We start from the raw sequence: 144179 nt of genomic DNA on the forward strand, positions 1-144179 counted from the left end.
ATTTGTTTGTGTAAAAGCTTGAAACAACCAAATTTACAACGACGCTTAAACGTGTGTCGCCTGGTCTATTGAAACGAAAATGTAGGTAATCTTTTTATCTAGATTTCATTAAATAGACTGACCAACTCATATATGCAGCGTTTTAAAATTTGTTAAAAACGATAAATAAAAACAATATTTATTGCTTACTAATTCACTTAAGGTTAATATGAAGTAAATTTGTCCATCTAAACGATATTTCTCTTTTGGTCTGTTGGCAATGTTATTCCTATATCACTTGGTCTGTAAGCAACGTCATGATCATTCCTTTTGGTCTGTAGGAGTGACCGGACCAACGCATATGTGCGTCGCTCGGTAGCGAACGTGTTAAACATTAATTATTTGTTATTTCCCAATTTGCAAAAATGCAAGCTCTAGCCTAATTAAGACATTTCCAAACAACATGTTTCGAGATGTATCCAAATACATTTTAAGTAGGGCCTAGTTTTAAATTTTTATAAAAATACCCCCGCCGCAGCAAACCTGCCGACTAAGCGAATTTCCATTTGTCTGAATTGATTTTCAGTTAAATATAATATTTTAATAACATTAGGTTTAACGAGTACCTAGGTTTGCTGCTACAAGGAAACTAATAAAGTGTGTTTTTAAGTAAAATATTGATAGCTTAGTACAAAATAAATAAATTTGCCAAGTTTGATCAAAATATATTACATAAACAAGCAAACTACAACAATTGACAATATTCTCCATAAGAATAACATGGGAATTTTAAATTTACAATTTTTTTAATTTTCTCCGTTACTAATAACCGAACAAAAATACTTTTATATACTAAATTATTTGTTTTTTTAAGCTCTTTAAAAAGGTCTAAAGAGAAATCGGGAAATTTTGTGTTTTCAGGGTCCAAAGTGAGAAAAACCAATTTTTACCCCATAAAACCCCCCGTAAAGCCCCGTTCCCATGGTCCGATCGTGCTGGTTCGCGAACTCATTCAAGTTTATCCCGCTTTACACCTTTAAACCAAATTTCATCAAAATCAGACAAAAATTACTCAAGTTATCGCGTTCACGGACGTATATATATATATATATATATATATATGTCTATATATATATACATATATAAAAATTTGAACGAATGGTGTTTTTGGCCTCTGGGGACATCAAAATGAAAAAGTAAATCGGTCCCGGGTCTAGGTCTTACCGTGCCACCTACGGTAATAGCTACTTCCCTATAGGGAAATTCGCTAAAACTATAAATTTGCATAAAGATTATAATTAATTATCCTTATGTTCCAATAAAACTATTAATAATAGTTAGTTTTGTGTAGGTAACTACTACTACCTACCTACTAGGTAACTAGTGGGCGAAGTGGCACTTTGCTACACATAAGAGAAATGTTTACGCACGAGCCGTAGGCGAGTGTGGAAAGTTTCTCGAGTGCAGCAAAGGCCGTTTGCACTTTCACAAAGGGGAAAGAATGTTGACTCACCTCACTTAAGTTATGGTTAGACCAAGTAACATTATCATGGCAGTATGGTAATTGCCTCCAGGGTCCACAACTCTGGTCTCTCTTTCTCTCTCATCTGCAGTGATGTCAATGGCAATGTCGTCCAGAAAGGTTAGTCCTCTTAACTTATTGGTTCAAGACAATATTTAAAATAGAGACCAATTTGGGTTCAGGTCAAATTACAGCCTTTGCTCCAGGATCATCTATAAAATTAACAATTAACATTGATGTCATGAGCAATGAATTACATAATCCAAGTCTAGTCTTACACCAAATACAAACAGCTCTAGAATATTTGACAGCACATAATTTTACGTCCTACACTCATTCCAATGAATACATTTCTTTAATACTTTCTTTCTTATTACTTGGCGACCATACAAAGTAGGTACCGTATTTTAAGCCAAGTATGAATGGAAATGAGTGTAGGATGAGTGGCGCGATCTTGTATAGTCTTGTTAGTGACTAAGGCCAACATTCCTTAAACACAGCTGTTAAATAATAGCCCATACAGCTAATGGCAACTAAGGGACCTACGGTTTATAGTGGAATCCAAACCACATTATTGCCTTGGTATATACGAATTGGTCTAATTATCAGGATAGTACTGCGGATAGTCTTAGTACTCACTAGTGCGGACGTTAATCCACACCAGGGAGTATCGCATCCACAGTGCATGCCTATAAATATCCACAATTCGTGACCTCCTAGTAGCTGGATTACAGGACGACCCCACCCGTCCCAGTCATATTGATTATTTCATTCAATAAACTTAGGCCTAGATCAATTTTGGGTAATGTTAGGGTAAAACCTAACCTAACGGAATGAAATATTCAAAATATTAAATAGCCTATGTATTAATATCTTTCATTTGAATGAATGTAGGACATAAACTAAAGTGCAGCCAAATATTTTTACAAATTCTTAAAGTTGACACTGGGTCAGTGGGAAAAAGAGACAATCCTAATAGCCTAGGGATAATGCCTATTCAAACATTTGCTACAATATTGCTTGATGATCCAGAATTAGCCTACGAATAAGCTGTAACTTAAGGTATCTTAGGTTCTTGTTGGTGACTTACCTAAGTTAGTGTCTGCCTGGTAGGACTACTTAATGTTAATAAGTTATCATGTTGATTAAGTTTTCTATCCTATAAAAATTAACTTATTTCACATTATTCCAAACTATTGTTTGTAACACTCGAGTCATCTATTTTCTTGTAAACAAGGAAAGAAATAAAAAAGATAAATAACTTATTTACAATATAAAAGTTTTTAGTCAATAAATGGCCAGCTTGAAGATGTCCGTCGGAATTCGGATTTCGGAATCAACAAATATTACGATACGACTCATGAGTTGAGGAACTGAACGATGAATTAGAACAACTCCTTTTCAAGAGTAGCTCCGAAGAACGGGTGCTTGTCGATATACTGGGACTATTTCAGTGTCGACATAGTGAAACTATTTCATTGTCGACAATATGGGATGTCGACAATTTGTGGTGTCGATCGTTTGCGACGTCGGTTATTTGGGATGTCGGTTAAGTGGGAATATTCCAGTGTCGACAAACTGGGAATAATTCAGTTTCGATCAATTTCTACGGTTGTCGATATTATGGAACCCACCCGACTAAAACACCGAAGTGGTGGTTTGACGTGGTGGCGCCTTGACAGCGACCCGTGTTTGTTAGTATATGATTGAATCAGCCAGCTGAGATTGAGTTGTCGGCGTTGACGGTTCCGGTTGTCGTCGCATGTCGCTGCGCTGTTGTTAGTGTTGTGTTGTTGGAGTGAGTTGAGTTGGAGTTGGGGTTGGGCAAGGCAAGGCCACACCAAAAAAACGTGGCCTTGGGTTGTGGCTGGGGGTAGTTGGGGAACGGCTGAATGGTGTGGTCGTGCGTGGTGGTGAGTGGTGACTGGTGAGTGGTGTGGTGTGGTATGGAAGGTGTGGTGTGGTGAGTCGGTGAGTCTGCTGAATGCTGTGCTGCTGACTGCTGCTGTGCTGAGTACGAGACCTTGCCGTCAGACTGTCACCGCCCTTTTTTTCGTCTGTCTAGAAACGGGACAGCGGAATTTGAAATCGGAACAACGCTTCCCCCACTACTGCGCTGTGCCGAACGCTTCCGAATCTTACCGAGCAGTGCCGAACTTAAACGTCAAATTCAATGCTGTCTGTCGCGTGGTGTACTTAATCGTTTTGGCTTGTCTTGTCAACAATGCATGTATGCCAGTGCTCAGTTTTGTGATAAGAGTTTTGTTAATCGGTGGGTTTTGTCTCGACACCTTCGTGAAATACACGAATTCATTGAGGGGGAAAAGTATAAGTATAAGTAAAAAATAAAGTACTCATACTGTGAGTACTTATTTAGGCTACCTACGATACAAAACCAATGATAGATTTTAAGGTACAATAAAAGAACGTGTTAAATGGTTTGCACTGTAAACAAAAAAACTATCACAACAGTTACAAACCGAAAAATAGAAACAAATAGGAAAATTGAAATAAATATGAAGAATATGGTAATTTTTTTAACATATTTTATCGAAATTATAATCAGGTAAATGGAAATTCACTAAGTCTATAAATTTGCTGCGGAAGGGGGATTATATTGCTGTTTACACAAAAATAAAAATAAACCTCATAAAACTCAGGATAATGGCTTGGCAATGATTATAGAATCTTAATTATTTCCTATATCCATGAATGATTTCTTTTACAACGAATTATTGCCTGTAAAATATTATTACAGCATATATTAGAACAGACTCAGTATAATAGATCATAAACATAAACAAATGGTGTAACTGATGAAATTATATTAACATATTGTTTGACAGCTCCATTTAAGTAATGTTAAATAATGTTTACATTCGGGCTAGTGACATCATTATTTTAAATTTATAATCCTTACCCTCTCTGTTTTAATATTCGTGCAGTATTTAATATGTTTGAACCAGCTGTGTGGAGTGGAATTGTGAAATCAAAACTCATTTGACCTCGACAGACGGCTTACATGGCATTCACACATTTGGAACAAACGACTTCATTTAAATTTAAAAACAAACAAACTAAATTGGCTCATTGGTCGAAATTCAAAATTATCTGTTGAAAATAAATTACTTTTATACAAAATTATATTGAAACCTATTTGGACCTACGGTATCCAACTCTGGGGAACCACTTCCAACTCAAACATAGAAATAGTTCAAAGGTTTCAATCGAAAACACTGAGAAAAATTTTACAAGCACCTTGGTTTGTCACAAATAAAGTAATTCATCAAGATACAAAATTACCCTATGTTAAAGAAGAAATAAAGAAACGAAGTGAAGATACCAAAGAAAATTAGAAACCCATCCAAATTTCCTGGCAGTTAACCTCCTCGACAGCTGTGAACATTTTAAAACTAGTAACATACCTCGTGTTAAAATTCCTGGTCTTCAAAATAAATTTTTCTTAAAATGTAACAATTTAACACATATATTGATACACACACAAATAATATTTACATTTATTTACAACATATTTTCTTCATCTTGGAAACTGTAACAACAAAATGAACACAAAAATTTGGCTATTTTAAATGAGAAATATCTTATTGTGAATTTTCTATAGGCCTACTTGTTTATTTTGTTTGTTTGTCAGTGTCACAAGTTACTCAGCATGGGTCTACGTTTATGTTTGTAGGTACCAGTATCTCTGTGAAAATATCTGGTATGTCAGTGTGTGTGTTCAAGTTCAAAAACTTTTATTTCAGTAAAGGATTTCACTAGCATACCACTGGGCCGAGTGAATACAAGTACAGCAAGTATTTACTTGTGAGTAAATACTTGCGAGTATTCGTCGTTCAAGTAATCTCTTGTGAATAAAAGCGACTCTTTACTTGCAAGTAAATACTTCCTAAATGAGATGGTATACTCACTGATCTATCGGAGATGAGGGTATACTTGCAAGTATGTACTCCATTTTGAAGTAAACATTATACAGTACAAGTATATATATATATATATTAAATAAATAAATATAGATAAATAAATATATATTGTTGAAGGTCTAAGGCCTTCATTTAAACATGTAAAATGTGAAGGTTTTGCATTATTGAGACTTGTGGATGGATTTTCATTAACAAAATAGCTTGAACATAACGAAGGAATACCACAAAGGTTCCATCTTCAATTACCCAAGCATTATTTTGCGGAAATTACTAGAGTCACACATAATTTAAATAAGTGTATTACACTATACTGAATGTGTTACATGCATTTATCAACAAGTAAATTTAAACAAGCATGGGTTATTGATAACTAGTTGAAAAACAAGTATTTAATCTTTAGGCAAGTATTTGCTGGTGGTTATTCACAACAAATTTATAGGTTTATGAGGGTATATACTTCCTTGGAAAGGCTTTTTTAGAAGTAAAAGTAAATACTCATGCTTATTCACTTCTGTTCAAGTAAATACTCAAATTATGAAAATTCAAGGCAAGTAAAAAAATGTGAAGAACAAGAACTTTAACTAAGAAAATAAGAATGTGTCAGCTGTTACAATTTCATTTAATTTATAATTGATGGTTGATTATTACCTAATGATTACAAATTATTAAATATATTTTTTTTGCAATTTACAATCTGTTTTAAATTAAACGATAAGTAAATATGATGACATTTATATAAATTAAATTAAAATTGGGGGAAAAATTATTAAAATGTATTATCTATCTCTTCTAATATATATAATTCTCGTGTCACAGTGTTTGTCTGCAAACTCCTCCGGAACGACTTCACCGATCGTTATGAAATTTGGTGTGTAAATTCTGTAGGTATGCGAATCGGACGTTAACTATTTCCCGTTTCAAAATTCTTAAAAGGGCTCCGCCCCAGTGGCTCTGGAGTTTCCCATGTTAACCTTATGAGAAATGGAATTAATGAATCTTAACAGCTGTTTCAATTAAACAAGTTGGTTCTGTTCTATGATGTTCAATAGCATTAAAGTTACAAGGATTACCAACAGGGTGCAGCACTATCATTTCTTTTACATTTATGACAACAGCTAATTTGCAACCAAAAGGTGAGTGAGCGTAGCGAACGAACTTCAACCTGGAGGCGAGTTAGCGTAGCGAACGAGCTAACCTGAAGGCAAGTGAGCGCAGCGAACGAGCTCCAACCTAAAGGTGAGTGAGCGTAGCGAACGAGCTCCAACCCAAAGGTGAGTGAGCGTAGCGAACGAACTTCAACCAGGACGTGATTGAGCGATGCGAACGAGATCATCTTGAAAATTAAACGTAACGGTACTTTCTTTCCATCGGTCTGTCTTAGGGGAAACCTATAACTTAGGCGATACGACTCAGCTAGTACTAATATATAAAAATGAGATGGTGTGTGTTTGTGTGTCTGTCTACTACTCAATAACGCAAAAACTACTGAACCGACTGGGCTCAAATTGCACACACATGAAGCTACAGTTCCGAGGATACATATAGAACTATTCCCGCTTCGATATTGTCCTAGGGCTCTGCCCAGTGGGCTTTCAAAAATTTGAGGTGAGAGATTTAAAAGTAAATATTGATTGATGGTATATCCATGGTAACAAAGAACAAACCTAGAAAGTTTAAAAATATAAACAAGCAGAACTAACTGTCAAATGAGTTTTGATTTCACAATTCCACTCCACACAGCTGGTTCAAACATATTAAATACTGCACGAATATTAAAACAGAGAGGGTAAGGATTATAAATTTAAAATAATGATGTCACTAGCCCGAATGTAAACATTATTTAACATTACTCAAATGGAGCTGTCAAACAATATGTTAATATAATTTCATCAGTTACACCATTGGTTTATGTTTATGATCTATTATACTGAGTCTGTCCATGTCGTTCTAAATTATAGCTAACAGGTAGGCCTATTCTCAGCTGTGAACATTTTAAAACTAGTAACATACCTCGTGTTAAAATTCCTGGTCTTCAAAATAAATTTTTCTTAAAATGTAACAATTTAACACATATATTGATACACACACAAATAATATTTACATTTATTTACAACATATTTTCTTCATCTTGGAAACTGTAACAACAAAATGAACACAAAAATTTGGCTATTTTAAATGAGAAATATCTTATTGTGAATTTTCTATAGGCCTACTTGTTTATTTTGTTTGTTTGTCAGTGTCACAAGTTACTCAGCATGGGTCTACGTTTATGTTTGTAGGTACCAGTATCTCTGTGAAAATATCTGGTATGTCAGTGTGTGTGTTCAAGTTCAAAAACTTTTATTTCAGTAAAGGATTTCACTAGCATACCACTGGGCCGAGTGAATACAAGTACAGCAAGTATTTACTTGTGAGTAAATACTTGCGAGTATTCGTCGTTCAAGTAATCTCTTGTGAATAAAAGCGACTCTTTACTTGCAAGTAAATACTTCCTAAATGAGATGGTATACTCACTGATCTATCGGAGATGAGGGTATACTTGCAAGTATGTACTCCATTTTAAAGTAAACATTATACAGTACAAGTATATATATATATATATTAAATAAATAAATATAGATAAATAAATATATATTGTTGAAGGTCTAAGGCCTTCATTTAAACATGTAAAATGTGAAGGTTTTGCATTATTGAGACTTGTGGATGGATTTTCATTAACAAAATAGCTTGAACATAACGAAGGAATACCACAAAGGTTCCATCTTCAATTACCCAAGCATTATTTTGCGGAAATTACTAGAGTCACACATAATTTAAATAAGTGTATTACACTATACTGAATGTGTTACATGCATTTATCAACAAGTAAATTTAAACAAGCATGGGTTATTGATAACTAGTTGAAAAACAAGTATTTAATCTTTAGGCAAGTATTTGCTGGTGGTTATTCACAACAAATTTATAGGTTTATGAGGGTATATACTTCCTTGGAAAGGCTTTTTTAGAAGTAAAAGTAAATACTCATGCTTATTCACTTCTGTTCAAGTAAATACTCAAATTATGAAAATTCAAGGCAAGTAAAAAAATGTGAAGAACAAGAACTTTAACTAAGAAAATAAGAATGTGTCAGCTGTTACAATTTCATTTAATTTATAATTGATGGTTGATTATTACCTAATGATTACAAATTATTAAATATATTTTTTTTGCAATTTACAATCTGTTTTAAATTAAACGATAAGTAAATATGATGACATTTATATAAATTAAATTAAAATTGGGGGAAAAATTATTAAAATGTATTATCTATCTCTTCTAATATATATAATTCTCGTGTCACAGTGTTTGTCTGCAAACTCCTCCGGAACGACTTCACCGATCGTTATGAAATTTGGTGTGTAAATTCTGTAGGTATGCGAATCGGACGTAAACTATTTCCCGTTTCAAAATTCTTAAAAGGGCTCCGCCCCAGTGGCTCTGGAGTTTCCCATGTTAACCTTATGAGAAATGGAATTAATGAATCTTAACAGCTGTTTCAATTAAACAAGTTGGTTCTGTTCTATGATGTTCAATAGCATTAAAGTTACAAGGATTACCAACAGGGTGCAGCACTATCATTTCTTTTACATTTATGACAACAGCTAATTTGCAACCAAAAGGTGAGTGAGCGTAGCGAACGAACTTCAACCTGGAGGCGAGTTAGCGTAGCGAACGAGCTAACCTGAAGGCAAGTGAGCGCAGCGAACGAGCTCCAACCTAAAGGTGAGTGAGCGTAGCGAACGAGCTCCAACCCAAAGGTGAGTGAGCGTAGCGAACGAACTTCAACCAGGACGTGATTGAGCGATGCGAACGAGATCATCTTGAAAATTAAACGTAACGGTACTTTCTTTCCATCGGTCTGTCTTAGGGGAAACCTATAACTTAGGCGATACGACTCAGCTAGTACTAATATATAAAAATGAGATGGTGTGTGTTTGTGTGTCTGTCTACTACTCAATAACGCAAAAACTACTGAACCGACTGGGCTCAAATTGCACACACATGAAGCTACAGTTCCGAGGATACATATAGAACTATTCCCGCTTCGATATTGTCCTAGGGCTCTGCCCAGTGGGCTTTCAAAAATTTGAGGTGAGAGATTTAAAAGTAAATATTGATTGATGGTATATCCATGGTAACAAAGAACAAACCTAGAAAGTTTAAAAATATAAACAAGCAGAACTAACTGTCAAATGAGTTTTGATTTCACAATTCCACTCCACACAGCTGGTTCAAACATATTAAATACTGCACGAATATTAAAACAGAGAGGGTAAGGATTATAAATTTAAAATAATGATGTCACTAGCCCGAATGTAAACATTATTTAACATTACTCAAATGGAGCTGTCAAACAATATGTTAATATAATTTCATCAGTTACACCATTGGTTTATGTTTATGATCTATTATACTGAGTCTGTCCATGTCGTTCTAAATTATAGCTAACAGGTAGGCCTATTCTCAGCTGTGAACATTTTAAAACTAGTAACATACCTCGTGTTAAAATTCCTGGTCTTCAAAATAAATTTTTCTTAAAATGTAACAATTTAACACATATATTGATACACACACAAATAATATTTACATTTATTTACAACATATTTTCTTCATCTTGGAAACTGTAACAACAAAATGAACACAAAAATTTGGCTATTTTAAATGAGAAATATCTTATTGTGAATTTTCTATAGGCCTACTTGTTTATTTTGTTTGTTTGTCAGTGTCACAAGTTACTCAGCATGGGTCTACGTTTATGTTTGTAGGTACCAGTATCTCTGTGAAAATATCTGGTATGTCAGTGTGTGTGTTCAAGTTCAAAAACTTTTATTTCAGTAAAGGATTTCACTAGCATACCACTGGGCCGAGTGAATACAAGTACAGCAAGTATTTACTTGTGAGTAAATACTTGCGAGTATTCGTCGTTCAAGTAATCTCTTGTGAATAAAAGCGACTCTTTACTTGCAAGTAAATACTTCCTAAATGAGATGGTATACTCACTGATCTATCGGAGATGAGGGTATACTTGCAAGTATGTACTCCATTTTAAAGTAAACATTATACAGTACAAGTATATATATATATATATTAAATAAATAAATATAGATAAATAAATATATATTGTTGAAGGTCTAAGGCCTTCATTTAAACATGTAAAATGTGAAGGTTTTGCATTATTGAGACTTGTGGATGGATTTTCATTAACAAAATAGCTTGAACATAACGAAGGAATACCACAAAGGTTCCATCTTCAATTACCCAAGCATTATTTTGCGGAAATTACTAGAGTCACACATAATTTAAATAAGTGTATTACACTATACTGAATGTGTTACATGCATTTATCAACAAGTAAATTTAAACAAGCATGGGTTATTGATAACTAGTTGAAAAACAAGTATTTAATCTTTAGGCAAGTATTTGCTGGTGGTTATTCACAACAAATTTATAGGTTTATGAGGGTATATACTTCCTTGGAAAGGCTTTTTTAGAAGTAAAAGTAAATACTCATGCTTATTCACTTCTGTTCAAGTAAATACTCAAATTATGAAAATTCAAGGCAAGTAAAAAAATGTGAAGAACAAGAACTTTAACTTAGAAAATAAGAATGTGTCAGCTGTTACAATTTCATTTAATTTATAATTGATGGTTGATTATTACCTAATGATTACAAATTATTAAATATATTTTTTTTGCAATTTACAATCTGTTTTAAATTAAACGATAAGTAAATATGATGACATTTATATAAATTAAATTAAAATTGGGGGAAAAATTATTAAAATGTATTATCTATCTCTTCTAATATATATAATTCTCGTGTCACAGTGTTTGTCTGCAAACTCCTCCGGAACGACTTCACCGATCGTTATGAAATTTGGTGTGTAAATTCTGTAGGTATGCGAATCGGACGTAAACTATTTCCCGTTTCAAAATTCTTAAAAGGGCTCCGCCCCAGTGGCTCTGGAGTTTCCCATGTTAACCTTATGAGAAATGGAATTAATGAATCTTAACAGCTGTTTCAATTAAACAAGTTGGTTCTGTTCTATGATGTTCAATAGCATTAAGTTACAAGGATTACCAACAGGGTGCAGCACTATCATTTCTTTTACATTTATGACAACAGCTAATTTGCAACCAAAAGGTGAGTGAGCGTAGCGAACGAACTTCAACCTGGAGGCGAGTTAGCGTAGCGAACGAGCTAACCTGAAGGCAAGTGAGCGCAGCGAACGAGCTCCAACCTAAAGGTGAGTGAGCGTAGCGAACGAGCTCCAACCCAAAGGTGAGTGAGCGTAGCGAACGAACTTCAACCAGGACGTGATTGAGCGATGCGAACGAGATCATCTTGAAAATTAAACGTAACGGTACTTTCTTTCCATCGGTCTGTCTTAGGGGAAACCTATAACTTAGGCGATACGACTCAGCTAGTACTAATATATAAAAATGAGATGGTGTGTGTTTGTGTGTCTGTCTACTACTCAATAACGCAAAAACTACTGAACCGACTGGGCTCAAATTGCACACACATGAAGCTACAGTTCCGAGGATACATATAGAACTATTCCCGCTTCGATATTGTCCTAGGGCTCTGCCCAGTGGGCTTTCAAAAATTTGAGGTGAGAGATTTAAAAGTAAATATTGATTGATGGTATATCCATGGTAACAAAGAACAAACCTAGAAAGTTTAAAAAATATAAACAAGCAGAACTAACTGTCAAATGAGTTTTGATTTCACAATTCCACTCCACACAGCTGGTTCAAACATATTAAATACTGCACGAATATTAAAACAGAGAGGGGTAAGGATTATAAATTTAAAATAATGATGTCACTAGCCCGAATGTAAACATTATTTAACATTACTCAAATGGAGCTGTCAAACAATATGTTAATATAATTTCATCAGTTACACCATTGGTTTATGTTTATGATCTATTATACTGAGTCTGTTCTAATATTTGTGAAATGCTGTAATAATATTTTACAGGCAATGAATTCGTTGTAAAAGAAATCATTCATGGATATAGGAAATAATTAAGATTCTATAATCATTGCCAAGCCATTATCCTGAGTTTTATGAGGTTTATTTTTATTTTTGTGTAAACAGCAATATAATCCCCCTTCCGCAGCAAATTTATAGACTTAGTGAATTACCATTTACCTGATTATAATTTCGATAAAATATGTTAAAAAAATTACCCTATTCTTCATATTTATTTCAATTTTCCTATTTGTTTCTATTTTTTGGTTTGTAACTGTTGTGATAGTTTTTTTGTTTACAGTGCAAACGTTACAGTGCAAACCATTTAACACGTTCTTTTATTGTACCTTAAAATCTATCATTGGTTTTTGTATCGTAGGTAGCCTAAATAAGTACTCACAGTATGAGTACTTATTTTTTACTTATACTTATACTTTTCCCCCTCAATGAATTCGTGTATTTCACGAAGGTGTCGAGACAAAACCCACCGATTAACAAAACTCTTATCACAAAACTGAGCACTGGCATACATGCATTGTTGACAAGACAAGCCAAAACGATTGAGTACACCACGCGACCACGCGACAGACAGCATTGAATTTGACGTTTAAGTTCGGCACTGCTCGGTAAGATTCGGAAGCGTTCGGCACAGCGCAGTAGTGGGGGAAGCGTTGTTCCGATTTCAAATTCCGCTGTCCCGTTTCTAGACAGACGAAAAAAAGGGCGGTGACGGTCTGCTGACGGCAAGGTCTCCTCTCCTGTGCTGAGTCGGTGCGGTGACGGTCATTGATAAACAAATGTAAACAACCTAAAATCGAACCATCATTATTTTAAAGAATAATAATCAATGGAAAATATCTCAGGGTGTGTTTTAGTTTGTACTTTGATTGTATATTTACCCATTTTTATTTACGGAATTTAGGTTATTTTAAGTCCAATGTAGCCTAGCTCGAAAAAGCATAAGTTACATTTGATACAACAGTAAGTTCATAACCTAACTTTGACTTGCAGCTCCCGGTACAGTAGTAATGCCTTGTAAACCTAACCTAAAACCTTGGGTAAACCTACCTAGCTTTTACGTAGGTCCTCTTCATAGTCGTTGAGACCAGGGAATTAGTGATGCGCGATTGTGAGATGTTTGAACGATCAAAATGTTCCTTCTCGAGATGTTCTGCTTATCGATTGTTTCGATTGCTTAGCGAGAGGTTTGCATTTGTTAAGCCTAAATGTCTGTTCACCGCATCACTGTCTACATTTCATGAGAGTTGTGACAAGGATGTTTGTTCTTTTTCTAGATTCCTATAGAATCGTAGACTATTATGCAAAACATATAATTGCTGATAAGTTATATAACACGATTTTGTTTGTAAAATATATCGTCTTGTCAATAGTTTTATTGAGTGGTATTAAGTCACTATTCCGTAGATAAAGTAAGTAGGCTAATATATCCATGAACCTTCCTTGGTTTTGAAGTAAGATATACCTCCTATTGGGGGTCATTCCCCGGCAGATACAATGGAAATAAGATTAAATTAATTGATGATGCCGTACTAAAATGAAACAATCGTCACGAACATCTCGTTAAAACCTCTCGCCTCTCGGTTCTCTAGAAGAATGCGGAGCAGACGGAATGCAAGATACGAGAGAAGAGAAGCCGTGCTGAAACGAAACAATCGTCACAAACATCTCGATAAAACCTCTAGGTAAGAACCTCTCGCTAAGCAAAAATACAATCAAAACGTTTTGATTGTAACATCTCGCAATCGTGCATCACTACAGGGAATCGTCAAAATTTTTCTTTCTTCTTTGGGTTCATTCCGATAAACCGACACACAGGAATAACTTATTCATGATAGATCGTTATCATAAAGAAATGGCCCTTAAAACAACCCTTGGACTTTTGCTTGACCAGTGTTTTTAATCCAGGAGGCGGATAAGTTTTAGGCCCTAGGTCTCACCAATAGCTGAGCTTTAAGATTATGGCATTGGGAAACAGCTCTATGTATTAAGTTCCATGATCTTGATCAGGGCTAGGCTAGTTAACTTAGTATCTGATTAAAAGTGTGGGAGTGGCCCACTTACTTAGGCAGACGTCTCAGACATGTTAAGCAGTGGAGGTGAAGACACAATTACAAAACCGTCTACATGGAATCACTATGCAGTGCTTTGTTCGAAACTTATGAAACGGCTGTCTACTATAGTACGGTATTATAAAGCAAAGCGTGTGTCAATTGATTTTTTATCTTATCTTATCTAACAGGGGTGTGCCAGTCGCTGGTCTAAGTGGTTTGGTGAGCAGATACAGAGACAGCTGGGTTAATTTTGCCAACAGCCTTAAGCTTTAAACACAAAATTTGATCCCAAAAGGAAACAAAACTTTTAATTACTAGGTACAATGACACAATATTTGAATTTAAGTTAATTTCCAATTTCATTCTCATCCCGGGCGATTGATGATTAGAGCAATTACTAATACTAGGCCTACTATTTGGCCAGGAATAATTTTATTTATTTATTTTTTCAGTCTAAATCCCGGACATTTTTAGGTTTTCCAAAAATCCCCCGGACGTTTTTTATGTTGGTACCCAAAAAGAGGACGTGTCCGGGGAAATGAGGACGTCTGGGATCCCTACCAATGACTGACAAGCGAGGCATGTTCAGTGAACTAACTTAATCAACGCTGAAGTAGGTAGCTAAGCTATAAAATTAATCTCTGACAACGACTGTAGGAATGAAGCCAGGTTATGTTTATCACGTAAATTAAGATTAAAGTACAAACAAAGCCCTAATTCTGATAATCTAACGAGGTCGCATAAGCAAGAAAAAAATAATCTCAAAAATATCAAAAACAAATTGTCTTGGAACATGATGCTATGCTTTGCAAAGCCGATAAAGGAATTACCATGGTTACAATGTACAAATACCCACCCCGAAGCAAACCTGCAGACTTAGCAAATGTCCATTTGCCTGATTGGATTTACACTAAAAAATGTCTCCTTAAAAATATCACATTTATTACCTATAGAAATAGTTTAACGAGTACTTAGGTTTGCTGCCACAGGGAGGGTAAACAAGTATTTTTTGTTATAAAATGTTAATAGTTTAGTAAGAAATGAATGTATTTTCCAAATTTGATCAAAATATCTCTATATATTTAATACACAGTTGTAACACTGTTTTCTCAGTAATTACTGGACCGATCTACAAGATTTATGTCTCAAATTAAAGGGGATAGTGTGTAGATTTGCCGAACTTCGTTAGAATTCACGTTTTAAGGGCTACGACCTACAGCCTTTTAAAGGTCGAGTCAATACAATTCTTATTGAAGAATATAATACGCAGTTTATAAATTATTCATCAGCTGTTTAATGATTGTCAGACATTTGTTATTATTTTTATAACCTCACTTTAAGTATGCAATTATTAAACTGGAGTTTCTGTTTATAAACACACGATTTTGATCAAGGAAAGTGTATTTGTTAACTTATTTATGAAATGTTTTAGTTTTCCTGCAAAGTGATCTGAAGGAAAGTAGTAATTGAGTTTAAGTTTGAGTATGGAGTGTGAAATAATACCCATAGTAGGGAACGGAAACTTATTGTTTTGATCAATATAATTTATTCTCTACGGCCACCAGAATAATCATGGGGAAATCCGCTTGCAAGTTGTACATATAATTGCTAATGAGTGGGAAACATACAAACATTTTGTAGTAGGTGACGAATCTTACTCAAGATCAGTGTTAGATGTTCAGTGGTACCAAACTTTACCTTCTCAAGATGGCGAGTACGCTGGGATACGTGGAACTAAATATGTTCATAAACAAGCAAACTACAACTGTTGACTTATTCTCCATAGGAATAACATAAGAATTTTAGATTTAAATTTTTTTTGGATTTTCGCTGTAACCATTAGGCGCATAAGAACGCTTCAATATATACTAAATTATTTGTTTTTTTAAGCTCTACAAAATGGTTTGGAAAGCAATGGGATAAACCTATTTTTATCCCATAAAACCCCCCATAAACCCCCGTTCCCATAGTCCGATCATGCTGGTTCGCAAACTCGTTCAAATAAATCTAGGTGTACACTTTTATACCAAATTTCATCAAAATCAGATCATTTTTGCTCTAGTTATCGTGCTAACGGACACATATTATATAGCCTAGCCTTTATATATGAATTTGAATGGATGGTGTTTTTGGCCTCTAGGGACCTCAAAACGAAAAAGTAAATCGGTCCTGGGTCCAGGTCTTACCATGAGTACTACGGTAATAGCTTATTCCCTATATGGGAAATTCGGAAATAGGATTATATCGCTAAAGTTGATGAGTTTATTACTGCCAATGAAGTTTACAAACAGTTACAAAAAAAAAAATCAATACTTTAATCAATTCCAGCAAGGTATTATTCACTGAAAATGACATCCGCCATTTAGGCTACCTATTATGAACCCATCAGCACCAAAACTACGCGGCCTTCCTAAAGTACTCAAAACAGGTGTTCCCATCAGGCCACAGGCCGATTACACAAACACGCACTCCAAAAATACAAAAATATCACATTTTTGTAAAAAAACATGTTTTTGCCAGATTTTCACATTTTATTATTGAAAGTACGCGTTTATTGAAGGTAGACTATATAAGTAAATTAAGTTTAAATACTTTACATGTAAGCCCAATTAGTGTACAATAAAAAAATATCGACATTTATTTCAGAACAAATAGGAGCAAGGACAATATTTTATCGGTGACTTTTTCCACTGCAGTGGAAGGCCCCTGCTTGGAGTCCTCCAAACGCGGTTGGTTTTCTTCCTTGTACGATACTGTTATCTTGTTATCTACAGGGATATCTTGCTTTTCCTTGTGGTTGGTGCGCTGATAGCTGGGTAGTTATTAAAGTTATCGGTGGACAAATTAAAGACACCGATTTAGTTGTTCACTGGTTATGCTGAATTTAATATTTAAAACAACCTAGTACAAAGACAGAAACGATGTTACCAGTTTGGAATTAAAAATATATTTAATTGAATCGAGAAAAAAAATTACAAATAAGAAAATAGCGGACTGTATAAATGAACAAATTCAATTGAAAAAAACGGTCGGAGGACGCTTTACGCGTCCCTGTCGCATGAGTTTTGTAAAAACACTGATTGTTACACTTTAAGCATCCCCAAGCCCTGACGGGCCAAGGGAAGGGATTTTTAGAAGGTTACTTTAACAATATGGTGGAAGCTCAAACACCTTGTCTTCGTTCCCTAAATTGAAGATATGCATTTTAAATAGAAGTGAAAAAATCCATATATAAATCCCAAATAACATGAACTTTTGAAAAAAACTGAAAGTCACACCTCCCATAAACCATATACTTAAAACGTTCGTCATGAAGAGAAATCTTGTGCAAAACTATCCATTTTTTTCATAAACTGCCCTTTAAGGTCGTTTCCTTTCTAAAGGGGACTTTCCATATACTTATGTTAAAAATACCTAAGCTGTAGTACTATTTGTTTGTTATTCTTTCAATTGTTTACCTTATTAAAATTAGGTGTGATTATTTGTTTGTATTACTGTATTCTGTTTTGTTTATTCCAGCTTAACGTAATCAATCAATAGTTTTATTAATCATACTTATGAAGTAAAACGGGGTGAAGCCAATGGGTAACAGCTAGTATAAATGGTATACATTTTGGGATAATTGTTTCATAATGTAAAAGGAATGTTACTTGATGTAAGACACATATTAATGAACATTTAAGTATTCTAAATATCATTCAACATGAGAATTCCCATTTCAAGATTTTGATGGTGTTCGTGTGGTCCTTTTGAACTCGGGATTCTCTGCTGTCTACATGTGCTGCTCAGAGATTTTGAAGTGAACACCACAAAACCTTTCCAACTCTTCGGTAATGTGAACTATGGATGTGTGCATTTGTAATCATCCAAAGGATACATGATGTCAGAAATATTATACATTCTAAATCAACCCTCAATTTTAGCGAATTTCCCATAACTTATAGGGAACATAAGTTAAAATAAAATAACTTCAAATATGGTAATTTGAGCTATTACCATAGGTCTCATGGTAAGACCTAGACCCGGGACCGATTTACTTTTAGCTAATTTCCCTTATAGGGAATAAGCTATTACCGTAGTACTTATGGTAAGACCTGGACCCGGGACCGATTTAATTTTTCGTTTAGAGATCCCTAGAGACAAAAAATCCGTTCAAATTCATATAAATATATTTAAAAATGTGTCCGTTAGCGCGATAACTCAAGCAAAAATCATCCGATTTTGATGAAATTTGGTACAAACGTGTAAACCTACGTTTATTTGAACGAGTTCGCCAACCGGCATGATCGGACTATGGGAACAGGGTTTTATGGGGTAAAAATTGGTTTTTCCCATTTTTGACCCTAAAAACTTAAAATTTAGCAATTGCTTTCCAAACCATTTTGTAGACCTTAAAAACCAAATAATTTAGTATATTAAAGCGTTATTATGCGCCTAATGGTTAAATAGAAAATTCCAAAAATCTGTAAATTTAAAATTCCCATGTTATTCTTATGGAGAATAAGTAAACTGCTGTAGTTTGCTTATTTATGAACATGTTTAGATCAAATTTGGAAAATGCATTCATTTTATACTAAACTATTTTACAAAAATATACCTTTTTACCCTCCCTGTTGCAGCAAACCTAAGTACTCGTTAAACTAATATTATTGAAACAGGGAAATGTGATATTTTTAAAGAGACATTTTAGTGTAAATCCAGTCAGGTAAATGGAAATTCGCTTAGTCTGCAGGTTTGCTGCGGCAGGGGTATTTTGTTTTGAGGTCCCCAGAGGTCAAAAACACCATCCTATCAAATTCATATATATATATACTAGCTGTACCCGCGGGCTTTGCCCCGCTTAACTTCATAAGTATTCTCATGGCTCAGTCACGTCCTGGTTGAAGTTTGTTCGCTACGCTCACTACCTTCAGGTTGGAAATCGTTCGCTGCGCTCACTTGTTTTCAGGTTAGCTCGTTCACTACGCTTACTCGCCTCCAGGTTGATGTTCGTTCGCTACGCTCACTCAACTTTTGGTTGCAAATTAGCTGTTGTCATAAATTAAAAAAGTCATCCCTTTTATTGTTTATAATACAGTACTTTGATAAAGGTTTTTATGTTTTAATATTTAACATTGAAGAATTTAAAATCCAGTCAGGTAAATGGAAATTCGCTTAGTCTGCAGGTTTGCTGCGGCAGGGGTATTTTGTTTTAAGGTCCCCAGAGGTCAAAAACACCATCCGTACAAATTCATATATATATATATATACACCTAGCTGTACTCGCGGGCTTCGCCCCGTTTAACTTCATAAGTATTCGCATGGCTCATTCACGTCCAGGTTGAAGTTCGTTCGCTACGCTCACTCACCTTTTGGTTGGAAATTAGCTGTTGTCATAAATTTAAAAACAATTAATAGTGCTGCACCCTGTTGGTAATCCTTGTAACTTTTGTGCTATTGCACATCATAGAACAGAACCAACTTGTTTAATTGAAACAGCTGTTAAGATTCATTAATTCCTTTTAAATATGAAAGATCATAAGATTAACTTGGGGAACTACAGAGCCACTGGGGCGGAGCCCGAAAGGGTTTTTGAGATAAGAATATGCTTTTATGTTAATCGGGAATGTGAGCTATCATCATGCCAAATTTCAGCCCAATCCGTCCAGTAGTTTATGCGTGATTGAGCAACAAACACACACACAAACATACACACAAACTCACAAACTTTCAGATTTATAATATTAGTAAGATATATATATACTATCTGTACCCGCGGGCTTCGCCCCGTTTAACTTTATAAGTGAGCTTGTTCGCATGGCTCAATCACGTCCTTGTTGAAGTTCGTTCGCTACGCTCACTCACCTTTATGTTGGAGCTCGTTCGCTACGCTAACTCGAAACCAGGTTGAAGTTTGTTCGCTACGCTCACTCACCTTTTGGTTGCAAATTAGCTGTTGTCATAAGTTAAATAAAATAATAGTGCTGCACCCTGTTGGTAATCCTTGTAACTTTAATGCTATTGGACATCATAGAACAGAACCAACTTGTATAATTTAAACAGTTGTCAAGATTCATTAATTCCATTTAAATATGAGTACTCATAAGGTTAACATGGGAAACTCCAGAGTCACTGGGGCGGAGCCCGAGAGTCAGATCAGAATAAAAACAACTTAGTTTTCCTTTTTAATGCCTAAAGAATCAGTGTAACAAATTTCAGCCTCCTAGGTAAATGGGAAGTGGGAGAATTAGTGATGAGTGAGTCAGTGAGGGCTTTGCCTTTTATATATAGACTAGCTGTACCCGCGGGCTTTGCCCCGTTTAACTTCATAAGTATTCGCATGGCTCAATCACATCCTGGTTGGAGTGAGTTCGCTACGCTTACTCACCTTTAGGTTGGAGCTCGTTCGCTGCGCTCACTTGCCTTCAGGTTAGCTCGTTCACTACGCTAACTCGCCTCCAGGTTGAAGTTCGTTCGCTACGCTCACTCACCTTTTGGTTGCAAATTAGCTGTTGTCATCAATTAAAAAAATACCGGTAATAGTGCTGCACCCTGTTGGTAATCCTTGTAACTTTAATGCTATTGAACATCATAGAACAGAACCAACTTGTTTAATTAAAACAGCTGTTAAGATTCATTAATTCCTTTTAAATATTAAAAATCATAAGGTTAACATGGGAAACCCCAGAGCCACTGGGGCGGAGCCCGAAAGCCCGATCAGAATATAAACTACTTAGTTGTCCTATTTAATGCCCAAAGAATCGGTGTACCGAATTTCAGCCTCCTAGGTAAATGGGAAGTGGGAGAATTAGTGATGAGTGAGTGAGTCAGTCAGTGAGGGCTTTGCCTTATATATATATAGATATGTGTCCGTTAGCGCAATAACTCGAGCAAAAGTGATCAGATTTTGATGAAATTTGGTAAAATCGTGTAAACTTACGTTTATTTGAATGAGTTCACGAACCAGCATGATCGGACTTTGGGAACAGGGGTTTATGGGGTGAAAATTGGGTTTTCGGGCATTTTCTACCCTAAAAACACAAAATTTCACAATTTCCTTTCCAACCATATTGTAGAGCTCAAAAAAAGAAACAATTTTGTTTATATTGTTGTTATATTTTGTTGTATGCCTATAGAGGTTGGCAGCCCTGCCGAGTGACGACTAATTGCTGCACGTACCAGTCCACATTAATTTAATAAATTTAACAGTTTCTACCAATTTTTCGAACACTAATATAAGAGTATACCGTTTTTAAAGTAATTCTGATTGTCTGGAAAGTATAAGTTTTTATCGGAAAGTCTCAATTAATGAAGAACGAAGAACTTCTCATCGGCGCTGCCAGTGCAAAGGAAGAAACCACCGGCCGGCCATTTTGATCAGGTCTACTACACCGTTGAGGGGCCATACCGATATCTACTTTTCCATTTATCCCAGTTTTTTACATATTCCTTTTCTTTTGAGACCACAATGTTTAAATGAAAAATAGCTTCTTTTTTACAGACTAATCGGCATCAACTCAAAGTAAGATAGTTTTAACTTTTCAACTCATCACTATTAGTCTTTGCTCGGCAGGCATGTCCTAGAAACCATTTTGTCAAAATTTTTCATACAACATTTCTTCATTTTTCGAAACAACATGCCAACCTCCACACAAACACAAATTCAACACGAAACATGCACTTCCTGCAGTAAATTAATTATTGATGAAGAATCTAACTCTGTTGCATGTGAAATATGCAACAAATGGGTGCACTCTGATCCTTTGTGTAGCGGCGTAAGGAAATCAATCTTCAAACTAATAAAAGCTAAAGACAACTATGCTTGTCCACCTTGCATTAATATATACAAAAGTATCAATAGCAACATCCCTTATAGGGTAATCAAAGATGAACTTGACGAGGCTGTCAAACTAGAGGAAGCATTGCTGGCAGAAAAAAGCTCTGCAAGAGCAACTCAACCTAAAGGAAACTGAACTAATACAGTTAAGAGACAAACTAGTCCTAGGGTTGAAGGGACCAAGCGAAACATAAAAAAAATTGCGGCTGGAATGTGATGGTTAGGAGGGGTAAAGTAGGGCTCACTTAGTCTCAAAGAAATTTGAGAATAAGGGAAGCAAAGCAAAGGTTCCGGGACCTGACCTGTCGCTGTCTGTTTCAAACTCGTTTGAGGTATTGACAGGGACGGGGCAAGCTGCGGAAAAAGTTGATTGATAGTAGGCCAGATAGTGACCCTAAAAATAAGAACTCTAGTGTTAATTTAACTAAAGGTCTCGGGCCTAGGCCTAAACAGCTGAATAAGGTTTCTGGGGAAAATTCCGTCAAGCCAAGGCTGTTGCTTTTTGGTGACAGCCATGCAAGAGGGTGCGGAAGTAGGCTAAACAGATAAGCCTATACAGAGTACAAAATACTGTTCTTCCAGGAGCGCCCCTAGACAAAGTCCTTATCGATCTCAAAGACGAGCTGGCAAACAGGCCTATTGGGAAGAATGATATGTTTGTCATAGTAGGTGGGACGAATGATGTTTCTGTCCAATCAATTGAAACAGTCTTAAACAATTTGAAAGACCTAGAACAAAAAGGCATTGACCCAAAGCAGATTTTGATTGTTGAAACACCTCTTCGGATGGATGATAAGACAAAAAATTAACTAATAAAGAAACAAAACAAAAAAATCTTCGATTTCTGCTTAGAAAAATACTTTCCGTACATAGGCTTAAATAGTTTGCTTGATTGCTGCTATACGGAGCAGGGGCTGCACCTAAACGATAAAGGGAAGGATCTATTGTGCAATTTAGTTTTACTGTACATTGAAACAGTAGGCTGTGACAAGTCCTCAAAAAACTTGGAAACCAGCCTAAACCAAGAAAAAACATAAATATTAACACAACTAGGCCAAAGGATTGTGACAACATTAAAAAAAATTGAAATTATTGAACAGTTTTTGCTCTCAGAAAAATCTGGTTTATTTTTAATCAACGAGAATGGATTAGACCAGGTGTGAGCCTAAGCGCACTAAACATATCAAATTATGAATTTCTAGCTGGATATGGCAGAACAGATAGGGGCCTAGGTGGAAAATAGGCCTATATTTAAAAACATACACTGTGATATTATAGAAAATATTAAACCAACAACAATTGGCAATAACCTTATCAAAGAAACAGTTTTTGAATGTTCCAAAATAAATTTTACCATAAATAAAGAATTTTTTACTGTTGCATCAATTTATAGATCTCCATACCAGAATAACCTAGATGAATATTTCAACAAACTCAATGAATATTTAATGCATTTGGATACAAAAGACAGGCATATAATTGTAGGATCAGACTTCAATATAGATTTATTAAAGAAAGACAATAGTTATCATAGATTCCTTAATGAAATAGAAAGTTTTAACTTGAGACCAAATATAACAGAGCCTACTAGAATTACAGAGACCTCTAGCACTTGTATAGACAATTTCCTCACAAATTTTAGACCATCGCATGCTTCAACAATTGAACCTCATATCTCTGATCACCGTGCCATTTCCATTAAAATAAATGTTCAGATGATTCTAATAGACACTATTCAAATCAAACAACGATAGAAAAGAGAAACATAACTACAGAAAATCTTAGAGAATTAAAATTTAGACTTAAATATGAAAACTGGAATTCTGTGTACTTGGCAAATGATGTCAACGAGATGTATAATAGCTTTATTGATACGTTAAAGTATCACTTTGATATTAGCTGTCCACTAGTTAAAAATGAAATAAAAACAGGAAATATGAAAAGGTCCAAGTGGATGACAGCGGACATTCAAAAGTCGAAGGAGGATATGTTCCAGCAATACTCAATATGGAAGCTTACAAAATCAGCCCATGATAAGAAGAAATACATAGAACTCAAAGACAATTATGGGAAAAAAATCCAAATAGGAAAGTTAAATTGGGCTCAAGAGAGCATAACCCAATAAATAAATCAAAGGCCTCTTGGAATGTGATTAACAGCTTAAGAACACAGAAAAAAGATAATAGCACCAATATAAGCTTGAAAATAAATGACAGAACCATAGAGGATCCTTGCCAAGTCGCAGAAACATTTAACACATATTTTGCAAACCTATCAAACCTTGTAAATGGCAACCACCTAGGCTTCCAAGTCTCAGGTTTTCCTATCAAAGATAATACAGTCTGCAAAATGACCGATTTTTCTAAGATCACACCTCAAAAACTTGATGATATCCTCTCCAAAATGGAATCTAAAAAATCTAGTGGAATCGATGAAATCAGCATGCACACACTGTAATTTTGCAAATCTGAGATTTTACTGCCGTTGACTCACATAATAAATTTTTCCTTAAAAATTGGATTTTTCCTTGAAAAATGCAAAATAGCTAAAGTCAAACCTCTTTTCAAAAAGGCGGACAGAACCGATCCGGGCAACTATCGTCCAGTCTCGCTTCTTCCGTCAGTCTCAAAATTAATTGAAAAAGTAGTTTCGGAGCAACTTACTGAATTCATTGAAGTAAACAATATTGTCTGTAATAGACAATATGGTTTCAGAAAAAAACAGATCTACAAAATTGGCTCTCATTGATTTTGTTAATGATTGTATCGATGCGGTTGAGGCTGGCGAGACAGTGGTGGGTTGCTTCGCCGAGTTGTCAAAAGCATTCGACTGTGTCGATCATCATTCTTTTGGAAAAATTGGCTTCAATTGGCATTTCCGGAATTGTTTTCAAATGGATTGAGTCGTACATGACAAACCGATACCAAATTACTGAAATTAGAGGAAAATCAAATCAAAATTAAAAATGTCATGTCGACTCCTCAAAAAATCACAAGCGGAGTTCCTCAAGGATCCGTCTTAGGACCTCTCCTATTCTTGGTTTACATTAATGACATCACCAACGCGATTCCAGAGTCTGATGTCTACCTCTTTGCCGATGATACAACATTGGTCATGAAGGGTAAGGATGTTGAGACTCTAAAGGGCGAAGCAAATGAAAAAATTTCAGATCTTTCTAAATTTTTTGAAGCAAACAAACTTAGTTTAAATTCCCAAAAAACGAACTAGCCTATTTGTGTTTTCAAACAGCACAAAAGCAAAATTCCAAAAATAATAGGACTCCAAACCTATTTATAGGAGGGAATCAAATTGAACAATCAAAAACAGCTGATTTCTTAGGGGTGAGGCTGGATGATAGACTCGGATGGGGCGAGCACATTTATGGATTAGAGAGGTCGCTTGCTCGGATTATTCATTCTACGTAGGATGAGGTCATACGGCAGTGATGCTCTGTCCAGGCTCGTCTATCACGGACTGTTCGAGCAGTACATTTCATATTCTATCATTTTGTGGGGTTCTTCCACCAAAAAGAATTTGGAAACAGTTTTTGTCTGGCAAAAAAAAAGCAATAAGGACCATCCTAAGCATGCCACCAGATGCCAGCTGCAGAGATGCATTAATCCAGCTTGGACTCTTGACTGTCCCTTGCATAGTCATCTACGAAGCAGTAGTATACATAAAATCACAAAACATTCAACCTCATTTCATAGATCACAAATACAACACTAGAAACAAAGGAATCCATGCTCAACAACACAGACTAAAATTGTTTGAACAAAAACCTCATTATTCCGGTTTAAAACTTTTTCAGGCACTGCCAAAACAACTTCAAAACATTCAAAAAATCTCAAAATTCAAAACAGAAATCAAATCTTTCCTGACCAAAAATGGCTTTTATGATGTGGAAGGATATCTAAATTTCACAAAACAGATCCCTTTGGCCTGGCCTAGGATGTGATTTTCTTATTAACGGTAGCCTATAAGTTATTTTTTATTATTAGTGTACCTTAACCTATTGACCTGTCCAATTCCTGCCATGGACTACGGACGGAAACTACAAGTATTACAAGTAAGTAAGTAAGTATCTGTTATGGAGATGATTTAAAAAAATGTAAATTTTTAAATTCCCATGTTATTCTTATGGTGAATAAAAAAATAACCTGTTGTAGTTTGCTTGTTTATGAATATATTTTAATCAATTTTTTCCCATTATATTTATTTCATACTAAGCTATCAATATGTCAATAAAACACACCTCAATACCTTCCCTGTAGCAGCAAACCTAGTACTCATTAAAATTAATGTTTTTTAAATCTTACTAATATTATAAATGTGAAAGTTTGTGTGTTTGAAGGTCAATCACGTATAAACCACTGGATGGATTGGGCTGAAATTTGGCATGATGATAGCTCACATTCCCGATTAACATATAGGCATATTCTTATCTCAAAAATCCCTTCGGGCTCCGCCCCAGTGGCTCTGTAGTTCCCCATGTTCACCTTATGAGTACTCATATTTAAAGGGAATTAAAGAATTTAGTCTGCTGTTTCAACTAAAAAAGTTGGTTCTATGATATACAAAAGCATTAAAAAGTTATAAGATTTACCAACAGGGTGCAGCACTATATTTTTTTTGCATTTATGTAAACAGCTAATTTGAACTAAGCAGCAACAAACAACTGTGATACGCAATGAAAACTGTCAAAGTAGGATTGTTTACAGTTATGTTTATGTTTTTAATGTCATGAATAATTTGTGATTTTTTAAATTTGTAATACTTTATTTTTCTTTATTGTTCAAGTGAAGAGGTAGAACATTATGGCTATGGTAGATGTGTAATACCATAGTATACCGTCAATTTAAAGAATCAAATTTTATCAAACTTTGTCCTCCCCCATTGCAAACGCAAAGCTTGAGTATAACTGCAATAAGCAATTTAAACTTATATGCCAACCCCATACGAAGGACGGGTACTCTGCTGGTATTATGTAAATGTGAAAGTTTGTGTATTTGTTTGTTTGAAGTTCAATCACACATTAACTACTGGACAGATTGGGCTGAAATTTGGCATGATGATAGCTCACATTCCCGATTAACATATAGGCATATTCTTATCTCAAAAATCCTTTTGGGCTCTACCCCAGTGGCTCCGTAGTTCCCCATGTTAACCTCATGAGTATTCATATTTAAAAGGAATTAAAGAATTTAGTCAGCTGTTTCAACTAAACAAGTTGGTTCTATGATATCAATAGCATTATAAGGTTATAACGTTTACGAACAGGGTGCAGCACTATTATCTTTTTGCATTTATGACAACAGATAATTTGAACTAAGCAGCAACTAAAAGCTGTGACACATTATGAGAACTGTCGGAGTAAGATTGTTTACATGCAGTTATGTTTTTAATTTAATTAGTCATTTGTGATATTGTGCGAATGTTTGATAATTAATTTTCTTCTATTGTTTAGGTGCAGTGGTATAGGATTACAGCTATGGTAGATGTGTTATACTATTTACTATAGCATACTGTAAATTTAAAGAACCAAACTTTATCAAACTGTGTCCACCCCCATTGTAAACACACAGCTTGAGTATAACTGCTATAAGCATTTTATACTTATATACCAACCCCGTACGAAGGACGGATACTCTGCTAGTAGGAAATAAATCTGACAATTTTCAGGGTATATTTCAGTAGAAATCCCAGGTAAATGGAAATTTGCTTAGTCTGCAGGTCTGCTGCAGCGGGGTTATTTTTACTAGGTACCCACGTGTTTGACATTACCCAAGAGTTATCTCTTTTATGATTTTCCTTTGACTTACTTGCATTCCTGAGGATAGAACACCCTATCATCAATTTAAAAAAATCATTAATAGAATTTAATGCTATTTGAAAAAACATTAGGATCACCCAATTTTAATTACTTAACCATGTATATTTTTTTCAGGTCCAGAGCCCTTTTAACTTAAGCAAATACATATTTAAAGGTCTCTAATTGTGTAGAGTCCTTAGATATCCAAACTTTAGAATTCACTGCATTGTATTTGGTTGGTTTGTGTTGAATAATGGATGACAGAACTGAGGACGAAGAACGGGTAAGTGAGTTTTGCACTGTTAATAATTTTATATCCTTTATGCATAAAATAAACTAACTACATCTTACTTTAGCTTCGTACAAAAAAGTTTATGATGATATTTTATATACTTTCATTTAAGTTATTTAACAAATTTGGTACCGTCCAGTGCTAACAACACTAAAAGAAAGCCAACTGTAGAAAATAATGTCAACTATTACAAAAGAAAGGATTGGATTTGCAATGGAATTCAGACAATACAAAAGTAAACAAAATCAAAATAATTGAAATTAATATCCAAATTCTTTGGATGTTTCAAGTAAAATATCTTTTGAATTTGGCAACCAGTTACAGATTTCAAAACCTCCGGACTTGTGAATTTCGGTTATCTGTTGTGTTCTAAGTCTAGCTTCTTCTTCTGTGTCAGTAGGGTCTAGTAGATCGTCCATATGAATACTGGAGAGGATTGCTTTGCTTGTTTCTGGGTAAATGTAGGAATCTCTTGGCGTTGCTATTTACTACATACAAGGCAGTACTGGGGGAACAAGTTGATCAAAATAGCATAGCTTCCATGTTGTAGGTATCTGGTTTGTTGTTCGGATCTTCTCTCCATAGAACCTTTATGAATCAACATCTTCTTTTCTGATATACGCAGTTAATGAAACATTTATTTTATGTCACCCGCAATTGCAAATTTCTGTAATCTTAATTTGAGAAGTACCGCTGGCAGAGGGTTCAAAAGATCGGGAGCAAGCCATCATTAAATGAGACACCATTCGCTTAACACCGAGATTTTCCGCTGATCGGGAATCGAGCAGTGACGCGGTTGAACTATCATCCAATAATGCAAATGTATCAAGCTGACAACTTAGACCATACAAAGTGACAGGACAAACTCTGAGTAAAATCTGGTAAATTTTCGTACCATCAACGTGATAATCAATAACTTGTTTCTCTTCATCAGGACTTTTAGTGTTTACTTGATTTGGGTATTTTGTCATTATCAGCTTGAGGGGACTGTTTTTCCATTTTGTTGGTGTGGAGACGGTGATGGACACGGACTCATTTTTCAACAATTTACAAACGACAAATGACAAATGACAATTCTTTATTGCACATAACATCTGTTAAAGTTATTACAAATGTAATACACAGACAGGTACATTGTCAAGGTTTCTAATAAATAAGGAAATCTAAATAGGTATATAAAAAACCTAGGATTTAGCCAGTAAGTTACCCCTACAAAGCTACAGCATGGTGGAACTGTTTAAATGTTAGGAGAGGTTGATGAGAGATTGGGTGTCTGTTACCAGGAGTCGTTGAAAAATTCCTCAAGAGTGTAATATGCTTTTTCTACTAAAACTGTTTTGATTTTGCCTGTAAATTTTGCTAAGTTTAATTGCTTTAAGGAGTTTGGAATTTTATTGTAAATTGTTAACCCCATATAGAGAGGACTTGTTTCATATTTTTTTTAAATTATGAGTGGGGTATTGAAAAATGTCTTGTCTTCGGGTATTATATGAGTGATTACTAAGATAATTTTGAAACATACCAGGATTTCCATGAACCATTTTTAAAATTTCAAAAACGTATATTGAAGTTAGAGTTAAAATTTTAAAATTTCGAAACAATTGTCTACATGATGTTTTTTTGGGGCAATTTGCAAGAGTTCTGATTATTGACTTTTGTTTTTTAAAAACTTTGTGGACATCTGTGGCTGTCCCCCATAATGTAATACCATAGCTTAAAATAGAGTACACATAAGCATAATAAACATTTTTACATACTTCCAAGGAGGTAACCTGAATTAAAACACTTAAAGCATATCTTGTTGGACTAAGTTTTTTGTTTAGAAAATTAATATGTTCTGTCCATTGTAGTTTACTATCCAAATATATCCCTAAAAACTTTACTACATTTGTGGGCGAGGCAGTAGTTTCTGTTCCAGTGGTTGAATTTCTCAATTTGAAAATTAAAACACTAGTTTTATCTTCATTCAAAAGTAAGCCATTTTTTAAAAACCAATTTGCTATTTCTCCAATTGTTTCTTTGACATCATCATGTACATCCAGAGATTTACATTGAGATTTATACTAGGCCTAACTCCTACCTTGCTTTCAGATTGATTACTAGGGCAGCTGGACTGCTGACTACCACACACTGAAGCAGACTCATGCTCAGCTCTCGCCGTCAGTAACTCAGATGTTTTTGCCGCTCTAGTTCTCTGGCTTCCATCTGTCGTTGATGCTTCATTTTTTCCATTTGTCATTCCATTTCTTCAACTTGTCGCTGTCGCTCCATTTATCTTTCTTCTTGGGCTCTTTCCAATTGCTGATTTTTTTCCAGTCTCTTCAACTCCACTTCCATTAGCCGTCGTATACTAGAAGAAGTACTAGATTTGGCAGAAAGGGATGGTTGGTCTTTACTTGGCTTTGGATTAACAGTCTTGCCGTTGTTATTCCCAATTATCAAAGTATTATCTGTCTGAAGGGTGTCTTTGGGTAAAAGCTTGAAAACAGGACAATTGCTGTCCCCTATATCTGAGAAAATTAATACTCACCAATAGTAACTAAGTCTATTTTTTTCTAATTGTTAGCCTTTGTAGTTCATAAAACTGATCTTATTGTCTCTAAAATTGATTAATAACCTTTATCATTGCTAGAAGAGAAGAGACCTCTGGATTTTGTGTAATCTGGGTCACAAAAATAATCCTAAGTTTTGACATGGATATCTACAATGAATTATGCAAATGATGACTCCAATAGCTTTTTAGATAGGTACCCAATAATACCAAATTGTGAGAAATGTGGTTTCTATAAATATACAAGGTGTAAAAAAACCCAAATAAAACTCTAAAAAAATTGCGGTAATGATTTCAGGATCCTTCTATATTCTTTATCTAACTCACAATACAAATTATAGGCTGCAATATTTTTTTCTTTAAAAAATATAGGCCTACTTTAAAGTATAATTTTTAACTTAAAAATTAGGCCCTACCATTAAAGTTAGCGATTTTATTTATATGCCAACAAACATCTTGTGACCCACCATTTCAAAAGTGACCCAAATTACAAGTAATGCAGGTAACTTGACTGACATTACACAGTAAACACATAAATGGGGAACTTCCATCTATTAAACAAAACTTGTGTTATCCTTTATTATAACATCATTAATATGATTTCGGACCTCGACATTGTAGTGTGGGGGTGCGTTGAAGACGGTACGCTGACACAACTGCAACGGCAAGCCTTCAAGGAGCAATGGTAACAAGTCTGTCAGGAATTCCAAGTACTGGATGCCATTTAAGGAATTTTAGGTTAAGATAATGTCCAATAAGCCTGTTTCTAACAAGACTACAAGATCGCGCCACTCATCCTACACTCATCTCCATTAACACTTGGCTTAAAATACCTACTTTGTATGGTCGCCATTTAATTAAAAAGTGTAAAAAAAACATTCCTAATGAGTCCAATGCAGAAATTCACTTAAAATCCTACTTGACAGAAAGACTCATGAAGATTTTCGGAAGCATAGTAATGCTTGTTGTGAATGTTGGAAACTATCCTTTGGGTAGATGTTGATTGTTCAGTCCCTAAAAGTAGTATTTCTCTCCATCATCGAGTTGAGGAAATCATGATGATCTAACTGATGTATCTGATGGTTAAATTTAAATCTTAGAGGAGGCTATTTTAGTTCTAGAGCCTGCACTAAAAAAAAATGTAAGGATGTAGACTACTGACCTATGATGATTGGGACACCCCAAACGGAAGCCTTCTGTTTGAATATCAGCGACTGCGTTCACGGCAGTTCTCTGTAGCATTATAATTTTAAAAATCTGTATTTTAGCATTAACGCCATGATAACGCCATTAACGCAATGACGAGAGTGAAAATGCTAATGTCGGTCACCGTAATTTGGGTCACAAAATCTGAGGATCTGATGTGTGACCTACATTACTTTTGGTGAATTGTGTGACCCAAATTACTTCTCTTATGAGTTTTCAATGTCGATAATAAATTTTTTGGTAACCCACAATATAATTGAAAATTATTTCTGTTTACTTTCTTTACTTGGGCAAATGGTGGGAATTCGGAAAATCTTCTTTTGAAATATAAGGACGACTAAGAGCCATGTTACCATATTTTTCTTAATGTACCTAATGAGGGTTTTTCAGATTTTATTAATATGTTAAAATAGAACCCATTTGAATATTTTGTTTGTTTTAGCTAGGGATAAGTTTATAATTGCTACATTTCTAATTATCAATCATCAGATTAGGTAAACTGATTTATTTAATAATGAAATTAAAGGTATACAGTTATTTGTTTGGTAATTTAGCATTAACGCCATGAATCCAAATGCTGCGCCTTCCTCACGTTTTTAACGAAAAGCTGCATTTTTTACCCACATAACCCCCTAATGTTAATATACCATTTTAAAGCTAGATAAATAAGGAAGTTTTTTAGTTAGTTGAATATTAGAATATCAAACATTTTACTGACTTTCTTTAGCTATAAAATTTATACAGAATTTTTAATAAAAATCAATTTTGCATTTGAAGCTATTTGCAAACCATTGTATGAAGAGTTGTTACTTTGGTATTGTGTTTAATTTGCAGTAAATTTAACCCTCTTTCAAATGATACCAGTTTTAATAAATTTCAAACGTGGGTTTGGCTGATAACGTCAAATTAACAGTGAAAAGTCCTGTTATTTGAAAAAATCACAAATGAAGCCATAACAGCTAAACGGTAAAGATCAGACCAGGGTTTATATACATTTTCTGGTTCCGTTTGATGATTAGAATAAGCTGTGCATTCATTAATGCATTCAGTAGTGACTCACCCTGTATTTTTATCAAACTTGGCAAATTTATTTATTTTATACTAAGCGATTAATATTTTACTAAAAATCACACTTCCTTGTCCCTTGTAGCAGCAAACCTAGGTACTTGTTAAACCTAATGTTGTTTAAATAGATTTATTTTAAAATCAATTCAGACAAATAGAAATTCGCTTAGTCTGCAGGTTTTCTGTGGGGGGGTATTAGTGAATTTCTCATATAGAGAATAAGCTTTTTTTATTCTTGTAATAACAATAAGTCATTCTTTTTTGTGTTTTTTACAGGTCAAAATTCGAGAAGAACTCTCAAGCTTAAGCTTTGAAGATCTTCAAAAACTTAAAGAGAAATTAGGCACCAAAGTGTACAATCAGACAATTTTTGGAGTTAAGAAAGAAAAGACAAGTTCAGAGTTTAAGAGAGCCAATAAAAACCGGTATTATATATCTTTGTTCTTCCTCTCTATGTGCTTTTATGCCTAAATTTGTGATTGTTTTAGTTGTTTAATGTCTGCTTTGAATACAATTATTTCAGAGCTCTGCAAATAGTAAAAAAAAAAAAAAAAAAAAAACAGATCGAATCCGAATATTTGTAGAGGATTGATTCAGATTTGAGAATGAATCTACTGTTTCTAACTGTATTTGGATTCAGAATCGATATTCAAATTTATCGGAAAGAGATCCTGGTTTGGATTGAATAACATTTTCATAATCTGATTTTGATTGGAATTATTGGTCCAGCATTCAATGATTATAAATGAAGCACTAAAGCACCAACTGACGGCTGACCCAGCAATATTTATTTTCCTTCAGTAGATTTTTCAATATCGATAACTGGTACCAGATAAACTGGCAATGGTACGGTCTTTGCGCGCCATAAGCACTTGAGTCACCGAACAGTCATCAGCCTGAAAACCCCTCCTTCTTCTACTACCCCTTCACCCACATTACGCTTGATCTGAACATCATCACACAGTTTCAGCCATGAGCCGTCTGGTGTTGGTTATGTGCGTGAGTTTGTCAATATGTTACAAATCAACTTTCACTGAATGTAATTTAGGGTTTTATGGGTTCAATTAAACTTCTTATACTTCATTTTTAAACAATCACTATGCAAATACAGTGTTAGCTATTTTTATAAATATTTAGCGTAGTGACAGAAATAACACACAAAAAATTAAATACACAAACCAATAATTCATAATAATCATAAAAGTGTAGTTTAGATAAATTTTAGGTGATTAGGTTTAGCAACGACCACAAAACTTGAGGAATGTTCTGATATTTGGATTGTTTCCATTTTTTCCAACCAACTCCTTCCCCAAATCTTGTAGTCAGCGAGAGAAAAGTAGGATGAAACCACTGAGCTAATCATCAATCAGAAACTATTATCTAATGCCTAATACGTACATTTCAGAGCACATCTTCTATAGTTTAAGGTATCTAATATTTTTAGATGTTAGCAGCCATGATAATGCAAAAATTAAGTTACGAGATTTAATTACGTGCCTTTGAAATAACATTTTTAGAATAGAAGTTTTTATGTTAACATTTTCATAAAAACATCCAATGTTCCAGGATTGAAAAACGTAAGGTTAAATTTGATCATAAAACGAAAGAGCCTATGTAATTTGTAAATAATTGTTTTTTAAAAAAACTAGTCCACCCACAATTAAAACAAAATACCCCCGCCGCAGCAAACCTGCAGACTAAGCGAATTTCAACTTGTCTGATTACATATTTATTAAAATACTTCCATAAATAAGAAATATTTATTCCAATTTAAATAACATTAGATAGGCTATAACGAGTGCTTAGGTTTGCTGCTACGGGGAAGGTAAACAGTGTTTTATGACCAAACGTCAATAGTATAGGATCAAATAAATAAGTTTGCCAAATTTGATCAACATATATCCATAAACAAGTAAAATACAACAGTTTTTTTTTTTTTTTTCATTTTCTCCGTAAGAATAACATGGAAATTTTAAATTTGCATTTTTTTGAATTTTCTCCGTGACCGTTAGGCATACAACAATGCTTCAATATACTAAATTATTTCTTTTTTTAAGCTCTACAAAAAGATTGGGAAAGAAATTCTAAAATTTTATGTTTTTAGGGTCAAAAATGGGAAAAACCAATTTTTACCCCATAAAACCCCCCATAAACCCCTGTTCCCATGGTCCGATTATGCTGGATCGCGAACTCGTGCGAATAAATGTAGGTTTACACATTTGTACCAAATTTCATTAAAATCGGATCATTTTTGCTCGAGTTATCGCGCTAACGGACACACACATATATATATATATATGAATTTGAACGGATGGTGTTTTTAGCCTCTAGGGACCTCAAAACGAAAAAAAAATTGGTCCCGTGTCGAGGTCTTACCATGAGTACTACGGTAATAGCTTATTCCCTATATGGGAAATTCGCTAAAACTTAAATTTTAAAATAGAAAAAAATTCATACAATTTTATTTCAAGAATCAAGAATTTATTGCAACAAATTAAAAAAAGGTCATTTTAAGGTTATGATTTTAGGAAAAAGCATTTAAGAATCATTACTTAGAAAATGTAATGATTCTTAAAGCCTTCTCTTGTAGGAGCAAGATTCTACTAACATCATGACCACAGCCCCACAGTAAAATACCATAGCTTAAATACTATTAAAGAAGGCAAAGTAGGCCATCCGTGGGTAGAGTCTAGGGATGTATTTTTAAGCTTGCAGAGTAAGTAAATAACTCTTGAGAGCCACATGGTCAATGTGCACACTCTAGCCTAATTTAGAATCCAGAATCCAGGTATATACCCAATAATTTTAACATTATCACATTGAGGAAAGTTCAACATTGAGTTGAGGAAAGTTTAAATCATGGTTACTTAAATAGAATAAATTGCTTGTTCACTTTCTAAATGAAAAATAGTGTTTAGAGAAGTTAATTTTTTTTTATTTCCCCATGGGGGGATCTCCGGACCCCCCTTCTTTTTCGATACCATTCCAGGCCCCCCCCCCCGGCACTCTCCCTTGACGAAGGTCAATTTACTCCTACTCCTGTTACTTCTACAGTATTATTCTAGTTATAGTTCTAATGATGCACTGTATTCAATTCGGATTCGATAACAGATGTAAATTTGAGATTCGGATTGACCTTGATTCAACTCCAGACTAATTTAAAAATTTGGATTCGATAACAGCTGTGAAGAAAAGATTGGGATTCAACCCAAAATTTCTTGATCCTCACAGCCCTGAATTATTGAACTGGGTAGCTGAATAACTGTTTTGCACGCCTAAAAGAAAGTTGCTGGTTCGATCCTGATAAAAGTTAGTAATGTTTTGATGGATTAAAAGTGGACCAAACTGTCGTAAAACTGTGGGCTTTTAGTAACTATTATGATTAAGGCTATCATGTCCAAATTATTCAAAGTTTATCCTTCACTCCTCTTTGCACCTTAATACACTCTCTGGTAAGTTTGTGTTTTATCCATCTAATTAAATTAGAATGAAAGTAAGAAAACGCAGTTGAATATATTTCCTAATGTATTTTAAGTAAAAAAAAAAAACTGTTCTACAAAGGCTCATAGTATAAATAAAATCTTAAAGGGAATATTAAAGTTCACAGCCTTTTAAGCTGTACAGTTGTAGCTGACCAACAATGTTTTGTACAAGTCCTAAGTTAATTTCATTAACATTGGCTAAAAGCAATAAAAATTACATCATTTAAAAATGTTTGACATAAAAAAGAAAACTCGACATAGAAAATCTATACAAGAATACTATACAATTACTAACTTTTACAAGGAAGTTATCTATTTTCTGAGGCAAATTAAGCATTATAAATTATCTTAGAATTTTGAGACCACCAAAAGCTCAATATTCCTTAATTCCAAATTTCCTCTGGAAAAGTAGAGAAGAGTGCCCTAGTCCTGCCAAGTACCAAAGCACCTCATATTACAAGATAGTGTGCCAGATATTTTGACTCCTGTATGAGCCTAAAAGTTTGTAATCGGTTCATAACATTTAATGGTAAAAGACAATCTGGATCTTGGAGATAAGAAATATATATAAAAATACCCCCGCCGCAGCAAACCTGCCGTCTAAGCGAATTTCCATTTGTCCGAATTGATTTTCAATTGATCTATTTAAATAACATTATTAGGTTTAACGAGTACCTAGGTTTGCTGCTACAAGGAAACTAATAAAGTAGTGTGTTTTTAGTAAAATATTGATAGCTTACTATAAAATAAATAAATTTGCCAACTTTGATCAAAATATATCCATAAACAAGCAAACTTCAACATTTTACAATATTCTCCATAAGAATAACATGGGAATTTTAAATTTACCATTTTTTTAGTTTTCTCCGTAACCAATAACCGTACAAAAACACTTTGATATACTGAATTGTTTGTTTTTTTAAGCTCTTTAAGAAGGTTTAGAGAAAAATTGGGAAATTTTGTGTTTTGAGGGTAAAAAGTGAGAAAAACCCATTTTTACCCCATAAAAACCCCTATAAAACCCTGTTCCCATGGTCCGATCATGCTGGATCGCGAACTCATTCAAGTTTATCCCGCCTTACACCTTCAAACCAAATTTCATCAAAATCGGATAAAAATTACTCAAGTTATCGTGTTCACGGACACATATATATATAAATCTATATATATACCTATATATATATATATATATATATACATATATAAAAATTTGAACGAATGGTGTTTTTGGCCTCTGGGGACATTAAAATGAAAAAGTAAATCGGTCCCGGGCCTAAGTCTTACCATGAGACCTACGGTAATAGCTACTTCCCTATAGGGAAATTCGCTAAAAAGTCTATGTAACCTATTTCAATGTAAATATTAGAATAAGTATGCTACACAATGTAAAAATTGTCAAGAACAATAAATATTTGATAATTTTGCATTCCTTGAGCATTTTACTTTAAAGAAGGCTAAACATGTTGCTTACTGCCATACTAAAGAAAAAGTTATTTGCAACAAATCTATAACAGTGTATGTAGGCCTATTTCAGTAGTAAAATTGTCTACTCTCTCAATATAAAGAGGCACATCTCATTGTGTATGTGAACTTAAATTAAAACACTGATTGTTGTTTACAGACCAAGAGAAGAATCATCAAAAAAAAAAGTTCCTCCGTTGCGAGAAGTTGTACCGATTAAGAAAAACACTGTTTGTGATCCAAGATTTGATAGTTCTTGTGGCACATTCAATGAAGAGGTAATGTACTAAGTTGAGTAATGTAATGGGGCTTTTATAATCACTCGTCCTGGCTAAAGAACCAGGTAATATTAATCTGAATTCAAACATAATCCTTTACATTTATTGTTCACTTATGTTCACCTTAAAGCTCATGGCTGGTATGTCGGCATCATAAAACTCTATTTGGATCAAATATACTGTAAAACCATAGAGGAGTAAGGGATAGAGTAAACGTTCGATGGTACACTTCAGTGGTTTTTAGCACTATTCACTTTTACCTAACCCCCTCACACTCCTTTCACCCCTCACCATCTTGTACTACAACACTCTTGCTGAAGGAAGGCCCTGTTGCTCTGTGCTACAGGAACTTCCTCACAGTGCTCGCTGCTCAGGCTCTTCCTTGCTTTACACAAGCATATCACCCTTTTTGCTTACGTTTGCACACACAACATACTACAGTAGCTCTAAAAAGCGCATAGTCATCCCATTAACCATCCTCTGTATCTCACTTCTCTGTGATAAAACTAATTAAATGAAAATACATATGTTTCTCAGCGTATTTTAAGTTATTTAGTATGAATCCATCGACTTATTTATAATTACAGAGTAGAGTCCCGATAGTCCGAAATGTTTGGGACTGGACCCATTTTGTATTACTGAATCAATATTTTGGATTAAGCTAAATGTTTACTAAATACACTTAATTATGAAATACAACGTTTTAGTTGGCCCATTAGCCTACTACAACAAATCTAATCCATCCATCTATCTTATTCATCTCGCCCGGCCACTCGGACGTTACAGAATACTTCAACGGGGTACAACTAACTGTCGTAACACAAAAGTGCTAGCAGTTTCGGCTTTTAGGTGACAGCACTTAGTGGGTCACTTTTTGTGTCTATAAAAAACCTTATTAATGTCGTCATGAGACGGTGCTAGTAGTTTCAACTTTCCCCGATAGGTGGCAGCACATACTGGGTCATTTGTTGTTTTTACGATAAACTGTATTGGTTTTACTGTACTGCAATTTTGTTCTTTAGGTTAGCAATTCTGATGTTCAGATAATAATTTATAAAGTAAACAAACCTGGTGTTCAGAAATGTTTATAACTTTGTTCTGTTATCTTTTGAGGTTGTGAATGTGGTGAAATGGCTTCAAAATGTAAACGCACTTCGGTTACATTACAAGACAACTTGAAGTGTTAAAAGGAGTAGACAATGGTGAAAGTGTGTCAAAATTGGCTGTTGAGTTTGGAGTAGGAATGACCATTATCGACTTGAAGAAAAACAGGTTAAAAACAGAACAGTTTAGTATTGCTCCAACAAGTAAGTGTACTAAATCCCGTCATACAACAAAAACCATACCACTGGAGAACCTCGACAGTGCTTTGTTTGTTTGGTTTTCTCAAGAGAGAGAATAAGGTACCCTGATTAGTGGACCCTTGATCAAAGAAAAAGCTCTACAGCTAAACGAATTATTGAACAGAGACAAGTCTTTTTCCTGCTAGCACAGGCTGGCTTGATCGTTTTAAGAAGCGTCACGGCATACGACAATTAGCCATTACGGGTGAACGGCTATCGTCCAATGAGGCTGCTGCAACCGAATACGTTTCAGATACTTTTGCTGAACTGATTGCTGAAGGAAACTATTCACTGTAGCAAATATACAATGCTGATGAAACCGGGCTTAACTTTAAGGCGTTGACTAAAAAAGTCTGACTTCTAAAGAAGAAATAAGCGCAGCAGCAGAGAGTATCACACTCCGACGTGGCGGCTGCCTTTGATCTAGCGCTACACTATGTTGAACAACAGTCCGTCTTGACCCCAGCGGATACATTGTTTCTGAGGCGTTGGCGTAATTATGCTTCTAAAGAGAGATCCTCTAATCTTTGTAAAAAAATTGAAACATACTTTTTTAAACCAACTTAAGAACTACAATACAACACTGTATGTATGTTTCAAACACTGTCTTTACTGTACTGTATTTGCAAAGTACGCTACTGTGTAATTTTTGTAGGCTCTATGCTTTAATTCACTTATTCACTGACTTTTCTCCATATAGTATAACTTTTATTCACGGGTTTTTTTTATATCCTTTCTTTTCTGTTCCAAAAAAATTACAGAAAACTATTTTTTTTTTTAGACTTCGATTTAGCGGAAGTTTGGATTACCGAATTTGGGTTATCGGGAATATATACTGTATATCATTACCATCATATCATATTATTATTATCATATTATTACCAATTATTATATTGTTGATATTCTTGTGTTGATTATGTATTTTTATTCCTTTTACAGGCTTTCAAAAACGCTTACAGTTTTATTAATGATATAAAACAAAATGAAAAACAACAGCTTTATAAAGAGTTGAAGAAAACACCAAATCAAGAGCGCAAAAAAGAAATAAAATATTTAATTCAGAGAATTGTAAGTAATTTATTCTTCTAGATTAATAAAATACTAGTTACTTCACCTGAGCTACGCCATGGGAAGAGGATGCAGAAGAAAATAAGGTTCTCTACAAAAGAGAAAATATTATTATGCCTACATACAACCCTGCCATTCATTTTTACCCCTTCATAGTTAGACATACTTAGTCTTTATAGATCTATAAAAGACAATTTTAAGGATTTACTGGTTTTGTTAGAGGGTGCTTTGTTTGTAGATATATATTTCTTCACATTTTAGAAAGTGTTTAGAATAATTTTTGGCAGTGTTTTTAAGACTTAATACAATAGAAAAGAACTATAATATGCAACCAATTGAAAAAGTATACATAAATGATTTAAATGTTTTAAGACCATACTAAGCCATGAAAAGTAACTGTAAGTTTTTCTTATGATATGGTATAATATATCCTTTAAATATATTATACCATATCATAAGAAAAACTTACAGTTACTTTTCATGGCTTAGTATAAAAAATAAGATTCAAAAGGTTCACTAATAGTAAACAAAAAAGTACTTTATTACTTACTACATTATTGGTGTCGATACTAACTTAATAATTTTATAAACATTATTGACATGGTTTACAAAATAAATAAAAGGAATACATTATCTCAAAAATATAAATGCATAATTTAAATAAAATAATTATTAGGAATATAGTATAATTTCACTTGTTCTACACTCTGAAGAGGAAGGCGCTGGCTCTCATTCGCCTTCTTTGCTTTTTTTAGAGAATGGGAATTCATCTGAGCCTAGTCTAGTCTATTGTGGACATCAAGGTTTAAGAACTAGAAATAACTTAACCTCCTAAGAGCTAACCTTTCTGTTTCTACACACCTCAAGCCTCACCACACTTTCCCTACAACCAACCCTGAGATACATTAGACTTTTTAATCAATTTGATCCATAAACAGTGTGCTTTGCCCATTTAATAGTATTTTAGAAGAAACTGTTCACATTTATTTGGTTACTGTACTTCTGATTCATGTTGTATTTATAGCCCAGGCAAATTAGACATATGCTCCCCAAAAAATCGTCTAAAGCTGGAAAGTGTTTTAATACCTTTTGGGGGTCCCAAATAAGACTCCTGTGAGTTTGCGACGGATTCTGACGTCTGCTTAAGTTTTGGGAGTCGAAAAACTATGAAAATTTTGCACTTTTTTCAGTTTTTTGCTTATCTATATAAATAAAATTAGAGTTTTGTCTGTACATTGCTCAGAATCATAAACTTTTAGGTTATTTTTACGTGTTATACATTAGAGAAACCGAAACAAGTCTCATCTAAATTTCTGTCTGTCTTCCTGTCTGTTACGACCCAAGAGCCATTTTACGCGGCCTACTCCTGAAAAACGAGAGTACCTATCAAGTTCCAAATCATTTTAATGCATTCTCTGGATTGGCGAGATTGTCTTTAGCCATTAAAATATGGCGTCACCACTTTGTAAATAAAATGACGGACGTTTAAAAACCCAATTTTGTGCGATTTTTATAAAGTTTTCTCCCAATGTTTAGCACATATTCTTCTATGAAATAACGAACAGCTGTTCAAATCAAGATTATTTCTTCTAGCTGTCACTGATATGTTTACATTGAATGTTGTTTACAAATACCGCAACCATTTCCGATCGGTGGGGCACACGGAAGATTTCTCAGGTACCGTTTGACGTCACTAACTGCTGACGTCACTAACTGCTGCGTCTGAAGAAACAGACAATTTTATAATTTTTCTATTATTAAATTAAACTGTCATAACCTAACCAAACTAACCAAACGTGCCGATAATGGAAAAATCGAATAAAGGTTTACTAATCTAAAAAATAGTTTTGTTCATAAAATGAAATTATAAATGCCTAAAATTGAATTTTATAATTTTTTAATTATAAAATTAAACTGTCATAACCTAACCAAACTAACCAAACTTGCTGATATGAAAAAATTGTTGTCAAAAAGTCAATGCTACCAGCGGGATTCGAACCCGGTACAATAAGATTATCAGCCCAACACGCTATCCACTACACCACCGAGGCCGATGGCTCATACCGTATCGTTGCGGTATTGGTGTTCCCTCAAAGTGACATCAGCAGTTAGTGACGTCAAACGGCACCTGAGAAATCTTCCGTGTGCCGTTTCGATTTCCGATCACGTTTTGAAAGCAAATCCAAACCAATTAAGATTGAAAACGTTTTTCCTTACATAACGGATTTAATTAATCGCAAGTGCAATAATTTGTAGGGTAACAGTAAATGAAAATAGAGATTCTTTGTGCATAAAATTGTTCTTGAGTTTTGATAACCGGGAAATAGACCTTGAATCAGTGTTGTATATTACTGGGAAACCTACATTTTTTTAATGAGCTTTTTCAGTCAAGACTCTGCACACGACCGACGCGCGTCTACTTGTCCATAGTAAAAATAAAAGTAGGCCTACCATGTATTTATGTTTTATTCGTAATGTGTATAAGTGTACAGTTTGTGTATGTGTTTCAAAAACTCTAAGATGCACCTAATGGGGAAGCTCAAGACCTTATATTAGGACTGATGATGGCGATTTAATTTCGCCGAAATGCATCTCCTGTAATAGGATACATTAGGATCGACCGGCGGACACAGTAAATTTAGCCTTTTATTGATTGTCATACCGATCCGGACGGAACAACAACAAACGACATAAAATGAAGTTATGTATAATAAATAGTTTGGCCAGCATATCTGAAAATTGCAAACCAACTACTGTTCTTTATATAAGAAGGTTTCAACTGATACTATAAGATCCCCGTGCGTAGAACGGGTACACAGCTAGTAACTCCTAAATAACGAATCCTAAGGAAAATGTTGTTCAAAGGTGTCTTTTAGTGCATTAAATTCCGCGTCGATTGATGATAAATACGTCAAAATCGGCTTAGCCGTTTAGCCGCTGTAGCTTTTCAAAGTTGGGATATTTTCATCAACATGGCCAAAAGGTTGATTATTTGACCAGTTTTTGGCTTACAGCTCCTAAACGACGCATGCTATAAAAAAATGCACCTGTAGTTAGTTTGGAAAACACAAAATTCGGCGTAGAATTATGATTATGAATTACTAGATAGTGGTTTATTCCATGGTTATCATCCAGAGGTTTATCCAAGAATGTGTGAAGAGAAGGGTAACAAGACCCCCTATGTAATTTTAAATCTAATATTGTTATCTGGGGTTAAAAAAATTCTAGGATTCGTCCTAACCTCCCATTTATACGATCCCATCTCTGGACACTCCAAAATGGTGTTAAGTGATTCTAATATACAGACTGTCCCAAAAGTCCCGGACCGGTTTAATATTTTCTAAACGACAAAAGATAAATCAATAAGATTTGGTACATCAACACCACACCTAAAAATCTATTTTTTCAAGGAACTATGAATTTTCTGTCATATCATAGGGACGTCCCCGCAAGGAGTCAGAAGGAAATCTTAAATAGGAGCATAGGTCAATATGAACATAAAATGAAAGGTCTTTTTTAGTAGAATACAATGCCGCAAACGGCACTTCAAAAGGTTGATCCTGCGCAAAATGGCGGCCGTTCAAAGATTTCTTGAATCCGCCATTTTGAATCTTTGAACGACTGCCATTTTTTACTCAGGCGTTCTTTTGAGCTTGAATTTATGGCATTGTAATCTACTAGTGAAGAACTTTAATTTGATGTGCATATCGACCTATGCTTACGTTAACAATTTTCTTCTGATTCCTAGGGCTGTGCCCCCTGAGAAGTAAGCCTCAAACCTCTGGATGATAACCATGGAATAAACCACTATCTAGTAATTCATAATCATAATTCTACCCCGAATTTTGTGTTTTCCAAACTAACTACAGGTGCATTTTTTTATAGCATGCGTCGTTTAGGAGCTGTAAGCCGAAAACTGGTCAAATAATCAACCTTTTGGCCATGTTGATGAAAATATCCCAACTTTAAAAAGCTACAGCGGCTAAATGGCTAAGCCGATTTTGACGTATTTAACATCAATCGACGTGGAATTTAATGCACTAAAAGACACCTTCGAACAACATTTTCCTTAGGATTCGTTATTTAGGAGTTATAAGCAAAAAACTGAAAAAAGTGCAAAATTTTCATAGTTTTTCGACTCCCAAAACTTAAGCAGACGTCAGAATCCGTCGCAAACTCACAGGAGTCTTATTTGGGATTAAAACACTTTCCAGCTTTAGACGATTTTTTGGGGAGCACACCCTATATTTGATCTAATTTGCCTGGACTATTAATAAACTATTGTGATTTTGTAACTAAGAGGCCTATCCTATGTTAACATCGAAATTATTAGTTATAGAAACTTTGTTTGACTAAGTGAGCAGTTACTATTATTACATACCTTCAAAGGCAACACGACACTACTTTTTATACTGTATTACTTAAATGGTAATGGTCACACCAATAACACACTTTCAGTTATTAGCAGCTAGCCTGAAATAGTAAAGTAATGAAACAAGTACAGTATTTAGTGCTCTTAAACAAAAAAATACCCCTGTCAATATTATTTAATTCATTAACAAACATTACATTGCTTGGCATGTCATGTTTGACATGACACGACCTCACAGAAAACCGAACACTAAGACTCTATTCCAAATACTGTAAGATAAAATATATCTAGGAATCACTAAAAATAATTTATAAATAAAAGAAACTTTTTTAAAACAAAACGTTTTTAAACGCACTAAAAAGTAGAAAATAATTTATAAATATGCGGAGAGTATAAATACTTGTAAGATTTAAAACGAAAAACAAGGGGTGCATGAAATTTATCAATTATCAACCATTAAGATGGGGACGCCACCTAGGTGCGTATTTTAACCCAAATATGAGTGAAGGATGAGTGTAGAATGGTGTGTTATGACATGTGTAGCTTTATTACTGACTAAGATCAGCGGTTTCATTAGTCAGGATCATTTATTTAAAGCCCAATGATCAGGAACAGCTAATAGATAATTTATAATTACCTTCACCTATTAAACTACTGTATTATTATCAATTGCATGCACCCCACGTTTTTAGTTTTAAATCTTACAAGTATTTATACTCTCCACATATTTATAAACTATTTTCTACTTTTTAGTGCGTTTAAAAATGTTTTGTTTTAAAAAAGTTTTTTATTTATAAATAACTTTTTAGTTTTTAATTTGTGTGGATGTTAAATCTATTTCAAGCATCTGTATCAGATTAAGACAGAGGCGTGTGGGAAATCTAAGGTTTATTTGAGTTTCTTTTCATATAATTATGTATTTGATTGAATGTATGGCCTACCTACTAACTATAAATATATCAATCTATTTAATTTATTGCTTACTTTATAGAATACTACATAAATAACAATTGACATTATTAACAAACACCCTTATATCAGCAATCAGATTGTTTATCTTTATTTTGAATGTTTGTTTGTATAAAGAATCTCTTGGGAGCATAACCTGACCGTACCTCTTAAGCTCAGCTCTTCGAACTGTCAAATTTAAGTATTTACAGCTGACTTAAATTAATTGATATATTTACATTCTATAAAAATGTAAACATGGAAAACTTGGAAGCGCGTGGGGCGTGATTTTTGATTTTTATGTTTCAAATTTCAAGTCTCTAGCTCATCGGGAACTTCGTTTAAAATTGATAACAAAATTTGTAGGAAAGCGAGTATAAAAAACAAGCCCATAAGCCGAAGCCCAAGAGAAATATTAAAATTAAATGATATAATATTGCATTATCATCCATTTGTGAGCTATGTTTCAAGTTTCAAGTCTCTAGCTCATTGGGAAGTATCAAAATTTGCAAGAAAGTGAGTTAATAAAAACAAGCCCATGGGGCGTAGCCCAAGGGAAATATGAAAATTAAATGATATAATATTGCATTGTCATCCATTTGTGAGCTATGTTTCAAGTTTCAAGTCTCTAGCTCATCGGGAAGTTAGTATAAAATTGGCTGATACACACACTTATTATTAACTGTTACAATCTATTTAGGAAAACCAAGAAAGAGAAGAAAAAATCAAGCAGAAGAAGAAGGAAAAGCTTCAGCAGGAGAAAGAAGAACAAATTCAAAGTTTGCGCCAAGGAAAGAAACCACAGTTTATCAAGAAATGTATGTTAATACTTTACTTTTTACTTTTCAATGAAATGGCGACCATTGTTGTTCAAGTCTTATTATTTTGAAATAAACTTAATCTGAAATTTAATATGACTTATTGAATGAACTAAATATCAGTCAAATCATACTATTATTTTATTACTGCTGATATCATACTAAAATTTGTATAACCAAGATTATTGAACAATGAAATTTGTGATCTATAACCCCAAATATTGGATCCATTGTGTTACAATTAATTTGCACCGAATTTGTTCACAGCTGAAAGGAAAGTGTTGGATCTAGTGGAGCGGTATGAAGAACTGAAAGAAACTGGAAAATTGAAGAAACATATTGAAAAAAGGAATAAGAAATTGTTAAACAAGGATCGTAAAAGATATACCCTTGACAGAACAGAATAAAGTGGCAATATTTAAGGTTCGATTGGTTATATATATTTTGTAAGCACAATTATACATATTTTCAATAATAGTAGATTAATTATCCTCTTTCCTGACCTCTAAAACTGGAAAATGTCTCTATCCCTCTATTTAGTTAATTTTTAATACTAACTTGAGCTACTAATCCATAGAGACTATAGGACTGTAGAATCAGAATGCCCTTTTCTTTGGGAAGTATTCCATGTTGCACATAGAGAAGTAAGGTACATAGGAAACTTTTTTATGGAATGACCGTGCACTTTCAGCTCTAGTATGTTGTGCCACAAATAAACTTGTGACTAACAAGGAAGAGCCTGAGCGGAGAGCACTGTGCTGAAATTCCCATCGCACAGGGCACAAAGTCTTCCTCCACCGTGTGTGTCGTGTCGTAGTACATGAGGGCGAGAGGGGCGGATTTGGACTTAAGCCTAGACACCACTTAAGTGTACCATTGAATGTTTCTTCCGTCTTAACCCATAGGGAAAGGAATTAATGCAGTGCCCTTGGTCAGCAATTAATTTTACTGAATTTTTCACTCCAATTGTGTTATAGAAAGAAACCCTTAGGTAATAATTAAATAATTCTTTTACAATTTTTTTTTTCAAAATAAAATTGTTTACCAAAAAATTTTAATTGGATAATCAAAGTGTAACATTTAAAAAATTTAAATATAAAAGTTTAAAAATTTTAAAAATAGTTTTTTTAAAGTAAACTTTATTTACAAATTCCAAGATTAGTCCAGACATCAAATGACACTATTATCATAAAGTTCAATTGATTCCCTACTTAGGAAAATTGACAGTTGTTTACTTTTATAAGTAACTAGCTGGCCCGACAGACGTTGTCCTGTCCTAATGTGGTTTTATGTCAAATGCTCGTTCATTTTCAAGATGAGCTTGTTCGCATCGGGCATCGCTCAATCATGTCCTGGTTGAAGTTAGTTTGCTACGCTTACTCACCTTCAGGTTTAGCGAGTTTGCTATGCTAACTCGCCTCCAGGTTGAAGTTCGTTCGCTACGCTCACTCACCTTTTGGTTGCAAATTAGCTGTTGTCACATATTTAAAAAAAATAATAATGCTGCACCCTATTGGTAAGCCAACAGGGTGGTTTACCAACACCAAATTTCCACAAACCATCCTTGAATAATGCTAAATAATGCCTGAAAGTTTCATTACAATCTGTCGAGTGGTTTCGGAGTCAATAAGGTACATATATAGAGGTCGTGCGGAAAGAGGTGAAGCCTGAGATTTTCGGTGGGAACGTTCTAAAGCGGGGAAATCCATGATGGGGGTAGGAGACGAGCCGATCGTCGCCTCGCATAGCGAAACTTCCCCCGCCACACCACTATTCCCCTCCAAGCTTCACCTCGTTCCGTACGACCTCTACATATGTTGTGACTCAAACGGGTGGCCTGGTATTGTTAATGCTGATAAGTACTCACACTGGATAAATTGTGTAAACTCCTTTATATAAATTGTAATGATCAACTATATAAAAGTAAAATGTAAACATTGAAAACAATAATAATCTGTCTAGACCTTATTTGAAATTAACTAAACCATATGTAGTCAAGATAGACTAAAGGATATGACAACATACATACATACATAGTTCCTCTTTTATAGATATAGAAGATAGTCCAGTAAATAGAGACAAAAATAGGGGGGTTTACTTACATACGGTCCGGTAGTTATAAATTTGTTGTATGTTGTCTAGGATGGTAAGTAGGTATTAAAAATGCAAAATGCACAATTCTCCCCCCTCCGCCATATTGGAAAAATAAAAAAAATCTGTAATTTCTAGAGATTTTGGGTGATATCTCGTTTCCAAGAAACACAACCTTTGTTATTTCCAAAAATAAATTATTAAAAATACGCAAAACAAGAAGCGAGGTATTTAAACACTTTGTGGCCGAATGGCGAGTATAGGTCGCCACCCGCCATTTTGCCGACTGCTCAAAAATGGCATACTATAAGGAAAAAAATAAAAAAAGTTTTTTTTGCGGTTGAATGGCGAGTATAGATCACTGGGCGCCATTTTCCCGACTGCTCGAATAGCAAAATATACTCTCCGAAAAATGGGAAAAAATTCAACCTCAAAGGGACTAAGTGAATTTCCATTTGTCTGAATCTGAATTGATTTTCAATTAAATCTATTTAAATAACATTAGGTTTAATGAGTACCTAGGTTTACTGCTACAAGGAAACTAATATACCCCCACTGCAGCAAACCTGCAGACTAAGTGAATTTCAACTTGTCTGATTATATTTTTATTTTTACTAAAATATTTCCATAAATAGGACATATTCCCAATTTAAATAACATTAGATTTAACGAATGCTTAGGTTTGCTGCTACAGGGAAGTTAAAAAGTGTTTTTTACCAAACGTCAATAGTATAGCATGAAATAAATAAATTTGCCAAATTTTATCAACATATATCCATAAACAAGTAAACGACAACAGTTTTCGTTTTCTCCATAAGAATAACATGGGAATTTTCAATTTACTATTTTTTGAATTTTCTCCGTAACCATTAAGCATACAACGTTGCTTCAATATACTAAATTATTTCTTTTTTTTAAGCTCTACATGTGTTTTGTTTTTACAGTAAAAAATGGGGAAAATCCATATTTACCCCATAAAACCCCCCATAAACCCCCGTTCCCATGGTTCAATCATGCTGGTTCGCAAACTCGTTTGAATAAATGTAGGTTTACTTATCTTTATACCAAATTTCATCAACATCGGATCATTTTTGTTCGAGTTATCGTGTTAACGGATACACATATATATATATGAATTTGAACGGATGGTGTTTTTGGCCTCTAGGGACCTCAAAACGAATAAGTAAATCGGTCCCGGATCCAGGTCTTACCATGAGACCTACGGTAATAGCTTATTCCCTATATGGGAAATTCGCTAATATTCTCTATATGGGAAATTTGCTAAAAGACTACCTGGGCTTGTAAGTCGGATTTCGGGCCTGCGGCGGCCAGATGAACAACGCTTGTAAGTCGGCGCCAATGGGTTAGGATCTTTGTTTTCTAAATCCGGCCTTGTTTCTGAACAACACATTCTTGACTAGAAACTCTTAAATCAACAAGTGTTCTAATCATTCTACTTCCAGAACCAAAAACATAATACCTCTTTCTTGTCTTCTTCCATGTAAAATGCACCAGCTAATAAGTTGCAAGACTAAAATCATTTTGAAACCAGGGGTGCCCACAGGGGGGTTTGATGTCGCAAAATGCGACATCAGAAATTTATTTGGGGGGGATTTTATGATTTTGGGGGGGATTCAAGCCAGTGGTTGGTTAAAAGCACATCAAAGATTAACCAGATAATTTTGATGACCTCCTTAATTTATTACTGGGGTAATTATGCAATCAAAATCCCGTTTGACATTTTATCTTGATTAATAAATCATTTTATAATTGCTATAAAATATATAGATACTTTTATGTGGATTTCCACTTTCTGACTCGTATCATGTTTGACAGTGAGAACAACTCCATGCCAACTGCTGTCAAAGGATTATGGTTGGCTTATTAAATCGTATCTGCAATTTGAGTTTGATTTTACCTTTAATTATGAACTCATTCTCAAATAGTCTCATTGCCTTGATGACCTATTGATGGTTTTTTAGGTTTGTTTATTATAATATATACTTGATTCATAAAAAAACAGTATTATGATAATGTTAATCATTTTGCTATTTTTACAACATGAACAACAACATGAAAGCTTGTGATAATATTTTGGCTATCCCAAATAATTATGCCTGGGTCATTTATTCATTGGAAGAAATTGACATACAGTACTGTGACAATTTAATTAAGGTTTTTGATAGACTATGTATTTACGTTAACTTCAAGAATTGAAACACATGATTCTGATTTAATTAAATTGTATTTGTTATTGTCTTTTCTTGAATCTAGAAAGAGCTTCAAACAAATTTTACTAGTCTTAGAATAGATATATAATTATTTTTTACGCCACGCTACACTATTTTGACGAAGTTCACATGCAAGGATTTAGTCCAGAAAACAGCTGTTTGTCACCAGCTTAATCAAATGGGGTTTCATACAGCGGTGGGGCACACGGGAGGGACTAAGGCTAACATATCTTGTAGTTTCAGCGTTCGCCGCTAGAACTGCTAAGTTGAAAAAATTTAAATTATTTATTTATTTTTAGTTATAAAATTAACTTTTAAATTATAAAATATTGTTTTAAAATTATAAAATGAATTTTTAATTTTAAAATTAAACTGTCATAACATAACCTAACCAACCAGACTTGCTGATATTAAAAAAAAACTATATAAGATAAAATTCTAATTAATACTTATAATTAATTTTAAAATTTAGTATTATAAAATTAAACTGTCATAACCTAACCTAACCAACCAAACTTGCTGATATGAAAATTTGTTTGACAAAATGTTAATGCTGCCAGCGGGATTCGAACCCGGGACCTCCTGAACACCAACCCGAATCGCTACCAACTATGCCACGAACGCCGTTGAAATCACGTCGTTTCGTTACGGTAATCGTGTTGCCTCAAGAGAAGACATTAGCCACTAGAGATATGACGTCACTACACCTTTAGCCTTAGTCCCTTCCGTGTGCCCATTCCTTTCATACAGTACTACTGTACTGTAATAATTTTGCCGGACACCAATCAGCTGATTATACTGTATTTGGGTGGCAATGAGTGGTTATTAAAAAAACATAACCTCTCTTAGAGGTTATGACTAGTGATTTTAGTCCTTCAGTTGGTGGTAATATATAGGGATTTGAACGGATTTAGTAGTATGGCGTAAACTATCGTACGTCACTCGTCCAACATGTGTTGGCCGGACTCGTATAAAAAAACCACTACTCGACTTCGTCTCGCACGGGATTCAGGACTAGTAACGTAATATACTCTTTTACCACACTATGATGTTATAAACTGTTTTACATATAGGTACATTAATTGGTGGCTGAAAGTTGCGTTTTGCAGGCCATGCCAGCTGTCATCGTTATTCGGGGATCGAGCAGGTTTTTACATCCCTAGGGCCGCAAAATCAGCTGCCCGCTTACTTTCTTAAAACATGAATGCATATTAAATACACAATCAGTATCCATAGCATTGCAATAGAGTTGTTTTATTGTCACCGCTGCCTAGCAACTATTTATTATTATATTTGCTGATTCCTCAAATTATTTATCCCCATGACGTTAAAGTTGTAGTTGTGTTGACTATATCAGTGTGCAGTGCATTATCATTGAGGTGAATTAGTGGTAATAGGGTATAGTGTGGTGAATAATAGCGTTCGTACCACGGACTGAAATGGTTTTGCAGTTCTCGATAGTTTTAAGTCCTCGACTTCGTATCGAACCGTATCGAACTTAAAAAACTATCTTGAACCAGCAAAACCTCATTTTTGGCCCTAGGCACGAAATATACTATTAAGTTTAGGCCTAGTAATATTTTTGAGACTGAAAATTTTACACTTATTTAAAAAGGACCAAACTCAGAAGTGGATTAAAGGACAATTTAGAAAATATCCCAAACTTTTTGACGTAACTTTAAGTACTTTCTCCCTACAATTTAATATGGTAAAATAACTGTTTATGTAAAAACCCTGATCCCAAAAAAGTGGTTTTAGAAGTGATGTGTTTGTCTGTCTGTGTGTGTGTATGTGTGTATGTATGGTACAGAGCTACAGACCACACCTGTGGTCCGAGTCCGATTTTGATGAAATTTGGTATTTTAGGTACCAATCCATGGTCTCTCCAGATGTTTGTTTTTTTCATTTTGGATTTTTAATAGTGATATTCCATAAAACCCTATAAAATAATGGATGAATAAAATTTTCTCAGAATTGGCCCGAACGATTTTGATTAAAAATTAACATGTTATACTCTTTGACAATGACAAAAAATGTATAAGCCCTCTATGCCGTAAAAATTATGGTTCAAAAGTATTGCATCTTTTGTGATTTTCCCTTTTAAAACCTATTAATTCATGGAAAATCGGATTTAAAAAAACTACATGGCCAATTTTGATTCAAATTGTGTGCATGTTAAAAATCCAACTCATTTAAATTAAAACTAAACTAATAAATAGTTTGCTACTAGAGTTTTAAAGCAAAATTGTCCATTTAAATTGGGTTAAAAGTTTGATTCAAACGCTTAAATTCCCATAAATTTAAAGAAGTGTCGAGGGCACCCCTTCCCTCCCCGCATTATAAACATAACTATGGGTTAGCCCCCAGACCTTCCAGCATGGGTTAAACAACGAATTTGGGGGGGATTCTGCGACGTGAGCTTTGGGGGGGATGGGCACCCCTGTTTGAAACTGTCACTAATTGTGACAGATGAATGCAGTTTAGATAACTACTTATCTTGAGCTGCTGTTACCTACCATGGTTGCACTTGTTGCAGAGTGTAGCTTAGATGTTAACAAGATCCATGGCAAAGAAAAAAAACAGTTTATTCAAAAGTTTATTTTTAAAACAAAATTAATATATTATTTTTTTAACTTTACTAAAATGTTAAAAGGTGCATAAGATGCTTAAACACATGTTTTCTAATAACTATCAAAAAGAGATCAGCACGGTTTGAAATAACTAATTTAAATACTTTAATACAGTACAAAGGTTATAAGTACAAAACTATACACAAAGGAAATGAACACTAAAGAAAGTAACATGTCTTTACTGCACTATCTTGCAGAACACTCCTCCTATGTCGCAGAAGCTGAAACATACCAAACTTATTAGCAATGATTAAAACAATGATACCATAAACAGCTTGAACAATCACTCATCTAGAGGCAAGTCTCATCTTGCTGGTAGCTTAACACACAAAAAAAAAATACAGCGTAAAAACTACTGAGATTATCTGTCTGAAGCTGGGTGAAAACACCAAAATGTGTTTATAATCAATTACCTCAGTAATATTTTGGTTTAGCTTATTGGTCTTGTCTGTATGCCAATGACATATTTTATTATTAAAATTCATGTTTTCAGCCCCTGAGCTGTAATTTAACTAAAATGTTGGTTTTACCTTCGTCAAGCAGTTCAAATGTTGTAACTGTTGGTTACGACCGTTTCGGCATCCCAATGTCATCGTCAGAGTAGACACAAATCTCGGTTGAAGTTAAAATATGTAATACACACACAAATATTTACAAGAGGAATAAAATTTACAAAAACGAACAGGCAAATGTACGGAATGTAAAATGTCAACCATTACTGTTTGAGCGACAGGCCTGTTTGTATTTGTAAATTTTAACATATTGTAAATATTTGTGTGTTTTATGTATTTTAACTTCAACTACTCTACTTCAGTCGAGATTTGTGAGTGACTATGGCATAGTGATGCCAAAACTGCCGTAACCAACAGCAGTTGAGCGGCTTCACGAAGGTAAAACCATAGACTATGGAAACAAAAGTAATTTTTAGACATATTTTATGATCACTTGTCATTCCATACACACTGGAAACCGGTCAAAGTATTCACATGCTATTAAGGTTGTATTTACCAATCGGAGACATGTTGGTTTTGTTTAAAGTGCTCTAAACTGAGGAACTGTAGAGGTGTGATGACACAACCACCAGGCAAAGCCACTGACTCTGGGGGGCTGGAATGTGACACCACTTGTCCTGGAACTGACAATAAAACCACAGTATAAGCTCCCTTTCAGACAATCATCTTCAGTTACATACACAAGTGCTGCTTTGCCCTTACTTGTGTCAGCAAAAGCCCAATTACAAAGGGAGAGTTAAAAAACGTTTTTGGCATGTTTGACTTCATACTTTTCTTAACATTTGTCTAGAGTTTTCTTAACAAGCCAAATTGGGGGTTTTTAATCACCCTACTTAACCCTCAAAATGGGAGAGGGTTGATTTTAGCTTAAATAAAATCCTGATTTTGGAGATTCCTTTCAATTTAAAAGTTGACAAACTAATGTTTTGTATACAACTTTTTATAGTGTACATTTTGTTCCTTTACGCCTTTCGCCTATCTTCATTCCAACCCCCTAAAAAAAACCATTTTGATAGTTGTGTCCTTGGAATTTGGGGACATGGCCACTTACCCACTCATATTGGAGCTTGAATTTTGAAATTTGCTAGGGGTGTTGGTCTTTGTCCCAAATTACCTTAAAGATTTTTAAAATTCGCATTTTCCTAATTTTACCCCACTCCATTGATTAAAAATATCCTCCATGTTAACCTTATGTAGAATAAGCGTACGGAGAATAAAATGCTATGTTAAGCATATAAAGGTCTATACCATTAACCATTAGGTAAGTTAAAGTTGTTCATGGTCGTAAATGATCAGAAAAAGTGAAATAGAGACCAATCTCATCTCATCTTCTCTCCCAAGCTACACAATCCCTCCTTTAGAAACCAAAATTGCAGGAAATGAATATAGGCCTAATAGCCTATGTTTTGTATTTTTTTACTTTCGGAACATTATGCAAAATTATATTCACTGTATATCTAAAAATATCAATTGAGAAACAAACAATTACACGCAATAACAAATTAGCAATCCTCACTAGTACACTGCATTGTTGTAATAACTGAAAATCGTTGGAATAAAAACCCCAGTTATAGACGTTGGTACGCCTGCAATGGCCTCCACAGCTACGCGCACTGCCGCTCTACCTATCCTCTCCTAAAACACCTAAAAGGGTTATGTTATAGTAGTATGTTTTCTGTGCTAAAAGTGAGCTGACGGTCGAGTAAATTGTCAAGGAAGAGGATTCTCATATTTAATTATTTCATTTTACTGTACCGGCCGGTCAACAGGACTGATGATGATATAACTTGTCAATGAAGAGGTTTTTCGTTTTTATATTGTAAGGGTTCATAAAATTCGTGAATATTTATAATAAAACTAAACCCTTACTAGCAGAATCGCCTCGCCAATTCGCCGAAGTTCAAAAATGTAAACAAAACAAATTAGCATATGACACAAGTTCAGCAACAGCTGATCTTGTGGTTCACCGCCGTACCACCGGGCGCGCATCAGACGCCCGCGCCTGCGCAGGGACCCCAGCCACAGCGCTGGATGTGCGCGGCGCTCGCCGAGTCAGTGAGTGAGTCGGGGCTCGGGGTCGGCGAGAGTCGACAGTCAGCAGGAAGCAGGAGCAGTGGCCTGAGCAATTAGGCAGAAGACGGACGCCCGACTCTACACGCCAAGTAAGTGGACGCCATTCGCCATTCGCCGTTGTTAATATCCTAGGGCGCCTAGGATAACTCGACCTCACTCGCTATCGTTTATTTCCTGTTAATTAATTACGCTATTTAGGTCAAACGTCCGCGGGAAGTTTCGTCTTAAATTTAATTGAATTATTAACAGAGATCGATTTATTTAAACCGGTGAATATCTTTATCGTTTTACTATAACATAGAGTGTTATCTGTTTTGTTAAAATAGCTCTGTAAATATATAACGATCAGCTTTGATTTTTGGAATATCTTAATTTCGTTCAATACATAATTTATAGACCGTGAGTTCAAAGAAGTAACGGTCAGAACGAGATCCGCCCGGTTATAATTCCTTTCTGTTTTAATTGTGTTGTTTTATTTGTATTGTTTAAATCTATTCAAGTTCGATCGGTTTCGGTCACGCAAGGTGGCTTTTCATATTCGTGTGTTTTTTTTTTTGTTTGCTTTGTTTATCGCGTAGGTCCGTGAGAACACGGTGTTACCGGTACCTAAATATAATGTGTGGTGTTTAGTTTGTAGTCAATGTTGTTCGTAATTACTGTAGCAGCACTTCAGCTGTGAGGTATTTTATCTATGGGAATAAGAGTTAATTAATAGTGGATTTATTAGAGTGATTTCAATACTTTGTTGGCTTCTTTACTAACTAACACGCTTTAATTTGTTTGTACATATTTCAGAACTACACTAACCATTGTAGCTATTCATTATCTTTTACACTAGAACCAGTGCACAGTAGTTATGTTCTATGTCGTTGCTTAGCCGCTATTAACTGTTAATGTTCTAGGTAGTTGCTTTACTATTCTTTACCATATTTACCACTTCATTATTAATTATTCATTTAGCCTTCCACTAATTATTGATGTGTTGAACCATAAGCATTTAAATATTCTAACTTATGACACGACACCGCTACTAACACACTAACCTTAGAAATTGCTTCAAATCTTAGCATAACGCTTAACCTTGCTTAACCTTTGACTATCAATGCTTAACTAAGGCTTTGGGAAAACTGATTGGTTTTGGGAGTTTTAATTCGCCGTGACGTTAGACAGTTAAGCCCCAACTTCTCTTTCCATTCTTTACCATTTCCTTGATTCCTGGACTGTTGCTAATTGAGTGATCTGTGTATCGTATGTGTTGTGTGTGTGCAGCTGACTGCTTTGGTTAGCTGTAGTTTGCTAAGTAGCTTTTCTTCTTTCTCTATTACTTCGGGCACACCGGAAATAAGTTAGATTTAATTAGCACTTAAGCTCTTAGCTATAAGTCTTCTACTCTATCACTTTATGACTATGAATGTTTGTTGCTTGCCACAAGCTTTTCTTCTTTCTCTATTACTTCGGGCACACCGGAAATAAGTTAGTTATAAGTTAGCTTTAACCTATTCCGGAAAACCCGGAAATAAGTTAGTTATTAGCTAGATTTAATCTATTCCGGAAAACCCGGAAATAAGTTATTTATAAGTTAGCTTTAATTACTTCGGGCACACCGGAAATAAGTTATTTATAAGTTAGACCTAAGCTATCCCGGAAAATCTGGGAATAAGTTAGTTTCTAGTTAGACTTAACCTATTTGAAATAAGTCTTTGTGTGCTCAACCTGTCTGTGTGTATGTGTGTGTGTGTGTCTCGTATGTTATTCTTTCTATAACGATCCTTCTCCGCCCTACTCTGTATGTTCGTTTGCACCTTTCCATATTCCTACTCTCTCACGGGGCTTTGAACTAGTCCACTCGCCCGAAACGCATTGTATTATTTTAAATAATAAAGACGCATCTAAACTAATTCTGCTCGGTCCGTGGCGCATGGACTTAGGGTAGTGAATTAAATCAATGAATAATTGTCACTCCACCGAGGAGGTTGTGAACAGAGTCGCGCACGAAGCTATAACTTCGAAACAAAATCTCGCCCTTCCCTCTTTTATTCACTCGTTTCCTGGCAATGATGAGGCACGAATAAAGCCAAGAGGCAAAATATTCCCGCCTGAGCCAGGAAAACGACTTTAGGATACAAAAGCGGGAAACCCGACCAAAATTGACCCCCGGAATAACCCAGCTCGGCTAGGCTATCAGGGACGCGTAACGCCCCGACCCGAGAAATTAAGGAAACACACCCGGAAGCGGGTTACAAAATGGCGCCCGAACAGGGACTTATCGCATAATATATTGTTTGAAATAGAGAGAAAAATGGCAGGCGCAAATGAGAAAAACGACGAGATAACACACCCGACCGTCAGTACACCCGAAACTACTATTGGTCCAGTTACGACCTTGTTAACGCACACAACGCAAACATTTACCGCTGTTTCCGTACCTTCAATAGGACAAACCCTACCAACGTTTACGAGTACCGGCGTGATCCCAAAACAAAGAATGGAATCAGGGCGCGACTTGTCAGACCTTACAGCCACGCGAAAAGTAGGTTGGGTCTATTATCTTAAGAAAAAGGAATTAAAAGAAAAGATGAGAGAATACGGTCTAGACACTGAGGGTAACAGCGATACTCTCAGGAGCCGCTTTGTTGAATTCTTAAGACAATCCGCTCTGCCAGCGACAGAAGCCGGGCCGGAATTTAGTGAATTTATACCTCCAAGCGGACATGGGGGTGATAATTACTTTACTAGTTATAGTAACGACGACAGAAACGCGACCAGCGACGAATCAGTCATTGTAAGGGAAATGCTTGGCCTGCCGCCTGATGCGAGCGTGGACACGGTAAAACGAATGCTCTCAGTCATTTCTATGGTAAACGACGCCGCTCTCCCGCCAACGACGCGTCATGAGGTCCGTTACCCGTTGAACTTAAATACTTACACAAGTGTGTCCCCAGCAACGAACATGCAAATGACTTCACGCCCTCAACATAATTACCAAACAAATAACGCACCTCTGCAGTATTCAAGGGAAACCAATTTCGCTAATCCGCTTTCCGCAGCAGCGATTTGTAACATCGCTAGAAAATGGAATCTCCACTACGACGGAGACCGTAACCCCGTATCTTTTCTAGAGCGCTTAGAAGAATTAAGACAGTGCTACGAGATAGCCCCCGCTGATATTTTGAAAGCTCTTCCTGAGCTGTTGCGTGGAAACGCACTTCTATGGTACAGAAATAATAAGGATTTCTGGCAAACTTTTGAGGACTTCAAAGAATCTTTTGAGGTACAATTCTTGCCCCCGGGGTACAAAAGAAATCTAGAAGACGAAATTCGCTCGCGAACTCAAGGCGAAAATGAACCATTTCGCAGCTTTGTTGTCGCACTGACGACTCTTATCCGACGATGTGGTGGCTATAGCTTAGATCAAACCCTTGATAGGTTATTCCTCAACATGCGACCCGAGTATAAGCTGACACTGAGAAGAGACTCGTGTTCTAGCTTAGCCGACATGATTAAGGAAGCCGAAAGATACAAACCTTACATTAGAGATAGAAATCTCTACCGACCCCCACCGAACCCAGCACAAGCACTCGTTCCAGAGACTGCTTATTATGCTAAAAATAGGAATCAGCGAAACGTGAACGCAGTCGCCACTCCAGAGAGACCACAATTTTCTCCGGCTAGGAAACAAACTCCCACAAACGTATTTCAAAGTAGAGTTAGGAACGTAGAGGACGATCCTCGACCCCAAAACGCACGCGCGGGAGAGTTCAATAAACCCCCAGTCTTCCCAGTTCGTAAGGATTGGCAACAGCCCATCCCTAACGATAGGAACAATGATAAAGTTCCCACTTGTTGGAACTGCCGTGAAAACGGCCACCGGTTCAACGATTGTCCACAGCCCAAAATAATAAAATGTTTTTATTGTCAAAAGGAGGGCATGCGAACAGTTAATTGTCCATGTAGGCAGGGAAACGCCGGGAGGGTCCCAGCAACGAGTGGACCGCTGGGGCCCACTTCGTCCAACAATCACCAGTCGAAGTAGGCAAACCAACTCCAACGATAGAACCAATGGCGAGCTGTGGATATTCGAGCACGCGAGACAATAGGCCCTTTGTAAATATCAAAATTCTAGGTGAAACCTTCAAGGCTCTTATAGATACAGGAGCTATGATTAGCATAATTGGGGAAAAAGTGAAAGATCATCTTCAAAACGCCGGCATAGTACCTGAACAGATCAGTCAACTCTTACAGTTGGCAAATGGAGTCCAAACGTCTGCCACAAAACGATATGATTTTAGATTTGAAGTTTTGTCTACCGAATATGATTTATCAGCAGTGTACTTACCCAACTTAACAGTCGATGTGGCATTAGGCATGGATGTGGTTAATAAACTACATTTAGTAAAATTTCTAATAAATCCTGAATCTGGGTCAGGATTAAATGATTTAGACTCGCCACTTAACGCGACCGATGAGCTACAACAGTTAGACTTTGAGGTGCGCTACAGGAAAGGTTCCCTAAATAAAGTGGCTGACGCACTTTCTCGCAACGCACTCCCTGCAATCGACACTACTGAAATGAGTGAAGAGGTCGCTCAGATAAAACAGATTTCCCCGACCTGTTTAATTAATACACAAGACCCAGAGGAACCGTCCGTATCTCACGAAGAACAGAAAGACTGGTACTTCCGCATTCTTGGCAAGGTTCAGAAAAACCCAGATAATTTTGAGAACTACAGATTAACTGAGGATGGCAAACTCCTCCGTAAAATGTCGACGCGAAATCGTAACAATAATTACGACCCTACCACAGAGTGGAAACTTTGTGTTCCACCAAACCTTCGTCCGATGGTATTGGAAGAAAACCACGATCGCCCTGAAGCAGGCCATCTTGGTATTAGGAAAACCTTGGCACGGGTAGCCGCAAGGTACTACTGGCCTGGTTGGCAATCAAGCGTCAAGTCACACGTCCGGAAATGTTTGTCCTGTCAAAAGTACAAGGTAGAACATCGCAAACCTGCAGGGAAAATGTATTTTCGACGACCTCAGGCTCCTTGGGTCACGGTAACCCTTGACTTGATCGGTCCGTTGCCGCGCTCGAAAAAAGGAAACAAATTCGCCCTAGTTATTCAGGACAACTTCTCTAAGTGGGTAGAAGTCGCACCACTGAGATCAGCAACCGCTAAACAAGTAGTAAATCATTTCCGAGAACTGGTATTATTTCGGTATGGGGCACCAGATGTGATCATCTGTGACAATGGGACGCAATTCACCTCCAACATTTTTCGCGATTTAGCAAAAGAATGGAGCATTCGCCTTCAGTTCACAGCACCGTACTCGCCTCAGGAAAACCCGACAGAACGAGCAAACCGAGTCTTAAAAACGATGATATCGCAGTTCGTGAAAGACGACCATCGCGCTTGGGACGAGAAGCTCCCCGAATTCCGTTTTGCTATAAATTCGGCGATCCACGACTCCACTAAATACTCTCCCGCAATGCTGAATCTGAACAGAGAAATAAAGATGCCGCGGGCACTTTATCGTGATACTCTGCAAGGCAGCAACGATCCAATCGAACCCCCACTTGAGGCAGTCATACTGGAGCGAAATGCTCGTATGCACGCGCTAATAGGGAAGGTAAAGGAGAATCTGGAGAAAGCGTACCAGAACCAAGCTCGATACTACAACCTCCGCCGCCGTGACAATCCGTTCAGAGTAGGCCAGAGGGTTTTAAAAAGAAATCACGTGCTTTCGTCCGCAGTAGACGCTGTTGCAGGCAAGCTAGCCGCGAAATATGAGGGTCCATTCTTGATATCAGACAAAGTTGGCGTCAACATCTTCATGTTAACAGACGAAAGGGGGAAGCCCGCGGGGCATGTCCATGTAAAGGATTTGAAGCTTTTTCACGACTCATAAAGTACCTCAGAGTACACTATTCTCACACTTGTAGCTTGCATATAAGTACCTATCCAGCTGAACGTTCTATTGAGCCCAAGAACAAGTATTTTTTCTTTTTGGTCATTTTCTTTTTACTTTGTCCGAAGTGGGGAGGGAGTGTAAGGGTTCATAAAATTCGTGAATATTTATAATAAAACTAAACCCTTACTAGCAGAATCGCCTCGCCAATTCGCCGAAGTTCAAAAATGTAAACAAAACAAATTAGCATATGACACAAGTTCAGCAACAGCTGATCTTGTGGTTCACCGCCGTACCACCGGGCGCGCATCAGACGCCCGCGCCTGCGCAGGGACCCCAGCCACAGCGCTGGATGTGCGCGGCGCTCGCCGAGTCAGTGAGTGAGTCGGAGTCGGGGTCGGCGAGAGTCGACAGTCAGCAGGAAGCAGGTAGGGATGGCAAAATTTTTCGTTTTGTCGATATATCGGGTTTCCGATATATCGGAAGCAATATATCGATGTCTACGATATATCGACCCCCAAAATATCGATATTCCCGATATATCGGGATAACGATACATCGAAAATTTTACTTCGCTTTTCTATAAGAAAACTGCTTATTGTAATTACAAATGTGCAGACACAGGGAACATTAAGTGTTATTTAAGTACATAGAATCACGAAAAATGTTATCTTTAATTTAGATTAAACATCATGAAAAAATTAAGTTATACACTTTTAAACTACTCAAAGGTGTTTTACACTTTTGTACTTAGAAATGTGGCTAGGTTAGGTAATGCCAAACTCTCTAAAATTGTTTATCACAGTTTAATTGAAAGTCATATAAAATACCCCATTGTGCTCTGGGGTAATTCAAGCAAACATAACCTGCAATCTTGTTTTGAACATTTTCGAACAAACGAAACAAGAACAAGAACAAGACAGCTATCGCTCATCACATCAGTCAGTCCCACTAGAGTGGAGTGGGAGTAGAATTCGCAGCAGGGCAGCCAACTGAAACGTTTGTAGACGAAAAGAAAAGATAGATAATTTAAATAACAAATAAACCACTTTATAATTAGCCTATATTTAAAATATACATTTAAAATGTTATATGGGCTTGCGATTGGAACTTAAATTCCCAAGAAAATTTAAATAAAATGACAATTTTTTGTCATTTTATGAATCCGATATATCGGACCCAAAAACATCGATGTCTCCGATACTATCGGGAAGAATTTGTCGATGGCAATATATCGATATATCGGGGCCAGAATATCGATGTTTCAATAATATCGATATATCGTTGCCATCCCTAGAAGCAGGAGCAGTGGCCTGAGCAATTAGGCAGAAGACGGACGCCCGACTCTACACGCCAAGTAAGTGGACGCCATTCGCCATTCGCCGTTGTTAATATCCTAGGGCGCCTAGGATAACTCGACCTCACTCGCTATCGTTTATTTCCTGTTAATTAATTACGCTATTTAGGTCAAACGTCCGCGGGAAGTTTCGTCTTAAATTTAATTGAATTATTAACAGAGATCGATTTATTTAAACCGGTGAATATCTTTATCGTTTTACTATAACATAGAGTGTTATCTGTTTTGTTAAAATAGCTCTGTAAATATATAACGATCAGCTTTGATTTTTGGAATATCTTAATTTCGTTCAATACATAATTTATAGACCGTGAGTTCAAAGAAGTAACGGTCAGAACGAGATCCGCCCGGTTATAATTCCTTTCTGTTTTAATTGTGTTGTTTTATTTGTATTGTTTAAATCTATTCAAGTTCGATCGGTTTCGGTCACGCAAGGTGGCTTTTCATATTCGTGTGTTTTTTTTTTTGTTTGCTTTGTTTATCGCGTAGGTCCGTGAGAACACGGTGTTACCGGTACCTAAATATAATGTGTGGTGTTTAGTTTGTAGTCAATGTTGTTCGTAATTACTGTAGCAGCACTTCAGCTGTGAGGTATTTTATCTATGGGAATAAGAGTTAATTAATAGTGGATTTATTAGAGTGATTTCAATACTTTGTTGGCTTCTTTACTAACTAACACGCTTTAATTTGTTTGTACATATTTCAGAACTACACTAACCATTGTAGCTATTCATTATCTTTTACACTAGAACCAGTGCACAGTAGTTATGTTCTATGTCGTTGCTTAGCCGCTATTAACTGTTAATGTTCTAGGTAGTTGCTTTACTATTCTTTACCATATTTACCACTTCATTATTAATTATTCATTTAGCCTTCCACTAATTATTGATGTGTTGAACCATAAGCATTTAAATATTCTAACTTATGACACGACACCGCTACTAACACACTAACCTTAGAAATTGCTTCAAATCTTAGCATAACGCTTAACCTTGCTTAACCTTTGACTATCAATGCTTAACTAAGGCTTTGGGAAAACTGATTGGTTTTGGGAGTTTTAATTCGCCGTGACGTTAGACAGTTAAGCCCCAACTTCTCTTTCCATTCTTTACCATTTCCTTGATTCCTGGACTGTTGCTAATTGAGTGATCTGTGTATCGTATGTGTTGTGTGTGTGCAGCTGACTGCTTTGGTTAGCTGTAGTTTGCTAAGTAGCTTTTCTTCTTTCTCTATTACTTCGGGCACACCGGAAATAAGTTAGATTTAATTAGCACTTAAGCTCTTAGCTATAAGTCTTCTACTCTATCACTTTATGACTATGAATGTTTGTTGCTTGCCACAAGCTTTTCTTCTTTCTCTATTACTTCGGGCACACCGGAAATAAGTTAGTTATAAGTTAGCTTTAACCTATTCCGGAAAACCCGGAAATAAGTTAGTTATTAGCTAGATTTAATCTATTCCGGAAAACCCGGAAATAAGTTATTTATAAGTTAGCTTTAATTACTTCGGGCACACCGGAAATAAGTTATTTATAAGTTAGACCTAAGCTATCCCGGAAAATCTGGGAATAAGTTAGTTTCTAGTTAGACTTAACCTATTTGAAATAAGTCTTTGTGTGCTCAACCTGTCTGTGTGTATGTGTGTGTGTGTGTCTCGTATGTTATTCTTTCTATAACGATCCTTCTCCGCCCTACTCTGTATGTTCGTTTGCACCTTTCCATATTCCTACTCTCTCACGGGGCTTTGAACTAGTCCACTCGCCCGAAACGCATTGTATTATTTTAAATAATAAAGACGCATCTAAACTAATTCTGCTCGGTCCGTGGCGCATGGACTTAGGGTAGTGAATTAAATCAATGAATAATTGTCACTCCACCGAGGAGGTTGTGAACAGAGTCGCGCACGAAGCTATAACTTCGAAACAAAATCTCGCCCTTCCCTCTTTTATTCACTCGTTTCCTGGCAATGATGAGGCACGAATAAAGCCAAGAGGCAAAATATTCCCGCCTGAGCCAGGAAAACGACTTTAGGATACAAAAGCGGGAAACCCGACCAAAATTGACCCCCGGAATAACCCAGCTCGGCTAGGCTATCAGGGACGCGTAACGCCCCGACCCGAGAAATTAAGGAAACACACCCGGAAGCGGGTTACAATATATTGAATTCAAAAGAAGTGGTCTGGTGACGAAGTAAATTGTCGATCCCCCTTTGATGGCAAGCCAAACAGGGACACATATCTTACTACGATATTACAATCTAATTTTGTCTCTCTACCCGAAATTTTGTTACAAAATTCTGAATAAAGCATTATATCTAATTCTTGTACTTAGTGGCGTTCTATGAATTTTATATGTTTCCATAATTTGCAAATCGGTACTTTTAATGATTGCTCAAGAAATACAGTACTGTGTCAATTCAGTTTCTTATTTTGTGAAATATATCAAATTGCCCAGGCTTTCTCACCTTTTTCCATTATAATATGCACGCCAAACCTAGATTAAAAGGAGTAAATATATAATTTAAACTGAGTCAATAAATGTGTGTAGCACGAAAGCCTTTCCTTGAATCGCAACTTATGAGTCGGCAGGAGTCAATAATTTTGAATTGTTGTTGACCGTCAAAAAACATGCATTTAAGTTGAAGCAAATTAATCATGTAAGCTTTATTGCCAAGCAGAAAATTTTATGTGATTCATGAATATATTTTCCGTGTGAATTACTTTTTGGAATTTTAAGACTTTTGTTTTAGAGGTTGAAAAAATCACAGTTTAAGTCAATATATTTTCAGTTTGACAAAATAACACCAATTAAAATTAAAAAGTAGATAGTAAATCACATCCATGGTTTCATTAGCTTTAAAATGAGATATTTTGCAGATTTTATCTTAATAAACAATGCTGTAATATGCTTCAACCGTTAACATTACTGTTATGGGCAAAAATTCCAAGATGTAAGCAGGTGATCCTGCCGACTCTTAAAATTTTAACAGCAATTCAATCATTCAGCTGATCTTAATGTAAACAAACAATGATACCATGGGAACTTTAAAGTTCACTGGAACAGAGCGCAGGGAACTTTTCAGCATGCAAGACCTTATGACATCTACTCAATGAGATATTTCCAATGAGCCATAAACTCACTAAATCAGTTGAGAAACCACGGAGGAGTTTTGCCGACAAAATCGTGCTTGTTTATTTTATATATAGATATGTTATAGCGAATTTCCCTATAGGGAATAAGCTATTACCGTAGTACTCATGGTAAGACCTGGACCCGGGACCGATTTACTTTTTCGTTTTGAGGTCCCTAGAGGCCAAAAACACCATCCGTTCAAATTCATATATATAGCCTATATATTTATATATGTGTCCGTTAGCGCAAAAACTCGAGCAAAAATCGTCCGATTTTGATAAAATTTGGTACAAACGTGTAAACCTACGTTTATTCGAACGAGTTCGCGAACCAGCATGATCGGACTATGGAAACAGGGGTTTAAGGGGGGTTTTATGGGGGTAAAAATTGGTTTTTCCCGTTTTGACCCTAAAAAGTTAAAATTTAGCATCTTCTTTCCAAACTATTTTGTAGAGCTTAAAAAACAAATAATTTGGTATATTGAAGTGTGGTTATGCTAAAAGTTATGGAGAAAATTCCAAAAAACTGTAAATTTAAAATTCTCATGTTAGTCTTATGGACAAGAAGTAAACTAGCAAACTGTTGTATTTTGCTTGTTTATGAACATATTTTGATCAAATTTGGAAAATGCACCAATGATATAAACAATTAACATTTTACAAAAAAAAACACCCCTTTTTGTCCTCCCTGTTGCAGCAATCCTAAGTACTTATTAAACTAATGTTATTTAAATAGGGAATAAATGTGATATTTTAAGGAGACATTTGAGTGTAAATCCAATCAGGCAAATGGAAATTTGCTTAGTCTGCAGGTTTGCTGCGGCGGGGGTATTTGATAGTAATTTCAATTACTGTAACTTTTGTTTATTTTTGTCTTGTCTAAATAAAATTGTAAATACACTCCTTTTATTTAGTCTCACATTATTTTCTACAACTGTATTGACATTATTCTTGTACAGTATATTGTGTAGAGAAGGAACAAAGGATAATTTGATTATTGTAATAATCAAAAGTTAATTATTTGTAATTTTTCCAAGTGTGCTAACAAAGTTTGCAGCAAATATTTGTTATGTTTATTGAAAACTTTCAGTTTGCAATACCTAGTTAATTACTGTAATTGCAAACTTTCCATTTGCAGAAAACTTGCTGAAAGTTGTGTCAACTACAAGTTTGCAGAAAACTTGCTGAAAGTTGCATCAAATACAAGTTTGCAGCAAACTTATATAAGTTGTTACAAAGTTATTTTGTTTGCAAAAAACAACTTTTCTGCAAACCTTATTAATTATTGCTGCAAACCTTTTTGCTATCTGGGTATATACTATTCAATTTGTAGACCAATAGATCTTTTTGTTTTTACCTATTAAAGTCCTCTTCTCGGGTAAATCTTCAATCCAGTCAAAAACTGAAAATGAAATGAAATGTATTTCACAATATTAATAAAAGTTACAAAAAAATTTGGTATGGTGGCAACAAATACTGGATAATTAAAAATTATATCTAGGCAATATTGTTGCCCTATGTATTGAAATCACACTATAAATACAGGGTGGCCTAAAAAGTTACTCATCTAAACTGCTGATTTAACTTAACCCATACAGGCAGGGTTTTTTTTTAATGTGGCGCCATACAAGCAAATCATTTTTTTCATGTATGTCAATGGATTTTTCTATATTAGATATTTTAGATGATGATGGGAACTGTTTTAATGGACATCACTCCACAACAATGTTCAGGAGTTCAGGAATAGTTGAAAGCATGCAAAGATAAATGGAATATGCAATAAACAATAGTGGAATCATGTAGAGCACTTAGTTTTAAGATAGAGTAAGTTTGTACAGCTAATAAATAATAATTATTTGCCGTGAAAAGAAGAGTAATTTTTTTTTTTTAAGTACACCCTGTAGTTTGAAAGTATGTTTAATGGTATGGGATTAGTGACTGTTTCAAATTTAAAGTCGAGTGTAGTGGTAAGTATGTAAACCTTACCCCAGACTTGGCAGCTCCCCTCCTCAGCAATCAGTCATCTCTGGATTTTAAAATATCAGGAACAGTAAAAATGTTTTTCTTTACACGCAATATGAAAATGAAAGCAGTATCCTAATATGTCTTGCCTGGTGGAGGGTCAAGTGCACGCATGCATGTATCCATGCAGCCATTGAAGCAGCACAGGTAGGTGTGGTTGTGACGAGAGTGACAGTCTATGTTGCCGCTGCAGGGGATGGCATTGCACGCAGAGTGTTGTAGCGGGGACACTGGAGGTGGACATAGCGAGGACCACGGGACCACCATCTTGTGGTCCTCCCCCATCGACAATCCATCTACCTCCTCCTGTTGCAACGAAATTGGATTATATTTATAAGCCCCCTAACTGTTTTAAACAATAATAAATGTGTGTGTGCGTGTATCTGCAGCTCTGTACACATCCACACATACAGACATTATTTATTTCAAAAAACTCTTTTTAGCGAATTTCCCATTTAGGGAATAAGCTATTGCCGTGGGTCTCATTGTAAGACCTAGACCCGGGACTTATTTACTTTTTCGTTTTGAGGTCCCCAGAGACCAAAAACACCATCCGTTCAAATTCATATATATATAATATATGTGTGTCCTTTAGCGCGATAACTCGAGCAGAAATGATCCGATTTTGATGAAATTTGGTACAAACATGTAAACCTACTTTTATTCAAACAAGTTCGCAAACGAGCATAATCGGTCTATGGTAACGGGGGTTAATGGGTGGGGGGGGGGAGTTTATGGGGTAAAAATTGATTTTTCCCATTTTTGACCCTAAAAACACAAAATTTCATAAACCATTTTGTAGAGCTTAAAAAAATAAATAATTTTGTATGTTGAAGCGTTGTTGTGTGCCTAGATAGGTGCGTAGATAGGTAGGTTGTTGGTTGCGGAGATAGGTGGTTAAAAAAATTTTCAATTAAATAAAAATCCAATGTTATTCTTATGGAGAATAAATAAACTGTTGTAGTTTGTTTGTTTATGGATATATTTCAATCAAATTTGGCTATTTTGTTTATTTCATACTAAGCTATCAACATTTCAATAAAAAAACACACCTCAATATCTTCCTTTTAACAGCAAACCTAAGTAATTTGATAAGTACTCACTTAAATTAATGTTATTTAAATAGGAAATAAATCTGACAATTTTTAGGGAATATTTTTGTAGAAATCCAACCGGGTAAATGGAAATTCGCTTAGTCTGCAGGTTTGCTGTGGCGGGGGTATTTTGGGTCCAGGTGGACCCAAAACATATGTCTCCACCCTAAACCCTACCTCAATGATTTTGACAAAAACAATAGTGTATTCTCTACTCTATACAGTGTGATCAACTCAAGGAGGCCACCATTGGGATATCGGAAACGGTCAGAATTAGAGAAAACTTTATATGGGGGACTTTCCTTTATTTAGTTTTACGAAATTCAGCCGCCATTTTCCAATATGGTGGCCAACTTTGAAATTTCTTATGGAATAGGCATACCCTATATTTTATTATGTTTTTGGGTAGAACATGTATTTTAAAAACTTTTTTATTCTTGGCATTTTTTCTATAAAACTGTGACTCGTTTAGGAGTTATTCGATACATTCCAAAAAGACCATAAAATACATCAAAAATATTAATTCTACTTTTTCAAAAATGGTAGCAAACTTGAAAAGTGGAAAACTGTAGTTTAAGGTAATGTTTGGAGTGTAGATGCAATTTTAAGACTTATTTACTCTTCAAATTTTTCACTCTAAACTTACTCGTTTAGGGGCTAGATGATGCAAAATGTACACCGGAACGGTACTTGATGAGTTTAAATGAGTGTTTGCATGTTTAAATTTGACAGCGGACATGTTAGTGCTACAGTAGTATCATCGTTGGGCAAAGTTCCAGCTGGTTATCACATAATGTGACTAGCAGAGGCTAATGTAAAACACTGCCTGAATGTTCTAATTTGCGTTTGTTTATTCAACAAGCATCTGAGTGTGCCAAATGCATTAGAGGCCTCACTTGGCCCCTTGGCAGGCTTTGTAACCCCATTCCAGGACATGGTTCATGAATCTTGTAAATTTGAAATCCTACTTAATGATATTTAACCGTGGAACATAAAAAAATTATAAGGTTGTTCCTACGGTGTACCGAACAATGGATGGGGGGGGGGGGTCAGCCACTTCCATTAAGCTATTTTCTTAGGTCTCATGGTAAGACCTGGACCAAGTACCTATTTATTTTTTATTTTTAAGTCCCCAAAATCACCCTCCATTGAGATTTATACATACGTGTCTGTTAGTGTGATAACTCGAGCAAAACTGATCCGATATTTCCGGTACAAACGTGTAAACTGGCTATTCAAACGAGTTTGCAAACTAGCACGATCAGACTTCGACCCAAAACATAACATTTCTCCATTTCTTTTTATGCCTAAACCATTTTGTAGAGCTTATAAAAGAAAATAATTTATTATATCGAAGGTTTGTTTTATACCATTGGAGGCGTAGCCGTTTGTACAAGCTAGTGATTGTCTAAATGTTACAGCTTTTATAAATAGTTGGAATCTCTATACGCCTTTAGAACCTATAACGAGATTTTAATGCTCTTTTAGAACTAGAAGTTATAAACAGAAATTGTACAATTTATACTCATTACCTAGCTAGGCTTATATTTAACTACTACTATTTTTATTACTATTACTAGTTTTGTGTATTACGGTACTTAAGTAAATACGCACAAAACACTAACCAATTGCAAAAGACCAAAGACCGAAAGTGAATTCCGCAGACAAACTGTTTCAAGCTGAAAAACGCGCGTCAGTCGATTTAAATCGGGAGGTTTATACTTAACGAATGCGTCTATTGTTGTCAGCAGGAAGTAGCACTAGCACAGGAATGATGAACTACAGTAATGTATCGTTCTGTATATTTAGCCGCTTTGTGCTGTTGTAAACATTGACGGCGAGCAGATAGTGAACACGTTGTTAGCCCAGCCACTTATCTGATTGTAACCTCTTTCTGATTAAATCAACTAACGTACAACAAAGTTTGGTTGGGTTATTCTTCCGTTACATAAATAAATACCCCCGCCGCAACCAACCTGCAGACTTAGCGAATTTCCATTTACCCGGCTGGATTTCTACTAAAATATTCCCTAAAAATTGTTAGATTTATTTCCTATTTAAATAACATTAATTTTAGTGAGTACTTAGGTTTGCTGTTACAAGGAAGATATTGAGGTGTGTTTTTTATTGAAATGTTGATAGCTTAGTATGAAATAAACAAAATTGCAAAATTTGATTAAAATATATCCATAAACAAGCACACTACAACAGTGTATTTATTGTCCATAAGAATAACATGGGATTTTTAAATTTACGATTTCTTTAACTATCTCCGTAACCGTTGGGCATACACAACAACGCTTCAATATACAAAATTATTTCTTTTTTAAGCTTGTAATGTTTCAATTTAACTTACCGGTAACCGTTTTAGGCTATGTTATGCCTAGGCTAGGTTAGGTTTTTGTTAGATCAATTGTAATAAAAGTAGGCCTATCTCGCATTTTTCATAGTTTAAATATTTCTTAATGTTTATTAAATTACTAATGTAATAATGTTTCTAATAGTTTGTTTTGTAAATAGGTGTAACCAATAATATTTCTACCCAATTACCGTACCTAGGTTAGCTTACCCACTTACCGTATTTAGGTTAGGTTATCCATTGAAAATATTTCAGCAACACAATTACAGTTATAAATATACATTACTATTTTATTTCACACACAAAGGGATAAACATGTAAATATAACAACTAACTAAATAATTAAAACATATTTATTTATTACATTTGTTTGAATGTTTGTTTACTAGTTTACAATAGCTTCTCTGACAGCTCGAGCTCCAGCCGACGGCAGCTGATGGATCAACGACGATCAAGCGGGCAGCGATGACGTCAGGCTGCCGGAAAAGGAAGATAACTTTTGGTGGAAACATCTGGGTTTAAAGTTCTAGAACATTCCATGGTCTCCATAGCTACCAAATCGGGTATAAATACAGCAGTCCACGGGCCAGTCTTCAGTACACTTCACGAGTTGACAGTCAGCGCTGCGGGTTTAAACCATTTGCCAGGCGCAAATAAAACAATAATCAATAGTAATCAAATTTGTATTTGTAAAAGAAAATAAAAACAAGGAATAAGGTCAGTCCCAATTGTGTACTCATTTGAAATATTAATAAGGTAATTTGAATTAGACAAGTAAGTAGGATAGAAATTAGAATAGGCCTACACACAAAGCATTTGTCAGGCCCCGGCAGACCGCTGGTGCTGCGGCTTTAACACTCAACACTCACGCACATTCGGTAGTTGTCTGGCACCTTTTTTAAAGAGTGCTGCGACCGAAATAACACTTACAAGTAGTGGCACTAACAATTTAACTCCATACAAAGCATTTGTCAGGCCCCGGCTGACCGCTGGTGCTGCGGCTTAACACTAAACAAGCACGCATATTTGGTAGTTGTCTGGCACCTTATTTTAAGAGTGCTGCGACCAAATAACACTTACACATAGTGGCTCTGTATAACTTAACATTATATCTCACATTTCACACATTCTGCAGTTAGGATAAAATCAGTCACGTGGCAAAGAACCCATCCCTGAGAAACTTTGATAAAAATACAAAATAAAATAAATACAATTAAATGAAATTCAGATTTAAGTCATTGAGACGTTACAAATTGGCACCCAACTAGGTGGCTTGATTTTATCACGGTTATAGATTATTTTAATGCAGAGGTATAATTTACGAAAATATATAACACCTACACTTAGAGCACAAGAAGCACACTTAAATATGAGCCGGCAATTAGACGAAATCAATATGGAAGAATTATTAAACCCTAATAATGACAATCCCGGAGATGACTTATACAGTATCGACAATCAAAATTTAGCGTCTGGCGACAATCTAAATCATAGTAACGTAACAAGTCCCAGTAGAACACAGCACACAAACATGGACCAAACAATAATTAGGCCTATATTACAGACACTTGAAGAGTTTAAAGAACAAGTATTGTCACAATTTAAACAAACTAAACAAGAAATAGAAAAAGTTCGGAAGGATCTGACCATCGAAATAAGACAAATCGAATCCAAATTTGATACAAAAATAACAGAATTAAGGGAAGAAGTACACAACCATATTGAGGAAAGAATCGCAATGATTCAAGAGAATCAGGAAAGAATCAATAAGGAATTTGAGGCAAAGTTAAAAGCTGGGAATAGTGGGAAACCAGTAGGCCTACATATCACATGTCCTAGCACCATAACTAAAGACTTACCAAAATTCAATGGAAAATCAAAAAACCCGAATCAATTCCTTTCTAGGCTGAAAAACTATTATAACAGGGAAAATGAACGAAGGCTTTCACAGGATGAACAATCACTGAATTTAGAAGAAATCTTAGATATATGCTTGGAAGGAACTGCAGCACGATGGTGGGATCTAGTTAGGACTTCAGTACACGATATTGAAGACTTTGAAAAATATTTTATGAACAAATATTGGAATGAGGAGATTCAAGATGGGATTAAAACTAAATTAGACTTAGAAAAATACATACCAAGAAGGGGACTGACAAGAACAGAGTATTTCATCGACAGAGTAATACTGTTGCAAAATATGACACCAAAATTCACAGAGAGGGAAATAGTTCGTCGCCTTGTTCGACATTTTGACGAAACAATTCAACAGGCCTCCAGAGTGCAAAACATAGTTTCAATACATCAAATGGAGGAACTATTAAGTAGAGAAGATACGATAGAAATTAACGAATCTATACGGAACGAGGCAGAAAGGAATGTAGAACGAAGAAGTTCATACAGTCACAGACCATCAGGAAGAAACATGGATCAACGAGGTTCATTTAATCACAGGCCATCAGGGGACAGACACTATTTTGAAAAGAAAAATGAAAATAGGAGGGATCATTTCCAAAATAATTATGGAAATAGAAACAGCTATGATCACAATCAAAAACCAGGAGATAGTAACCGAGAAGAACCTAAACAAAAATATTTAAACTAGATAGCACTGGAAATAATGCAGGCCTAAGGGAAATTTTGACATCACCGGACAAGACACTTAATAAATTTTCAGTGCAAAATGAATTAGAAAATATTAGGCCTATAAATAATATTTATGTCGACAAAGAATTCTTACTAAATGACAACATCAATAATGTTGAAGAAACTAAACACATGTATCATGTACCAGAAATTGACATTAATTTTGAAAAAGTAAGTACAGTGTGTATATTAGACACTGGAAGCACTGTTACTTGTATGCAAAGGGAATGGTTTTTAAAAAATAAACACAATTTAGGAAAATATGAAGAATTTCCATTAACAAATACTATAATAACTACAGCAGTGAATCAGAAGTCCCAGCGAGTAAAGAGTATTATCTTAATAAATGCAAAAATAGGCTCAATAAGTACACAAATTCAATGTTTGATTATACCAAACTTGATTAAGGAAATAATAATTGGAATCGATACGATGAAAGAACTGAACATGGTTATAAATTTAAATCAAAACTATGCTACTATAGGAAAAGAAAGCATTAAATTCAACAATAATCCCATTCAAAGCATAAGGTGCAATATATTACAAAAAGAAGATTTCACCCCAAGTATGGATGAGAAGGAAGACAATCTATTAAGTAGAGAAGAAATTTCTGAAGAAATCAACAAAATTAGTCATATAGATGAAGAAGATAGAGAAGAGACAAAGCAATTAGAAGAAACATTAGGGTGGAAGTTAGAATTGGAACAATATTCAGAAATCATAGAAAATGAAGAGATAAAAACAGCCCAGCCAGAATTGAGGATGTTAGAAGAAGAAAATAGAAAAAATGAAGAACTGAAGACAGGAGAAGAGAAGAAAAGAAAGGAAGAAGAGGAGAAGAGCAAATGGAAAAGGAGGAGAATAAAGGAAATAGAAGAAGAACCAGAAATTATGAAAGGAGAGGAAGAAGGAATACATAATTTCAAAGAAAGAAATGATGGGGTGCTAGCAAACACTTCTTCAGAAATGATTCTTAATGTGAATCTAGTGCACTGGCTTGAACCACATATCAATGAATACACAAATTGATAAAAATTGATGAAGATGACGACGAAGACATTTTGGACTTAAGACCAAATTATATGGAAATAGAGGAGTAATTTTCAAAAAAAAAAAAAAAGGACTATGTATTGTCTAATGTTTTGTATATATGTAAATGTTTTTTTTTATTTTTCAAATTAGGGGACAATGTAATGTTTCAATTTAACTTACCGGTAACCGTTTTAGGCTATGTTATGCCTAGGCTAGGTTAGGTTTTTGTTAGATCAATTGTAATAAAAGTAGGCCTATCTCGCATTTTTCATAGTTTAAATATTTCTTAATGTTTATTAAATTACTAATGTAATAATGTTTCTAATAGTTTGTTTTGTAAATAGGTGTAACCAATAATATTTCTACCCAATTACCGTACCTAGGTTAGCTTACCCACTTACCGTATTTAGGTTAGGTTATCCATTGAAAATATTTCAGCAACACAATTACAGTTATAAATATACATTACTATTTTATTTCACACACAAAGGGATAAACATGTAAATATAACAACTAACTAAATAATTAAAACATATTTATTTATTACATTTGTTTGAATGTTTGTTTACTAGTTTACAATAGCTTCTCTGACAGCTCGAGCTCCAGCCGACGGCAGCTGATGGATCAACGACGATCAAGCGGGCAGCGATGACGTCAGGCTGCCGGAAAAGGAAGATAACTTTTGGTGGAAACATCTGGGTTTAAAGTTCTAGAACATTCCATGGTCTCCATAGCTACCAAATCGGGTATAAATACAGCAGTCCACGGGCCAGTCTTCAGTACACTTCACGAGTTGACAGTCAGCGCTGCGGGTTTAAACCATTTGCCAGGCGCAAATAAAACAATAATCAATAGTAATCAAATTTGTATTTGTAAAAGAAAATAAAAACAAGGAATAAGGTCAGTCCCAATTGTGTACTCATTTGAAATATTAATAAGGTAATTTGAATTAGACAAGTAAGTAGGATAGAAGAAATTAGAATAGGCCTACACACAAAGCATTTGTCAGGCCCCGGCAGACCGCTGGTGCTGCGGCTTTAACACTCAACACTCACGCACATTCGGTAGTTGTCTGGCACCTTTTTTAAAGAGTGCTGCGACCGAAATAACACTTACAAGTAGTGGCACTAACAATTTAACTCCATACAAAGCATTTGTCAGGCCCCGGCTGACCGCTGGTGCTGCGGCTTAACACTAAACAAGCACGCATATTTGGTAGTTGTCTGGCACCTTATTTTAAGAGTGCTGCGACCAAATAACACTTACACATAGTGGCTCTGTATAACTTAACATTATATCTCACATTTCACACATTCTGCAGTTAGGATAAAATCAGTCACGTGGCAAAGAACCCATCCCTGAGAAACTTTGATAAAAATACAAAATAAAATAAATACAATTAAATGAAATTCAGATTTAAGTCATTGAGACGTTACAAGCTCTACAAAATGGTTAGAAGAGAAATTATGAAATTTTCTGTTTTTACGGTCAAAAATGGGGAAAATCAATTTTTACCCTATAAACCACCCCCTCCCCATAAACCGCCGTTACCATGGTCCGATTATGCTGGTTCTCGTTCGAATAAACGTAGTAGTTAATAAACACGTTTGTACCAAAGTTCATCAAAATCGGATCATTTTTGCTCGAGTAATCGCGCTAACGGACACACACACACACATATATGAATTTGAACCGATAGTGTTTTTGGCCTCTGGGGACCTGAAAACAAAAAAGTAAATCGGTCCCGGTATTGAACACTTTTATTATAATTCCCTATCAAACAATACCAAGTTCAAACAGATCGAATAAGAAATAGCTGAAACTAGAGCTGGCCCATGGTCGAAAACTCAACCAAAAGTATGTATTGTGCAAACTTCTAGAGGAAACGTTAGTTTAATCCTCCTAGATTTTACCCCACGCTGTAAATAAAACATGTGATTAGAATTTCTTTAATTTGATTTGATTTGATTTGCCTGCGATGCACGTCGTAGACCTGTTTCCCTCCCTTCCCATAGCATTTAAGTATTGCAGATACATTAATCCAACTGCCACAAACGGTTCCCACACTCCGCATGGCTCCCTATCAAACAATGCCAAGTTCAAAAATATCGAATAAGAAATAGCTGAAATATTACGATTTTTAGTCGTAAAATGGGACAAACCTGACTAGCTTAGCCTTATTATACCCCATTTTACAACTAAAAACCGTAATATTTCAGCTATTCCTTATTCGATCCTTTTGAACTTAGTATCGTTTGATAGGGAATTATAATGCTAAATGAAAGTGTTCTTGGCGTTTTTTTTTTCAAAAAATTAGCCGTTTTTTAGTAATTTAAGTTTTAAAAATTAAAATAGCCACCATTTTGAAATTTTAAGTTGAATTGAGATGAATTTTTTCCAACACGGGTTTCCTATACCTTAAAATACGTACCAAGTTTCATGATCGATTGGAAAAATTCAAAGATAAAAATGTTTATGTAAAAAATACGAAATGGCAGATATCTGGTTAACGAGGTGATTTTGAAAAAAAAAATGTTATCGTTGATTTTCTCTTTATATTGACCCAAGGGTCAATACACAGTGTGTTGTGCCGAAAGAACTGGAAAGAATCTTTGGACCTTACTTTTTTAAGACAATACTGGAAGGGAAGCAACCATGAATTCAGAAAGGTATGTAAACATGTTAATGTAGCTTTTTTATCCACTATTGGAGAAATTGGAAATAGACACAGGGCAGCTCTACTTCCAGCAGGATGGAGCCACTGCTCACACAGCCGATCAGTCCATGAACCACTCAGAGACACTTTTGAAGGTAGGAAAGGGCCACATACAGATTGGCCAATGGTTTAAGGGTCGTTTCTAACATACAGATTGACCAAAGGTCCTAATGAGCAGGGGCAAAAAATAGGGGAGGAGCTTACAGCAGCGATGTCCCGTGGGGGAGGAGCTTGTCTATTCAAGTCAAGTGTTTGTTAACTTTTTCTAATCTTACCAGTCACAGAGGTGGCCAAACTCAGGAGACGAATTTTACTTTTTAAAACACTAAGTTTAATGTAAACTGTTAAGTAAACAAATAAGGTTTTTACATTCAACTGTAGCTTAAACAAAACAGTGCGGTATTCTAACACAAATAATAGGCTATAAAATCTAACTAATCTATATATATATAAGGCAAAGCCCTCACTGACTCACTGACTGACTCACTCACTCATCACTAATTCTCCCACTTCCCACTTCCGTAGGAGGCTGAAATTTGGTACACTGATTCTTTAGGCATTAAATAGGAAAACTAAGTGGTTTTTATTCTGATCGGACTCTCGGGCTCCACCTCAGTGGCTCTGGAGTATCCCATGTTAACCTAATTAGTACTCATATTTAAATATTATTAATGAATCTTAACAGCTGTTTCAATTAAACAAGTTGATTCTGTTCTATGATGTTCAATAGCATTAAAGCTACAAGGATTACCAACAGAGTGCAGCACTATTATTTTTTTTTATATTTGACAACAGCTAATTTGAAACCAAAAGGTGAGTGAGCGTAGCGAACAAACTTTAATCCGGAGGCGAGTTAGCGTAGCGAACGAGCTAACCTGAATGCAAGTGAGCGCATCGAACGAGCTCCAACCGTAAAGGTGAGTGAGCGTAGCGAACGAACTTCAACCAGGACGTGTGAGCGCAGCGAACGAACTTCAACCAGGACGTGTGAGCGCAGCGAACGAACTTCAACCAGGACGTGATTGAGCCATGCGAACGAGCTCACATATGAAGTTAAACGGGGCAAAGCCCGCGGGTACAGCTAGTTGCTTATAAACTCACTATCAATTTCTTTTCAAGTACACAAAGTACATTTTTTGGGAGGTCGAGTTGGTTACGAAATTGTTAGTTTGTTTGACTTAGTTATAGGAATAAGGATAATGTTACCATTTAAAAGACCTGAAGTGTTTTTTCAAGATTCAAAGCATAAGCATTCTCGTTTTTATGTGTATAGACATTGTTTGAAAATTACCTTGAATATCTGACTTAGTATTTCGCACACGATGTTCATTTTTAAGTTCACAAAACCAATCTAGCAATATTCATTATAGGAGTAGTATTTTAACAAAAGTTAAAAAAAGGAAAAAGATATTCCATTGGAAGTGAAATAACCCGAATAAAATGTTCTACCACAGAGTATAAAAATCTACTCACTTATTCAACATTTACGTGAACCAAAAATTAAAATTCTAAACTTCAAATAATTCTTAACATCTTGCCTTAAAATCCTGAAATAAATAATAATTTGTTATTAATATTCAGTCAGCTACATTTTCAGTTGCCGCTAAAAGAAAATAATAACTCCAAATTGGAGGCATTATTCCGTTTGGATGATATCCCGTGAAAGCATATAACCTCGTCATTATTAGCTTTTAAAATTGCAAAGTTTGTGCTGAATTCTGTTGTCAATCATTTGAACTTTTTCAAGTTTACAATGCAATTTTGTTTACATCAAAACATATGTCCATAGTACAATTTTGTTTTCATCCATACGAAAATTGGGTTATCTGTAAGTCGGTGATGTTAAAGTTAAATCAAGAAAATGTTGTATTATTTTGTATAAAATGTAAAGAAGAAAATGGTTTACGTTAGATTTTGTGTTTTCATAGTATGTGTCATTAGTTAATCTTTCTAAGTTGCCTTGAAGAGATCGCGCACGCAATGAATATAATAGAAATATGATGAGACATCATGTTTTCACCCTTAAAAACTACAATATATCGTAGTACTAATATTGAGAAATTTTGTGAGTTTGTTCGTTTGTTTGATATCCAATCACGCATTAACTACTGGTCGGATCGGGTTGAAAATTTAGTATGAATATAGCTCACATTCCCGATTAACATATCTAGACATATTCTTATTAGGTACAAAAATCATTTCGGGCTCTGCCCCAATGGCTCCATAGTTTCCCATGTTAACCTTATGAGTATTCATATTTAAAATGAATTAAAAAATGTTGTCAGCTTTTTCAACTACACAAGTAGGTTCTACGATATTCAATAGCATTAAAGAGACCACCTCTGTATCTGGTAAGATTAGAAAACGTTAACAAACAGTTTACTTGAATAGACTAGCTCCTCCCCCACACACATCACTGCTGTAAGCTCCTCCCCCATTTTTTGACCCTGCTCATTTGGACCTTTGGTCAATCTGTATGTTAGAAAAGACCCTCGAACCATTGGCCAATCTGTACGCGCGCTAGGAAAGGTGGGACAAGATGGGGTACTTAAGCATTTAATAATTTTTGGAAAGCTTCCTAATTGATCAACAAAAATATCGCAGCTTAAACTTCAGTCTTTATAGAGTACATATAAATATTTTTACTCGTCTACCTTAAAAACGTATATATATCAAAACCTTTTTTGTATAGTTTACCAAGTACCCCATCTTGCCCTACAGTGAGGGCAAGATGGGGTACCATTACAAAGTAAGGTAAATAAACAAATAAATACTATACAAACTAAAAACATTTGTTTTAATATAAAAAAATAGTGATATAACGTTTCAAGCGGAAACATAAAAATTACTCCTATAAAAAATAACAAATTACTCCAATATATTAGGTACTGACACTTTACTATATAATAAAAAGTATTGCAGTTCCCCCCAAAAATAATACAATTATTAAATAAAAAGATTCTTCTCCTTAAAATAAAAATGTCCGTAGTTAAAAAATTATAAAATAGGCTAACTTTCATAACTAAAACTACTCTTCTCCTTCAAATAAACCTCCCCCGTCTTGCGCCCTAGTAAGTACCCCGTCTTGCACCCGTGGACAATTTTTAGGTTAGGTTAGTATAATGTATAAACAATATAATCAGTTAAGCTGTATGTTGTAATAATTACTTCCCTAAAAAAACTTCCATTTAATGATAATAATAAGTTGTATGAGAAAAAGCATGACAATAATCTACTATCAACTTCATCAACTATTTACCGATAGACTGAGACACCCACTAAGGTAGAAATCACAAAAACCCCGTCTTGTCCCACCTTCCCATAGTTTGGTTTCAAGATTTGGTGACATAAATATCCTGATTCCAGGCCAGCTCGATCACCAGATTTGTCCGTGTGCAATTTCTATATGGCTACTTGCAGTAATAGGCCTACGGTTTTTCAAAGTCGATCCAGGTACCTGCTCAAACCCAGGCAGAGAATCACCGAAGAGGTTCAAGCGATTCCTCAAGAAATGTTTGAAAGCGTAATCGACGGAGTTTTCAAGCGACTCGAAGAACGTCAACATTTTCAAGGACGTCACTTGGAGGATGTTGTTTTCAAGATGTAAAATAATGGCTTATTCAGGACAAAACTGTATAAGATTACTTTTTCACCACACTATGATGTTTTTGGCTGTATTACATACGTTAATTGGTGGCTGAAAGTTACGTTTTGCTGGCCATGCCAGCTGTCATCGTAATTTGGGGACCGAGCAGGTTTTTACAGGCCGGGGCCGCAAAATCAGCTGTCCGCTTACTTACTTAAAACATGAATTCATTTTAAATAAAATCAAAATCCATAGCATTGCAATAGAATTGTGTTATTGTCACCGTTGCCTAGCAACTATTTATTTTTATTTTTGCTGATTCTTCAACTTATTTCTTGACATAACCTTAAAGTTGTAGTTGTGTTGACTATTAGTGTGCACTATAATTAATTGTGATGAATAGTGGTAATAGGGTATAGTGTGGTGAAAAATAGCGTTCGTACCATGGACCGAAATGGTTTTGCAGCTCTCGATCGATTTAAGTTCTCGACTTCGTCTCGAACTTAAAAACTATCTCGAGCCGGCAAAACCTCATTTTCGGCCCTAGGTACGAAATATACTATTGTTTTGACATTTTTTTTTATATCTGTAATATTAAAATATAGGTTTTGCGTTATTCATAAATTGTATAACAGAGTTCTCATTTCCTCAACCTGTATTTGCTTTCAACTAGATTTTGCTTGATAAAATATTTGAAAGCCCAGTCTTTTCTTTACAAACACTTACTTTGGTGAAATAGGATAAAAATTCATTAAATGCAAAATAAGTTTTGGTTATTTTTACCGTAGGCCTAATTAATTATGAGTTGGAATTTAACAATATCTTGGCCTTGGCCAGATTGGTGGGACGATAATTTTTGTGAAAAATTGCAAATATACTAACTACTCAGCATCAGATCATGCGAACCTTGACATTCATCATTGGTTAAAGATCTTTATAAAATCCATTTACAAAATGACATACTTGCATAGCTACTGTAACTGGTTATCCACCATGACATAAAGTTTGAAATATATTGTACGTCATCCTAACATTGGTTGAAGTGATAAACTATTACTACTGTAATTGACCTCGGGTTAATTACCTCAAACCCACGGTGACGACGGGCGTGGTCGCGCTGTTTTGTTTCGGCGTAAATTGAATCGGTTTCCTTCCGCCCACTGACTCACGCCGGAACTATTAATCCCAGACGGTGTGAACCTGTCTCCTGATGACGAGTCAAGCCTACTACAGCCTACACACGAGACTTCTCAGATATGGAGGTAAAATCAATTGAGTCATAGAGTCCTGTGACAAGAATCGTCTTAATTTTAGTTCTTAAAGCCAGGAAATTTAGTCTTAGTGATTACATAGATTGTTTGCACCGGAATAAGACATTAATTAACTACGGAGTGGCAAACAAATCGTCTTCCCAAAATATTACTGACGTTAAAATGAATTCAAGTAAAACTTTGTAATGTTATTTTTATAAAATGTAGAGAAGAAAATTACTTACGAAGATTCTATGTTGTAATAGTATTTTGTTTTTTCATATTATGTTTTATTAGTATTTGTAATTATTATTCTAAGATGGCTCAATGCTTATTAACTAGGCTATGCCGTTTTTTAGCGAATTTCCCTATAGGGAAGTAGCTATTACCGTAGGTCTCATGGTAAGACTTAGGCCCGGGACCGATTTACTTTTTCATTTTGATGTCCCCAGAGGCCAAAAACACCATTCGTTCAAATGTTTATATACTGTATGTTTATATATATATATATAGATTTATATATATATATATATGTGACCGTGAACACGATAACTTGAGTAATTTTTATCCGATTTTGATGAAATTTGGTTTGAAGGTGTAAGGCGGGTTAAACTTGAATGAGTTCGCGATCCAGCATGATCGGACCATGGGAACAGGGTTTTATGGGGGGTTTTATGGGGTAAAAATTGGTTTTTCTAATATTTAACCCTCAAAACACAAAATTTCCCAATTTTTCTCTAAACCTTCTTAAAGAGCCTAAAAACAAACAATTCAGTATATCAAAGTGTTTTTGTATGGTTATTGGTTACGGAGAAAACTAAAAAAATGGTAAATTTAAAATTCCTATGTTATTCTTATGGAGAATATTGTTAAATGTTGTAGTTTGCTTGTTTATGGATATCTTTTGATCAAACTTGGCAAATATATTCATTTTATACTAAGCAATAATTATTTTACTTAAAACACACACTTTATTAGTTTCCTTGTAGCAGCAAACCTAGGTACTCGTTAAACCTAATGTTATTTAAATAGATCAATTGAAAATCAATTCAGCCAAATGGAAATTCGCTTAGACGGCAGGTTTGCTGCGGCGGGGGTATTTTTAATAAATCACGGATTTTGAAGTCACGAAGTGACGCAAATAATAATAAAAAAAGGTTTTATTTAACTTCCAGTTACATATGTAAAACTCATATGGTAACTTTTGTTACTAAACTGGATGTTCCCAGGCTTTAAGTTTTAATTTAGCGTTACTTAATAGCACATAATTTTGGCTGTGACCTGTGCCAATTTATTTACATGATTCTATAAGTGCTTGGTTAGCGATTTATATTTTAAACTAGCAACAGAGCCCGTTGTGGTTAAATCCAACGGTCTCTAGTAAAATAATGGTTGTGAAATCCATATACCACTTTACTCACTAATATTAATGGTACAGATTAAGCACATAACATTAGAATCGCATACTTATATGTTTTAAATTATAGCATACTGTTTGGCACTATGTAAAAGGCATGTTCACTTGAGTACATCAACGGATACATGCTAATCATATGAACGTGTATTTGTCGGGTCGCCCAACCATCAGATCCAAGTACTGACTACTGAAGTATGAGTATATGCTACAGGCGTGCGTCGCCTCGTCGCCGCCGCTGGACATAACAGCACGTGTACACTCACAGCTGCGCCCGGCTACAGGCTTCACCGATGTTATTTATGCGTCTGGCTGTAATATTATCAATCATCGCTTTACACCCTCGCCATGCCAGTTGTCGTGTAATAGAACTTAGACAAAACAGTCACTTCATATTTTGTGACTGTATCTACATATTTTCAGATAATCTGTTATTAACAGGTTTTAAAATATTGCGTTTCTTACTGAAGTGTAAAAAATTATCAGCCATTTTAACATTTTTCTCTTGAACTGCGAGCTGTTATGTTAATACCGGGTGTACACAAAAGAAGTAAATACTGTAATAACTTTGTATAAAAATTACTGCGAAGTTTTACTGACTTAGACAGAGTAACATTCACCATTAAAAGGATAAATACCACCGCCACAGCATTAGCAAACCTGCCGACTAAGCGAATTTCCATTTGTTTGAATTGATTTTCAATTAAATTTAAATAACATTAGGTTTAACGAGTACCTAGGTTTGCTGCTACAAGAAAACTTTATAACTGGATTTTACCATCCATTATAATAATCTATATATACAGGGTGAGTTTTAAATGAGTCCCCCTCCTACTTTTTTCTACATTTCTTAAGATATCAACTCCAGACCACGTCAAATCATTGTAGAGTAGTAAGTACTTCATTTTGACTGGGTAAAAGTTTTTGACCGCCATCTTGGATCCGCCATATTGGATACAAAGTTATGTTTTCTAATGTAAAGGTAGGGTTGTGACCGATCGTTTCAAACTACATTTTTACGCTGAATACGATGCTGCCAATCTGTTTAAAAAATCTTGATCCATTCTAAAGTTATGAGAATTATTTATAACTTTGTTTTTAGCCCATTTTAACATTGTGCATTTACAAACGAAGGCCATAATCTCAAAGTAGTGCTAGATAAAGATAAGTATACACCATCATTCATTGTCGACCTATTTTCACTTGGTTATGACGTATGTATTTTTTCTGCCGCCATCTTGGATCCACCATTTTGAAATTTGATAAATTATTTTAAATATGAGGGTGGTGTTGTGACCCACCATTTTAAACTACTATTTTATGCTAAACTCAATGCCGCAGTCCGTTTTTTCATTTTTATATTTGGTTATTGAAAAATTGAAAAAAATAATTGTAATATTTCACAAAGAAAGCTTGATAATATAAAAACGGTTTGCCGCATTGAATTTAGCGTAAAAAAGTAGTTCAAAATGATGGGTCACAACACCTTCTTCATATTTAAAATAATTGATCACGCTTCAAAATGGCGGATCCAAGATGGCGACAGAAAAAAATACATACGTCATAACGAAGTGAAAATAGGTCGACAATGAATGATGGTGTATACTTATCTTTATCTAGCACTATTTTGGTATTATGGCCTCTTAGTTTGTAAATGCACAATGTTAAAATGGGCTAAAAATAAAGTTATAAATAATTCTCATAAACTTTAGAATGGATTAAGATTTGTTTAAACGGATTGCAGCATCGTATTCAGCGTAGAAATTTAGTTTGTAACGACGGGTCACAACCCGACCTTTACATTACAAAAAATAACTTTGTATCCAATATGGCGGATCCAAGATGGCGGCCAAAAACTTTTACCCAGTCAAAATGAAGTTTACTACTCTACAATGATCTGACGTAGTACGGAGTTGATATCTTAGAAATGTGGAAAAGGTAGGGGGGGAACTCATTTAAAACTCACCCTGTACCTGTATAATAGTTTTATAAAATATACATAATAACTTAACTTAAACCTTCCCACTGGCAATGGACGAACTCTGTAGTGGCAAGGCATTTTTGGCGATGTTGCAGCATATTTTCGAAAATTCATATATCTAAACCAATAACCAATAGAGCAAAACCTATTGAACCATGTACTTGAATTGTTCGTAATATAATGAAGAATGCATTATACTGTTAATAAATAGAAGATGCATATACTGTTAATAAATTAAAGATGCATATACAGAATAAATATTTAGAACAGTTTGTATTGACATTACGTAGAAAGAATAACAATTTTATTGAATTTTGAAATTTGATACTAAAAAACTTTGCTGAATGAATCTAATTTTTTTGTAAATTAGGATATGAAAAAGAAAAATATATTTGGAATTTATTTCCCTACATGAAAATGTAAAAAGCAATAACATTAGCACCAGTGGTGCAATCTAAAGCAACAAAATATCAAAATGAACTTAATTTCATGTACTTTGGAATGAGATACTTTATTATATGGATAATTATATATTTCAGTGAATAAAATGTGTTTTACGACTGCGACTATTATAGTCGCTCTGCCACTTCACGAAAACGTAAAAATTGATTGATTTTTTCTCTCGTTGTTGTGAGTGAGATCATATGTAATCATATCGAAATGACTTTTGCACCATAATATTGGAAAATTCTTCCTTGTTACAGTGGTACCACTTGTTTTTTTGTAGACAAAAAATATCCCTTGTTCTTGTTTAAATTGTTTGGAACATGCCTGATGTTCGGCAGTTTTGTGACGCGTACATGGCGAAATTGACTCGACATTTTCGTTCACTTTAGTGATCAATTACAGTGATATCTTTGTATGTTCATCTATGTAACAAAATCAAAATGTAAGTTTAGAATCTTATCTATCAAATGGTATACAATTTGACAATAGTTTTTTACCATTTATTCGGAGTTTATTACCTTATTACCAAATACATTTTAAAAAACAACTGATTCGAGAAGATACAAACATACATATTTACAAAAACTTTGGCATGTGGATAAACGGTTTAGTCAGAAAATTCAGGAAATGTATCCTCAAAAAAATCCTTAAGTGAGTAGTACGCTCTTGACTTAAGGAGAGGGACGAGCTTCTTCATGAAAAGTTTACGCCCAAGACACTTGATTGAGTGAGGTAGCTTATTAAAAATTTGTATTGCCACTGTATTGTAACTCCTTTGCGATCCCGCGGACATGTAGATTGTGTTAAATTGATGTGCAAAGTTGTTTACTTCTTTTATGCACACCCGGTAGTTTCGTAGGCTACCTGTACTTGAACTCGGACTTTGATGGCTAATTTTAAAATATCTTGAAAGCTCTGGTGCTCGATCTATCCAGCGAAAATGGCCAAAATGTGTAGATAGTATTTAATAAATACTGTAGTGTAATACCCGTACAACCAATGCTAACAAGAGACATGAAGTAAAAATATTATAGACTAGCTGTATGCCCGTTCTACATACGGGGATCTTATAGTAGTCAGTTGAATGTGACAAAAATCACACAATGTTGGGTTTTTGGACATTTAATTTTATTTCTTAAGTAGGTAGGCCATGTATTCTATGGAAAAGTACTGGTATCAAGGATCGTCGTCGAAGAGGTTGTTGGATGAATAAATAGGTAGGCGTACGTACCCAAGAGATGGACTATGGGCCTATTTGCTGTAAGCGATTGCATTACACGGTGAGTAGAAACAGAAAGTGACACATTGGAAAAGCGAGTTTAGCATCACACACCAGTTTTACACCGTTTTTTACTTTACACTTTGCACAATCGCCATTGAAGCGCCGTCAATGAGTGGAAACCATTGGCGACGATCATTAAGTGTCCCAGCCATATACAACACTGATTCAAGGTCTTTTTTCTGGTTATCAAAACTCAAGAACAATTGTATATACAAAGAATTTTTAGTTCCTGACCTGGATGATGCCTAGGTATTTAATTTCATTTACGGTTACACTATGATATTGCACTTGCGATTAATTAAATCCGTTATGTAAGGAAAACGTTTTTAATCTCACTTTTGGTTGGGATTTGCTTTCAAAACGTGATTCGAAATGGCGGTATTTGTAAACAAAATTTGTTAACATATCAGTGACAGCAAAAATAAAATAATCTTGATCCGAACAGCTGTTTGTTATTTCATAGACGATTATGTGATAAAAATTAAACGAAAATTTGACAAAAATCGCACAAAACTGCATTTTTGAACGTCCTTAATTTTATTTACAAAGTAGTGAGGCCATATTTTAATCACTAAAGACACTCTCGCCAATCCAGTGAATACATTAAAATGACTTGGATATTGAAAGGTACTCTCGTTTTCACGGAGAAGATTGCGTAAAATGCCATCTTGAGTGTTACAGACAGACAGAAAGACAGACAGACAGACAGAAATAGAGATAAGACTCGTTTCTGCTTCTTTAATGTATACAATGTAAAAATAACCTAAAAATATATAATTCTGAGCAATGTACAGACAAAACTCTAATTTTATTTATATAAGATAAAAGAGCAAGTAATCATTGAATTTATTTGGGACAACTACACTTCAAGCAAAAACATACACCCACTAAATAAAAATGCAAACATTTCTTTACAGTTTGATAGATTGAATAACTTTAAACATTCATTCAACTGCAATAACTCTACAACTACAATTTATTTATCTATATCTAAATAATCATAAGCGCCGTTAGCCAAAGAAGGATGCTAGAACTGGAATGGGACTATAGAATACATTGTAGGTATTCTTTTGGTTCTATTGTTCTATTGGTTTTATTGTAGCCTTAACTTTGGAAGCACGGAAGACCCGAATATGCTAACTTAAAATTGAGACTAAAGAGTGTGGTGTCTAGAAATATTCAATTCCGTGAAATTATGCTGAACTGCAGATACAACAGGTTATTGCAAACTTGTTTAGTCTTCGACTTTAAATCCATAGCAACAAACAAATAGTATTCTATAGTCAATGTCTCATTTGACTATTGTCTATTGTTCATATCCTAATTGCAGAAATGTATGTGCAATGTACAAAGCAGTACAGTATAGGTAAGTATGTATATTCTAAGTATGTATATAGTTATACGAATAGTATAACAATGTGCAGAGGCCCCAAGGACTATCTATGGTTGATTTCAAGAAGCAAACTCAGGCTTTTCATTAGATTATCAAACCCCGTCGCGATAATAAAGGTGTCTTAGTTGGATCCATTTCACGCCAATGGCCTCGGGGGAAGTGATGGGCAACAAAGCCATACACAGTTCACGCACAGTCACCAGTCAGAAGGCTATAGGTAGCCAGGTAGCCAGTCATCTGCCGCTGGCACCCGCACTTCTGTCAATAATTACCACCGCGTTGATGCCATCATTACTTGATAGTGGTACAAACGTTAATCGTATTCGCTGAATTGATGAGGTCACTTACGGGATTCTGCGGAAACTTAAATTGGACGTATGGTAAGTTGATAGGCCTCGAGTGCGTCCAATTGGTCCTAATTCACTAGTGAATGCCCTTGAGATTACAACAACAATCAAGTCCACACATCCAAACTTTACATCAATCAATTTATGCAGACATGTTCTCATGTGAAAATTTAGTGTGGTTGTGTAGCCTTACAGTAGCGCAATTTACACATAGTAATATATGAGCATCCAGCAACCAGAAAACTATTTGAGTTCCCTAATATATTTTCGTCGTTTAAATGTAGACTTATGTTAGTAAGATGTACATTATAATCAAGTTTGACACGAAACTTATTTCGATTAAATATAATCGATCAAATGTTCTGACGATTTCCTTGTGTTTTGGTGAATAAAAATTCATCATAGTCTGATCTAAAATAATCGTCCCAGGTTGTGTCCTGATTGCGAACAGTCCAGTTTGCGAACAAGGGTAAAATCGTTCCAGTAGCCATGCTCGCTTTCACATCTGGAGGTCACTGGTTCAACCCCCCCCCCCTGGAGTCTGGACCAAGATTTATTTTTCATTAGGCTGACATTCAATGATTATCTAACAAACGCTCGACTTAGATAATAAATAACAAGCCATGATTTTAAAATTATTCTTAAAAACATTAAAAACACACAAAATCAAATGTTTAAATACCTTTAGGACTCTTCGTAGAATCAGCTAATCCTATCCTATCCTATACGCTAATACGAGCTTTGTCTGTTTGTCTGTCTATATGTCTGTAATACATATCTCGAAATCCAGCGGAGGGGAGAAGAAACATGCTGTGCGATTAGCACTTAAACTTAAGCAAGATCATAAAAGTGCATCTCATTTCTGTTTAGTTGCATACTTTTACATTACACAGTTGTTATTATTTCAGCGATCAAATATCTTTGGTGATGCTCGTGCTTTTCGTTTGTAATGGGAGAGGACATGGTTTAAGAAAATTTTGTTCTTTTAGTTTACGGTATGCTATAGTATAGCACATCTACCATAGTCATTTTTCGAAGTCTTCAGCATTGTCCTACACCCAACTGGACCGCACACTGACATTTAAGGCGCATTGTATTGCGACAAGAGGTAAAGTCTCAGCGAGGAATAATATCATCAGGAAGCTCACCAACAGATGCTGGGGTGCTAACCCTAATGTCCTCAGAACCTTAGCTTTAGCGCTCAGTGTGTCGGCTGTGGAGTACGCTGCACCAGTATGGAATGCATCGTCACATGCAAAAAAGGTTGACATTGCAGTCAATGACATGGCTCGGAATGTAACTGGGTGTTTGAAACCAACCCCAGTACACTCTATCCTATCGTAGGGATCGCCCCTCCATCAATCCGACGTAATGTCGCTGCCGACGCAGAAAGGACTAAGCAAGAGACAGACCCTCGTCACCTATTACACGGCCACCAACCTGCAGAGCGACGGCTTCGGTCCAGAAAGAGCTTTTTATCACGGACTCGAGTCCTGGATGGATCACTCTCAAGCAATCGAGTGGCAAGGTGGGAGGCCACGTTGACTAACCCTCCCATACCAGTCAGGGAGGAACTGGCTCCTGGTGGAGGCCTTCATTACACGGCGTGGAAGACCCTAAATCGAATCAGGGTCGAGGTACCAAAATGCAAGACAAACATGCAGAAATGGGATCTCTTACCAGACGAAGAAAACATCTTGTGTGCCTTTGGTGCTGTTCAGGATCCTGGCCATCTGCTGATCTGTCCACGCCTCGACCAGTCTTGCACATTAGATGATCTTTTACAAGCGAATGACAAAGCCATATCGGTAGCTATTTTTTGGAAAAGCGAAGTCTGATTTCCGGACACGGAAAGTAAATACCATAGACATAATGTTCTACCATTGCCCCTAAACAATAAAATACCCCCGCCGCAGCAAACCTGCAGACTAACCGAATTTCAACTTGTCTGATTACATTTTTACTAAAATATTTTCATAATTCTTTCAAATAAGACATATTTTCTCCCAATTTAAATAACATTAGATTAAACGAGTGCTTAGGTTTGCTGCTACGGGGGAAGGTAAAAAGTGTTTTTGACCATACGTCAATAGCATAGGATGAAATCAATAAATTTGCCAAATTGTATCAACATATATCCATAAAAAAGAAAACTACAACAGTTTACATTTTCTCCATATGAATAACATGTGAATTTTAAATTACACCTTTTTTTATTTTCTCCGTAACCGTTAGGCATACAACAGTGCTTTAATATACTAAATTGTTCTTTTTTAAGCTCTACAAAATGGTTGGGAAAGAAATTGAAATTTTTCACCCCATAAACCCCCGTTCCCATGGTCCGATTATGCTGGTTCGCGAACTCGTTTGAATAAATTTTTGCACGTTTATACCAAATTTCATCAAGATCGGATCATTTTTTACTCGAGTTATCGTGCCAACGGACCAACGGATATATATATATATACTGTATATGAATTTGAACGGATGGTGTTTTTGGCCTCTGGGGTCTTCAAAACGAAAAATTAAATCGGTCCCGGGTCCAGGTCTAACCATGAGATCTACGGCAATAGCTTATTCCCTATATGGGAAATACGTTAATAGCGGAATCCAACTTGTGCAGTTGAAAAAGCTGAAATGTTTTTATCCTTTTTAAATATGAATACTCATAAGATTAACATGAGAAACTCCAGAGCCACTGGGGTCCCCGAAAGGATTTTTCAGATAAGAGTGTGTCTATATGTTAATCGGGAATGTGAGCTATCATCATACCAAATTTCAGCCCAATCCGACCAGTATTTTTCGCGTTTACTTGTCACAAACATCGAGACATCCAAACTTTATCACTTATTATATAATTAGGATGGCATTTCAACAATCGTAACAGTCTATACGTTGTACGTTTAGAATGAAAAAAGAAAAGTTTGTGTTTAAGATAAGCCAGAAATCCTAGCAAGATATAAATCATCGCGATTTGCTCTTATCAGTGTAGGTAAACCAGTAAGTTACAGTAGTTGAGTTAATCGTATTGTGTGCTGATGCTACTAAAATGTTTGGGAGATTGAGAAAGTAAGCATGAATAAGCTCTGATTAAATTATTGTTCAATTCCTTGAACCACTGAGTAGGCTTATAGTGCAAGCAACACAACAATAGCTGTGGTGCAGCGGTTGCAGGCTGGTTCCGCAGTCAGAGCTATGACGATCGCCAGGTTGACTTGCGAAACATCGGATAGCGAGATACTTCACAGACGTCAGGGTGTAAATCTGCTACAAATAAATAACTAGGAGCAAAGAAACACTAACATTAGATCGGTTGTATTAATCAGACCTACTTTATTGTATGACAACGAAACCTGGCTAGAATCACTACACAAACTGTAACCAACTTTTGTATCGTATACTAGGGATGGACGGGTCCCGAAATTTCGGGAATTTTTCGGGAAAAAAATATTCCCGATTATCGGGACGGGATTACATTTGACTCGGGAATTTTTCGGGACGGGATTTGGTCCGATCGTCGGCGATTTTTCCGCTTCGCGAGTGCCGATAACGCCGTTATTGCGAGCGACAGGTCCGCGAACGCAGGAGACGAAGTCATGTCGACGATTACGCCGTGACCGCGAGTCATGACGACGATCTCGCCGTGACCGCGAGTCATGACGACGATCGTGCCGTGACCGCAAGTCATACCGACGATCGTACCGTGACCGCGAGTCATGACGACGATCGCGCTGTGACCGTGGAGTCATACCGACGATAACCCCGTGACCGCGGAGTCATACCAACGATCGCGCCGTGACCGCGAGTCATACCGACGATCGTGCCGTGACCGCGAGTCATACCGACGATCGCGCCGTGACCGCGAGTCATGACGACGATCGCGCCGTGACCGTGAGTCATACAGACGATCACCCCGTGACCCGCGAGTCACAAGTTTCTATAGGTTACCCATTTTTTGGTTTTTATAGATCAGTGCCACAAATGGTAAAAATTGATTTCGTATGTCTCTTTTGGTAACTGCAATACAGTACTTTCTTTTTATGCACAGAAAAAAATCCCGTCCCGTCCCGTCCCGAAAATCGGGAAGGAAATAAAAATCCCGTCCCGTCCCGTCCCGAACTAAAAATTCAATCCCGTCCATCCCTAGATACACCATGTAGGCCTATTAGGGTTCCAATGTAAATTGTTGTTGGGAATAAATACTGCAAGTTTCGATAAAAAAATTATGAATTTTCGGGCTTTTGGTGGTTGCTAAAAGACGGATTAAGCTGAATATCTTATGTTTACAATCGGGTTGCTTGACAAGTGTAACGTATATGTATATCTTTTGTTTGTAGGCATCAATCTAAACACTATTCTACTACCTCAAGTAACCTATCCCACATTATGAAGTTCTGTTTTATGAACAACCTAAATCACATATCAGATTACACTAGCACTAGCGCGTCAAAAATAATAGCACACCAAAGATTTAAGCCAACGTAACTGATTCAATTGCAACTTGCATACAGTACTTGCATTACTAATTTTACATAAAACAACTTTAATTGAATTACCCAAGTACCGGTACTGATTTAATGGAATGTGACTGAATCTATGTAAAAACAACCAGATTCTTGAATACATCCCTTACTTAATAAGTAGTATACTACTTTTAAGTTACGGTTCATGAATGTAGTAGTTGGTTTCAGTTTTGGTCGAGACATCGAGTATAATATTAGTGTATTGCATTCTTAGAATCCCGGCAATTCTCTTACCTCAGGCATCGCATGGTGATAGTTTTGTGTTTCGTAGGATGTGCCAAACAGCAGTCGAATTAGCCAAAGTTTCTAGACATGGGTAGGATTTGCCACAGTTTGCACCAGATTACGCAAACATTAATTGTTTATGCCTATGTATTGTATATTATAGAGTACTACTTAGTTGTAATTAAATAGCAAACGAATATTAATTCATTTAAAGGTATATTAATTTCAAAAACAAATTAGTAGGTATGCCTCTAAGGTTTTGTATACTAAAAATGACTTTTTTAAATGTACTTCATTAAATGTATAAAGTATAAATTTTATAGTAGGCGAATAGGTGATTTGACTATCCTAGGTACGGGAACTGTCAAAGGAAACGAAATGTTGGCAAATTCGAGACTAACGAGGGAAGGAAAATGTGGTGATTCATAGTTGTAGAGTGTCACTTTGAAGTAGGCTCGAAATGCAAGAGGCGGGTGGTAAATACCTTGGAACAACTATCGCTCATTGATGGACGGCTCCGTGCTCCAAACAAAACAAATATAGTTCAAACGTTGACTTGTTTAACTCGTCCTAATAAACTTTTAACTGCAAAGATACATTAAGTGTTAAGAAATTTTCTTTACGTTTTCCGATTAGTCTCACAGAAATGGGTTGAGTTAGCTACTTGAGCCATAAAAGGTAAGGTACTTATTTCATGTAGTGGGAAGTTTAGATTAAACTTTAGTCGTTACAATCCATCAGTGGATAGAGTAAATTTTAATTGCTGTTTATGGATGAAGAGGAAGATGCAACATTTGAAATTAAAATCCGTTCAAATTGCTCCTTCAGTGGATCTCTTTCTATATGTATAAAATCGATATGATGGTGTTATTTTTTGTTTTTATAAATTATTATTTAATAATAGTAATTTAGTAAGGAGTAAAATTAATTTATGTTATTTTCATGTGTGCATTTCAAGTCATAGAAACAAAAAAATTCGGTCCTTAGAGCCTTCATTGTATATTAGTATCCAACTGTTGACCCATGTTCCCGTAAGATTCCAATAAGATTCAATCTTACACTGAATATAAAAATCGTTTATTTAACTTATAATGAAAAATAAGCTGTTTTTGCCACCTCCCTTCAATTATTTATAATATACCTATAGCCTATAATTGATTTTAGTTACATCCTTGGTAAAAAATACAAGGTTTGAATTGGCCAGAAACTCACCCTAACAGCATCTTCGACATTGTCGTCCATATCATAGTTCTCGGAAAATGCGGAAATTTTATTAATTTTATTATTAAATTCTCGGAAATTTTATTGAATTTTGAAATTTGATACTAAAAAACTTTGCTGAATGAATCTAATTTTTTTGTAAATTAGGATATGAAAAAGAAAAATATATTTGGAATTTATTTCCCTACATGAAAATGTAAAAAGCAATAACATTAGCACCAGTGGTGCAATCTAAAGCAACAAAATATCAAAATGAACTTAATTTCATGTACTTTGGAATGAGATACTTTATTATATGGATAATTATATATTTCAGTGAATAAAATGTGTTTTACGACTGCGACTATTATAGTCGCTCTGCCACTTCACGAAAACGTAAAAATTGATTGATTTTTTCTCTCGTTGTTGTGAGTGAGATCATATGTAATCATATCGAAATGACTTTTGCACCATAATATTGGAAAATTCTTCCTTGTTACAGTGGTACCACTTGTTTTTTTGTAGACAAAAAATATCCCTTGTTCTTGTTTAAATTGTTTGGAACATGCCTGATGTTCGGCAGTTTTGTGACGCGTACATGGCGAAATTGACTCGACATTTTCGTTCACTTTAGTGATCAATTACAGTGATATCTTTGTATGTTCATCTATGTAACAAAATCAAAATGTAAGTTTAGAATCTTATCTATCAAATGGTATACAATTTGACAATAGTTTTTTACCATTTATTCGGAGTTTATTACCTTATTACCAAATACATTTTAAAAAACAACTGATTCGAGAAGATACAAACATACATATTTACAAAAACTTTGGCATGTGGATAAACGGTTTAGTCAGAAAATTCAGGAAATGTATCCTCAAAAAAATCCTTAAGTGAGTAGTACGCTCTTGACTTAAGGAGAGGGACGAGCTTCTTCATGAAAAGTTTACGCCCAAGACACTTGATTGAGTGAGGTAGCTTATTAAAAATTTGTATTGCCACTGTATTGTAACTCCTTTGCGATCCCGCGGACATGTAGATTGTGTTAAATTGATGTGCAAAGTTGTTTACTTCTTTTATGCACACCCGGTAGTTTCGTAGGCTACCTGTACTTGAACTCGGACTTTGATGGCTAATTTTAAAATATCTTGAAAGCTCTGGTGCTCGATCTATCCAGCGAAAATGGCCAAAATGTGTAGATAGTATTTAATAAATACTGTAGTGTAATACCCGTACAACCAATGCTAACAAGAGACATGAAGTAAAAATATTATAGACTAGCTGTATGCCCGTTCTACATACGGGGATCTTATAGTAGTCAGTTGAATGTGACAAAAATCACACAATGTTGGGTTTTTGGACATTTAATTTTATTTCTTAAGTAGGTAGGCCATGTATTCTATGGAAAAGTACTGGTATCAAGGATCGTCGTCGAAGAGGTTGTTGGATGAATAAATAGGTAGGCGTACGTACCCAAGAGATGGACTATGGGCCTATTTGCTGTAAGCGATTGCATTACACGGTGAGTAGAAACAGAAAGTGACACATTGGAAAAGCGAGTTTAGCATCACACACCAGTTTTACACCGTTTTTTACTTTACACTTTGCACAATCGCCATTGAAGCGCCGTCAATGAGTGGAAACCATTGGCGACGATCATTAAGTGTCCCAGCCATATACAACACTGATTCAAGGTCTTTTTTCTGGTTATCAAAACTCAAGAACAATTGTATATACAAAGAATTTTTAGTTCCTGACCTGGATGATGCCTAGGTATTTAATTTCATTTACGGTTACACTATGATATTGCACTTGCGATTAATTAAATCCGTTATGTAAGGAAAACGTTTTTAATCTCACTTTTGGTTGGGATTTGCTTTCAAAACGTGATTCGAAATGGCGGTATTTGTAAACAAAATTTGTTAACATATCAGTGACAGCAAAAATAAAATAATCTTGATCCGAACAGCTGTTTGTTATTTCATAGACGATTATGTGATAAAAATTAAACGAAAATTTGACAAAAATCGCACAAAACTGCATTTTTGAACGTCCTTAATTTTATTTACAAAGTAGTGAGGCCATATTTTAATCACTAAAGACACTCTCGCCAATCCAGTGAATACATTAAAATGACTTGGATATTGAAAGGTACTCTCGTTTTCACGGAGAAGATTGCGTAAAATGCCATCTTGAGTGTTACAGACAGACAGAAAGACAGACAGACAGACAGAAATAGAGATAAGACTCGTTTCTGCTTCTTTAATGTATACAATGTAAAAATAACCTAAAAATATATAATTCTGAGCAATGTACAGACAAAACTCTAATTTTATTTATATAAGATAAAAGAGCAAGTAATCATTGAATTTATTTGGGACAACTACACTTCAAGCAAAAACATACACCCACTAAATAAAAATGCAAACATTTCTTTACAGTTTGATAGATTGAATAACTTTAAACATTCATTCAACTGCAATAACTCTACAACTACAATTTATTTATCTATATCTAAATAATCATAAGCGCCGTTAGCCAAAGAAGGATGCTAGAACTGGAATGGGACTATAGAATACATTGTAGGTATTCTTTTGGTTCTATTGTTCTATTGGTTTTATTGTAGCCTTAACTTTGGAAGCACGGAAGACCCGAATATGCTAACTTAAAATTGAGACTAAAGAGTGTGGTGTCTAGAAATATTCAATTCCGTGAAATTATGCTGAACTGCAGATACAACAGGTTATTGCAAACTTGTTTAGTCTTCGACTTTAAATCCATAGCAACAAACAAATAGTATTCTATAGTCAATGTCTCATTTGACTATTGTCTATTGTTCATATCCTAATTGCAGAAATGTATGTGCAATGTACAAAGCAGTACAGTATAGGTAAGTATGTATATTCTAAGTATGTATATAGTTATACGAATAGTATAACAATGTGCAGAGGCCCCAAGGACTATCTATGGTTGATTTCAAGAAGCAAACTCAGGCTTTTCATTAGATTATCAAACCCCGTCGCGATAATAAAGGTGTCTTAGTTGGATCCATTTCACGCCAATGGCCTCGGGGGAAGTGATGGGCAACAAAGCCATACACAGTTCACGCACAGTCACCAGTCAGAAGGCTATAGGTAGCCAGGTAGCCAGTCATCTGCCGCTGGCACCCGCACTTCTGTCAATAATTACCACCGCGTTGATGCCATCATTACTTGATAGTGGTACAAACGTTAATCGTATTCGCTGAATTGATGAGGTCACTTACGGGATTCTGCGGAAACTTAAATTGGACGTATGGTAAGTTGATAGGCCTCGAGTGCGTCCAATTGGTCCTAATTCACTAGTGAATGCCCTTGAGATTACAACAACAATCAAGTCCACACATCCAAACTTTACATCAATCAATTTATGCAGACATGTTCTCATGTGAAAATTTAGTGTGGTTGTGTAGCCTTACAGTAGCGCAATTTACACATAGTAATATATGAGCATCCAGCAACCAGAAAACTATTTGAGTTCCCTAATATATTTTCGTCGTTTAAATGTAGACTTATGTTAGTAAGATGTACATTATAATCAAGTTTGACACGAAACTTATTTCGATTAAATATAATCGATCAAATGTTCTGACGATTTCCTTGTGTTTTGGTGAATAAAAATTCATCATAGTCTGATCTAAAATAATCGTCCCAGGTTGTGTCCTGATTGCGAACAGTCCAGTTTGCGAACAAGGGTAAAATCGTTCCAGTAGCCATGCTCGCTTTCACATCTGGAGGTCACTGGTTCAACCCCCCCCCCCTGGAGTCTGGACCAAGATTTATTTTTCATTAGGCTGACATTCAATGATTATCTAACAAACGCTCGACTTAGATAATAAATAACAAGCCATGATTTTAAAATTATTCTTAAAAACATTAAAAACACACAAAATCAAATGTTTAAATACCTTTAGGACTCTTCGTAGAATCAGCTAATCCTATCCTATCCTATACGCTAATACGAGCTTTGTCTGTTTGTCTGTCTATATGTCTGTAATACATATCTCGAAATCCAGCGGAGGGGAGAAGAAACATGCTGTGCGATTAGCACTTAAACTTAAGCAAGATCATAAAAGTGCATCTCATTTCTGTTTAGTTGCATACTTTTACATTACACAGTTGTTATTATTTCAGCGATCAAATATCTTTGGTGATGCTCGTGCTTTTCGTTTGTAATGGGAGAGGACATGGTTTAAGAAAATTTTGTTCTTTTAGTTTACGGTATGCTATAGTATAGCACATCTACCATAGTCATTTTTCGAAGTCTTCAGCATTGTCCTACACCCAACTGGACCGCACACTGACATTTAAGGCGCATTGTATTGCGACAAGAGGTAAAGTCTCAGCGAGGAATAATATCATCAGGAAGCTCACCAACAGATGCTGGGGTGCTAACCCTAATGTCCTCAGAACCTTAGCTTTAGCGCTCAGTGTGTCGGCTGTGGAGTACGCTGCACCAGTATGGAATGCATCGTCACATGCAAAAAAGGTTGACATTGCAGTCAATGACATGGCTCGGAATGTAACTGGGTGTTTGAAACCAACCCCAGTACACTCTATCCTATCGTAGGGATCGCCCCTCCATCAATCCGACGTAATGTCGCTGCCGACGCAGAAAGGACTAAGCAAGAGACAGACCCTCGTCACCTATTACACGGCCACCAACCTGCAGAGCGACGGCTTCGGTCCAGAAAGAGCTTTTTATCACGGACTCGAGTCCTGGATGGATCACTCTCAAGCAATCGAGTGGCAAGGTGGGAGGCCACGTTGACTAACCCTCCCATACCAGTCAGGGAGGAACTGGCTCCTGGTGGAGGCCTTCATTACACGGCGTGGAAGACCCTAAATCGAATCAGGGTCGAGGTACCAAAATGCAAGACAAACATGCAGAAATGGGATCTCTTACCAGACGAAGAAAACATCTTGTGTGCCTTTGGTGCTGTTCAGGATCCTGGCCATCTGCTGATCTGTCCACGCCTCGACCAGTCTTGCACATTAGATGATCTTTTACAAGCGAATGACAAAGCCATATCGGTAGCTATTTTTTGGAAAAGCGAAGTCTGATTTCCGGACACGGAAAGTAAATACCATAGACATAATGTTCTACCATTGCCCCTAAACAATAAAATACCCCCGCCGCAGCAAACCTGCAGACTAACCGAATTTCAACTTGTCTGATTACATTTTTACTAAAATATTTTCATAATTCTTTCAAATAAGACATATTTTCTCCCAATTTAAATAACATTAGATTAAACGAGTGCTTAGGTTTGCTGCTACGGGGGAAGGTAAAAAGTGTTTTTGACCATACGTCAATAGCATAGGATGAAATCAATAAATTTGCCAAATTGTATCAACATATATCCATAAAAAAGAAAACTACAACAGTTTACATTTTCTCCATATGAATAACATGTGAATTTTAAATTACACCTTTTTTTATTTTCTCCGTAACCGTTAGGCATACAACAGTGCTTTAATATACTAAATTGTTCTTTTTTAAGCTCTACAAAATGGTTGGGAAAGAAATTGAAATTTTTCACCCCATAAACCCCCGTTCCCATGGTCCGATTATGCTGGTTCGCGAACTCGTTTGAATAAATTTTTGCACGTTTATACCAAATTTCATCAAGATCGGATCATTTTTTACTCGAGTTATCGTGCCAACGGACCAACGGATATATATATATATACTGTATATGAATTTGAACGGATGGTGTTTTTGGCCTCTGGGGTCTTCAAAACGAAAAATTAAATCGGTCCCGGGTCCAGGTCTAACCATGAGATCTACGGCAATAGCTTATTCCCTATATGGGAAATACGTTAATAGCGGAATCCAACTTGTGCAGTTGAAAAAGCTGAAATGTTTTTATCCTTTTTAAATATGAATACTCATAAGATTAACATGAGAAACTCCAGAGCCACTGGGGTCCCCGAAAGGATTTTTCAGATAAGAGTGTGTCTATATGTTAATCGGGAATGTGAGCTATCATCATACCAAATTTCAGCCCAATCCGACCAGTATTTTTCGCGTTTACTTGTCACAAACATCGAGACATCCAAACTTTATCACTTATTATATAATTAGGATGGCATTTCAACAATCGTAACAGTCTATACGTTGTACGTTTAGAATGAAAAAAGAAAAGTTTGTGTTTAAGATAAGCCAGAAATCCTAGCAAGATATAAATCATCGCGATTTGCTCTTATCAGTGTAGGTAAACCAGTAAGTTACAGTAGTTGAGTTAATCGTATTGTGTGCTGATGCTACTAAAATGTTTGGGAGATTGAGAAAGTAAGCATGAATAAGCTCTGATTAAATTATTGTTCAATTCCTTGAACCACTGAGTAGGCTTATAGTGCAAGCAACACAACAATAGCTGTGGTGCAGCGGTTGCAGGCTGGTTCCGCAGTCAGAGCTATGACGATCGCCAGGTTGACTTGCGAAACATCGGATAGCGAGATACTTCACAGACGTCAGGGTGTAAATCTGCTACAAATAAATAACTAGGAGCAAAGAAACACTAACATTAGATCGGTTGTATTAATCAGACCTACTTTATTGTATGACAACGAAACCTGGCTAGAATCACTACACAAACTGTAACCAACTTTTGTATCGTATACTAGGGATGGACGGGTCCCGAAATTTCGGGAATTTTTCGGGAAAAAAATATTCCCGATTATCGGGACGGGATTACATTTGACTCGGGAATTTTTCGGGACGGGATTTGGTCCGATCGTCGGCGATTTTTCCGCTTCGCGAGTGCCGATAACGCCGTTATTGCGAGCGACAGGTCCGCGAACGCAGGAGACGAAGTCATGTCGACGATTACGCCGTGACCGCGAGTCATGACGACGATCTCGCCGTGACCGCGAGTCATGACGACGATCGTGCCGTGACCGCAAGTCATACCGACGATCGTACCGTGACCGCGAGTCATGACGACGATCGCGCTGTGACCGTGGAGTCATACCGACGATAACCCCGTGACCGCGGAGTCATACCAACGATCGCGCCGTGACCGCGAGTCATACCGACGATCGTGCCGTGACCGCGAGTCATACCGACGATCGCGCCGTGACCGCGAGTCATGACGACGATCGCGCCGTGACCGTGAGTCATACAGACGATCACCCCGTGACCCGCGAGTCACAAGTTTCTATAGGTTACCCATTTTTTGGTTTTTATAGATCAGTGCCACAAATGGTAAAAATTGATTTCGTATGTCTCTTTTGGTAACTGCAATACAGTACTTTCTTTTTATGCACAGAAAAAAATCCCGTCCCGTCCCGTCCCGAAAATCGGGAAGGAAATAAAAATCCCGTCCCGTCCCGTCCCGAACTAAAAATTCAATCCCGTCCATCCCTAGATACACCATGTAGGCCTATTAGGGTTCCAATGTAAATTGTTGTTGGGAATAAATACTGCAAGTTTCGATAAAAAAATTATGAATTTTCGGGCTTTTGGTGGTTGCTAAAAGACGGATTAAGCTGAATATCTTATGTTTACAATCGGGTTGCTTGACAAGTGTAACGTATATGTATATCTTTTGTTTGTAGGCATCAATCTAAACACTATTCTACTACCTCAAGTAACCTATCCCACATTATGAAGTTCTGTTTTATGAACAACCTAAATCACATATCAGATTACACTAGCACTAGCGCGTCAAAAATAATAGCACACCAAAGATTTAAGCCAACGTAACTGATTCAATTGCAACTTGCATACAGTACTTGCATTACTAATTTTACATAAAACAACTTTAATTGAATTACCCAAGTACCGGTACTGATTTAATGGAATGTGACTGAATCTATGTAAAAACAACCAGATTCTTGAATACATCCCTTACTTAATAAGTAGTATACTACTTTTAAGTTACGGTTCATGAATGTAGTAGTTGGTTTCAGTTTTGGTCGAGACATCGAGTATAATATTAGTGTATTGCATTCTTAGAATCCCGGCAATTCTCTTACCTCAGGCATCGCATGGTGATAGTTTTGTGTTTCGTAGGATGTGCCAAACAGCAGTCGAATTAGCCAAAGTTTCTAGACATGGGTAGGATTTGCCACAGTTTGCACCAGATTACGCAAACATTAATTGTTTATGCCTATGTATTGTATATTATAGAGTACTACTTAGTTGTAATTAAATAGCAAACGAATATTAATTCATTTAAAGGTATATTAATTTCAAAAACAAATTAGTAGGTATGCCTCTAAGGTTTTGTATACTAAAAATGACTTTTTTAAATGTACTTCATTAAATGTATAAAGTATAAATTTTATAGTAGGCGAATAGGTGATTTGACTATCCTAGGTACGGGAACTGTCAAAGGAAACGAAATGTTGGCAAATTCGAGACTAACGAGGGAAGGAAAATGTGGTGATTCATAGTTGTAGAGTGTCACTTTGAAGTAGGCTCGAAATGCAAGAGGCGGGTGGTAAATACCTTGGAACAACTATCGCTCATTGATGGACGGCTCCGTGCTCCAAACAAAACAAATATAGTTCAAACGTTGACTTGTTTAACTCGTCCTAATAAACTTTTAACTGCAAAGATACATTAAGTGTTAAGAAATTTTCTTTACGTTTTCCGATTAGTCTCACAGAAATGGGTTGAGTTAGCTACTTGAGCCATAAAAGGTAAGGTACTTATTTCATGTAGTGGGAAGTTTAGATTAAACTTTAGTCGTTACAATCCATCAGTGGATAGAGTAAATTTTAATTGCTGTTTATGGATGAAGAGGAAGATGCAACATTTGAAATTAAAATCCGTTCAAATTGCTCCTTCAGTGGATCTCTTTCTATATGTATAAAATCGATATGATGGTGTTATTTTTTGTTTTTATAAATTATTATTTAATAATAGTAATTTAGTAAGGAGTAAAATTAATTTATGTTATTTTCATGTGTGCATTTCAAGTCATAGAAACAAAAAAATTCGGTCCTTAGAGCCTTCATTGTATATTAGTATCCAACTGTTGACCCATGTTCCCGTAAGATTCCAATAAGATTCAATCTTACACTGAATATAAAAATCGTTTATTTAACTTATAATGAAAAATAAGCTGTTTTTGCCACCTCCCTTCAATTATTTATAATATACCTATAGCCTATAATTGATTTTAGTTACATCCTTGGTAAAAAATACAAGGTTTGAATTGGCCAGAAACTCACCCTAACAGCATCTTCGACATTGTCGTCCATATCATAGTTCTCGGAAAATGCGATGACTGAGAGAGAGCTGACGAACACCGCAACCACGAGCGAGCGCAGCATCCCGGCTGTCACTGCTACTGCAGCGGCGACGATCGCACAGGCACTGGCTCACTGGCTCAGTGACAGTGGTGCTGGTACTAGGCCTTCTGTGGCGTCACCTGCGTCTCAGCCTCACTGCTTGTAGCCGGTGGGGTAAAGTAGTAACCCCACTGTATATAGCAGTCTCAACCGCTGGCCACTTTTATGTTTTGCCATTCTGTTGCATTCGACAACAGCTATTTTTTGTAATCATTAAGTTAGGTCATTGATCCCCAGAAGTAAGTTGTCAAATTAAATGCAAAAGTTCAATGAGTGTGTTTTACAAAACTTTATTCAAACATGAGTATTACACTGTACAACTGAACAATTATGAAAGTGATCTATAGATTCCAACAATGGCAATTATGTGGCCACACCCTAGTATCAAATACAAGAACCCAATCAAAATCCTTCTTTTCTACAGCCTTAAAAAGGGAACCGGAGTTTTGCCAACGGGTGTCAGGTAGATGGGGGGATGCCTTCGGCCACCTCTTGGTGCGGAGATTTGCCAACGGTGGTGGTGGGAGAAAGAGTGTGAGGGAGGGAGGGAGAGCGATTGTCAGGGTTGTCTACGCTTGGCAGTTATGCGCTTGTCGCAGTGGGTTAGGTTAGGTTAGGTTAGGTTAGGTTACAAATTCAATACATTTCCTTTCACAATCAGAAGTGCTTAACTGCAATACTGAACACAGTCAGCATCCTGCCTGGTTTGTCCATCCCTGGCGGAAGCCACCCTCACGGTCACGTGTAATCTCTCTCTCTTTCTCTCTCCCTCCCCCTCTCGCGCAACCCACAACCGATGGCAAAACTCCGCAGTATGAGGAATTCACGGATGGGGACCCTTTCTACTTGATACCCGTTGGCAAAACTCCTACACTCCCTTAAAAATATGTGTATGTCACATACCGCACTTGTGATGTAATTAGTGGCTTGTAGGGCTCGCCTATCAATAAAATGGTTGCCGGTTTGATGCTGAGAAAAGTTATATTTTACATTCAAATTAGGTCCAGTCCTCATTGATCATTGGCTTTAAATACACTAGTGCACCTGTTGCTTGAAATCGAGCAATTGGCAAGTACCGGTATTACAAAAGTTATTTTAAAACTAATCTATACTATTATACTGTATACAAATCTAATGGTGTCCGAATGTATGTCTGTTACTATAATTAATTAATGTAAAAACTACTTAACTGAATAGGCTTACATTTTACAAAATTATAGCTATTATAACAAGGATGGTAGGTAATAGGACAAAAGTTATTTTAAAACTAATCTATACTATTATACTGCATACAAATCTAATGGTGTCCGAATGTATGTATGTTACTATAATTAATTAATGTAAAAACTACTTAACTGAATAGGCTTACATTTTACAAAATTATAGCTATTATAACAAGGATGGTAGGTAATAGGACAAAAGTTATTTTAAAACTAATCTATACTATTATACTGTATACAAATCTAATGGTGTCCGAATGTATGTCTGTAACTATAATTAATTAATGTAAAAACTACTTAACTGAATAGGCTTACATTTTACAAAATTATAGCTATTATAACAAGGATGGTAGGTAATAGGACTATTCACACTTCGATATTGACCGTGGGCTTTAAACCCTTGGCTTTAAAAAAATTCTGAGGTGAGGTTTTTAAAACTAATATTAATTGGTCTCCATGGCTGCAATGAGAACTTTTACAATGTTTACATGTGTGTTGAGTGCAATTTAATATTTGCCACATGTCTGTTTTTAATGTTATACTTCATTGATGAATACCAGATGGTTAAATTGTTAAATGTGTTGTTAAAAACAATAATAGTCAAATCTGTCTTCTTTAGTTGGTTGAATTAAAAGTGTTGAGTTTAATAATTCAGTTTGCCCTTTTATTTAATTGAGCTAGGTATTTTAATTTAGTGTCCAGTGAAACCACATATTTACAGGTTATGGGGCCCAGGGCTGTTTAAATACGGAATTTGTTAATATTTTTTTACCTGGCTAATCAAATTGAATTAATATGGCAACTGAACATGAAAAGTATCGAATAGGCCTACCATTGTTTGATGGAACCAATTTCAGCAATTGGAAATTAAGAATTGAAACTCTGTTGGAGGAATTAGAATTATTATCTTTTGTAAAGGAATCTTATGTTACCAAAGTTGAATTTCTGGATAAAGACACAGATGAACAACGAGAGAGGAAGGAAGCAAGGTTGTTGGAATTAGCGAAACAAGATCTTCATTGTAGTTGTTAGCCTCCGGATTGCCAAATAATATTAAAAAAGGTTCAAATACCTGCTATTAAGCAATCCAAATTTGTTGTTAGAACAACTAGTTTCGGTGTCTGTGTTACACCATCATCAGGCTGCACAAGGACAGTTTTCTTTCTTCATACGAAGAGCGTCATATTTACACGAAAAATAAATAAACATTTACAGACGACACAAACACGAACACGAGACATTTATGGTAACTGATCAGTTAAGAAAACAGACGACGCTAACCCGGCGGAGTTTGAGTCTGGACTCAAACGATCCAATAACACAACAACTGCACTTACTTGCAAATAAAAATAAATAAAAACAATGGAAATTAATAGTTAAAGTCATTTATATTGTTTTTATTAACGCTTGTAATAGTTGTAGAGTCTGGACTCAAACTCCGCCGGGTTAGCGTCGTCTGTTTTCTTAACTGATCAGTTACCATAAATGTCTCGTGTTCGTGTTTGTGTCGTGTGTAAATGTTTATTTATTTTTCGTGTAAATATGACGCTCTTCGTATGAAGAAAGAAAACTGTCCTTGTGCAGCCTGATGATGGTGTCACACAGACACCGAAACTAGTTGTTCTAACAACAAATTTGGATTACTTAATAACAGGTATTTGAACCTTTTTTAATATGAAACAAGATCGGAAGTGCAAGTCGCAGATTATACAGCGTATTGCCGACAGCCATTTGGAATATGCAAAAGACAAGGCAACTGCTTTTGAACTATGGCAATCTCTCTGCAACACATTTGAAAGGAAAGGAATAGCTAGCCAACTTCTACTAAGGAAGCAGTTACTAACAATGAAGTTTGATGCGAAGAATGACGTTTTAAATCGTCACTTTCTGAAATTTGACAGTCATAAGAGAGTTACGATCTACAGGAGCAACTGTCGAGGAATCTGACATTGTTTGTCATCTACTACTGACCATGCCCAAAGAATATGACGTCATTGTCACGGCCATAGAGACTCTATCAATGAAGGACTTATCTCTAAGCTTTAGAAGGTCAGACTGCTGGAAGAGGAGACAAAGAGGAGGGACGTTGGAAAAATTGAATTTGATTGTACATCACACCCTACTGCCTTCCAGTCTCAACAAGGGAAAAAGAAAAATTTTCCAGGAAATCAAGGAACTTCTGGCAACTCGTTCAATTTCACTTGTCACAGATGCGGAAAGTTTGGACACAAACAAGCTAACTGCAGAGTCAAATTACCACAGAACCCATCAAAGAAAAATAATTCTGCGAACGTGGTCGACACCAAACAGGAAGATGCATTTTGTTTTGGAACATCAAGTGAAGACTGTTCAGCAGATACCATAAATTGGATATTAGACTCTGGAGCAACAGAACATCTGGTTAACAGTAATGAGGTATGTCTCTCTAACTTTAAGAAATTAGAACAACCTATTAAAATCGAAGTAGCCAAGTCTGGAACTTATCTTGAAGCAAAATGTAAAGGGGAATTGTATGTAACTAGTGTTGTGGAAGGGAAGGAAATTAAAATAACAATCAAAGATGTTTTATCTGTACCTGGAATTAGTTACAATTTACTTTCAGTAAGAAAATTGGAAATGAATGGTTTTTGTGTTATCTTTCAAAATTCATGTGGCTTGATTAAGAAAGATAATCAAACTGTTGCGGTTGCAAAAAGAAACAATTCTCAGTTATATATGTTAAATTTTTTGCAACACAAAGCTTTGTCAGTGTCTTCAACTGAAACAGAAATGAAGCTGTGGCATGACAGGCTTGGTCATTTGAGCTATGGTTGTATTAAAAGTCTCAGGTCACAGGTAGATGGGATGGAGTTAAATACTTCAACATTACCCTTAGAAAAGTGTTCAAAGTGTGTTGAAGGGAAACAATCACAATTTCCTTACAATCAGAACAGGAGACGTGCCACCAGACCTCTTGAGTTGATTCACAGTGATTTGTGTGGTCCAATCTCACCAGTTTAATTTGAGGGTAAGAAATATATCATCACTTTTATTGACGACTTTACTCATTTCACGGTGGCCTATGCTCTAGAATCGAAGGCGGAAGTCACAAGATACGTCAAGATGTATCATGCTTTGGCTACATCTCATTTCAATCTAAAGATTAGCAGATTTCGTTGTGACAATGGTCGTCAATACATGTCAAATGAGTTGAAGCAGTTTTTTGAGGAGCAAGAAATTCAGTATGAGTTCACAATCAGATATACTCCTCAACAGAACGGTGTCTCAGAACGTATGAACAGGACTATTGTTGAAAGGGCTCGTTGTTTAATACTTAATTGTGAATTAGGTAAGACATTTTGGTCAGAAGCTGTTCAAACTGCCGTATATCTAATCAACCGAAGTCCGACATCAGCTTTAGGAGGAAAGATCCCTGCTGTTTTATGGTACAATGAAAAGCCTAATCTTAGTAAGTTAAGAGTTTTTGGCTGTGCAGCATATTTGCTGTTACCTAAGGAATGAATATCAAGTAAATTTGACAGCAAGTGCTTGAAATGTTACTTTACTGGATATTGTCCTAATGGTTATCGACTGTGGTGTCCTAAAGAAGGAAAAATAATCACTGGAAGAAATGTTGTGTTTTATGAGGAAAGATTTAACTTTGAGAGCACACCAATTGAAGACTGGATTCCCGATCATGTACATGAATCCAGATCAAGTAAAAAGGAAGACAAGAACAAAGAAGAACCCAGATCATTGTCTGATGAAAATCAAAGAATTTCTATACCAGATCTTGAAGAAGAAGAAGAAGAAATTGAAGACCATGTAAGTGAAGAAGAAACAATAAGACACTCTACCAGAAAGAGGAATTTGCCAAGATACTTACAGGATTATGCAGTTCTTGCTCTGAATGCTGAATCCTTTGTCGATGATGTACCGCAAAGTTACAAGGATATTGCAGAACGTGATGATAAGGATCATTGGTATCAAGCTGTAAAGGAAGAACTTAACTCTATAAAGGAAAACAAAACTTGGACTTACACTGAACTACCACCTGGAAGGAAAGCTATCTCCAGTAAATGGGTTTTCAAATTGAAGAAAGACATGGACGGAAATATTGAAAGATACAAGGCAAGACTTGTTATCAAAGAATGTTCACAGAGAAAGGGTTTTGACTATGAAGAAACATATGCTCCAGTGGGTCGTCTTGCAACAGTTAGGGTGATGCTGGCTGTAGCAAATGAACATGGATTAATTCTTGAACAATTAGACGTCAACAATGCTTTTCTTCATGGTGAGCTGAAGGAGGAAATATATATGTCCATTCCTGAAGGAGTTGAAGGAACACCCGGCTCCGTTTGCAATTTGCAAAAGGCACTATATGGCTTGAAACAGGCACCATTAGCATGGAATCAAGCTATTCATTAGTTTCTCATTTCTTGAGAAAGATGTTAGGATTGTTTGTTTGTTAATTGTGTCAAATGTAAAATTATTGAGGAGGGGTGTTGAGTGCAATTTAATATTTGCCACATGTCTGTTTTTAATGTTATACTTCATTGATGAATACCAGATGGTTAAATTGTTAAATGTGTTGTTAAAAACAATAATAGTCAAATCTATGTCTTCTTTAGTTGGTTGAATTACAAGTGTTGAGTTTAATAATTCAGTTTGCCCTTTTATTTAATTGAGCTAGGTATTTTAATTTAGTGTCCAGTGAAACCACATATTTACAATTTGGTTTGATATTTCAATGTAAACAGAAGAACTGCCAAATTGTTTATTTCACAATTTATTTCAAATATAAATTCAAACGTTGAACAAGAAATTTTGGAATTCCTCGATTCTCCAAATGAACCTGATTTACCAATAAATTTGCTTACACCATCTGAAGTACTATGTAAAAGACGATTTAAACGGCAAAAAGCCCCCGTTTATGATCTGATAACAGGTAAAGTGTTGAAAGAGGTGCCAAGAAAAGGAATAGTTTTCCTTACAGTACTTTTCAATGCAGTTTTACGCCTTGAATACTTCCCAATACAGTGGAAGGCTTCACAAATTGTTGTTATTCCGAAACCTGGTAAACCTTTAAATCAAGCACCCTCGTATCTGCCTATATCTTCTCTTCCATTGGCATCTAAAGTTTTTGAAAAACTTTTTTTACAAAGACTCCAAATTATAATTGATAAAAAAGAATTGTTGCCTTCCCATTAGTTTGGATTCCGTCGAAGGCATTCTACCATTGAGCAAGTGCATAGAATAGTGAATGTATTCAAGGAGGATCTTGAAAAAAAACGTGTTTGTTCATCTGCATTTTTGGACGTAACCCGGGTGTTTGTTAAAGTCTGGCAGACAGGATTATTGTTGAAAATTAAAACTTTGCTGTTCCATACAATATGGAGTGTTGAAATCATATTTGTCCAAACGCTTTTTTCAAATTAAATACATAGATGTAGTTACAGATGTGCATGAAATTGAATTAGGTGTACCAGAAGGTAGTGTTCTTGAACCTACAGTATTTTGTATATTTTGTTTACTTATGACCTTCCAAGTACTCAGGGTATTACAGTCGCAACATTTGCAGACGACACTGCTTTTTTATAATCAAATCAGGGTCATGTTCTGGCCATCAATACAATACAATACAATACAATATCAATATCAATACAATACAATACAATATCAATATCAATACAATAAATTCTGGCATCATCAAACCTTCAGGCTGCATTAGAAGATTTGTCTCAGTGGCTACAGAATTGGAAAATTAAAGTAAATTAAACAAAATCCGTTCAAGTTACATTTACTACTATGCCAACAACAACTTGCCCCCAGTAACATTGAATAATGTCATGCTTCCACAATGCAATGAAGTTAAGTACCTTGGTATGCATCTCGACAGACAGCTTACATGACATTCACACATTTGGAACAAACGACTTCATTTAAATTTGAAAACAAACAAACAAAATTGGCTTATTGGTCGAAATTCAAAATTGTCTGTTGAAAATAAATTACTTTTATACAAAATTATATTGAAACCTGTTTGGACCTACGGTATCCAACTCGGTAACCCCTTCAAACATGTAGGAAACGGGGTGATTCCTGGTGAAATATGTGGGAATACTGGGAATCAATTTTATGTAATCGTTGGACGAACGGATTTTTATTTTCGTTGTAGGCTAGTTGCTGGTTTGCTATCGGAAAACCAAAGACATGATGCTCTCCATGCGTGCCGATTTTGGTTATCTTTGAGTGAGACAGCAGTAAATTATAAGTCGAGTGCATATTCCTTGTGAATTGTTTACATCGATTTAGTGAATTCAACATTCTTGAAGTGTGGAATAATTGTGTAAAATTGGTGTATATTGAGGTTTTGGAGGAACTGTGGCTAGGGTCGGTTTTAGTAAATTCCAGTCATTATTCGGGACTGGAATTGCTTTTCCCCCAATTATTATCCGCCAAAACTTCATTTTATACACTTTTTACACAATTTGACATTCAGTAAGTTTTTAAGCTGAGTTCTGGGTCCTAAATTTTTACCGAATTTTGTTTCTAAAAGCGTTGGCGGATGTGGAATGATGTTATACATCAAATGTAAAGATCAAAATGTTTCTACTGTATTTCGTGCCATCTTCCCGTCGCAAAGCTATAACAGTCATAATTTTATATGGGTTAAAACAATCGACTATAAGCTTATGTAACTAATGGAAATACTCACGCGGTTGAAAACAGCTTGATATAATAAACGTTTCTTGTGAATATTTATAATTTTTATAAGCTGGCCTTGGTTAGCCTATATGTTGATGGACCCCAATGCGAAGCCCTTCACATTTATTGAGCTCATTTTACGCGATAGCACGCAACTTCAAAGTGGACTCTTTTTGAAATATACACAAAAAAACTTCTAAATAAATATAAAACTAAGGAGCATTAAAAAAATCAAATTAACTATATATGTTTTAACTGTTCCTTTTATATCGAGGTTTTATCCTAAACCGATAATCTTACTAATATTATAAACTAGCTGTTTGCCAGTTCTACGTACGGGAATATTGTAGTACTGTAAGTTGAAACCTTATATTCAGAACAGGAGTTGGTTTGCATATTTAGTGTGCATTTTTCCAGATATGCTGGCAAAACTATTACAGTATAGGAATACAAATAAACCTTCGCAAATACAATATCTGACAGTTTGAAAGCCAAAACGAATGCTTCGCAATTAAATGTCACCCGATCGTGTTAGTCCATATTTTATATCTAATGATAAAAGGAATTGCTTTATATGCTAATTGCTATGAGACATAGCCCTAAGGTAGGCCTGTAATTGAAAGTTACTTTTCACACCGGTAAAAAGTAGTAAAAATACAGGTAGTATTTTACACAACAACAACCTCACTACTGTACACTTTATTCGGGTTAAAATTTTCATTAACAAAGGTGCTCTTCTTTTCCTCCACGAAACACTGAGAAATAAGGACATTAATGCGTTAACAACATACATACACACACAAATACAGAATTGAATTAGGGGATTTTCTACGCTTTAACCAAAGCAAAATACAAACAAAATAATTATTTGAAAGCTTTGATAGTGTCATCAAATGTTATGATAATCATTTTTAGGCCTAATCAAACTGTAAAATTGGCGTAAATCCGTTGGCAAATATATAAATAAGTAAATAAATACACAGTCCCCAAACCATTTATACGTTAACAACGCCAAGCTTTAAAAGTTCATGATGGTTTGCAAAAAAAATCTTTCACTAATGTTTTATAATTTTCATAGCATAAACCAACATTTTGGAGTCCAGACAGAAAACACAAAAATTATACATTAAGACATCAATTAAATTTAATAAGAAATAAGGTGAAGCACTAACGATAACTATATTTGTAAATAGTGATGTGTTTGTACGTAAAAATAATTCTTGCTGCTACCACCGGCTCTAAGGAATAGTAGCAGTTCCAAAAACAAACGTTTACATTGAAGAAAAGAACTATATAGTACTTACGACCAATTCAAACTGTCCTTCTAATCAAACTGTATTATAGGTGTTAATACGTTGGCAAATATATAAATAAATAAATACACAGGTCACAAAACAATGTAACATGTAACGTTAACAACGTAAAGCTTTAAAACTCACTATGGTTTGCTCAAAAAAACTTTTACTTGATGTGGTGCAGTACCGAAATTATCTCCCTTGGTTTTTAAGTTTTCGAAAATCAAAGTTAATTCCCATTACTATCATTATTTGTAAGCGACTTTTAATGTTAACATATTAATGACAGTTTCAAGAAACCACCTTTATCCAAACAAAGGTTTCTTATTTAAAATATTACGTAATCTCTAAATGATAATCGGTACATATATCTAGCAAACATTCGGAGGAAATGTGACAAAAAACGCACAAATCCGGGGTTTTGGACTTTTGTAGTTTTATTTCCTAAGTAGGAAAAGTACCGATATCGTTGTCGAAAAGTTAAGTAAGTAGAAACCTAAAGTGACACATTGGAAAAGCAAGTTTAGCTACATCTGTAAGTTAAACCTCTGTTACGATCACAGTGATATCAGAAAGATCTTTCAAGATCACAGCAACATCCACGATCACCCACTGCAATTGTGATTTTTTACTTTGCACTTTACACAACTGTCCTTGAAGCGCCGCCAATGAGTAAACCTTTTTTGTAAGCTATTGGTGACGATAATAAAAAAATGTAAGTTTCCCAGCACTAATATAACACTGATTCACCTTATTTCCCCCGGTTATCAAAACTCAAGAACAATCGTTGCACTTGCGATTAATTAAATCGGTTAATTAAGGCACAACGTTTTTAATCTCACTTGGTTTGGATGTGCTAACAAAACTTGATCGGAAATGGTTGCGGTATTTGTAAACAACTTTAAATGTGAACATATCAGTGACAGCTAGAAGGGAGAACTAATCCAAACAGCTGATCGTTATTTCATAAAATGTAATAGTAAACATTGGGAGAAAATTTGAAAAAATCGAACAAAATTGGGTTTTTGATGGTTCGTTATTTTGTTTTCAAAGAAGCGAGGCCATGTTTTTATAGCCAAAGACACTCTCGCCAATCCAGTAAATACAGAAAAATGATTAGAACCTTGATCGGTACTCTAGTTTTCTAGGAGTAGGCCGCGAAAAATGACATTTTGGCGTCACAGACGGAGTCACAGAATGGACAGACAAACAGACATACAGACAGAAATTGAGATACGACTAGTTTCGGCTTTCTTAGGCTATGAAACGTAAAAATAACCAAAAACTGCATGATTCTAAGCAATGTACAGACAAAACTGTAATTTTATTTATATAGATGTGAAAGTTTGTGTGTTTGTTTGTTTGTGTGTTTGAAGGTCAATCACGCATAAACTACTGGATGGATTGGGCTGAAATTTGGCATGATGATAGCTCACATTCCCGATTAACATATAGGCATATTCTTATCTGAAAAATCCCTTCGGGCTCCGCCCCAGTGGCTCTGAAGTCATGGGGAACTTAACCTTATGAGTATTCATATTTAAAGGGAATTAAAGAATTTAGTCAGCTGTTTCAACAAAAAAAGTTGGTTCTATGATTTACAAAAGCATTAAAAAGTTAAAAGATTTACCAACAGGGTGCAGCACTATATTTTTTTCATTTGTGTAAACAGCTAATTTGAACTAAGCAGCAACAAACAACTGTGATACGCAATGAGAGCTGTCAAAGTAGGATTGTTTACAGTTATGTTTATGTTTTTAATGTCATGAATAATTTGTGATTTTTTAAATTTGTAATACTTTATTTTTCTTTATTGTTTAGGTGAAGAGGTAGAACATTATGGCTATAGTAGATGTGTAATACCATAGTATACCGTCAATTTAAAGAAGCAAATTGTATAACTTTGTCCTCCCCCATTGCAAACGCAAAGCTTGAGTATAACTGCAATAAGCAATTTAAACTTATATGCCAACCCCGTTTGAAGGACGGGTACTCTGCTATTAATAATATATATCAAGTATAGATTTTAGGACCAAAACAAATACTGTAAATTTGTGGGTTACCCAATTCCATTAAACCATTTCAAATCTAACTACTGTATGTAGAAAAATAGTTTCCAAAGCACAAAATAATTTAAATATTTAAATTCATCTAAGTCAGTAAAATGTTTGTAGCATGTTTTCCTTGAATTGCAACTACAGCAATTAAGTTATACAGCTGGCCCAGCGTTTTTGTTTAAATGATAACATGGGAACTTTAAAAGCCACTAGGACAGAGCCCAAGGGACTTTTTAAACATGTCAGACCTTATGACATCTACCATTATCTACTCAATGAGATCTTTCACATGAACCAGTTAAGAATAAATAATTATTAAAAACACGTGTTAAGTAAACCCACGCAACAACATTTATAAAAAAAAATAATAATATAAACAAACCAAATATCAGATGATTCATAACTTGACATACCTATATAAGCTGATAACAATAATACTACATTTCTACCCACCCAATTAAGGATTGAGTTTCCAAAACTATGTTCATCAATTTCAGGTTCCATTTGCATTTTCTATTGAGGTGGATCAGTTGCTCCTTCTCTAGCTCTCAGTTGGTCAGCGTGTTTTCTCTTTATTTCTCCCCCAACGAAAACGGTTTATGATAGCTCTCCCGTTTTTTCTTGTATTGTTCCTGGTCTCCAGCCCTTCTTTTTTCATTTTGAACCCACACTTGTTGTTTGGCAGAAAACTCCTTCTGTTTACTGTAGATAAACTACAGTAACAACATCGGTCGAGAATCATGCAGAAGTTCTGCCGACGGTTCTGGCTAAAGAAACATCATCTGTTCTTAGTCAGTAACAAAGCTATGCAAGACACCTCACCTAATAACATAATGGCATATTAATATGTATGCACCATTTGCGCCCATATCTATATTACTATAATCAATCTAATTGCAGAATGATGTTGATACCGTATTTGCATAACATAGCCAATCTGGGAGACCTATCTCGGACGCATCCTTATGGGTTATTGTGGAAGTAGACAAATCAATTATTTTTTTCTTGTCAGTAAATCGTGTACGATTACGATAATTTTTAAAATCACGATCTGTAAAATATAAGTAAGCTTATTAACCCTATTTATGATTTATTTCAAGTCAAATAACTTAAATAACTAGATAACCCGATGCTCGAAATCGAGCAAAACTGCAACTTGTAATAAAATAATAAAGAGAAAAAAAAACATAAACATCAATACGTCAATTAAAGAGTCATTCTAAAGTAATTTCTAAGACTGATTATAGAAATATGAAAAGTATTATGTTGTAAAAACTTATAAAAGTAATCTAAAATATTTAAATATAGATCCGCTCTCATACTGCTTTGGTTATATGTACTATAAGCGGGCGCACTCTATGAGCACGTATTTGTGTAGCACACTGTAAAGTGAGCTTTTCAGACCTAATGTAGAAAACTAAATCCCTTACTCTATCATTGTTAAATTATTTCCACGATATGTTCCGTTATAGGCGTGTTAAAATTAGGGGCCCCAATTAAAGTCTCAAGTTAGGAACATAAGTAGATTTAACGACGGGTCTAGAACGGATACGCGTTTAAAATTATTCGTTTTTGAAAGAAAAAAGAACCATAATATTTATTCGGCCAGGTGGTGCTCTGTTTTCAGCTTTAAAAATAGCTGCGAAATCTATACAGGTAGCATCATTGTAGCGAGGGAAGTATTCTTTTCTCTCTTATTTTGTACATAAGAATCTCACTTGACTCCTCGGAGCTCTCGTCCCTAAAAATTTCTGCCACAGTTTATATTGGGTTGCCAGTTAAAATATTGGGCAAATGGGTTGGCATTGTGACCCAGTTTCCCTCATTTTTTCATTGCACTTTGTTTGATCTGTGTTTTATGCGCTGTTAGGTTTCAGTGCAACGTCGGACCATTCCCTTGTCTGTGGTCGGACTTATGCATTTGTGCGTATTCAGGATCATGACCTTCCTGAGGAATTATAAGACCTACTCAGTGGTAAAACGTGTCATAGATCTTGAAATTATAGATCCCCTCTGTGTGATACTCTTATCTAAAAGAGCTTCAGAGCTGACCATGGCAAAGGCGGAATCGAATAGACGAATAATTTTATCCAAATAATTTATGTAATTAAGTCTCACAGCCTTGTTTTCAGGTTGGTAGTTTTCAATAAGTTTCTGAAAGTATGGTGAATTCCGCAAATGAGGTAAACGAACCTTTCATTTATATCAAGAAAGAGTAAAAATTAAACTTTCTCGGCCAGTATTTTCTTGCTTAAAATGTAAGCCATAAAGCCAACACAATGTAAACATTTAATGTTAATTTTTCTGAGGTTGGATGTATCACCACTGCGGTACTGCCACTCTATTCGTCAAAATGGTCAATTGGGAGGTTGATGTCACGTTCACGTTCCCTCCAGCAACTCACAGTTCTTCGTTTTACTCATGGCATTTAATTTTACATTTAGATAAAATACTTAAGTTAACCAAACAACAGAAAACGTTTCTTTACATCACCGAGTGAGTTTTTGATACTTTACATCACTCGAGAAGTAAGGAAGTTGTATACATCACGCTTGGGATAGGGAAGTTTAACATGGCGGGTTAGGTAAAATACCATGTAAGGTAAACTAAATAAACTAAACTATTGCAAACAATTTGTTGTCAAGTCTTGCTAGGAAACTCTTTATTTATGAACCAGAATTAGTTAACAGATGTTTAAATGAAAATATAAATTACGGCTTTGCTCTGGAAGTAATGAGTCCTGCAGTCTGTTGTTAAACTTAAAAACTATTTCAAACTACGTCCATATGTTTAGTTGTAAACAAAGGGAATTAAGTTTAATCTAATGTCAACAGATAGCACCACCGTTCCCAAACTTTTGTCCTTAATTGTACTTAAGTGACGCCTTTTCTTAATATTCTGAGACGTATTTGCACATCTAAGGGAAAATACCTTCAATTTGACACCTCAAACGTTAAAATCCGTCAAGCCGTTATCGAGTTATGACTGTGAAAAGAAAACTGCTTGCGTATTAATATACAGTATAGATATAGATACCACCACAAACCAGAAAACTAATCAACGTTGTAGCATAGATAAAACTGAGGAGTATGTATTATGTATGATTGTAGTTGCTTTATTTAGTTTTGTTTAGATTCATAAGAAAAGAAAATTCACATTCAGATCAACCCCAGACGTATAATGACCCAGGCAACCCGGCTGGCTCACTACAGTAACTCGTGTCGAATTTACGTTGGTTTACGTTTACATGTTTGATCGACAATAAACTAATAGTTTTCTTATATGAATAAAGTAATAGGATAGGTGTATTTCAATTTGGACGAACATGAAAGGCTTATCGTTTCTAGAGTTGGATTATTCCGAATATTCCAAAATGGAAAATTACACCGGAAATATCATTGACTAGATACAACATTGTGTCAAACGTAAAATCGATCACGTTCTCCTATCGAAGAGCTGAGTAGAGAACCAGGCAGATCTCGACTATTCACTATAGAAGGTTTGGAGCGACAGTTGACGAGTACAATGGCAATGGAAGGATTTGCTTTGTTCTATTGCTAGTATAATACATCTGCATGTCATGTTCACCTTGTGCTCGTTATAAGAAATGTTTCTGAATATGAATCAGGCCTATTACTAATTGTCGATTGTTGATTGTTGTTTGAAATCACAATGTTTCTATTACCGGTACATAACATATACATATACATACAAGAAATTCCCTACCCCACCGCAGCAAACCTGCAGACTAAGCGAATTTAGATTCATCTGGCTGGACTTCCACTAAAACATACCCTTAAAATTGTCAAATTGATTTCCTATTTAAATATCATTAGTTTAATAAGTACTTAGATTTGCTGCTACAAGGAACGAAATGAGATGTGTTTTAGCGAATTCTAATGCATGATAATACAATGATAATACCTGGGCCTGGGGCCGATTTACTTTTTCATTTTGATGTCCCCCGAGGCCAAAAACACTATTCGTTCAAATTTGTATTATAAATTGTATTATTTGTATATTTCCTACAATATTATAAATATTATAATACTAATATTATAAATCAGAAAGTTTGGATGTATGTATGTTTGTGACAAGTAAGTAAACGCAAAACATACTGGAAAAAAAATTGCTTGTATGTTTTCTTTTACAACAGTCTACCTGCCAAATTCAGAGAAATTACCAATATTTCAAAATTCAAAAACGAGTTTAAAATGTATCTTTTACAAAGACAGTTTGAGTATATTTCTGAATATTTGAATAACAGTTAAACATTTTTTTATTACAGTACATTTATTTAGTTTAAAGGAATGTTTTGTAAATCTAGTTTTAATAATGAACAACGTCACCTGTTTCATCAGCATTCCTGAAAATTTGAAATGCATTGTGACAATAAAGGAATATTTAATTTCATTTCATTTTACTTTGTAACCTATCGAGGATATATGAACGTAAGCTTTTTAATTATTAAAGCATGCTAATTGCTTAATTTAACGAAAGTTGAAGTCTGTCTAGCATCTTGTGAGAGCATTGTTAGGGACTGGATATTAACCGAAGAAAACCTTGTAATTACGATAAGGTATTGTTTAGAAGTACACAGTAAACATACATACAACCTACTCACCTCCACTCCAAAACGCGCGTTGCAACGCTCTTATGAGTACGGTTCCATTAGAACCTTCGTAACTCGAAGCGCGCTGCTAGCGCGCGTTGCACGATGGACCTCTCAGAAGACGCGCGTTGCAACGCGCGTTGGCCGAAGCACTGGCGCTGCATGTGTTACTGGTTACTGTACTACATTTGATTACTGTGTTTCTAGGACGCGCGTTGCAACGCTCCCGCGTGTACAGGGAGTGCAAGTTGTTGACATGTTTTCTCTTACTTTATGGTAGGTACTGTAAATATAACGAGGTGCAATTTACTCTCGGGTATCAATTACTTTACACAAGTGAACATTTTATTTTATTATTAAATTAGTTTAATTCGGTTAAAATAGTGTTTTAAAGTAGGTGAATACACTATATAAATACTGTAGTCAACACCAAACGCAATCGCAATGCAAAACATATAGTGAAAAGAAACATATAGGCCATATATTAATATTATTGCCACAAAGATACAAAAAATCAACAAACGACTACCGGTACCTGTTTTATCTATGATTTAATACAAATGCATTTTAATGTGAGTGTGTGTTAGCATTGACTATATAGTCAATGGTATTAGTCTGTTGGGTTCAACTTCCGTCTGAGAGTTACATTATCACTAGTCGTTCCTTGGATCATATTTATACGCCGTGAGTCGTGATCATGCTGGCCGTCTCACATTGTAAATCAGTCGAGAGTGTTACAGCTGGTAAATAATTCAACGGCCTCGCCAGATACGGCTGCATAACGCGCGGCCTACGTGTACAATGCTCCGGCTACTTATCAATCGTCGACCTAAGGAGGTCATGTACAGACACAATGGCATGGCTGTCGTACAAACACTGTACATTATGTGCCTACAACTATCATGAATGAAAGGCTATTATAGAATGTGTAACTACCTTTTATTTCGGTGTAACTCTGGTTCATACATCAGTATTCAGTCATCTTCGCCTTGAAATACACTTATGAATATCTTATGAATTAATAATTAATTTGTTTGTATAAAACACATTATTTTTATTAGGACCGGAATTTTCTTATCTTGCAAAAACAAACAGCCTGAGGCCTATCCTTATATATAATACGTGAAGGCGATTTCTACGAAACACTACTCCTCCGTTAATAATGGACGGATTTTTACAAACGACGTGTCAAAATAAAGTATTTTTTGTGTAGACGCCCCCTTTCACCAATTCCTGTAGTAAAAATCCTCAGGCTTTGTCCCATAGGCCATCAAAGTTGGAGTTTCTCCCATAAGATACTAAACTAACAATATCTCTTCCTCTATTCAAAACATCAGTTTCTGGTTGAGCAAGAACGGTCTAAGTTTAAATCATGTCAAGACTAAAATATTAGAATTTTCCGCCTCCTCAAACAGGTCCAAAGAATTAATTTTTGCAGTTCCCAACACCAACATTGACCTTCCTGTCTGTAAATCAGTAGATTTTCTGGGACTGACAGTTCAAGATAATTTAAAATGGAATAACCACTGTGACCATTTATATGCTAAACTAGATAAAGCTATATTTAATCTCCGAATTATTAGAAGAATTTGCGATGACAAGACATCATGTTAGTATACCATGGTTATTTTTTATCAATCATGTCTTAAAGTTTGTTGTGCTGGGTAAATTCACCTTCTAGCAAATATATCTTTAAACAACAAAAAAAGGCCATCAGAGTCATTGCTGGCATCAGCTCAAGAAAATCATGTAGATCCAGTTTAAACAAATTCAAACTTTTGACCCTTCCTGCTCTTTATATTTTACACTTGGCACTTTTCATTAATAACAACCTTTATTTATTTGAAAACTGTAAAAAAACTCATAGTTATGAAACTAGACACAAACAACTTTTGGACATTCCAAGCCACAGATTAGCTTTGTTTCACAATGGACCCTATTATCAATGCATACAAGTCTACAACAAATTGTCCTTTTATTTCACAGACCAGTCTTGGAGCTTTAATAATTTTAAAAAGAAACTTTCAGAAAAACTGATTGCACTTTGTCCTTATGACATGAATTCATTTTTGTCCTGTCAACTGTAATCTTAATATTTGTATATATTTATTATGTGTAAACTATTTATAATGCATGATTTGTACTGACATGTCACATATTCATTGCTGATATTCAGCCTCTGTATTATGAATTTTTGTGATGAATAAATTGATTTGATTTGATTTAATTTGATTTACAAAGAGAAAATACTGTTTAAGCAGCTACTATCATGACAGAAAGGTCATATTCCTTTTTAAACTAGATCACATAATCCTTTATAAGATACGTTGATAACAATATGTAAACGTCAATATATATGGTAACAGCCAATTTACAGTATTTTTGCTTTTTGGAAATGTCCCATTGCTATGTCATTTGCATTATTTGTTGCCAATGAAGCCGCAAGACCATATGAACTAGGAGGCCCCTAACAGTTCAAGAATAAAAGCCAACTTCACTTCAAGTATTCCACTACACCTAACAGAGACCTAATATAGTAGTCCAGGAAATATAGATTTTGACTAGGGAAAAATTAAAGTCCGGATTTTTTTTTCATGGATGGCTTTAATTTGGTCTAATGAACAAAAATGAAGAGTTCCCCAAATATTGTGTGTGCGGGAATTTCACAATCTTCGTAAAATGTTCTAACGGCATATAGCAAATTTCTCCTACTGGAAAATAGCTATTACTCACGTAAAAATGGTCTGATTCTGATGAATTTTGGTACAAACCATTAATGTACCATATCAGACTTAAACTTTGAAAACCAGCCAGATCGCTTAATCCGAAGGGGTGTTTTGGGGGGATTTTGTTCCCTAAAAATGGGGGTTTCGAGTAATTTAACATTAAAGTTTGACATTAACTAACATTAATTGACATTAATTAATTAATATTTAAAGTTTGAAAGATTCAAATTTTAGTTGTTACCATTAAATACAACTTTAAAAAACACACAAATTGGTATTTTGATCATTTCTCTACGCCAATTGGTTACCGAGATATTGAAAGTGCTAAAGACAGTATGTTGTCTAATGTCATTCTTATGGAGGAAAGAAAAGTTGTACACCTCCCTTATTTGTGAACTATAATGATGGAACTTGGTATACAGCTTCTTCTCGTTGTGGTCTATTGATATTTTCTCAATAAATTGAGTGAAATTATACAAATTTAGAGCATTTAGCATTGTTTAAAGAGTAATAAGTGTAAAAACAATAATGATATTTATTGCGTTAGTTACCAAATATGGTTGATCATTCAACGAATAAGATATTTCCCATACTTTGGAAGAACCTTTAAATAGAATTAAAACCGTATTGGTGGATCTTTTTTATTAGTTAAAAACTTCCCAGATTTCATCAGTGTAATAAAGATTAATCTATGATTTTATTTGAGAGAAAATATCTGCTTGTTGAGGAGACACGTTCTAACTTGAAAGGGAGGTCCATCCGTCACAGTGTAAGTTTGATTTTTCCTTCGTCATGTCGCATCAGTTCATATCGTAATTCTGTGCCAATGAATTACCCTCTAGTATAGTTTTGAGAAATCAGTTGTGGGGTTAATGTTAAAGCTAAAAGACACTTCTGCACTTGCATTATTTTGTATTGTATTACACAATCGAAGATTTTTCCAATGATTGAAAACATGTATGACAATAATCTCACGAACCTCTGATGATCAGTCTAGAATAATATGATAAAATATAGCCAAAAGTTGTGAAAAAGGCAGACACCAACCCGTACAATAGATATAAGATAGTTCAGTAAGAAATAATTTTTGTTAAATAAGAGTTACTGTGATAAAAGGATTTTCCACTGATTTCGTAATGGAACGTTATATTGCAAAATATGACATGATACAGAAGAAAATCAATTTTAAAATCAGAAAATAACATTGCAAATACTTCTTTTGGACAATTCAGTAACTCCCAATAAATGTGTGTTGTTTAAAACACAATTCAAAAATTAACAGCTGTTTCATTAAAAAGTATTATCCACATGGACAAAATGTAAACAAATCTGTGGAGGGATCTTTAAGGGCTTCTGGGGCAGAGCCCTAACGGGATTCACTTAGTTTTTCTTTTCGTAACTCATCTAGAGACCAAGACCTTTCTTTGGACACCACTACCGAGTTTCTACGCCCAGTCGTTCTCTCAAATTAATGGAGACAAAGATTCCAATTAAATATTTAGATTCCCCATGTTAATCTTAAGGGAGAAAATCCAACTTTGATGGAAGATCCTGCCCAAACTAATAAAGATTTCAAAAAACGAAAAAGACTTTGCAAAACTACAGATCAGGGCCATTCATTTGACACTTTAATCATCAAAATCGGTCCAAAAATGAGGGAGGAGTTCTGTTTACAAAAATCGGCTTAGCGTATTATATATATAGATAGATGCTATACAGTACACATGAAATATACTCGTATATTTCTTGTTTATGAATGCATTTTAAAGAAACTTGGTAGGTGGCTTTATGTGCTAATATACAGGGTGTTTCACGGGAACCCTGACATACTTCAGGAAATGGTTCCTTGGATTAAAACTAAAAAAAAACTTCCTATATGTCCTAAAATCACTCGTTTTCTATTTATACGTAAACATAGGTTATTTTAGGTTTTCAGTGTATCTGTTTTTTTTTTTACCTCTATATTGAAAAATTGACAAGATATTTTGATAAAACTTGCATTGATAGAGAGAAAATTAAATTTCAAAGAGATTTCATTACTATTTTGGGTAAACATGTTGGTTGTGGCTATTAAAAATAAAATATTTTCAAACAAATCTTGATTTGAAATAATTTTTTTTTTTTTGACAGCTCTTCATGTAGTAACCATTCAAGCTTTTGGCTTGCAACCTTACTACTGTAGAATTTAACGGAGAACAAGGAAATGTGAATTTATCTATAGGTGCCATTTATCGGGATAATTTTGGTCAAAATCTAAAATATAAAAATCTAATTAAATCAAGCGAAATAAACAAAATTGCATATTTAGATTATTTTTAAACGAATCTTAATAAAGGTTGGTATATGGGTTCTCCTAGTTGAGAAGTAAGTATTGCACAATGGCCCAAAAGTTTCTTCTTTTTCGTTTTATGATTGAAAACAAGTATACCGTACCCACTTTCCTAAGTTAACATTATGGGTAAAAAATAAAATACGATAGCTCGCATATTTCCTGAACACATCTAATTAAAACTTGGTATGTCCCTTTTTTAGTTGAGTATTACAAGATTGTGGCCTAAAATATCCGCTAGATCAATGCTAGAAAGGTTACAGTATGTATGGCTACTAAAATAAAAACATATTTTTTATCTAGTTTTTTTTTTAACAAGTACTGTATTGGTTTTCAAAAGATATTTGTACCACAGTAAATATTTCTGCACAAATTAGTAATGGTATCTAATTAAAATTGAATATTCTATCTAATCACAAACACTTTTTTTGAAATATTATATCTATTTTAGGTTGAAGTTAAAACGTCCATTAGACAAACAAAAAGTTGGAAAAACTAACTTTTTCCTAAAGGATGGGAGTAAGCAGGCTTTGTGCAACAGAAATATAAAACTAGAGATTTTAGGCCATAATCACGAAGTACTCAACTAAAAGAAGGGATATACTAATTAAGTTTTAATAAGATTCGTTCAGAAATATGCGAGCTATTGTATTTATTTTTTTCTCCATAACTTGGGAAAGTGGGTACTGGTATGCCTTTTTTCTATCACTAAAAATGAAAAAGAAAGAAGTTTTAGGCCATTATGCAATACTTCTCAACTAGGAGAACCCATATACCAACTTTTATTAGGATGTGTTAAAAAATAAGCTAAATATGCAATTTTGTTTAATTAGTTTAATTTAATTAATATTTGATATTTTAGATTTTGACAAAAATTATCCCAATAAATGGTACCTATGGATAAATTCACATTTCCTTTTCCTCCGTTAAATTCTACAACTTTTGGTAAAGTTGCAAGCCAAAAGCTTGAATGGTTACCACATGAAGAGCTGTCAAAAACGAAAAGTAATTTGTAATCAAGATTTTTTTGAAAATATTTATTTTTTTAAACTTATTTTTATCAGAACATGTGTCCGTCCGGACGATAACTTGCGTAACTTTTGTCCGATTTTGATAAAATTTGGTTTGAAGGTGTAAGGCGGGATAAACTTGAATGAGTTCGCAAACCAGCATGATCGGACCATGGGAACGGGGTTTAACAGGGGGTTTTATGGGGTTAAAATGGTTTTTTGTGGTCCTTTAAACTTTCAACAAAACGGTACAATTACCATTTCCGTAAAAATGACGGTTCAAAAGTTATTATAGCTCATGTTATTTTCCCATAAAACCCCCATAAAAAACAAAAATAGTATTTTAAGAAAAAAACTGTATTGATTAAAATTATATATGTGTTATGGTCCTTATAATAAAATAAAATTTGAAAACCCCTATTGCTAAAACAATTATGGTTAAAAAGTTATAGACATTTTCCCTATAAAATATCATAGTTACTCCCAACGCTTACATATGATAAAGGTTGTTCACAAGCTAATGGGAGAAAGTATGTATTAGATTGCTTATACAGTTTATGGCAACTAATGGCAACTAAGGGACCTACAGTCCCTACAGTATAGTGGAATCCGAACCACATTTTTGCCTTGTAATATACAAATTGGTATAATTTTCAGGAAAGTACTGCGGATAGTCGTAGTACTCACTCGTGCGGACGTTAATCTACACCAGGAAGTATCGCATCCACAGTGCATGCCTATAAATATCCACAATTCGCAACCTCCTATTGGCTGGATTACAGGACGACGCCACCCGTCCCAACAATAGCATTACAGCAAAGTAAAACGTATGTAAGGGGTTATTTATTTCTTGGTACTAAATTAAATCTTTCTTTAAGTATAAGTATAACTTCAGTATAAGCATACTCTTTCAAATACCATGATATGATGGATTAGCTGAAGTCTGTTTCACCAAGCGTATTAATTGCTTACTAAAAACTGACTAGACTATTGTAATACAATTAACTTTAATACTAATTCAACTGAATACAGCTGTCCAAATTATGTTAACAACTAGCTGTACCCGCGGGCTTTGCCCCGTTTGACTTCATAAGTATTAATAAAACTATTGATTGCCGTACCGGGTTGGGTGGCATTTCGAGTGGCTTTTCAAGGTTACTTCAAAGAACAACATTGGACTTAATAAACTGTCAGAGAGTATTTGGGCCCTAGGAAATTATTAAAATAAATTGACTATAGGTCGGCCGCTTAGAAAACGACCTCCTCCAGCATTGGTTTAGCATTAGCGCGCAGGTCGTTTTCTAAGCGGCCGAACTATATCTCCACTAAGTCTGTGGTTATATTGGCTCTATTGGTGAAAAAAAAATCAGCTCAATTGGTCAAGTAGTTTCCTTGTTATTGACATGCTCCAAACACCCATATCTATATAATTTAGTTCCTTCCATCCAAGTCATTGACTTGATCAGTAATGCACTAAAATTATTAACACGCTACTCTGTTTCCCAGACATTATTTTTGAAGAAAACAAACACGATACTTTTTATAATAAGTTGATGAATTATGCACTTAAAAATAAAATTACCCTATTCCAGTGGCGGCCGTAGAGATTGCGGGGCCCAAGGCAAAGATCAATAGAGGGCCTCTCTTATTACCTGAAATATGGCTGTGCCGTGCCCCTGTAAAGCATGGGGCCCCAGGCACTGCCTTGTTCGCCTATATGTAGGGCCGACTCTGCCCTATTCGCTCAATACACCACAACAATTTAGTATTTGACAGTTATCATTGTGTATATCCAAATTTTTTGTTGCTGATTTATTCAAATTAGCTGTTATGATGAATTCAAACAAAAAGTTAATAGTGCTGCACCCTGTTGGTAAACCTTGTAGCTTTATAATGCTGTTGAACATCATAGAACAGAACCAACTTGTTTAATTGAAACAGCTCAGCTGTTATGATTCATTAATTCCTTTTAAATATAAAAAAAACATAAGGTTAACATGGGGAACTCCAGAGCCACTGGGGCGGAACCCAAAAGTCCGATCACAATAAAAACTACTTAGTTTTCCTATTTAATGTCTAAAGAATCAGTGTACCAAATTTCAGCCTCCTAGGTAAATGGGAAGTAGGAGAATTAGTGATGAGTGAGCGAGCCACTAACAAGACTACAAGATCGCGTCACTCATCCTACACCCATATCCTTTCATACTTAACTTTGTATGGTCGCCATTTCATTGAAAAGTATATCTTTTGATTTCTAGCTCTAATTTTCTAAATTTAGAACAAATTAGTTTTTTGGAAGCAAACAGTCCAATGGTTTGACGGCAGCTTATTGAAAACTAACAAAGACAAAACACAACTCATTAACTTCCGTTTATAAAATCTATCAAATAGTAGATTCAGTCTCCTTCTCGACAAAACCGAAGCTCACCCAACACCAAATGTCAAGTTCCTTGGATTTATCTTAGATGAAAGATTTAGTTTTCATCACCATATCAAACAAATTGCAAAGATGAAACCTAGCTCTGGTATTTTCGTTTTGCGTAACCTTAAGAAAAACGAAAATCTGGAAGTACTGCTGACTGCATACTATGGGCTCATTTATTCCCATATTTAGCATACACCGTTCCTATCTGGGGGTGTGATTGCCAGTAGACCAACATTTTTTTTAAACTTCAAACAATGGCTATGAGGACTATTTTCTCTTTGCAAAGGCGTAAATCCTGCCGTCAGTATTTTGCTTATTCAACAATTTTGACATTTCCATCCATTTATATTCTTGAATCCTTGACATTTGTAAAACAAGAACTTTCTCAATTTAACGTTTCTGTCAAAAACAACTACACATTGTGAAACTCACACACATTACCAATCCCTAAACATTCTACAACATTTTTCAAAAGACACTTACAGTACAATGGCATTTAACTTTTAAATTCTCTTCCACTTTCTCTTAAGCTAGAACCAAACCTTACAAAATAAAAAAAAACAAAAAAACAATTAAAATCTCTTTTCATAAATATTACCTCTTACAGCATCGAGGAATTCCTAACTCATATCAGCTCTAGGAATGTGATTGTAAATATTGATTTGTAAGTCTCTGATATAATTTATAAGTATAATGTACCTAAACCAAATTTGTAGACCTATGTAAGGCAAGGTTTTAAAAATAATATGACTTACATAGCTAATGCAACTTGTTTTGTTAAAATTCTGGTTAAATAAATGATTTGATTAAAGTATGAAGTGATTAAAGTAGTAGTGATGAAAGTATTAAGTAAAGAGTGAGTGAGTGAGTCTGTCAGTCAATCTGTGAGGGCTTTGCATTTTATATGTTTAGATAAAAGAGTGAATAAAATTTAGAGTGAAACATTGAGTTGACGCCAGTGCACTCAAACGTCAAGAATACGAAACACTCACTCTATTTTCCCCTTATGTTGGAATCATCTTCAGTGTAATCTTTGTAGATCAGGCAGCTCAACATCATGACACAGCTTATGGTGAAGCAGTGAAACAATTTGAAACATCTGGTGACGAAGAGGAGGCTTTTCAATCAATACAAGAGGCAGATGATACATTTCTGAGTGAATTAAGTGAAACTACTCCAGGTAACTATACAGAGTTTTTTGGTAAATTAGCTGGACAGATTGGAATTACTGCAAAGAAAAATATAGAAGGAGTGTTACATAGTACTTTGTATCCTAGATTTAAAAGAGAAGAAGTAATGGATGTAACTGATGGTTCTGAGGAAAATTCTCATGTATATAGTTTGCCCCAAGGACACCCAGGAACTTCTTTAATTTCATTAGGATCAGGAGTTAAATCTCCACATCAAACTAAATGGCATTTTAATAAACATTTTGAAATTGCATTAGAGAGTCATTTAATACAATTTTCAAAAACTGAAGCTAGTACTCAAGCTACTAAAGGAGAAACAAAAATTAAAACTTTTATTCATTCTTTACCCTGGGAAAAATTATATTTTTACCTTACTGAAAAGGAATATAATACTATAGTAAATTCTTTTCATACAGCTTATGTAGAATCTGTAACAATAAGAATATATAATTTAGGAGTTAACAGTCAATCAATACAAAGATGGACTAATATCTCATCCGGCTGTCTCTGTGGTGTGAATGGTTGCCAAAATTTACACAGAGACAGCCCAGGAGGGAGGAGTGTTCATCGGTCATCCCTGATAAGGGCCAAGAACGTGCCTTATCACTCTTAGATAACTTGCCAAACTTTCGCATGGACTCTCTGTAGACTAGTTTATTGGATCCTTTATTTAGGTAGTTGAACCTGTTCCTCATCCCTGATAAGGGCCAAGAACGTGCCTTATCACTCTTAGATAACTTGCCAAACTTTTGTGTGGACTCTCTGTAGACTAGTTTATTGAATATTTCATGTAGGTAGATAAACCTGTTATCAAATGTCTGAATCAAGATTATGGGAAATGAAGATACACTATTCTATCAAGGTTAATACACATAATAAGGGATCCTTAAAGTATTTACATTTTGACTGCAAACCAAGTATTGTACTTAAAGATACCTCGATGGTATAGGTACTGGCAGATATATTTTGGCAGCTTGATTTAAGGGTTAATATGTGATGAAAACTGCTGAATATTACATTATATAGGTAGTAAAAAGCATAAATCGTCAGCAAATGTTGAGAAATTTAGCGTATTTCAAAACCTTTAATTGTTATTGGCATTTTAAAATCTCAAACCTTTGTAGCCTATAACTTTGAAAGTATTTGAGCTAGAACAATGGTTGAAACTGTGTTTTAATCAGGGTTTAGAGTACAATAGGTTATGACAATTTATTTATGTGCAAATTCATCATTTCCAAATGTATATATCCCAGAGAGCAAGGTTCCCCCCCCCATATAATGTCTCGCGTAGCAATGCTTGTATTGGCCGTATTGTAGGCATTCAAGACGTGATTGCAGGTTTTGTTTGTAAAATAATCAATTATTTTGTAAACTATAGATATTTATGGAATTCTTGGGGTTCTAAACTTTGAAGCAACAAATACTTTGTTGATATATGAGGTTTATAAAATTAAAAATTGATTAGTTTCAAAAATATAATCAAATAATGGATGGTTTGCATGAGAAAACTCAATTAATTTTAGCGAATCACACTTTGTTTTTTAATTATTAAGTAAACTATTGAATTTTTATCCTTTAAATCGGTTTAATACCATTAAATACATTGTTCTTTGTTGCAATAAAGCATTTTCAAGCATTAAAATTGTTAAATTACAAAATTATAAGCTAATAAAGTAAATTTGTATGTAGAATATCACTCTACATTCATCCGATGAACACTCCTCCCTCCTGGGCTGTCTCTGTGTAAATTTTGGCAACCATTCACACCACAGAGACAGCCGGATGAGATATTAGTCCATCGGTTTCTCCCGATAAGCCTGGTATCAGATAAGGAACTTTTACATGATATCTGCCTGTCTGCCAGGTCCTTATGCATTTTAAGGTTATTTGAGGTTTATATAGAAATTATGTAACCTAACCGGACCTAACCTAACCTAACCAAACCTAACCTAACCTAACCTAACCTAACTAAACTCAAAAAAACTGAAAATTTGGAATAAATCAGGTTAGAAGATACTGTCAATTCCATTTTTGTGATTACCATAATTAAGAGTGGTATCAAGTGATTAGAATGCTAGTCAACCGTTTGTCCCAACTGTTTAGAGGATGAAACAGTTGTATTTGTCAAGAAAAGAATATTATTTTGGGGAAAAATGCAATAAAAATATGGATACATTAAACGCCTGTAACTTTAAAACTACAATAGCTACAGCTTTGGTCAAAACTGAGTTTTAATCAGCATAAAAACTACTACAAGATGTATATGTTTAATCATTTCCAAAACTCTGATTTAAGAAAAAAACTAGTCCATAGTAGGCTATGATATGCCGACAGAGAAAGAATGCGTGTCAGCAAATTCCTGGTGGTCGGCCTTGAGTCGGATGTCAATACACATTGTACACTCTGAATCGATTTTAAACGTTTGAAAAGACTATATAGAAGAAATATAGTTAATAATTTGTAATCGTGTTGAAATTATGTTGAAGTAATGTCCAAACACCGTGTAAATCTGAATTTTCCAACGAAAAAAATCAATTTTTCCCGAAAAAAGTAAAAATATGTAGTAATTTAAGGCTAAAAATGCATTTAAACGCATTACACTATTCCAAAGGATAGAACCACTTTAAAATATATCATAAATAGTCACATTTAAGCGTAAAAACTTGTATTTTTTACGTAATTTCAATTTGAAACCAAACTGTGTACTTCATAGAAATAACAAATATTGGCTCAAGTACTATGATTTTAAATGAAAGTATTGCTTTAATAATAGCACAAAGAGGCTAAAAAACTAATACGATTATAGATTATGTCAAAAATATACATTTAATGCGTCAAAAACATTACGTACATGAATTAATTTCGGTCCTACAGATTTCCCGTCTTAAACCTTTAAATGCTTAAAATTGGCTTAAATAATATTATTTTGAATACAATTATAAGTTTTTGAATTGCACAAAGAGTATATAAAACGAATAAAAGTACAACATATACCAAAAACACTCATTTAATGGGTTAAAAACATTACGTGAAAATTAATTATGCGTAATAGAAACTCCCGATTTCAACTATAAAATGGCCAAAAAAGCTTAAATACCATAATTTTGAATAGGATTATGGCTTTCTGAATTGTACAAAGACGGTATAAATAGAATAAAACTATAATATAGACCAAAAACACTCGTTTGATGGGTTAAAAACCTTATGTTTACAAAATAGTCAAAATCATTTTTGGTCCAATCTTACTTTATTTGTTTATTTTCTTAAAAGTTGTGTATTTTGAACGCTTGAAAATGCTTTATTACACTACAGAACTATATACTCAATGGTATAGAACCGATTTAGAGGATAAAAATTCAATAGTTTGCTTAAAAATTGAAAAACATAGTCAGATTTACAAGAATTCCATTCGTCTTTCTCGTGAAAACCATACAATATTTGTTTATATTTTTCAAAGTAATCACTTTAGAATGTCTAAAACCTCATATATCAACAGGTTACTAGTTGGAGCAAGGTAATAAACCGAAAAAAATCTTAAAAGCCTATAGTTTACTCAAAAAATGAGTTTTATAAAAAGTAGAGCTAAAGACCACCCACTGTGCCGTCAGGCCTCTGAAGCCACAACTGTATACCATACATCCATTATATGTTCCATTATGACATATTGATTTTTTGGTCAGATATTGTAGATATTTCAATTATATACACCCTGCAGTTGATCCCATACCTATGCGTTGAGCCGTTCAAGAGTTATGACACTTTTAAATTTAAAAATTTGACATTTTTGTTTACTTCAAAAATTACATGTTTAATGGTTTTTTGTTCAAATTTCTTGCCAATTTATTCTCTTGATTTAATCCTTAAATGTATAACATACCTACAATTGGATTAATCTTATTACTTATCAAGTAATTGTGGAAAACCTGGCAGACAGACAGATATCAGGTAAAGGTTCCTTATCTGATACCAGGCTTATCGGGAGAAACCGATGGACTAATATCTCATCCGGCTGTCTCTGTGGTGTGAATGGTTGCCAAAATTTACACAGAGACAGCCCAGGAGGGAGGAGTGTTCATCGGTCATCCCTGATAAGGACCAGGACCGTGCCTTATCTCAATTTTTGGCAGGGTCATGTCTTATCTCATTTAGATAACAGGCTTGTTAGATAAGTTAAAGGATATCCACCTATCAGGGTATACAATTTCCAACTTATCCTTTTTTAAATCAAAAACATTAAATACCATTCAAGGTTCAGTTTATCCTATAAAAGAATCAGAGTTACAAGTTTGAACAGTTGTTTGTTACTGGGTGAGTTAACTTAACACTTACAAATGTCTGTCATTAGATATAAATCTGTTTTTGAATCCTTAATAAAACAATTGGAAGGAAAGTTATTTAATACATATAATAAAATAAATAATATAAACAAATTGAAATATGAAGAATATAAACATTCTTTAAGGTCTTTTATAGGAAATGCAACTCTTGGATTGGAAAATTGTAAATCAAAATCTGGATCAACATTTTATTATTTACATTTGAGAACTATTGATAACGAGACAATTAATTTTTGTCATGAATTGTTTAAAACACAAAAGAATATGGAAACTTTAAGTAAGCAATTGAGTTATAGCAGTATGTTTGTATCGAACATGTTGTATGCTAATATAACTAAAATTTTGCAAACCCTTTCACATGAAATGTATCAATATAAACTATTGCCAGTGAGATGGACACATACAATTGGAAACCAATCCAAAGTGGTTTGTATGAATATACCTAAAGGAGAATTTATTTACTTTAGTAGAAAAGCTCAACACCTGAAAAGGTTTGATAAACATTGGTTCAAGTATATTCTTAAAAGACCAAAAATATATTTCAAATTAGGTTATAAAACTTTTCACCTGTCAAGAGATGGAAAAACAATGTATGATAACAAAACAAGTTTACCAGTAATTATAAAAAATAAAAGATTATTTGAGTGTTTTAAACTATACCTAACTAAGTCATTTATTGGAGATTTCACAAGAAATATTGAAAAAATGACTACAAATGAAGAAGAATTTTGGATTAATGTAGGACATGGAGAGGATGATGAGTTTTGGTATTTCAGAGATAAATCATCTTCAAAATGGGCAAATAAATGAACTTTAACGCTGTATATATTGAATAAACCTATAAATTGTATAATAATCACAAGTATTGTTTTAAGTAATAAATGTAAACTAACTATATTTGTTGTTTTAATTCAACTTTCCTTTTATGTGATAGTTAATGATTATTTTTTAAGCGTTTGACTGTTTGCTGATTGATGACAAAATCAAGTTTTGTGACTTTCAGTAACCACAATAGTGACATTAAAAGGCATTTTATTTTGACAATACCTACTCAATCTTTGCTGTCAACAAAGAAGTGTCAGTACACTAGGTCAGTCTAGTTTTCACAACAATGAGTGCTTGGTCAGCAAATAGTTGAAGTGAATCGTATCAACCTACATTTGGAGTCTAAACTACAATACATGTCTAGTACAAGTTTATTGTTAGGATAAATCTATGTTTTGGAAGAGAAAAAAGTAACACATTTTGTTGTATTGCACATTTTGTACCCAATACGATTTCAGCCATTGTTCTAGCTCAAATACTTTCAAAGTTATGGGCTACAAAGGTTTAAAATTTTAAAATGCCAATAACAATTAAAGGTTTTAAAATTTACTAAATTTCTCAACATTTGCTGACGATTTATAGTTTTTACTACCTTTATAATGTAATATTCAGCAGTTTTCATCACATACTAACCCTCAAATCAAGTTGCCAAAATATATCTGCATTGAGGTAACTTGAGATACTTGGTTTGTATTATCTCTATGTCTACAGCTTAGCAAAAAATGTATCCAAAACCATAACTATAATCATTAAAGCTACTTATATATCAATCTGAGTTATCTGCAAATCATCTATTACGTATAATATTTCCAAATCTTGCACTATATAACTTGGTAGTAGACTTGGCTTGTGCAGTCAAAAATTCAATACTTTTAACAATCTACATTTCCAATAATCTTGATTCAAACATATGATAACAGGTTTATCTACCTAGATGAAATAGTAAATAAACTAGTCTACAGGCAGAGAGTCCACACAAAAGTTTGGCAAGTTATCTAAGAGTGATAAGGCACGTTCTTGGCCCTTATCAGGGATGACCGATGAACACTCCTCCCTCCTGGGCTGTCTCTGTGTAAATTTTGGCAACCATTCACACCACAGAGACAGCCGGATGAGATATTAGTCCATCGGTTTCTCCCGATAAGCCTGGTATCAGATAAGGAACCTTTACCTGATATCTGTCTGTCTGCCAGGTTTTCCACAATTACTTGATAAGTAATAAGATTAATCCAATTGTAGGTATGTTATACATTTAAGGATTAAATCAAGAGAATAAATTGGCAAGAAATTTGAACAAAAAACCATTAAACATGTAATTTTTGAAGTAAACAAAAATGTCAAATTTTTAAATTTAAAAGTGTCATAACTCTTGAACGGCTCAACGCATAGGTATGGGATCAACTGCAGGGTGTATATAATTGAAATATCTACAATATCTGACCAAAAAATCAATATGTCATAATGGAACATATAATGGATGTATGGTATACAGTTGTGGCTTCAGAGGCCTGACGGCACAGTGGGTGGTCTTTAGCTCTACTTTTTATAAAACTCATTTTTTGAGTAAACTATAGGCTTTTAAGATTTTTTTCGGTTTATTACCTTGCTCCAACTAGTAACCTGTTGATATATGAGGTTTTAGACATTCTAAAGTGATTACTTTGAAAAATATAAACAAATATTGTATGGTTTTCACGAGAAAGACGAATGGAATTCTTGTAAATCTGACTATGTTTTTCAATTTTTAAGCAAACTATTGAATTTTTATCCTCTAAATCGGTTCTATACCATTGAGTATATAGTTCTGTAGTGTAATAAAGCATTTTCAAGCGTTCAAAATACACAACTTTTAAGAAAATAAACAAATAAAGTAAGATTGGACCAAAAATGATTTTGACTATTTTGTAAACATAAGGTTTTTAACCCATCAAACGAGTGTTTTTGGTCTATATTATAGTTTTATTCTATTTATACCGTCTTTGTACAATTCAGAAAGCCATAATCCTATTCAAAATTATGGTATTTAAGCTTTTTTGGCCATTTTATAGTTGAAATCGGGAGTTTCTATTACGCATAATTAATTTTCACGTAATGTTTTTAACCCATTAAATGAGTGTTTTTGGTATATGTTGTACTTTTATTCGTTTTATATACTCTTTGTGCAATTCAAAAACTTATAATTGTATTCAAAATAATATTATTTAAGCCAATTTTAAGCATTTAAAGGTTTAAGACGGGAAATCTGTAGGACCGAAATTAATTCATGTACGTAATGTTTTTGACGCATTAAATGTATATTTTTGACATAATCTATAATCGTATTAGTTTTTTAGCCTCTTTGTGCTATTATTAAAGCAATACTTTCATTTAAAATCATAGTACTTGAGCCAATATTTGTTATTTCTATGAAGTACACAGTTTGGTTTCAAATTGAAATTACGTAAAAAATACAAGTTTTTACGCTTAAATGTGACTATTTATGATATATTTTAAAGTGGTTCTATCCTTTGGAATAGTGTAATGCGTTTAAATGCATTTTTAGCCTTAAATTACTACATATTTTTACTTTTTTCGGGAAAAATTGATTTTTTTCGTTGGAAAATTCAGATTTACACGGTGTTTGGACATTACTTCAACATAATTTCAACACGATTACAAATTATTAACTATATTTCTTCTATATAGTCTTTTCAAACGTTTAAAATCGATTCAGAGTGTACAATGTGTATTGACATCCGACTCAAGGCCGACCACCAGGAATTTGCTGACACGCATTCTTTCTCTGTCGGCATATCATAGCCTACTATGGACTAGTTTTTTTCTTAAATCAGAGTTTTGGAAATGATTAAACATATACATCTTGTAGTAGTTTTTATGCTGATTAAAACTCAGTTTTGACCAAAGCTGTAGCTATTGTAGTTTTAAAGTTACAGGCGTTTAATGTATCCATATTTTTATTGCATTTTTCCCCAAAATAATATTCTTTTCTTGACAAATACAACTGTTTCATCCTCTAAACAGTTGGGACAAACGGTTGACTAGCATTCTAATCACTTGATACCACTCTTAATTATGGTAATCACAAAAATGGAATTGACAGTATCTTCTAACCTGATTTATTCCAAATTTTCAGTTTTTTTGAGTTTAGTTAGGTTAGGTTAGGTTAGGTTAGGTTTGGTTAGGTTAGGTTAGGTTAGGTTAGGTTACATAATTTCTATATAAACCTCAAATAACCTTAAAATGCATAAGGACCTGGCAGACAGGCAGATATCAGGTAAAGGTTCCTTATCTGATACCAGGCTTATCGGGAGAAACCGATGGACTAATATCTCATCCGGCTGTCTCTGTGGTGTGAATGGTTGCCAAAATTTACACAGAGACAGCCCAGGAGGGAGGAGTGTTCATCGGTCATCCCTGATAAGGACCAGGACCGTGCCCTATCACTTCTAGATAACAATTTTTGGCAGGGTCATGTCTTATCTCATTTAGATAACAGACTTATCTGTAAACTCAATAAATTGTATTAATCTGTAAACCCAATTGTCTTAGACTGTTATCAAACTTGTACTTTAGTATGAAATGAACCTATACCTCATGTTAAACACTCTCAAAATTATAAGTTAAGTCTACAACTGTATGGACATGCCTAATCTGTTCAAGCTGTTATGAGAGTTTATTGTCTTAAAGATTAGCTTCCGGAGGTAAATCGGTTATCAGGAACCTTGGTCAAAGGTGTAGATAACTACTACTTTTACTCTAGAATCATTAACTTGTCTAAATTTGAGATATTAAAATCCCTCAACTTTTGAACACCTAATCACATCAATATGGGACTAACTTTATGATGTAAACGATTTAAGACTCTATTATACCTGCTATATGACAATATCTCATATCTAGTCAAATTGGTGTTGTATATTGGTAAAATTGACCACAAATGTCCATAGTCTACTGTCACTTTGTGTGGTCTTTTGGTTTTCTTTGTTTTGAAAACTCTCAATTTTTACCTAAACTATTGGTATTTATGGATTTTTTTTGGTTTGTTACCATGGTGCAACTAATACTCTGTTGATATATAAGGTTTTAGACGGTAAATATTGAAGAATATAAAAAATAGTAACAAATAATGCAAGGTTTGCATGAAAAAACTTCATGAAATTCTTGTAAATCTGACTATGTTTTTGCATTATTAAGCAAACTATTTACTTTTTATCGTTTAAATTAGTTCTATACCATTAACTAGATAGTATTTTATTGTAATAAAGCATTTTCAAGCGTTCAAACTATAAGACTTAAAAGAAAATCCACAAATAAAGACAATTTTTAGCAAAAAATATTTTGATTTTGATTTTACGTAATGTGTTTTATCGATTATAAATATTTTTTTGGTATGAATCTTAATTGAATTGCTTTTATACACTCTTTGTCTTAATACGTAATCCATAATCCTATTAAAAAATGTCATATCTAAGCTATTCTTTGACTTTTAAAAGTTGAAAGCAGTATTTTCTTACATACAAATTTACTTTATTAGCTTATAATTTTGTAATTTAACAATTTTAATGCTTGAAAATGCTTTATTGCAACAAAGAACAATGTATTTAATGGTATTAAACCGATTTAAACGATAAAAATTCAATAGTTTACTTAATAATTAAAAAACAAAGTGTGATTCGCTAAAATTAATTGAGTTTTCTCATGCAAACCATCCATTATTTGATTATATTTTTGAAACTAATCAATTTTTAATTTTATAAACCTCATATATCAACAAAGTATTTGTTGCTTCAAAGTTTAGAACCCCAAGAATTCCATAAATATCTATAGTTTACAAAATAATTGATTATTTTACAAACAAAACCTGCAATCACGTCTTGAATGCCTACAATACGGCCAATACAAGCATTGCTACACCAGACGTTATATAGGTGGGGGGGAAAGCTTGTTCTCAGGAGTATGTACAATTATAAATAATAGATATCCACATAAATAAATTATCATAACCTATTGTACTCTAAACCCTGATTAAAACACAGTTTCAACCATTGTTCTAGCTCAAATACTTTCAAAGTTATAGGCTACAAAGGTTTGAGATTTTAAAATGCCAATAACAATTAAAGGTTTTGAAATATGCTAAATTTCTCAACATTTGCTGACGATTTATGCTTTTTACTACCTATATAATGTAATATTCAGTAGTTTTCATCACATATTAACCCTTAAATCAAGCTGCCAAAATATATCTGCCAGTACCTATACCATCGAGGTATCTTTAAGTACAATACTTGGTTTGCAGTCTAAATGTAAATACTTTAAGGATCCCTTATTATGTGTATTAACCTTGATAGAATAGTGTATCTTCATTTCCCATAATCTTGATTCAGACATTTGATAACAGGTTTATCTACCTACATGAAATATTCAATAAACTAGTCTACAGAGAGTCCACACAAAAGTTTGGCAAGTTATCTAAGAGTGATAAGGCACGTTCTTGGCCCTTATCAGGGATGACCGATGAACACTCCTCCCTCCTGGGCTGTCTCTGTGTAAATTTTGGCAACCATTCACACCACAGAGACAGCCGGATGAGATATTAGTCCATTGGTTTCTCCTGATAAGCCTGGTATCAGATAAGGAACTTTTACCTGATCTGTCTGTCTGCCAGGTTTTCCACAATTACTTGATAAGTAATAAGATTAAACCAACTGTAGGTATTATATACCTTGGATCACTTGATAAAGCATACAAATTGTCAAAAATTTTGAAAAAAAATCAATTCAAAACATCATTTTTGGACTGAACAAAAATGTCAAATTTTGACATTTCAAACTCTTATAACTCTTGAACGGTTAAACGCATAGGTATGGGATCAACTGCAGGGTGTATATAATTGAAATATCTACAATATCTGACCAAAAAATCAATATGTCATACTGGACCATGTTATTGTTGTATGATAGACACTAGCGACTACACGTGTCCATAGTCCCATTGGCACAGTGGGTGGTCTTTAACTCTACTCTTTATAAAACTCATTTTTTGAGTAAACTATAGTTTTTTAAGATTTCTTTTTGGTTTATTACCTTGCTCCAACTAGTAACCTGTTGATATATGAGGTTTTAGACATTCTAAAGTGATTACTTTGAAAAATATAAACAAATATTGTATGGTTTGCACGAGAAAGACGAATGAAATTCTTGTAAATCTGACTATGTTTTTGAATTTTTAAGCAAACTATTGAATTTTTATCCTCTAAATCGGTTCTATACCATTGAGTATATAGTTCTGTAATGTAATAAAGCATTTTCAAGCGTTCAAAATATACAACTTTTAAGAAAATAAACAAATAAAGTAAGATTACACCAAAAATAATTTTGACTATTTTGTAAACATAAGGTTTTTAACCCATCAAACGAGTGTTTTTGGTCTATATTACAGTTTTATTCTATTTATACACGCTTTGTGCAATTCACAAAGCGATAATCCTATTCACCACTATGGTATTTAAGCTTTTTTGGCCATTTTATAGTTGAAATCGGAAATTGCTTTTACGCGAAATCAATCTTTACGTAATGTTTTTAACCCATTAAATGAGTGTTTTTGGTATATGTTGTACTTGTATTCGTTTTATATACTCTTTTTGCAATTCAAAAACCTATAATTGTATTCAAAATCATATTATTTAAGCCAATTTTAAGCATTTAAAGGTTTAAGACGGGAAATCTGTTGGACCGAATTAATTATTTTACGTAATGTTTTTGACGCATTAAATGTATGTTTTTGACATAATCTATAACCATAATAGTTTTTTAGGCTCTTTGTGATATTATTAAAGCCATACTTTCATTAAAAATCATAGTAATTGAGCCAATATTTGTTATTTCTATGAAGTACACAGTTTGGTTTCAAATTGAAATTACGTAAAAAATACAAGTTTTTACGCTTAAATGTGACTATTTATGATATATTTTAAAGTGGTTCTATCCTTTGGAATAGTGTAATGCGTTTAAACGCATTTTTAGCCTTAAATTACTACATATTTTTACTTTTTTTCGGGAAAAATTGATTTTGCTCGTAGGAATAGTCATATTTACACGCTGTTTGGACATTTCTTAAACATAATTTCATGACTATTACAAATCAATAACTACATTTTATCTATATAGTCTTTTCCAACGTTTAAAATCGATTCAGAGTGTACAATGTGTATTGACATCTGAGTCAAGGCCGGAGCTCCCAGGAATGTGCTGACCCCACATTCTTTCTCTGTCGGCATAAAATAGCCTACTATGGACTAGTTTTTTTCTTAAATCAGAGTTTTGGAAATGATTAAACATATACATCTTGTAGTACTCTTTTTGCTGATTAAAACTCAGTTTTTACCTAAACTGTAGCTATTGTAGTTTTAAAGTTACAGACGTTTAATGTATCCATATTTTTAATGCATTTTTCCCCAAAATTATATGCTTTTTCTATCAAATACAACTGTTTCATGCTCTAAACAGTTGGGACAAATTGTTGACTAGCATTCTAATATCTTATAATATCTCTTAATTAGGCTAATCATCAAAAATGGAATTGACAGTATCTTATTACTTGATGTATTGATTATTGCTAAATTATC

General features: G+C 34.9%; 2 protein-coding genes across 6 annotated transcripts; one reads left to right on the forward strand and one right to left on the reverse strand.

Moving 5' to 3' along the window:
• Nucleotides 1-13188: 13188 nt before the first annotated feature.
• LOC128987878 (ribosomal RNA processing protein 36 homolog) lies at nt 13189-47524 on the forward strand. 4 transcript variants are annotated; one of them, XM_054408950.1, is made up of 8 exons: nt 13226-13327; nt 14988-15148; nt 28299-28446; nt 33554-33702; nt 38381-38498; nt 40781-40909; nt 46930-47047; nt 47315-47524. In XM_054408950.1, the coding sequence occupies exons 3-8, from the start codon at nt 28417-28419 to the stop codon at nt 47452-47454; spliced, it is 684 nt and encodes a 227-aa protein (XP_054264925.1). In that variant the 5' UTR covers nt 13226-13327; nt 14988-15148; nt 28299-28416; the 3' UTR covers nt 47455-47524. The 4 variants fall into 4 exon arrangements, with proteins under 4 accessions (XP_054264924.1, XP_054264925.1, XP_054264926.1 ...); XM_054408949.1 differs by lacking the exon at nt 14988-15148 and having other exon boundaries at nt 13189-13327; XM_054408951.1 differs by lacking the exons at nt 13226-13327; nt 14988-15148 and adding an exon at nt 13334-13444.
• Nucleotides 47525-53947: 6423 nt separating this feature from the next.
• LOC128987880 (WAP four-disulfide core domain protein 1-like) lies at nt 53948-105908 on the reverse strand. 2 transcript variants are annotated; one of them, XM_054408953.1, is made up of 5 exons: nt 105723-105908; nt 69090-69306; nt 68336-68380; nt 55008-55134; nt 53948-54220 (listed from the first exon to the last, which is right to left on the reverse strand). In XM_054408953.1, exons 1-5 carry the CDS (start codon nt 105822-105824, stop codon nt 54178-54180), a joined length of 534 nt encoding a protein of 177 aa, XP_054264928.1. In that variant the 5' UTR covers nt 105825-105908; the 3' UTR covers nt 53948-54177. The 2 variants fall into 2 exon arrangements, with proteins under 2 accessions (XP_054264928.1, XP_054264929.1); XM_054408954.1 differs by lacking the exon at nt 105723-105908 and adding an exon at nt 96508-96553.
• Nucleotides 105909-144179: the final 38271 nt, after the last annotated feature.

The sequence above is a fragment of the Macrosteles quadrilineatus genome, unplaced genomic scaffold (genome assembly GCF_028750875.1).
Source record: "Macrosteles quadrilineatus isolate MER2022 unplaced genomic scaffold, UCM_ALF_1.0 Scaffold_2__2_contigs__length_208266976, whole genome shotgun sequence".
Taxonomy (NCBI): domain Eukaryota; kingdom Metazoa; phylum Arthropoda; class Insecta; order Hemiptera; family Cicadellidae; genus Macrosteles; species Macrosteles quadrilineatus.

Coding starts and splice junctions, on each gene's coding strand:
- LOC128987880 (XM_054408953.1), bottom strand. CDS start 105,824: ATGCTGCGCTCGCTCGTGGTTGCGGTGTTCGTCAGCTCTCTCTCAGTC. Junction 69,307..105,722: donor ATGTCGAAGATGCTGTTAGG/GTGAGTTTCTGG, acceptor TCGTTGCAACAG/GAGGAGGTAGATGGATTGTC. Junction 55,135..68,335: donor CGAGAAGAGGACTTTAATAG/GTAAAAACAAAA, acceptor TTTTATTGTCAG/TTCCAGGACAAGTGGTGTCA.
- LOC128987878 (XM_054408949.1), top strand. CDS start 28,417: ATGGATGACAGAACTGAGGACGAAGAACGG. Junction 28,447..33,553: donor GAACTGAGGACGAAGAACGG/GTAAGTGAGTTT, acceptor TGTTTTTTACAG/GTCAAAATTCGAGAAGAACT. Junction 47,048..47,314: donor ACCACAGTTTATCAAGAAAT/GTATGTTAATAC, acceptor ATTTGTTCACAG/CTGAAAGGAAAGTGTTGGAT.